At 36.9% G+C, this 144,179-nt stretch overlaps 6 protein-coding genes and 2 long non-coding RNA genes across 15 annotated transcripts; 3 read left to right on the top strand and 5 right to left on the bottom strand.

Annotated features, from left to right (window-relative positions):
* Positions 1-7,373: 7,373 nt before the first annotated feature.
* Positions 7,374-23,235, bottom strand: LOC113040398 (NXPE family member 3-like). Its single transcript, XM_026198748.1, has 8 exons — positions 23,198-23,235; positions 23,050-23,108; positions 21,961-22,311; positions 21,459-21,871; positions 21,301-21,371; positions 12,272-12,475; positions 8,739-9,076; positions 7,374-7,636 (listed from the first exon to the last, which is right to left on the bottom strand). Exons 1-8 carry the CDS (start codon positions 23,214-23,216, stop codon positions 7,439-7,441), a joined length of 1,653 nt encoding a protein of 550 aa, XP_026054533.1. The 5' UTR covers positions 23,217-23,235; the 3' UTR covers positions 7,374-7,438.
* A 15,486-nt stretch (positions 23,236-38,721) lies between these two features.
* LOC113040402 (uncharacterized) lies at positions 38,722-46,300 on the bottom strand. 3 transcript variants are annotated; one of them, XR_003275213.1, is made up of 7 exons: positions 46,105-46,300; positions 44,659-45,057; positions 44,261-44,332; positions 43,450-43,566; positions 43,300-43,350; positions 42,775-42,941; positions 38,722-40,580 (listed from the first exon to the last, which is right to left on the bottom strand). XR_003275213.1 is itself a non-coding variant. In XM_026198758.1 (6 exons), the coding sequence occupies exons 1-5, from the start codon at positions 46,148-46,150 to the stop codon at positions 43,301-43,303; spliced, it is 684 nt and encodes a 227-aa protein (XP_026054543.1). In that variant the 5' UTR covers positions 46,151-46,300; the 3' UTR covers positions 38,722-40,580; position 43,300. The 3 variants fall into 3 exon arrangements, 2 of the variants coding, with proteins under 2 accessions (XP_026054543.1, XP_026054542.1); XM_026198758.1 differs by lacking the exon at positions 42,775-42,941; XM_026198757.1 differs by lacking the exon at positions 38,722-40,580 and having other exon boundaries at positions 41,970-42,941.
* LOC113040407 (uncharacterized) lies at positions 45,764-48,719 on the top strand. The gene is made up of 3 exons (XR_003275218.1): positions 45,764-45,901; positions 48,015-48,341; positions 48,621-48,719. It is a non-coding gene; the product is annotated as an uncharacterized LOC113040407 (long non-coding RNA).
* Positions 47,583-58,491, top strand: LOC113040581 (uncharacterized). The gene is made up of 7 exons (XM_026198884.1): positions 47,583-47,637; positions 48,015-48,203; positions 49,914-49,981; positions 50,372-50,417; positions 53,741-54,067; positions 58,134-58,244; positions 58,361-58,491. Exons 1-7 carry the CDS (start codon positions 47,583-47,585, stop codon positions 58,489-58,491), a joined length of 927 nt encoding a protein of 308 aa, XP_026054669.1.
* LOC113040404 (uncharacterized) lies at positions 58,230-70,296 on the bottom strand. 5 transcript variants are annotated; one of them, XR_003275215.1, is made up of 7 exons: positions 69,625-70,295; positions 67,986-68,384; positions 65,915-65,986; positions 65,390-65,486; positions 65,234-65,284; positions 63,684-63,685; positions 62,823-63,580 (listed from the first exon to the last, which is right to left on the bottom strand). XR_003275215.1 is itself a non-coding variant. In XM_026198761.1 (5 exons), exons 1-4 carry the CDS (start codon positions 69,668-69,670, stop codon positions 65,416-65,418), a joined length of 588 nt encoding a protein of 195 aa, XP_026054546.1. In that variant the 5' UTR covers positions 69,671-70,295; the 3' UTR covers positions 63,696-65,284; positions 65,390-65,415. The 5 variants fall into 5 exon arrangements, 2 of the variants coding, with proteins under 2 accessions (XP_026054546.1, XP_026054545.1); XR_003275216.1 differs by lacking the exons at positions 62,823-63,580; positions 63,684-63,685 and adding an exon at positions 58,230-58,484; XR_003275214.1 differs by lacking the exon at positions 63,684-63,685 and having other exon boundaries at positions 62,824-63,596.
* Positions 70,297-70,409: 113 nt separating this feature from the next.
* Positions 70,410-125,060, top strand: LOC113040399 (CD48 antigen-like). Of its 2 annotated transcripts, XR_003275212.1 has the most exons (5): positions 70,410-70,514; positions 71,430-71,756; positions 71,880-73,221; positions 73,343-73,410; positions 73,775-74,885. XR_003275212.1 is itself a non-coding variant. In XM_026198749.1 (4 exons), the coding sequence occupies exons 1-4, from the start codon at positions 70,454-70,456 to the stop codon at positions 124,937-124,939; spliced, it is 828 nt and encodes a 275-aa protein (XP_026054534.1). In that variant the 5' UTR covers positions 70,410-70,453; the 3' UTR covers positions 124,940-125,060. The 2 variants fall into 2 exon arrangements, 1 of the variants encoding a protein (XP_026054534.1); XM_026198749.1 differs by lacking the exons at positions 71,880-73,221; positions 73,343-73,410; positions 73,775-74,885 and adding exons at positions 96,942-97,229; positions 124,788-125,060.
* Positions 75,303-77,549, bottom strand: LOC113040408 (uncharacterized). Its single transcript, XR_003275219.1, has 2 exons — positions 76,942-77,549; positions 75,303-76,714 (listed from the first exon to the last, which is right to left on the bottom strand). It is a non-coding gene; the product is annotated as an uncharacterized LOC113040408 (long non-coding RNA).
* A 5,953-nt stretch (positions 125,061-131,013) lies between the features above and the next one.
* Positions 131,014-134,805, bottom strand: LOC113040403 (uncharacterized). The gene is made up of 5 exons (XM_026198759.1): positions 134,663-134,805; positions 132,901-133,302; positions 132,324-132,389; positions 131,518-131,603; positions 131,014-131,318 (listed from the first exon to the last, which is right to left on the bottom strand). Exons 1-5 carry the CDS (start codon positions 134,709-134,711, stop codon positions 131,289-131,291), a joined length of 633 nt encoding a protein of 210 aa, XP_026054544.1. The 5' UTR covers positions 134,712-134,805; the 3' UTR covers positions 131,014-131,288.
* Between the last annotated feature and the right edge of the window lie 9,374 nt (positions 134,806-144,179).

Here is a 144,179-nt window from a genome sequence, read left to right as displayed (position 1 = left end):
ATATACCTACCTCTTGACATTTGTTCTTTTAGAGCTCAACCACTGAGGAGAACTTCACCATTCACCATGTCTTCAGGCAGAGTCCAGCAAAGCAGGTTATTTGTGCACATACATTCATTAAGAACTAATAATTACATATGTGTGTACATGCAGAGGTATTTTAGTTATTACAGCTACATAGTTGTTCAGATGTGAAATTGGTATTATGTACAAGTACTATATTGGTCAATACTGTGGATTATTTAATATATAACTATCAGTTAACATCAGCATCAAAGACATTTAAAAACATTTCAGCTTAATTCATTTTCAGACAGCAGCAAGTTTTTTAAATAACTTCTGTTTGCGATCTAATGTGGATTTTGTTCACCATATAAGATAGAAATATTTATATTCAATGTAAAAGATCTTCATGTGGATCATGCATACAAATATATACAAATATCTCACTGGATTATTACAATTAATGGCAAAATGAATGTGTGGAAATGTAAACTAATATATCCTACTGACACACAACAGCAAAATATATAAATAATTGGCTTAAAACAGTTTTTTTTCAATGTGAAAATACTAACACTAATACTTCTGCACAGTACTGTATATATTAACATTTTATTAGTGTTATTATAAAAGAATGAGTATGCAGTTGTGACAACAATCTATAGAGTTTTTAATGAGAGTTTGTTTAAAGCAAGGTTGTCTGTAGTCAGTGTTTATATAATGTTTAATAACTTTTATATACATATATAAATAAACCTATGTATGTTTTTGATTCAACAGCTTCCACTGGAAATCCTCAGGGAAGTTATTTTGTCGGCGGGTGACTCTGCATATTTGACACTTTCTCTGGTTTGCAGATGGTTTAGGGATGTGCTCCGAAGTTTTTCGGAAAGCGGCACAGTTTGCCTGGCTAGACAGTAAGATTTCCCCATTTAATGCTCATTCTCCAATTGAATTTTGTAGTAGAAGGCTGTTAAACTTTTTTTGTATTATTATTATTATTATTATCTTTCATGTATTTTGTCTTTACACTATAAGTTGTGGCCAACTGGAAGAATTGTCCTCCTGTCTCCTGACCGGAACGAGTTCAGACGGATGTACAGCATCAGGGAACACTTGCAGTGCAGAGCCCTTTTCAAGTTTAACCCAGGGTACAGGGAAGAGACCGGCGTGGTGATCTTCTGGGCTTTTGTTTACACAGGATTTTGTTCCAAGGACTGTTTTTTTTTTTTTTTTTTTTTTTTTTTTTTTTTTTTTTGCGGCATGAAACACATTTGTGTGTTAAGTTCATTGAAGGGAAATAGAGAATGGGCTGAGATCAACTGGTTTTGATTATTAATTGATGTAATTTAAAGTTAAACTTTGCACTGTATAATGTTTTAATAAAAAAGCTATGGAAAACACGTGCATGACAACAGGTTTCAGTCATTTACATCAGTCTATCATTCTTTAAGGTTTCTCATATTTGATGATAACATGATTTGCTATGCATTGCTCATAATGGATTCTTAGTTTAGTTGTGACAGGATTGTGAGGATTAATGAGGTTTTCAGTAGTGCAGTTCAGAAAACAAATAACAGAAAGTAACAAGTGTTTTTGGGCAAGTTCTTTAGAACCTGTATTGTTCCTTCCTTGCAAAAAGTAACCATGGATTTATTGTAGTAAAAATATTTGTTGGCACATTAATTACTGTGAGCTGTAATTATAAAAACACCATAGTTTTACTATAGTTACTGTAGCAGAACCATAGTAAATTTTCGTAGGGGCCAAGGGAATGTTCAGAATATTATTGGTGACGTTCAGAGACTGGTGACAATTTGCTACACACACGACACACACACACACACACACACACACACACACACATATATATATATATATATATATATATATATATATATATATACACACACACACATATATATGTATGTATATATTATTTGAATATATAAATCAAGGTACTCCATGACTATCTACGTAACCATACTTCGCATAATATTGCCGTGTCATTTTCAAACCAGCGAGTAATGCCGAGGTAGCGTCTACACTACAGCCATTGAGGGAGTAGACCATTTATTTTTATTCTGTTCGTCGTAATCCAAAACTCTTTGTATTTATACGGGATGTTGTGGAAATGCAACAATGAATGCAAAAACACAACATGTATATTCACTTTTTAATTTTATTAAAAGTTTATTCATCTTAGTGTCTACTTCCGCATTCCAATCCTGCTAATAGCGTCATAATTCTCTATACCAATAAGCTGTAAAATCGTCACTCATCTGTACACCAATAAGCTCATCTTAATCATAAACCAATAACCGCTGAGGTGGGCGGGGCGACACGTGTCGCTCCGCCCCAACGTGTCGCCCCGCCCCATCGTCCAGACTGCACTCTGGGATACTTGTCAAGCCTTGGTATGGAGAGCGTGAGAAAGTCCGCCTGACCACCAAACAGCAAGACCAGCAGAGACCAAGCCCCAATCTCCTTCCCTCCAGAGGGTAAGAAAGCCAGCATCTTATAGGCAGCATGGTTAATCACAATCAATTTTCCACACCTGCATCACAGCACTTAACCTAAAGACACAAAAAGTGTTACCTCGAGACACCTGCTGGACAAAATAAAATACTACAGCCCTTTGGATCCTCACAGTAGAATCAGACTGTAACTTTTGACTCCTCTTGCTATATTCGTGGAGTTATGAGTTGGTATTTTTGTGTATGGCACTCAGAAAGCAATAGTATTTAAATAGTATACTTCAGCGAGTCAAGAGCTAAACAAAAACTCCTGTTTCATTACAAAATACTGTAACTTTTATAAACTTTATACTATCACCACAACATTTTAATTAATATTTATTAAAAAAAAATAATATTTCATAAAACTGCAATTTGAAGATATTTTTTCTATAGGCTATACAAAAAAAAAAGACAAAATAATAAGGCTTAATAAGCTGATCTATAGCATGTTAAATGTGGTTGCATGTCTGTGAATGGAACACCCCTCTAAGCTCACAGAAGTGGTTTGACCCAAGTCTTCAGCAGCCAATGACATTGACCGGTTCAAACTGATTTTTAACGCGTACTTCACGTGTATTTAACGTGTATTTAACACGTGAAATACACATTAAATACGTGTTGATTTTTCACGCGTAAACAACACATATTTAACGTGTTAAATATGTGTTGTTTACGTGTGAAATACACATATTTAACGTGTTGTTGACGCGTTAAAATTCACGTGTATTTGACCCTCATGGCCTTCCATATGCACTGCATCAAGTTGAAAACATCTCAAATTTTCAGAGAGCCACAAGCGCACCGCAGGTCATGTGACAAGAACTAACCAATCTGCTCCTTCCTTTCCCGTAACAACTTTCGGCTCTTTTTCGTGAGCCGGCTCGTTTGACTCAGCTCACTGAAAAGAGCCGGCTCTTTTGCCTCACAAACGGCTCTTTAAAAAACAATAATGTTTTGACTATGATAGGTGCGAAAACAATTCTAATTAAATTAATAAATGAAATCATACTCACAATTTCTAAAAATGTATTAAAAAATTCATTGATTTGTTATGAAAAAAGAATACTATTAAACATTTGAATTTAAATTACAACTTTTGAATGTATAGAAACAACAACATTACAAAACAAATACAATCTGAATCTGAACAACATAATAGAACCCATATTAAAGAAAAATAAATAACTGAAAGGATTAAAATGGTCCCTCTTTTTGTTATTTTTACAGCTGTTTTTACAATGTTTACAGCTGTTACTGGGGAAACCCAGGGGGCAGGGTTTCATATTTTTTTGAAGCACCCCTGGGCGGTGCCATTGGCTAGCGGACCCCCACCTGCTGTTAGCATTGCATTGACTCCCATTCATTTTGGCGTCACTTTGACAGCGAATAACTTTACATCTGAGACATTTAAAGACTCCATTTGTCCATCAATTATTTCTAAATAAACACGAAAATATATAAAAGGCTCCATTGCCTTGTATATTACGTTATGGTCCCGTAGAAGCAGTTTTTGTAAAAAAAAAATAGGCTAACAATTGCGTCATAACCAGCGACTCTCTGTCGCACAGTAGGGAAATTACCGTATAGACAGGAGGAGAAGCTCGCAGGCAATCTTTTACTGTCTATGCGGCTATCGGTGGGACGTCGAGGCATGACGTCAAGGGAGATAATTCATCAGAATACTTACCAAAATTTGCTCTTTTTCACGCTCGCCTTCTCTGCAAGATTCAGTGGGTGACTCTTGGCACAGCGATTGGAAGACCCAGAGGTTGCTCACGTGACATCTACGTCATCAAGCTCAGTTTGAGTCTGCGCGGTACTCCCGACCCCCAGGAAGTAAGTGCTTCTAATTGACTTCACTTGTCTCCGTTGAATTCAATGGGGTCGCTGTGTCCATTTCTTTTACTATCTATGGGGAAACCTCTATACCTCGCGCTTTATGTCTATGTCTTTATCATTATGTCTCATCGGCAGAAACAGCAATCAGTCTGATCAGAACGGGATTGGTTCATACGCTAGCGTGCTCTGACTGTCCAGCAGTTTAAGAAGACACAGCACGATGGCACTCCTAACTCTCGGTCCCTAAAATGTCTGAGTACCACTGTCCTATTTCGGCTTGTATATAGATCAACCGCCAGCCCGCCTTCATTCTCTCCTATCCTCTTTTTAATCCTTCTCACCCCAGTCTCTGGATACACAGATCACACCCCGTTCCTTGTTCCCCAATCAGTCTCATTACGTAATTGTCAGTATGGATTTAAGTCTCATTAATTGGTTGTCAATACGATATTCCAAACACAACATCACACTATAAAAACAGACCTAAGCCATAGCCTTTAAAATTACTTAAAATGCATTATATAAAAAAACAATGAGGCAATAATGATTGGTTAATAATAATAACACTGTTATTATTTATACAACAGTATAAATATAATATGAGCAGTCCAAAACAAGAAACAAGACAAAAACCAGGAAACACGAAAATAACGGGTGACATTGACAAAGGACTCCTTACCAAAGACAGAACAAACGGTGCAAACAATGTGAGTGGGAAGAGCTATGTGCAATAAACAGTGATGAGTCCAGATAAAGACTTGTTTGAAATGCGTACTGAAGTAGGGCTGGGCGACATATCGAAGATATGATCATGCGCATCTAATCAGTAAAGCTGCTTCCGTGATCACGGCTAAAATCTCCATCACCTGCTTATAATTGGAGTGGCATTTAATAGACAGAGCCGTAGATCACTGACAAGCCACGCCATATCGCGTTCATTATCGCAGATGAATCGCCTTCGATAATGAACGCGATATGGCGTGGCTTGTCAGCGATCTACGGCTCTGTCTATCAGAGGTGGGACTTTCAAGTCACAAGCAAGTCTTCAAGTCATATTCAGTCCTCAAAGGGTTAAAGCTAAAGAGATAATTAAGTGACTAATTAAATGATGATTGTGCATTAGTGATGAACATCTGCTGTTAACAATCAACATCACTGAAGTAGAAACACAAGAACTACAACTGAATTAAGCCACAGCCTTCAACTGAAAAAAAAGTAAAAGAAAAAAAAAACCACTATGTCACCATAATTGTGGTCAATGTTTGCTTTAAGTAGTGTCTTGACTCTTTTACTAATTCAAAGCAATTTGGTTCAAAACAATTGCAATATTGTTTTCGCAACAAACATGTATTCATTGCTGAGTCAAACCTTGCAGTAACTGATGATCTTATGCTTTTTCTGCTTATAACTCATGATGACTAAACATCATGAAATTGTGTTTATCTTTGGATAGTAGACTGACACTCAGCTTTTACTGAACTGAAGTAAAAAAAATAAAGATCACAATGCTTCAATGTTGAAAGACACAAAAGGAGACAATTAGTTCAGGTTTTTAGACAAACACACTTCTCACACGATCCTCAACAGTGGTGACAATTTTTCATACTGCAGTGCATGATGGGGGGTTTTACCCAGCATGCAACATTTTGTTGATTGTCACCACTGTTGAGAGTCATATGCTGGTTCTTGATGTCTGTGTGTGTCTACAGTGTATGGCTTTTCAAATATTGTATGCACTTAGTAGATTTAAAATTCACTTAAATTTTCTTCCATAGTGTAGTTTTACTGGGCTGATTATGCTAAACTTAAATAGAGCTAATGTTAATTTGATTGTAATCTGGCCACCTATCACATACAGATTAATTTCTTCTCGCTGCTTTACAGCACCTCATGCAATGCTACATAAAGAGATCTAACGTGACAGTCAAGGGTCAAGAACCCCACTAAAGCACACGCTGATCTCCATTATGGTTGCATCACTTTAACCAATAAAACATCAACATATGATCCTCTGTAATTCTCAAGAACAGCAGGTGTTCATCATTAATGCACAATCATCATTTAATTAGTCACTTAATTATCTCATTAACTTTAACCCTTTGAGGACTTGGGATATGACTTGAAGATTGCTTGTGACTTGAAAGTCCCAACTCTGTTAAAAGCTGAACGTCAGTCAACAATCCAAAGAAGATTATCTCATGATGTCCAAGTCAACATGAGTTATAAGCAGAACAAGCATAAGATCATCTGTCACTACAAGGTTTGATTCAGCAATGCATACATGTTTGTTGCGAAAACAACATTGAAATTGTTTTGAATCAAATTGGTTTGGATTAGTGAAAGGGTCAAGAGACTACCTAAAGCAAACCTTGACCACAATTATGGTGGCATAGTGTTTTTTTTTTTTTTTTCAGTTGAAGGCTGTGGCTAAATTCAGTTGTAGTTCTTGTGTTTCTACTTCAGTGATGTTGATTGTTAACAGCAGATGTTCATCATTAATGCACAATCATCATTTAATTAGTCACTTAATTATCTCTTTAGCTTTAACCCTTTGAGGACTTGGATATGACTTGAAGACTTGCTTGTGACTTGAAAGTCCCACCTCTGCTGTCTATTAAGTGCCACTCCAATTATGTGATGGAGATTTTAGCGGTGATCACGGAAGCAGCTTTACTGATTAGATGCGCATGATCATATCGTTAGATATATATCGCCCAGCCCTAGAGACTTGATAAATATGGGCCCTAATCTCTGAAATGGAAATTTCATTAAATTGAACAGCAATTATAACATTTGCAATCTAAAAAAGATAATATTTGTAGTGCAGTACTTAAAACTGTGTTTGGGCTATGCTGAAAAATATTTGGTAACTTAAAAGGCATTTACTGTACAGATTATTGCAACATACAAAACACTTTATTTACAAAATAATATATTCACACAACAATTAGTGTTATTACATTTATAATGCTGTAAAAAAAAAAAAGAAAGAAAGAAAATGTTCTGGGCAGCAGTTATTTATATAAGCAGTTATATAAGCATCTTGTAGATGAAAAAGCAAATATTGTTTGAATATATTAGACAGGACAGACATATGAGAGAAACACACTGATTGCATTAGCAATGACAACAGGTCCTGGGTGAATATTTTCAGTGAGATAGTGACAGGAAGTCATCTGCCAGATATCAAAGTAGATTACTCCATCAATATCTCTGAACATCTCTTTCATCACTATGTTCTCTTGCAGTGTATACCAGTCACTTTGAAAAATATCCTGTAACAACAAAGATCAGTAACAAAAGATACTGTCAGACATGGAATAAGGTCATTGTCTGTCCTCACAGTTTTAATTATTTATTTATTTTATTCCTCAATAATAATAATAACTCAATGCATTAGCAATATAAACAATATATTTTATTTGAGAACTCATGTTCAGATAGTCTTATAAATAGTTAACTTTTAACTAACAACGTGAAAATTGGCCGGAAGCCCAGCTCTACATAGCAAAATCCCCAGTGTTAATTTAACACTCTGAGTGTGGGCTCATATAAACACTGAAGCAGTGTTAAAAGTAACACTGAAGCAGAGTTGAAGTTAATGTGATAATTAAGAAGTTAATTGAGTTATGATGGACCATTATTGAAGACACCTGATGTTAACAAGCAGACTCGCCAAACAAGAAAATCACAATTTGTGTGTCACCATTATAGTGGTCAGTGTTTGCTTTAGTTGGGATCTTGGCTTCTGGCTTTTTACATTTAAAATTTGTTTGGCAAGCCAACAGCAAAAGTCATCGGGTGGTGATGATTATGTTTTAATGTAATCGTTGTTACTGAACTAATTTACAGTGTTTTCTCTAAATAACTTCCATTATTGATTATAACAGCTTTGATTCCACAATGAAAGCGTCTGCATTTTCTAAACATTTTGTAGCCATCTCTTGCAAGTTATTTAATTTAAAGAGCGTTTATTTTAGGCACACTTAGGTTAAATTATCACTGGAGATTTTGCTGTGTAGGGGCATAAATAAATCGGGGCCCATTGGGCTCGGGCTGAAATGCAGGGCTTTACCCCACTAAACCCACCGCATGCTTCAGGGGGTCTGTTAAAACTCAGTGGGCTCAGTGGAGGCATGACAGAAATATTTCTTTATTTATTGATAAATTATCCTTTGAAACTAAGGAATTTTATACTGAATCTAAATTATTGTTGTAAATTAGAATACATTTGTTGCCTAACACGCACCTATGAGCCCAGTATTTCTAGACTTTCAAAATGACACCAACAGAACAAATGCATCATATTTTCCCATTGACCATAAATATTGTCATTATAAAACAAGATGGAAAAGTATTTGAAGCGACTAAGCATACCTTATATCCTGCAGTGTTTCCAGACTTGATGACGATGGTGGTCTGTGGTGCACGACTCAGCAGGGCAACAACAGACTGACGGATTTTGGCCACTTCGTGAACATAAAATGTTAACGGGTGAAACACCAGGTGGGCAAAGATTGTAAAGACAACGACTACATGAGGACCACCGGCTATATTATCAATAACATTGGAGATATAATGCAGGTTGGTAATAGGCATTACAGAAAATCGCAAAGGAACACCATGAGGCCTCCAGTGAATAATGACATTATTTTTCAACTCCACAGCCATTAGGGGTCCATACGAACGAGTCTGGAGGTTCATTCTTTTTAAGCCTAATAAAGAGAAGCAAAAATTAAACAGCTTTACAAAGTTGCCTTAGGATATTGTATACAGCAATCCCAAGAAGTATATGGGCACATAATGGAAATGATCCTGTCACATCACTTACTCAAGCTCACCCAAACACATGTAACATGTATTATTATGTTATTATAATATTATACACAGCAAAATCTCCAGTGTTAATTTAACCCTTTCGAGTCGATTAACGCATATAAGCGTTTTGAGTCATTTTCACCTGATAACCCCGAAAAGAACTTAAATTACACTCTCAGTTTTAATCGTACAGATAAGAGCAATACATCAATCGAATCTGTAAAGGGTCTAGTTTTATTTGGATACAGACATAATAACAAAAAACCTTTGTGCACTCATAAAATAAATATAACAAACAAGGTGCGCTGTCTACAGTCTTTGTCTCCGCTGATCGTCATGTACAAACATTTCATTAAAATGAACTGTAACTCCGTGAATACTCAACGAAGAGACATGAGAGAGATATCTATAGAAAGCCTGGAATGTCTACTTTTAAACTAAACAAGTGCTGCCGAAAACAGATATTCTGAGATAAAGTAATCCATATGAAAACAACGCAATGTCTGTTTTTCATATCTCCGCTCATTATATCTAATGTGACCACGCCCCCGCGCTGAACGCGCTATTCAGATTCAAACTGAAGCGCGCGGCTTGAATACGCCCACACAGAAGAAAAAGCAGCAAGACTATTCTTCAAGTTTTTATTTTATTTTACTGTTTGCTTCGCGATGAGAGGACTAAGACATAATTCACCCCAAAAAGATGTGATGTGGTTGAGGATTTGAGAAATGGATTTCCTCAGAAAAAAGAATGAAGCACTTTATTCAGCAGAGATCATAAACATGAGTAAGTCTCTTTTTATTTATTTGTACTAGTTTTCACATAACGTGTAAACATTTTACTAGTTAGACTTTTTCCAAACTATAATTCCTGACTAAATGTATAATCAAGTGAAACATTATGAAGTTTCAATAACAATATACAATACTATACCATTCAAAAGCTTGATGTAAATAATATAAATGTGACAAATAGAGATAACTCTAACAAATGTAAAAACAATGCAGTTCTTTCGATTTAATCCCCCTAAAAAAAAAACTGAAAAATATTATCAGCTCTTTTCAACATTAATAATAATAATAATAATGATGATAATAAATGGGGTTTATTTGGTAGAAAATAAGATTGTTAAAAGGATTTCTGAAGGATTGTGTGACTAGAGAAAGGATGCCAAAAAATTTGAAAGTCAGCTTTGATTGTTCCTAATAAACTGTTTAACTGCTCCCCCAAGTGGATATTAAATTATGTTGTGGTATAATTAAATATATTCTTAATAAACTACAAACATAAAATTATATACTTTTATTTTGTTCTCACATTCTTTCTTGTAAGTCCTCCCTCAGAGTGGCACAGCTGACTGAGAGGCTCATTATGCAGCTCATTATGCAGGCCTTTGTCTTCTCAGGTGTAAATCACAATGATATTCATGATAGTTGACGCCTACTCGCATATGACTTTTACCAACAAAAAGTGTTTTAGAAAATTTAAATCAATATATTGTTTTCTGTGAGTGAGTGAACAAGATGATTTTCACATCATTCAGAAAGAAAAATTCTAGGCTACAAGCTCCAGTTCTCAACTTTTCCGGCAACCAATTTTATGTATGTGTTTTATTGCCTTATTCAAGTGATTTAACATTTTTAGTTTTTCACTAACCATGCATAACATTTTTTTTCTCAAAAATACAATCATGTACATGCATGCATTTCACATATTATTATAGCCAAGTTTGTGCTGATTACAGTGATATTAGACTTTACCCATTTAGATATTTATAAGAAACTGAAAAAAGCACAAATGTCAGGGCATGACAAAACTTCTCAAGGCCCCAAAAATACCCTTAGACTCCAGAGGGTTAACACTCTTGAGTGTGGACTCATATAAACACTGAAGCAGTGTTAAAAGTAATACTGAAGCAGAGTTGAAGTTCATGAGATAATTAAGAAGTTAATTGAGTTATGATTGACCATTATTGAAGACACCTGATGTTAACAAGCAGACTCACCAAACGAGAAAATCACAATTTGTGTGTCACCATTCAGTGTTTGCTTTAGTTGGGATCTTGAACCTTCAGCTGTTTACTTCAGACTTTGTGTTGATGTGGTAACAGAATTATAACATGCAGACCCGAGCAAAGGCAATTGTGTGTTATTGATTGTGGTTTGAACTAATTGTTATGTAGTGATCTGAATGTGTGAGTTCAGGTTTCTTTAATGTACACATAAATTAAGTGGGGAAAAAAAACAGATAGCAATCCAGCATTTTTTGGCATAATATGACATGTTTTTAAAAGTTAGTTCTACATAAAGAAAAAAAGAATATTTAGTTTAGACACACAGACATCAAGAATCAGTGTGAGCATCACAACAACGGTGACCATCAAAAAAGCATGTTGTAGCCAATAAAAACTCATCCATGGCTCCCATCATGCATTGCGGCATGACTAAATTATGAGCTGAACTGTCTTTTTAACTTTTTATTCTAACTAAATTTTATTTTTGCTGTTTTTATTTGAATTTTTAGTATCTAGTTTTGTGATGTTCAGAGTAGATCTGTTTATATGGATATGCTGTTTGTCACCTTTGTTGAGATTCATACGCTGATTCTTGTTATCTGTGTGTGCCTAAAATAAAGACTCTTTAATAAAAAAAAAAATCGGAATCACTTGCAAGAGATGGCTACAAAATTAATAGAAAAAGCAGATGCTTTCATTGTGGAATCAAAGCTGTTACAATCATTAATGGAAGATTTATTTAGAGAAAACACTGTAAATTAACTTCACATTAACACATTGATGATAATAATGAATTAACACATTAACTTCAACTCTGCTTCAGTGTTACTTTTAACACTGCTTCAGTGTTTATATGAGTCCACACTCAGAGTGTTAAATTAACACTGGAGATGTATTATGTATTACATTCATAATATCTTTCTTTCCTTGAACTAGATATTTTGAAGAATGCCTCAGTTTCAACCGTCTAAAACAAAGACATGTTATACATCCATGCTATCACGGATTTTTTTTTTATTGAGAGACAGAAAAGTCATAACCCCCAAATCAAAGCCATTTATGTCGCTGATCAACTTACCTGGCACTTTGCTTTCAAAAAACTCAAACCACTGCCGTGTGGTGGAGTCTCCTATCATGTAGACAATCTTATTTTGGAGACATTTCAACATTTGGGCAGAATCAAACTGTTGAGTATTGCATACGAAAGACTTCCAGACATCTTTCAAATAGAACCCTGCAGGAACTGGTGTCTTCAATCCTGATCTGCATCTCTCTCTTGTGCCTAAAGCAAAGAAACATTCATCTGAAAGGATTGTGCACTAATTATTCTAATTCAGTCAATTCTCCCATCGCTAAATTTGATTTAAGATGATATCGGTTTGTGTGTGTTTTGACCAATTCCTGTTTGGAAAAAAAAAAAAGCTAAGAGAATGTACGTGAATTAAAGAAATCAAGCCATTTAGTTTGCTAAAAGAGGAAGAAAAAAAATCCATCATTTCCTTTCTACTTCTATTTATTCCTTTCCAAACAGTAAATTAAATTGTCAAAATGTACACACACTGTAAAAATTTTTGCCGTTAAATAACAGTAATTTTCTGGCAGCAGGGGTGCCAGTAAAGTACTGTTAATTTACAGCTCTTAACCATTAATTTACCACTCTTATTTTTTAACAGTATTTTACTGTAGATTCTACCATGGAAATTAACTCCACTCCCACTGCTTCAAACAGTTCGAGTTTTTAAACTAGCATTCCTACGATGTTAGTAATATGAACTTATTTCATTTGAGTCCACTGAGAAGGAATATTTCTTACACTTAATGTGCAGTAATAAAGTAACTAAATACATGACTTTTACTCAAATCACTGCAGCTCATTGTCAGCTGTATTACACATGTATGTGCTGAAGTACTTAACACAGAGATCACCACTGTATCAGCGTCTCCACATTTACTGCCTTTATATAAAGCAGCAGAAAATCTGAATTTGTGGCTCATCATTGACTGAAGCACCGGCTCTACTCTACAGCACAATGGTGAACAACAAAACTACACACTGTTAAAAATCGCTGTAAAAAAACGGCCAAATTTCAACAGTAACATACTGTTTTTCATTAAAACAGTGCATTCTGGGTAATATTCATCGTTTTCGAGAAGTAGCCTGCTGCTATATATCGTAAATTAACAACGTTCAAAGTCGACACTCAGCAGCTGTGTTTCAAATCACACCCTACTCCCTCATTCACTATTCCCTACATGACTTTACTAATATAGTCCACCTGACAAAGAGAATGAACACTAATGAGTGAATTCAGACAATGATCAACAGCTGCTGCTGTTAAACACATGAAATACAACTGACTTCAGCCACAGCCTTAGATGAAATCAACTGAAGATTTAAACGATCAACGAACAGCTTCACCGACTTCACACATTACTAACCAGACTGACTTTATTTCTGTCAGATCAGAGAACAGAGATCAAAAGATCTTACTGAGAATTAAAGAGATTTAGATGATAATGTTACTGTTTCGTTTAGCGTCACCATTGTGGAGATCAGTGTTTGCTTTAGTTGGGCTCCTGACCATTGTCTTTTACAATTTACATTTTGTTTTATTGCTGTATTTGTATCTTTATGATGCATCTGTTACAGCAGTATTAATTTTGATAGTCAAGTGATTATGGTTGTTTCTAACAGGCATGATCTACTAGACTGACTTAAAGTGTTGCTATAATAATCAAATATTAATTTGGTGTTGAAATATTTGAGTGAATGACACTTCAATTTTGTAAGATTGAAAAGTAGTGTGATAACCAGTATTTATGGATTTAACGACTAGTTTTAGTTAAAAAGTATTTCGGGCAGCAGTCCCCACAACACTCAAAGAGAGAAATCAACAATCAGCATATGAATCTCAACAATGGTGACAATCAAAAGGTTCATGATGCAATGCATGCTGGGTACCAGCACAGGATAAAACTCATCCATGATTCCCAGCATGCATTGCGGCATGAATAAATTATGCCCCTGAATTGTTCACTTATTTTCTTGAATTCTTATGTGCTTATAATTTTGCATTTGTTTTAAGTTTTAGTAGCATGTGTTGTGATGTTCAGAATTGATGTTCATTTATTTTGTGGATTGTCACCATTGTTGTGATTCATACGCTGATTCTTGATGTTTCTGTCTAAATTTCAGCAAAGGTTTTTTTTTATTATGAGTGAAATTTTATTAACAGTCTTTCATAACTTATGGCTCAGCAGTGTTCCTTCTCATGCTGTAGTATCAATATTCAATAAGAGAAGAGACACAGGATTAGATCAGAAATAATAGTATTTGTTCTTGTCAATCTATAAACAACAACATCAGATTTTTTTTTTTCTGTGTAATTTTGTTTTGCTATAACAGGTTCCAAAGGCGCATTGTTACAGCATGAAAAAAAAAACCTTATTTGTTGAAAAATCACGTTCAAGAGCCCAACTAAAGTAAACACTGATCTCCATCATGGTAGTGAAAAAACACCTAAACCTATTTAACTCTCCATAAGTTCTTCTGTAGACATCTGACAGAAATAAAGTCAGTCTGGTTAGTAATGTGAATCTGGTGAAGCTGTTTTATGAGTTGTTTAATCAGATCTTGAGAGATTTGATGTATTCTTTTATTCAGTTGATTTCATCTAAGGCTGTGGCTGAAGTCATTTGTAGTTCTTGTGTGTCTCTTTCCTTCAGTGATTCTGCAGGTGTTTATCACTTATGCTCAATCATCAATTAATCACAGAATTATCTCATTAACTTCACTGATTCAGTGTTACTCTAACACTCTGTAGTGTGCACACATTATAAGTGTTCATTTAAAACTGAGGATTTTCTTGTGGGGTTTAAAGGGTTAAAGATTTAAGATGAAGAAAAAACAGAATGAAACATAATTTAACAGTAATAAACTGTAATTAATTTACAGGAAACAAACTGTAGAAAAACAGTTATTTACTGGCACCCCTGCTGCCAGTAAATAACTGTTTTTCTACTGTTTCTTGCCGTAAATTAATGGTTGCCAGCAAAAAAAAGTGTTTTTCTACAGTTTTTTGCTGTCAAGTCAAGGAAAAACAGTAATATACTATAAAATGTAAACGTCAGATTTACCAAATGAAAAAAAAAGTTAATTTAACTAAAATATTTGTGAACATCCATAGAAAAAAAATTAGGAAAAGTCATACACTGATAATGAGAGTAAATACTGAACTTGACTGTATTAATGTGTGTTTGCCCAAGAGAGATCGTTTAGTTTAATGTAGTTTTGTTGTTCACCATTGTGCTGGAGAGTAGAGCCGGTGCTTCAGTCAATGATGAGCCACAAATTCTGATTTTCTGCTGCTTTATATAAAGGCAGTAAATGTGGAGTCGCTGATACAGTGATGATCTCTGTGTTGAGTATTTCAGCACATACATGTGTGCTATAGCTGACAATGAGCTGCAGTGATTTGAGTAAAAGTCATGTATTTAGTTACTTTATTACTGCACATTAAGTGTAAGAAATATTCCTTCTCAGTGGACTCAAATGAAATAAGTTCATAGTACTAACATCGTGGGAATGCTAGTTTAAAAACTCGAACTGTTTGAAGCAGTGGGAGTGGAGTTAATTTCCATGGTAGAATCTACAGTAAAATACTGTTAAAAAATAAGAGTGGTAAATTAATGGTTAAGAGCTGTAAATTAACAGTACTTTACTGGCACCCCTGCTGCCAGAAAATTACTGTTATTTAACGGCAAATTTTTTTACACTGTTAAAAATCGCTGTAAAAAAACGGCCAAATTTCGACAGTAAAATACTGTTTTTCATTTAAACAGTGCATTCTGGGTAATATTAATCGTTTTCGAGAAGTAGCCTGCTGCTATATATCGTAAAATAACAAAGTTCAAATTCGACACTCAGCGGCTGTGTTTCAAATCAAACCCTACACCCTCATTCACTATTCCCTACATGAGTTTACTAATATAGTCCACCTGACAGAGAGAATGAAAACTAATGAGTGAATTCAGACAATGATCAACAGCTGCTGTTAATGAGTAGAATCACTGAAGAAAAAAAAAACATAAGACAAACACATGAAATACAACTGACTTCAGCCACAGCCTTAGATGAAATCAACTGAAGATTTAAACGATCAACAAACAGCTTCACCAACTTCACACATTACTAACCAGACTGACTTTATTTCTATCAGATCAGAGATCAGAGATCAAAAAATCTTATTGAGAATTACAGAGATTTAGATGATAATGTTACTGTTTCGTCTGACGTCACCATTGTGGAGATCAGTGTTTGCTTTAGTTGGGCTCCTGACCCTTGACTTTTGTACTTCAACTTTTGTTTCATTGTTATATTTGTATCTTTATGATACATCTGTTACAGCAATATTAATCTTCATGGTCAAGTGACTATGACGGTTTCTGTCAAGCATGATCTACTAGACTGACTTATTGCTATAATAGTCAATTCATAATTTGGTGTTGAAATATATGAGTGAATAACACTTTTCTTTTGTTTGTTTTTTCAATTTTATAAGATTGAATGGTAATGTGATTATCTGGATATGGATTTAATGAAATTTTGAGCTTTAAATATTTTGGGCAGCATTCCTCACAACACTGAAAGAGAGACATCAAAAATCAGCATATTAATCTCAACGATGGTGACAATCAAAAGGTTTATGATGCAATGCATGCTGGGTACCAGCACAGGATAAAACTCATCCATGACTCCCAGCATGCATTGGGGCATGAATAAATTATGCCCCTGAATTGTTCACTTATTTTCTTGAATTCTTATGTGCTTATAATTTTGCATTTGTTTTAAGTTTTAGTAGCATGTGTTGTGATGTTCAGAACTGATCTGTTCATTTATTTTGTGGATTGTCACCATTGTTGTGATTCATACGCTGATTCTTGATGTTTCTGTCTAAATTTCAGCAAAGGTTTTTTTTTTTTTTTTATTATGAGTGAAATTTTCTTAACAGTCTTTTATAACTTATGGCTCAGAAGTGTTCATTCTTATGCTGTAATATCAATATTAATAAGAGAAGAGACACGGGATTAGATCAGAAATAATAGTGTTTGTTCTTGTCAATATATAAACAACAATATCAGATTTTTTTTTCTTCTGTGTACTTTTGTTTTGCTATAACAAGTTCCAAAGACGCATTGTTAAAGCATGTTAAAAAAAAAACCTTAGTTGTTGAAAAGTCATGTTCAAGAGCCCAACTAAAGTAAACACTGATCTCCATCATGGTAGTGAAAAAAACACCTAAACCTATTTAACTCTCCATAAGTTCTTCTGTAGACATCTGACAGAAATAAAGTCAGTCTGGTTAGTAATGTGAATCTGGTGAAGCTGTTTTAATAGTTGTTTAATCAGATCTTGAGAGATTTGATGTATTCTTTTATTCAGTTGATTTCATCTAAGGCTGTGGCTGAAGTCATTTGTAGATCTTGTGTTTCTCTTTCCTTCAGTGATTCTGCAGGTGTTTATCACTTATGCTCAATCATCAATTAATCACCGAATTATCTCATTAACTTCACTGATTCAGTGTTACTCTAACACTCTGTAGTGTGCACACATTATAAGTGTTCATTTAAAACTGAGGATTTTCTTGTGGGGTTTAAAGGGTTAAAGATTTAAGATGAAGAAAAAACAGCATGAAACATAATTTAACAGTAATAAACTGTAATTAATTTACAGGAAACAAACTGTAGAAAAACAGTTATTTACTGGCGCCCCTGCTGCCAGTAAAAAACTGTTTTTCAACTGTTTCTTGCCGTAAATTAATGGTTGCCAGCAAAAAAAGTGTTTTTCTACAGTTTGTTGCCGTTAAGTCAAGGAAAAACAGTAATATACTGTAAAATGTAAACGTCAGATTTACCAAATGAAAAAAAAGTTAATTTAACTAAAATATTTGTGAACATCCATAGAAAAAAAACTAGGCAAAGTCATACACTGATAATGAGAGTAAATACTGAACTTGACTGTATTAATGTGTGTTTGCACAAGAGAAATCGTTTAATGTAGTTTTGTTGTTCACCATTGTGCTGGAGAGTAGAGCCTTTGCTTCAGTCAATGATGAGCCACAATTTCTGATTTTCTGCTGCTTTATGTAAAGGCAGTAAATGTGGAGTCGCTGATACAGTGATGATCTCTGCGTTAAGTACTTCAGCATATACATGTGTGCTATAGCTGACAATGAGCTGCAGTGATTTGAGTAAAAGTCATGTATTTAGTTACTTTATTACTGCACATTAAGTGTTTGCATCGTTATATTAAGAAATATTCCTTCTCAGTGGACTCAAATGAAATAAGTTCATAGTACTAACATCGTAGGAACGCTAGTTTTAAAAACTCGAACTGTTTGAAGCAGTGGGAGTGGAGTTAATTTCTATGGTAGAATTTACGGTAAAATACTGTTAAAAAATAAAAGTGGTAAATTAATGGTTAAGAGCTGTAAATTAACAGTACTTTACTGGCGCCCCTGCTGCCAGAAAATTACTGTTATTTAACGGCAATTTTTTTTACAGTGTACAGTGTGCTGCTATATATCGTAAATTAACAATGTTCAAAGTCGACACTCAGCGGCTGTGTTTCAAATCACACCCTACACCCTCATTCACTATTCCCTACATGAGTTTACTAATATAGTCCACCTGACAGAGACAATGAACACTAACGAGTGATTTCAGACACTGATGAACAGCAGCTGTTAACGAGCAGAATCACTGAAGAAAAGAAAAAAAAACAAGACAAACACATGAACTACAACTGACTTCAGCCACAGCCTTAGATAAAATCAACTGACGATTTAAACAATCAACAAACACCTTTACCAACTTCACTCATTACTAACCAGACTGACTTTATTTCTATCAGATCAGAGATCAAAAGATCTTATTGAGAATTACTGAGATTTAGATGATAATGCTACTGTTTCGTTTGACAAAGAGAGACATCAACAATCAGCATATGAATCTCAACAATGGTGACAATCAAAAGGTTCATGATGCAGTGCATGCTGGGTACCAGCACAGGATAAAACTCAATGACTCCCAGCATGCATTGTGGCATGAATAAATTATGCCCCTTAATTTTTCACTTATTTTCTTGAATTCTTATGTGCTTATAATTTTGCTTTTGTCTTAAGCATTAGTAGCATGTTTTGTGATCTGTTTATTTATTTTGTGGATTGTCACCATTGTTGTGATTCATACACTGATTATTGATGTTTATGTCTAAATTTCTAAAACTTTAAAAAGTTTTTTTTTTTTTAAATGAGTTAAATTTTCTTAACAGTCTTCATAACTTAAAGTTCAGCAGTGTTTCTTATTTTGCTGTAGTATCAATATTCAATAAGAGAAGAGACACGGGATTGAATCAGAAATAATAGTGTTTGTTCTTGTCAATCTATAAACAACAACACCAGATTTATTCCTTCTGTTGACTTTTTTTTTTTTTTTTTTTTTTTTGCTATAACAAGTTCTAAAGATGCATTGTTACAGCATGAAAAAAAAAAAAAAAACATTATTTATTTAAAAGTCACATTCAAGAGCCCAACTAAAGTAAACACTGATCTCCATCATGGTAGTGAAAAAAACATAAACCTATTTAAATCTCAATAAGATCTTCTGTAGACATCTGACTCTTAATGTTGATAAAGTCAGTCTGGTTAGTAATGTGAATCTGGTGAAGCTGTTTTAGGAGTTGTTTAATCAGATCTTGAGAGATTTGATGAATTCAAGACTGTAGCTGAAGTCAGTTGTAGTTCTTGTGTTTCTCTTTCCTTTAGTGATTCTGTTGTTAAATAGCAGGTGTTCATCACTCAATCATAAATTAATCACAGAATTATCTCATTAACTTCACTAATTCAGTGTTACTCAAACACTCTGTAGTGTGTACACATTATAAGTGTTCACTTAAAACTGAGGATTTTGTTGTGGGGTTTAAAGGGTTAAAGATTTAAGATGAAGGAAAAACAGCATGAAACATAATTTAACAGTAATAAACTGTAATTAATTTACAGGAAACAAACTGTAGAAAAACAGTTATTTACTGGCACCCCTGCTGCCAGTAAATAACAGTTTTTCTACAGTTTGTTGCCGTTAAGTCAAGGAAAACCAGTAATATACTGTAAAATGTAAATGTCAGATTTACCAAATGAAAAAAGGTAATTTAACTAAAATATTTGTGAACATCATACACTGATGATGAGAGTAAATACTGAACTCAACTGTATTAATGTGTGTTTGCACAAGAGAGATCTGTTCATTTAATGTAGTTTTGTTGTTCACCATTGTGCTGGAGAGTAGAGCCTGTGCTTCAGTCAATGATGAGCCACAAATTCTGATCTTCTGCTGCTTTATATAAAGACAATAAATGTGGAGTCTCCTGATACAGTGGGGATCTCTGTGTTAAGTATTTCAGCACATACATGTGTGCTATAGATGCAGTGATTTGAGTAAAATCATGCATTTAGTTACTTTACTATTAAACATTAAGTGTTTGCAGTTTTATATTAAGAAATATTCCTTGTCAGTGGACTTAAATGAAAGAAGTTCATTTCCATGGTAGAATTTACAGTAAAATACTGTAAAAAAAATAAGAGTGGTAAATTAATGGTTGAAAGCTGTAAATTAACAGTACTTTACTGGCACCCCTGCTGCCAGTAAATTACTGTTATTTAAAGGCACTATTTCTTACAGTGTACCTTCTCGAAAATTATGAATATTACCCAGAAAGCACTGTTTTAATGAAAAACAGTATGTCACTGTCGAAATTTATTTGGCCGTTTCTTTACAGCGATTTTTAACAGTGTACAATGTAAAAAATTGTGCCGTTAAATAACAGCTTAAATAACTGCTTCAAACTGTTAAAGCATTCCTTCGATGTTAGTACTATGAACTTATTTCATTTTAGTCCAGTGAGAAGGAATATTTCTTAATATAAAAATGCAAACACTTAGTGTGTAGTAGTAAAATAACTAAATGCATGACTTTCACTCAAATCACTGCATTGTCAGCTATAACACAAATATATGTGCTGAAGCACTTAACACAGAGATATACTCATACCATTGCCTGCCGTGTTGGGAAGGATATTGATGATTTGTGTGTCTCCAGTAATACGAACATTTGTTAAAGTCCTGTGAAGAGAGAGAGAGAGATTTTCTAAACTTTTTTTCTATACGGATATACATTTCTTCTGGAATTAGTTTCGAATAATTTCTTACTTCGCAAAAAACTGCTTCTCAAAGGTATTTAATGGGTTTTCCAAACCTCCTTTTGAGTGATAAACCAGTTTGTCACATGGCAGTTTCTTTGGTCTCTCACACTGCCACACCGTTCCAGTTTTTATATCCTTATACTCGCAGCAGCAGTTGCTTTTACTCCAACTTCCTTCACCCCATTTAATATTACACTCTACTACTTCACTGATCCTGGTTTTATTGGGTCCTGCTCCTCCAAAGTAGCCTTTATAGTGGCTGCGTGGGAATGAAGACTCCCTGTATTTTTTAAGAATCTGCACAACCTCACTGGAGTGCTCAAGGCGTACAAAGACTTGTGCCTGACCTTCCCAGGGAAGGAGAAGAACGGCTGAGTAAGTCCCATTACGATGATCCACAACCTCCCCATACACACTCGCCTTCAAGAAGAATGGAAGAGGATAACTGTAATGCCAAAAAAACTTTACAATAAACGTATTACAAATGACCTAAATGTACTTAAACACACCTTTAGTTGTGAATTGAAAAGCTTTGCTTTGAAAAAATCTCCTCCATATCTTTTCAGGTTCTTGTTGTGGTCTCTGGCTGTGATAATAACGGAGATGTTATCTCCCACTTTGTAACTCTTTTTCGGTTCCACTGTGGAGAATGTTGAGTGGACTGGACTTGTGCTCAGATCCAGTGTGATTTGAAGATCTGGACCAGGCCAGTCGAGAGCCTTCTGTAGACTTTCCCACTCCTCATCACTGATTCCCATCTCAGACGCTGATATTGTTAATGAACTATTTTTGGGTAGAATTTGTTTAGGGGAAGGGAGGTGAAACTTTCTAATTTGGAAACAATTCATTTGCCATAAACTCTGGAAAAGAATCATCATATAAATCGATATATATATATGAAATGAAAAGAGACTTTAAAATTGTTCCGTACTTAATTACTTTTCTCACGCCAGGAAAAATAGTGCGTATGCATGGTCTAAGGTGCGTTATGTGCATACGAAATTGTGTACACAGTTTCGATGCCTATTTTGTGCATATTCAACGTTTATAAATAAAACCCCGGCAATGAGGTAACAAAGATTTTATTTCCAAATGAAGCCAACATGTTAAATCAAAATGTTAAATCATGTGAAATGCCCAAGATATTCCCTATCTAAATCAGAAGAACTTTTTCAGAAATTGTAATTAAAGGGTAAATGGCACATATATTAGTGCTGCTTGTGCTAAATCATTTAAGAATTTGTGGATTTTCTAATGTTGGACAGCTCATGCTCAAATCTGGGACACTATGTTTTGGCTAATAAATGGTCATAGATAAGACCCCTGTTCTATACGTTTTTGACTTTCTTAAATTCAAATTCTGCATTTTGTATGAATCAGACTGAAGAACTGAATTTAAATATATAATGGATTGCTCAATTCAATTCACAATGTTAAACAAACCTATCTTGTTGTCAGGGATAAATAAAAGTTATATATATATATATATATATATATATATATATATGTGTGTGTGTGTGTGTGTGTGTGTGTGTGTGTGTGTGTATGTGTGTGTATGTGTGTAGTTAGTATTTAAATGTATTTAAATATGAACTTACCAGGCAGAATGTAATCCAAATCGAACATGTAAAAAATACATATTTTCTTAACCCGTAAACTGAAACACAGAAAATATCACTTGCCAAATCCTTTCAAATGTTCAACCATAACATCCCTTTGTAATAATTCCCATGAAATTCTGATTACCTTGTGTATTTGAACCCATCGTGGATGGTATGACCACGGCTAAGTCTGTCATCAGTTTGTAAATGATTAATATGCAATGGAATAATTTCTTATAAAAACCTGTTAAACTGGTTGTTTTGTCAGTCACATAAAGTATGATCATGCCTGGCACCTTGATGCTCATTGGTTTAAACCATTCTTATCTTTTGTTTTATGTGACATCCGCTTTGATGTTCTGGTGGCTGATCAACCTTTACCCCTCCCTTGCTTTCAACCGAGATAAATATGATAAATGAGCTTCAGTGATGAACACCTGCTGTTAACAAACATAATTACTGAAGAAAAGAGATAAAGGAACTACAGCTGACTTCAGACACAGCCTCACTCAAACCTGACAAGTTATGTTAACTCAAACCGTTTGAGGAAACCAATTGCCTTAAACCATTTAAGTTGAAAAAACTAATAGTTATGAGTAGGGGTGGGGAAAAAAAATCGATATTGCAATATATTGTTGTGCTCTCTGTCGCAATAAATAATTGATACACTAACGCCCAATATCGATATTTTATTACAACACAAAATGATTCATTTACCCGTTGTCAGTGTCACTGTCACTACCCAATATCTACCATTCTGTTTGCGGGGGGCACTGTTCGAGTAAATAGGGGTAAAGTGACGCAAACAGCGGCCGGTGAAGAACACAAGTTTACTAACAACAACACAGAATTGCAGAAAAAGAGAAGCGAGAAGAATGGCGGAAAACAATAAAAAAACTAATCAAAGACCCACCCGCTAGTTTCCACTTTAAAGTGTGGAGACACTTCGGGTTTTCGAGACAGTCGACGGAAAGGCACTGCATAAAGACTATGCAATCTGCAAGAACTGCTTTGCAAAGATAAAATATAACAGCAACACTATGAATCTGCAAATGCACCTCGTTCGCTATCACGGTGAACTACTCTCAGGTGAGAATCTTTTCTACCACCGGTGACATAATCTCTACTCAGAGGTGTGCTCTTACATCTGAGCATGCTGATCAGTTAGTGTTCGTCAAGAAGAATATGCCTTGATGTGTCCACTGTTTAGAGTAACTTACTACTGCCGTTTCAGTATTATGGTTTACACATGTTAATGTTCATGTTGTTTTGTAATGTTCATGCACTTTTTTCTGTCTAGATGTACAATGTTTACATTTAAGACCAGGAGGCAGTGAGTTATTATGCAAATGCATATTTCTTTGCACGATGTTGGAAATGTTGGCATTAATAAATGCATAAAATTTCCTTATTTCCTTATTCCTTCTTTTTCTTTTCAGTCACATATATCGTGATATATCTTTGATGAAATTTCTTCCAATATATTCAATATCGTAGATATCACGAATCGTGATATTATCATATCGAGGACAACATATCGCCACAGAATTGAATCGTGAGGTACCTGTATCGTCCCACCCCTAGTTATGAGTACTCTGAACTTAATTCAGTTGAGTTTACTGAAAGAAGATACATTTCAATTAAGTGATTAACTGAGTGATAATTGTTAATTAGTTATTAATTGGTTATTAATAAGTGGAGCTGGTGATGCTGTTTGTGGGGTTGTTTAATCAGATCTTGAGAGATTTCATGTATTTTATTTCAGTTGATTTCATCTAAAGGCTGTGTCTGAAGTCAGTTGTAGTAGTTCTTGTGTTTCTCTTTTCTTCAGTGATTCTGTTTGTTAACAGCAGCTGTTCATCACTAATTCACAATTATTACTCAGTTAATCACTTAATTGCAATATATATCTTCTTTCAGTGAACTGAATTAAGTTCAGAGTACTCATAACAGTTTTTTCAACTTATATGGTTTAAGGCAATCAGTTTCCTCAAACGGTTTGAGTTAACATAACTTAAGGATATCTGTTTACTCAAACTGTTTGAGTTAAGTTTACTTGTCGGGTTTTAAAGTCAAGGCAATCGGTTTACTCAAACGAGCGTGTTCAGGGCGCTACCATCTTCCTCTTTTAGTAAATCCTCCTTCAGTTGTTATATTTATTCATATTCATATTCATATTCACGGCCTCCTATTGTAGTTTTCTTTTATTTACTTTAATTATGTTTGTATTTTATTTATTTTCTCTTGTGTCCAAAGCTGTATATCTTTTCAGTATTTTTCATTTGGAATGCTGCTAAATTAATGCATAATTTAGATCATGTTTTGTACAACTTTTTTTTTTTTTTTTACTTACAGTTAATTCTACACTGTAAAAAATTTTGCCGTTAAATAACAGTAATTTTCTGGCAGCAGGGGTGCCAGTAAAGTACTGTTAATTTACAGCTCTTAACCATTAATTTACCACTCTTATTTTTTAACAGTATTTTACCGTAAATTCTACCATGGAAATTAACTCCACTCCCACTGCTTCAAACAGTTCGAGTTTTTGAACTAGCATTCCTACGATGTTAGTACTATGAACTTATTTCATTTGAGTCCACTGAGAAGGAATATTTCTTACACTTAATGTGCAGTAATAAAGTAACTAAATACATGACTTTTACTCAAATCACTGCAGCTCATTGTCAGCTGTATTACACATGTATGTGCTGAAGTACTTAACACAGAGATCACCACTGTATCAGCGACTCCACATTTACTGCCTTTATATAAAGCAGCAGAAAATCTGAATTTGTGGCTCATCATTGACTGAAGCACCGGCTCTACTCTACAGCACAATGGTGAACAACAAAACTACATTAAACTAAACGATCTCTCTTGTGCAAACACACATTAATACAGTCAAGTTCAGTATTTACTCTCATTATCAGTGTATGACTTTGCCTAATTTTTTTTCTATGGATGTTCACAAATATTTTAGTTAAATTAACTTATTTTTCATTTGGTAAATCTGACGTTTACATTTTACAGTATATTACTGTTTTTCCTTGACTTGACGGCAACAAACTGTAGAAAAACACTTTTTTTGCTGGCAACCATTAATTTACGGCAAGAAACAGTAGAAAAACAGTTATTTACTGGCAGCAGGGGTGCCAGTAAATAACTGTTTTTCTACAGTTTGTTTCCTGTAAATTAATTACAGTTTATTACTGTTAAATTATGTTTCATTCTGTTTTTTCTTCATCTTAAATCTTTAACCCTTTAAACCCCACAAGCAAATCCTCAGTTTTAAATGAACACTTATAATGTGTGCACACTACAGAGTGTTAGAGTAACACTGAATCAGTGAAGTTAATGAGATAATTCGGTGATTAATTGATGATTGAGCATTAGTGATAAACACCTGCAGAATCACTGAAGGAAAGAGAAACACAAGATCTACAAATGACTTCAGCCACAGCCTTAGATGAAATCAAATGAATAAAAGAATACATAAAATCTCTCAAGATCTGATTAAACGACTACTAAAACAGCTTCACCAGATTCACATTACTAACCAGACTGACTTTATTTCTGTCAGATGTCTACAGAAGAACTTATGGAGAGTTAAATAGGTTTAGGTGTTTTTTTCACTACCATGATGGAGATCAGTGTTTACTTTAATTGGGCTCTTGAACGTGACTTTTCAACGACTAAGGTTTTTTGTGTTTTTTTCATGCTGTAACAATGCTCTTTTGGAACCTGTTATAGCAAAACAAAAGTACACAGAAGAAAAAAAATCTGATATTGTTGTTTATAGATTGACAAGAACAAATACTATTATTTCTGATCTAATCCCATATCTCTTCTCTTATTGAATATTGATACTACAGCATGAGAAGGAACACTGCTGAGCCATAAGTTATGAAAGACTGTTAAGAAAATGTCACTCATAATAAAAAAAAAAAAAACCTTTGCTGAACTTTAGACAGAAATATCAAGAATCAGCGTATGAATCACAACAATGGTGACAATCCACAAAATAAATGAACAGATCAGTTCTGAACATCACAACACATGCTACTAAAACTTAAAACAAATGCAAAATTATAAGCACATAAGAATTCAAGAAAATAAGTGAACAATTCAGGGGCATAATTTATTCATGCCGCAATGCATGCTGGGAATCATGGATGAGTTTTATCCTGTGCTGGTACCCAGCATGCATTGCATCATGAACCTTTTGATTGTCACCATTGTTGAGATTCATATGCTGATTGTTGATTTCTCTCTTTGAGTGTTGTGGGGACTGCTGCCCGAAATACTTTTTAACTAAAACTAGTCGTTAAATCCATAAATACTGGTTATCTCACTACTTTTCAATCTTACTAAATTGAAGTGTCATTGAAATATTTCAACACCAAATTAATATTTGATTATTATAGCAACACTTTAAGTCAGTCTAGTAGATCATGCCTGTTAGAAACAACCATAATCACTTGACTATCAAAATTAATACTGCTGTAACAGATGCATCATAAAGATACAAATACAGCAATAAAACAAAATGTAAAGTGTAAAAGTCAATGATCAGGAGCCCAACTAAAGCAAACACTGATCTCCACAATGGTGACGCTAAACGAAACAGTAACATTATCATCTAAATCTCTTTAATTCTCAATAAGATCTTTTGATCTCTGTTCTCTGATCTGACAGAAATAAAGTCAGTCTGGTTAGTAATGTGTGAAGTCGGTGAAGCTGTTTGTTGATCGTTTAAATCTTCAGTTGATTTCATCTAAGGCTGTGGCTGAAGTCAGTTGTATTTCATGTGTTTGTCTTGTTATGTTTTTTTTTCTTCAGTGATTCTACTCATTAACAGCAGCTGTTGATCATTGTCTGAATTCACTCATTAGTGTTCATTCTCTCTGTCAGGTGGACTATATTAGTAAACGCATGTAGGGAATAGTGAATGAGGGTGTAGGGTGTGATTTGAAACACAGCCGCTGAGTGTCGAATTTGAACGTTGTTATTTTACGATATATAGCAGCAGGCTACTTCTCGAAAACGATGAATATTACCTAGAATGCACTGTTTAAATGAAAAACAGTATTTTACTGTCGAAATTTGGCCGTTTTTTTTACAGCGATTTTTAACAGTGATATGAATTGGATCCATGGATTTTTTTTTATGTATTATTTTTATAATTTTATTTTTTAAGAATACGGAATGCTGCTGGCCAAATGGGTGCCCTAAGCAGAATTTGTATTATGTCCCTTCCTCAAATTATTATGGAAGTAAAAAAAAAAAAAAAAAAAAAAAGATTTTATAGTCTCAAACATTCAGAAAAGACTATTTTACTTCAATAAAAAGTGGATTAGTCTTTGTAAGGGTTGCGATGTCAGCATGTTTTTGTTGAAGAAATGATAGAGGCTAGCATTTCTATTGCAAAAAGGTGGCCAAAAATGAACGATTAAATGGATATTTTAATTAAATGTTTGGTCAATATTAAAAAAGAATGTGATCGTCATGTAAGTGTTACAACAGCAATTATCAGACCTCTGGTGCCCTTTGCAAGCATTTGTAATAATAGCCTATGTTATGTAAATGAATTATTTATTTTGTATTAGATTATGTATTTTAACCGTGTTATTCAACTATTATTAATAAACCAATCTTTATTGCCTCATTGTTTTTATATAGTGCATTATATGGATTTTTTTTTAAAGTTTGTTGTTCGCTTATGTCTGTTTTTATCAACACAAAAATATTATTCAAATACTTCGTAAATTATAATTTGAAGCTATTTGAAGTATCAAAGCCATGGTTTGGATGGTGTCCCCCTGGGTGTCGGTGCCCTACGAAAACTGAGTACACTTTGTACTGAGCCGCGGTACTGTCTGCAAGAATAAGAAACCCCATTTAAGATGATGTCAAATACATGAAGTGTCTTTATAATCTACTGGGGTAGGATGTAAGACATACTGAGGTAGTCAAAAGAAGAAAAAACAACCCACACCAGCTAATATGCTACAGATCAGGTTTTCTGAAACAATCCAAAAGAAGAACCTGATAAAGTGTCTTTGAGACTGACCGTGACAGCTACACTTTCTGTCTAACTCACAAATGTGAACGTACGTGTGTAAATTGAACAAACTTGAACTAGAACAACTACTAGAACAAACTTGCTTAACGGGGTTCATTCTTAATTAAGACTCAACCCCAGTCTGTGTGAAGAACATGTACACATTTGTGTATCTGTGTCTGAATTCTCAGTCGGAGTCACAATGGTGAGAGAAATGAAAGTTGTTAATCGTGGAGTGCAGGCTATAATATTTCTTCAATTTTTGCTTCCTTGTCTCTGTTCTACTTGCAATCAATACTTGTGTCACTGGTGTGTCAATCCGTGAGTAGCTACTGCCTATTTTCCCTGATTCTTTCAAAACACTCCCATTATAATCAGTAAAGTAACTACACTGAAAGAATATTTTACCCCTTATTTACATGGCACACGTCTGTGGTGCGTCATGGCCCCGACCCGGTTTTATGGTTTAACTGGTTACCGTGTTAACTGATGAGATATTAATAAACTCAGACTTGCTCATTGATTGATTTTTACATTCTTGTAAAGATTACAAGTTATTGGTATGATCACCCATAGCGGCTGAAGTAGGATAAGCAAAAAAATAAAAAATAAAGTAAGTATGTGTTGGTGTGGCTTTCGAACACCAATCTACACTGATTCAGTTCCAGATTTCTGGATTGAAGACAGGACGTTCATCGTCACATCGTGCAGCTGACTGAATCAAGGAAATGTGACTGTGTTAACTTGTGACCTGTGTTGACTTATAAAGAACATTTCATAATGTCTCAGACAAATGTACATTTGTGGTTACTGTGGTTTAATTATAAACGTTATCGTTAACTAATATTTGCCATGGTAAAAACAGGGTACATTTACTTTAGAGACTGCTGACTCTTACCGATAATTGGATATCTGGTGTGTAAATATAAATAAATTATGGATGCTAAAAACACAACCTATTTATTCAGATAAAATGACAATAATAGTAATTTCGTAGTTCAAATGAAAAGAATCGTGGAGCAATTGGCTGTGCTCAGTCAAAAAGAAAGAGAAAGCATGAAAAACCCTGCGTGATATGAAAGGCCCAACCACAGGGCGGGACTGTCAAACATTTGTATTATTTATTTATTCTCCATTCATTCATCTTATAATAACTCAACATTAGGGAGTGTCTAAAGGCTCTAGAATGTAACCCAGCAAGTGTCAGAAACTTGACCAATTGAATCAGCCAGTTTAGACAAAGAGAAACCTGCAGTAATTATTCACAGAACGGTCTAGAAACAGTGAGAACTCTGGCTACTGATCTGCTGTTTGTCTCATTTATAAATCAAATTACATCACTGAGAAAATGGATGCTAATTGACTAAAAAAAGCACTACACAAACAGCGCTAAATGTCGCAATAATGCTAATCAGTATTTAATTCACGTATATTTATGTATAGTAGGCTACACCATTTTCTGGTTCATAATGATAATAATAATAATAATTCCTTACATTAATATAGCGCTTTTCTAAGCTCTCAAAGTGCTCAAAATCAGTCAACTATCATGAAACTATCATAGTTAATGAAGCCCAAGTGACACCACAGAACGGTTATGTGAAGTGTATGCTGTCGAAATGGTGACGTGAAAGGACTTTATTATATTACCATTTTTGAAAATTATGCAGCATTATGAAAGTGTCTTATGCCTGCATTTATCAAGACTGCATTTATGTGAAAAAGTGTAATATTGTGAAATATTTCTGAAATTAAAATGTAAAATATAAAAAAACGTAAAATAACGTTTTATTATTATTATTATTATTTTAATATACTTTTAAATATCATTAATTTATGTAATGCTAAGCTGAAATTTCAGCATCATTGCTCAAGTCTTAAAGTATTAAAGTGACAGGACTGGAGTGCCGATTGCAAAGCTGGTGCACTATTGCTATAATCAGATGTTTTCTTAACTGCTGCTTTCTCACCATTGTCTTTAAAGTATTTACATACTAAACTTAACACCGCTCAAACAACTACAGTCAACTAACCTGCCCTTAGATCAAACAACTATCACTCAGAACAAAAGTCGAAATGTCGACTAATTGTCTAGCCCTAACTCCTTTTCAGGCTTTTCAGGCTTTTTTTTTTTGCAATGCTTAGTCATTGCACCAGAAATAGTTATGAATCCATCCCTGATTTTAGGGGAACAACAACAACAAAACAGTCAGTGGCAGTATTCCCTTCATGCATCACTATTTAATTATTGAGTTTACAGACATTTATTTTAAACCTTAAACACAACACAGTGTAATGTATAATTTAAAATACAAGTAAAACCATTGGAATATATGGGACACTCCTGCACGGTAACAAAGTAGATTTAGCCCCATTTTTGAAGTTAAAGACTAAGATAAAAAACTGAAACTTTGTGATCCACCTCATAAATCTGGTAAAGATAACTTTCTGCCAGTAAGAACAGTAAATCTTGTGACTACTGCCGCATATTTGTGGTCAAAGCTAGTGAGGTTCCAGTGAAAAGTGGTCAGATCCTGTTGGGGAAGGAATTATACACCAGATAGGTATCTCACTTCTGCTGTGTCAAGCAGTCTGTTTTCAGATGTTATGATCATACAGACCTCAACGACAATGGTTCATGTTGTCCTTTTGTTCTGCATTTGTTTGTGCAAACTGGCTGGTAAGTGATACATGTGTGTTTTATACGTCTAAATGAGAAATATGATGGATAACAATTTTATTTTATTTTACGATATACTGAAAATCAACAAGTATTTTAAATCTGGTTTGTATTCATGTCTAGAGCATCTCAGAAAAACTTAAGAACAGATTCAGATTCTCTCAACTTTATGTATTTTTCCTTTGTGTTTATTATATCTTCTATTATTGAGCTTTTTTCTTGTCTGTGGTGCTGTTTTGTCTTCTTACAGTGTACTGATATTGGTAAAGTAAACCAACATAAAGTCATTAACCCTTAATGTGTGACAAACTCTCTGTTCTTCAGGTGTGTTTGCTGGTTTAGATGCAGTGGAGTCAGTGTCAGTGATGGAGGGAGATTCAGTCACTCTAGACTCTGGTCTTACTGAAATTATGGATGATGATCTGATTCTGTGGAGGTTTGGATATAACAAGACTTTAATAGCTGAAATCAGTGTACTGGAAGACAACACGGCTGTATTTGATGATGTTCTTGATGAGAGATTCAGAGACAAACTGAAGCTGGATCTTCAAACTGGATCTCTGATCATCACAAACATCACAGAGGAACATGCTGGACTCTATACACTACAGAGCAACATTGTGAGAAAGAACTTCACTCTCACTGTCTACGGTGAGTTAATATATATTTTTTTTAATTATTGTAGTTCATTTTTCTTCTTGAAATTATAAATCTTGAAAAGTCACAACTGATATCACAAACTCACCCTCAACACATTCAAAAAGGTCAGAAACAGCTACTTATAAATACTAAAATTTGATATAATTTTATTAAGCTTTTTCAGCTCATCTGCCAGTTCCTGTCATCAACAGAGACTCTTCACAATGTTCATCATCATCATCATCATCATCATCACAGCAGAATTGTTCATTGTTGTGTTCAGTGGTGAATGTGAGTCATGTGACTCTCTCCTGGTACAAAGGAAACAGTTTATTGTCCAGCATCAGTGTGTCTGATCTCAGCATCAGTCTCTCTCTACCTCTGGAGGTGGAATATCAGGAGAAAAACAGCTACAGCTGTGTGATCAACAATCACATCACAAACCAGACCACACATCTGGACATCAGCAAACTCTGTCAACCATGTTCAGGTGAGATAAGTGTTTATTTATTTATTCGTAGCGTTGACTAATAGTAGTGCTTCAATACATTCAGCTACACTAAAGAGCACACATTGTGTTTGTATCTATTCAGTCACTTCTTTATACCTGAACTTGTCAATAAAAATGTCTACGTTAAAAGAGCTGTTTGAAAAGTAGTCAGCTGTGAGACAGAACGAAATGATATTAATCTACAGGCCAAAACAGTTGATTAGCACTGATGTGTTCCTTAGTCAACAACCCAAGCTTTCACACACTCACTTCACAATCAGTCCCACTTTCTCTGCCTGTTAAATTTGATTATGCAAATGTGCATGTAAATGTGACACTGTAATAATGGTGGAGTAGAAAAAAAAGCAGGCAAAGAGACAGATCTAAAAGAAAGAGGTTATTCTTTTTTACACTCAAAGTTAAAACAAGAACCAAAAAACAAGGACTGTTGGTAACAGAAACACATCGACATTTGACAACGGAAAAAGCAAAAGGGGAAATACATGTACATGGGGGAGACAATCACCTGATAAAACTACAAACGTGGCACTGAAACAGGAAGTGACAAAAAGACCTATAGCAAACATGTCAAATTCACAATCAGAACTTTCATCAGAAGTATAAACTGAGTATATGATGTCAAGAAGTAAAGCAGAAAAGACTAAGTTGGATGTTCACTTACCATTAGATTAAACTCACACTAATGACTGTGTCTCTATCATTACAGGCTCTCGGTCTCTGATAGTGCTGATATTTCTTTCAGCGGTGGCTGGATCTCTGTTGATTGTGATTGCATTCGGGATGTTTCTCACTTACAGGAAGTGTAGAAAAACTGATCAAAAAGGCAAGTTGTTTGGCTGTTATCTGTAAAGTGACACTGGGCAATGCTTTTTACTCATCTCGCTCAGAAAAAAAAACTATTTCTGCATTTCTTAAAATGCATTAAAGCACACAGGAAATACAGAGACACGAATGCATAATTTATGCATTTTATGCCACATAAAAGTTTCACTGGTGGGTGATATTTTAGTTCCGTTTTCATTTATTACATTTCATCATATTAGAATAAAATGCAAATTACATTAGCATTTGTCTTAGTATGGTTAATAAATAAATTATCTGCAAAGAATGGCCTTAAAGTCCATTTTTTTGTATGAAAGTTTAACTGAATTTATTTGTTAAAGCCATTAAAACCAATGGAGCATTAAACATGTTCATACCGTACAATTAATGAACCATTAAATGTTTTACTTGAACAGCCCTATGATAACAGCACATAAAATAACCGCACACATGTTGTGTAGAACCAGATCTAGCTAAGATTGAGATGTTGTTGTTGTTTAATGCATCTATTATTATTCTCTCAAACAGTTCAGTCTCCTGAAGAGATCATTTACATTGAGCCAACATTCAACACCAGAAAAGGGCATAAAACGGTAAGATTTTTTCCAAAGATAAGCTGTTCAACTCTTTATCAACTGAGCAGTCAGTGAAATTGGTGCTTGTATAGTATGATAGATCATGATTCAGAGAAAAACTCATAACCCACAATACTCAAGACACTCATTCTACAGTAACAGCAAATGAGCAACATTTCAACATATCCATTCAGGGAACACGAGTTCATATTTACGCAGTGCATTTCCTCGAATCTCTTTGAAACTCCAAGAGAAAGTTGCACTGGAGAAGACAGCAGAGGTGATAACACTCTTTGAACCAGAGGTGGATGTCAGACATGCATCTGTAATGTAGTTTGCATTCAAACGCTACACGAGTTTGTATAGGAAAGATATCCATATTTAAATCTTTATAAACCATAATCTGTCGCATGCGTGTTCGTGAGAGAGTGGCGTTCCATGCTTCAAAACATAAATAACACCAGCATATGCTGTTTTTTAAACAGGGAACTCACATTAAATCTCAAATTTATCAGCAGTAATATTATAATATCATTTTTATTTTAAATATATTTAATTTAATATGATTTTTTAATTTTTTTTACAGGAAGTTAAAGAGGAAACTCAAGTAGAGTATGCACCAATCACCATGAAATGATTTTTTTTTTTTTTTTTTTTGGGAGTACCAGACCCAGACCCTCCAGCGACATCCATTATCCATTACATTCTTTAAAACTTGTAGATGAGTTTTGGGATCGGTGACAATATGTAGTATCTACATGTAACATGTAAGTCCTGTTCACACCAGCGACACGAAGAGATTTGGGTGCATTGAAATATTTACTTACTTTCAGTAAACAAATACTTACTGAACACTGTGTATACAGAGATGCTTGTATACTGATTAATGCCTACTGTGTAGCGGAGAACTATGCAATTTCATACACGGCCTAATCTTAGTGTAATATTGTGTCATGATTATCAAAATAAAACACATTATAGACACACTTCACTGGTATTTAAATAAGATCGACTTATGCTGAACTCTGTTTTTGACCAGCAGTAGGAGTATTGAATGAAAAGTGTTTCTGTTGCTATGCAAAACATCTGTGTATTTGACAAATAGTTACCACAACCCACACTAACACCACACTGACATCACTAGAAAGTGATGCGCTCGGTTATCAAGTTTCTGTTTTTAATTCCTCCTCCAGTTGCGATGGCAAATCTCACATTTCAGTTAAATCCAGCGGTTATACCTAGTGTTAATTTGGCTACGAATAACAAGGAAACATGATTTAGTTGCAGTCAGTGATCACTATAGAGAGGTAAGATTGACCCTGGAAGCTCTGGCTCCATTAAACCTAGGTTTGTGAGTCAAATTGAAACCTGCTCTAGTTGGATTTATTTAAAGCTGTACCAAAATTGGGGTGTGACCTGCTGGGCGAATAAATGAGTTGTTCAAGATAATGTATTGCTAGATGTTTGTGGTTGATGTCAGTCTATTAGCGGTGTTAGTTGTGTTTGTGTGAATAATGTGTGGGTAAAGGACTTTTTCCACTTCTGTACAAATGAAGCGTCATATCTGCCTTCACTTAAAAATGCTGAACCCATTTTATTTTGCTTTAATCAGTCTTGGGTGAAACTAATTATAAGTAGCAAAGTAGCTGCTATTTTGTTCAGTAGCATATCGTGTGATAATGATTCATAAGGCCATCAGTCTCGTCTCCACTTATTTTTTGGTTTGTTTTTTCTTTTCTTTACTTTAATATGATAAGAAAGAATAGAGGAAATAGGAAATAAAGTGGGAGAGAGAGTGCAACGGTGTGCTGCCCACAAGGCTATCAGTACTGACATATTATTGTTGTCTTACCTGGAAAAACACAAGTCTATTTTAACAGCCTCCAATGGAAAGAAAATACTCACGTTAAACTGGAATAGCTGTCAATGTGGAAAGATGATAACAACTTTTTATATATATATATATATATATATATATATATATATATATATATATATATATATATATAAATTATTATTTTATTTATCTATTTATTTATTTAGTAAAATCGATCTAATATTTTTTCAGTAATATTTTTTTTTACTTTTTGTTTTTGCATTTCTGAGAGAATTTCATGGTACTAATTAATATTTATTTAATAAATATGATTAAAAATGTTCCCTTTGAAAATAGTACAGTATATTAATGCAGTATTTCAGATTAAAATTAGAGTCTAGGCCTATCCAATTTTTTCTTGAAGGCAGAATAGCACCTCCTGGTAAGAGCAAAAAAAAAAGGACTTGTTTTCTTTGTATAGGACTAGTTATATCATGATCTCTGTCAGATATTATTGTGAGTTTGCCTCTTTGCAATCCCTTCTCCCTTCGTACTCGCTTTCTTCCATAGATGTTTCCTTTTTAGGTTGGGTGTGAGTGTTGTTGTCCTCTTTCTTATTCCTGCCCTCCCTTTCTGTCTCATTGGTTTTCTCCCTCCTCCCATCTGTGCTTTCTCTCTCTATTCTCTAGTCTAATGTCTCTTTACCTCATTGTATACGCACATGCGCATATGATACATAGAGGTGAATCAGTGAAGAGTGGTGGAGGATCCTTTCGGGCCCAGGTTGTTGCTGAAGATGCTTACCTCAGACATAACATAGTTTTGGCTCATACTCAACACATAATCTATATCCTATTGGTTGAAAATATTCCACCACCCTTATTTTGTCCAATATATAGTCAGTGTAAAACTATAAAAGATTTGAAGTGAAGGTATATCCAGATTTTGTGTCTGCTTTGCCTTTTCTTCCTATGGCCGTGAACACTTTCAGGAGGACTGAGAAAACTTTTGGTGGCGGGGATATAGAACGGGACCAGTCTAATATCTTAGTAATTTAACAGGACTCTATAGAGGCTTGTGAATACCCTAGTTGTTTTATTCATAATTGTTAACTTTTATTAGGTTGTGGATTTAAATGTATGTTAAGGCATTCTGAAAAATTACTTTTTGTCAAGGTTCATATTTTTCTTGTTTTATTCTTTTATTACTACATTCAAACCTGAACACAGAAATCACTTTGTTACACAAAACATTACAATTCTATATAAATGAAACAAAAATAAAAAAAAAAATTCTTAACCAGAGTTTAACCCATATGATTTTAATCTTTTATTTCAGTCTTCCGAATCATTTTGACGATATGGTTATAGCTATACCAATTCACTTGGTATGTGTGTGTGTGTGTGTGTGTGTGTGTGTGTGTGTGTGTGTGAATGTAAGCATGTGTGAGTGGATGTATTCGTTTTACACTCTTGATGTTTTAGAGTTTTAGCCCTTCCTTTCTGTCCACTTTTTTACTGCATTATAGTCAAAATTATTTTATTTAACATTGTTGCAGTTTTAAAGTCAAATTGTACACTCAAATATTCAGAATTTTTGAATTTCTCCCCATTTCCCATTAATTTCCTATGGTCAGTCATTTTTGAACAAAGACCATGAGTGTGAGTATTTTTTTATGACCACTTAGCTTTTTTGAATCATGCCCTCAATTATTGTGTATGTGTGTGTGTGTGTGTGTGTGTGTGTGTGTTCACATACCAATTGCCATAAAAGTAACCAAGTTTGGTACCTTTTTGGTGAAGCTATAATGTTTTAAAATTCAAAATGTAAAATTCTCTGGTCAGAAATTACCTTAGACTGCACAAAGGTTTTAATATACAGTAGAACAGTCAAAGTGAAAGTGTTGAGTTTTATGGACGGAGAAGCATATGAATCATCACAGAACCATCTGAACGATGTTGCCCAACTGGTCTGAACAATTCATTATTAAGACCACAGTCAAAGGTGCTATATGTCATCAACAGTGGCTGACAGGAAGCTTGGCCAGCTATGACCACATTGCGGTCTACTGTCTTGGCGTGATCCAATTAATATACTGAGACCATTTTCATTACAATTTTTTTTGAAAATACCATTATATCTTTTCTCAAAACTTTTTGGGGACATTCAGGGCAGAGTTTTGCAATAGTAAGCATTCATAAAATATAGAATTTTTTGAAGATTCAAAAGTTGTTTAAATGATGCTATATCACAGCATTGCACAAATCCTAAGGTAAAGCACCTCATGTTTGGTATCGTTGGATTTGGCAGGGATTCACGAATCATAGTAAATGACTCCCCAAGAAAATAAGTCAACCACATCCAAAATTATAAGCATGTGGTATCAGGGCATCGTGTTGATGAACAAGCGTACAGTAAGTGTAACATTATGCGAATGTGTTTATAAAATACAGCTTTGTAGTACAAAATTCAAAATGGCCAATATGGAAAAAGCTTGCAGCTCAGCTTGCAGAGAGAGAGAGAGAGAGAGAGAGAGATGTAAATAATAAAGACAGTATAATATAATAAAGTATAAAGGATTTTCAATTTTATATATACAAAAAAGAAACATAATTACATTCAAAAGAAAACGTGGTCTTAAGGTACTCTTCAGTGATTTGACATTTTGCTCACCATGCTTTGCTCTCTTGGATCATGATAAAAGTCAAAACTTTCAATACTGCATCGATTCCATCTAGTGGCCAAAACGATGCGTAGTTTTTAATATTTCCTGCTGCCATTCATTTCATCTTTCCTTTTCAATATATTTTCTTATTTTCATACATTTTTCACTGCTTTAACTGTAGGCTGCAACACTGCAAATGCTTTGGAAACACAAATGTAGAAATATTGCCTTTGCCAATAAAACTGAGTCTGAAAACGGAACAGCACCTACTTAACTGAAAAACATCTATGAATCATATATAGACCTATTTTTTATTTTACTTTTATAAACGGGTGTTATTATAATGACAATAAGCTTTAAGTTCAGGCTGAATAATTGCACTTAGTTGGTCCGTAGACGTAACTGGTGATTATGATGAATGATGTGCAGCCTACTTAATGCATAATATCTCAATTAATTATAATTTAATAAACACAAATACAATGAAGACATCAGCCATTCTGAGGTGGCAATTTATCCCAAACGAACCATTACAGACAAAAACCTGTCTTGTTTGTTTGTTTGTGTTTTTTGCAGACGTATAGGCATATAGACGAATAAATATGATAATGAGAGAGCTTTTTACAGCTCTTATTTGGTGAACAACAAAGGTTCACTTTTACAGCATTTAAACAATGCAGACGTGATTGTGAGTGTGTGTGGAGCGTGTCCGTTTAAAGTTTGCTCCTGTGGGTCTGTGGTTGGTTTGTCTTGACGGTCTGTGCAGAATAGCTAAAAATCAATTGCCCTGTGAAGGAAAGTAAAGGGATTTTTAACTTCCAGAAGTGACAGTCGTGCTCTGCGATAAAGTGCTGCATGACAAGTGGCCTAAAACAAGTTAGTACAGAGATGCAAATGACAACAAAGAAAATCATTTAAAACATTGAGACCCAATGAAAGTGCAAGTTGTGAACAGTGAATTTGTGTCCTCATTGTGATGGTACCATTACTGCATTCAATAATTTATGCAGGGTCTATGCAGGTTATTTCATCTTTTTAATAATCACAAGCATGCATTGTATAATTACAGCAAGACTACTTCCAACAGATTATGTGTAAATAAATAGAAATGAAGTAGACATATTTATATTATTTCAATAGCCACTAAAGTAAATAACCACCAGCTAGTGGTTCAATCTAAATGGGACACAAAGTCACTTCACAGACAAAGGAAATATCACAGTTACTTTTTGAAATAAGTTTGTTTTCCCATTTGTTGTCCGACAGCTCTCCTGTTCCCATGTTGAGAAAAATTGGGAGTGAGGTGCAGAGGAAAAGGCATTTCATTCAGTTTGAGGCTTAATCATTTCACGTTTGGCATGATAGGGCCTTTCCATAAAAAGTACCTAAGTAACTCAATTAGTTACTTTTTATGGAATAACACAATAATATAACACGTTACTTTTAAAAGTAACTTTCACCAACACAGCATTCAACTTCCATCTGGTCTGCTGAGATCATCTCAACCTTCATCAAACTACTAAAGACAAATCTCTTCCACAAACACTGTGTTGTTCTTTGACTGCTAATAAGGGCATAAAGATATAAATATAGCCACACGCACAAGCACCAAAGGCTCAAGTTTGATTAGCGATCCTGTCGAGATGGGTCTAATGGTGTGGCTTTTACAGCAAAATCCGTCTTGAATCTTCGGCGATCGGGTTTGATGAAAGAGGTTACAGCAGCACACTTCCAAAGAAATCATGCCCAAAGCGTTCAGCTGCAAGAGAAGTCGGAAAATCAAAAAAGTGTTTTACTGCCGTAAGATACATGATGCATTTGTGGACAAATTTAGATGAATCACATGTCAAATAATGTCAAATAAACAACAAGATATCATTTTCTGTGCAAAACTTTATTTTTGATAAAGTAAACTTTATATTTACATTCTTATCAATTATGTCCATAGAAATACTGAGTTTCAAATATTTATTCATTTATTTCTATATTTAAAAAATAGCTTGTAATTAAATCATGTAATAATTTGAATGCATTTCTATTGTCATTATATATATACACAATGAAATTAGGATATCTATCCCTCAACATAATTTACATATAATCACATAGTGTACATTCAAACAAACTTATGAATCACAAATTGAACAATTTTACATACTACCAAAATGGAGAGTCAGGTTAGTTTAAGACTAGATTATATTGCACAATAAGTCTCCAAGTAAAAAAGTTATGATATTATGATATTATATAAAACTATTTCACCAGCACCATAATTCTACTCTAAATGAACCTGTAGATTAATGCATTTTTTTAAAAATATATAATTCAAAAGAATATAAAGTGAAATGCAAAGAAAGACAAAAGTCCCTGATAGGGGATTCAATTTTGTTGAATTTTGTTATTAAAGTTAACTGAAGTTAATTCAAGAATAAAAAAAGTAAAAAAAAAAAAAAGAAGTTATTAGTGAAAACAAAGTTTCTTATTTGTAACATGCCTTTTTTCAACTTTTCACTTCACTTTCAATGGTAGCTGGTTTTCAGAAAATGTGGTTAACATGATTTATGCATTTTCATAATTCATAATTGATGTTTTTACCCACTAACATTTGTTGTCTTGTGACAGTATTTTATATACAGTATATATATAAAAAATTGTTGTTGTTGTTGTTGTTATTATTATTATTAAATATTATTAAAAACTAACATATCCCTGCTATATACAGTATATATATATATATATATATATATATATATATGTAACCCCTCTCACCCGGGTCCTCTCTGACGCTCCTCGCACTGGCGACGAGCGGGGCTCGAACCCGGGTCTTCCGGCATGGGAGGCGGACGCACTAACAAGGAGGCTGTCTTCTGTCGCTAGTGCGTCTCTTGAGATCGGGGAGTGAGGTTTACCTGCACAGCACTACTCGCTGGCCTCCGTTACATATATATATATATATATATATATATATATATATATATATATATATATATATATATATATATATATATATATATATATATATATATATATATATATATATATAGCAGGGATATGTTAGTTTTTAATAATATTTTGGGGAGGAAGTGTTTTAGTTTGAACCATTAGTGGCTGTTTTTGAATAGGGAGCTAAGTAAGTAATTGTACTTTCTTTTTTTTTTTTGTAATTTGTTAAATTTGTCCCTGTTTGCTCCTGAAGCTACATTCCGCAACTGCATTGTAAATAAAATTAGTCCATTACAATTCCCTTTTCAAAATGAACTCTACCGTTGTCATATTATTTTTTCATTATTCTCTTTCAACCCTAAACCAGGGCATGAAAAGGGAATTGTAATGAAAATAACTGCTCAAAAATCTGAGGGAGCATGCGCAACTTTCAGAAAATTCTAAATGTTGGGGAAAAAAGAATGTTCTATTATACTACAGGGCCGTTGAATGCTTGAATCTGATTGGCTGATGAACGTTCTGAGGTGTGCAATTTTTTTCTGGGAAGCGCACAGAGAACATTATTCCAGGCAGTTCTCCTGACCACATTACAATTCCAGATCACTTCACATAGTTAATAGTAATAACGGTCATGCAGATTGCACAGATAGGTGTTGTCAGCGCTGCTATGGTGAATTTATCAGTGAGCCTACAGTTTATAGTATAAAAACTTAAAGGCTACACATGACATTTCTCACTAGTGATGTAATAACAGCGCTGTTTAGAGAGGTAAATAGGTAAGTTAGCCTAATTCACACAAGCTCTCTCTCTCTCTCTGTGTCTCTCTCGCTCTCTTTCTAATAACTTCAGTAATAACTGCATTAGAATGCTATCAACGTCTCAAGCCTCCATTACCAGCTTTAAAATTACGTTTACTTCTATTTAGATTATTTTTTAAGGACTGAGAGGGAGGAAATGATTTTATTGATAGTCATTAGACTTCAAAAGTTATGGCCCGAAATGCAAATCACCTTGTTATAAGCGCCACCTAGTATCAGACAGAGGAGTGTCTGGGCTGAGCAGCGGGGCACGACTGGGACCAATTTTATGATTTTTGGCCACAATTTGAGGGAAAAAGAAGAAGAATATCTGGGCTGATCCTGTTGAGATGCCCTTAGACAAAGCGACCTCTCTCTTTCTGTAAGAAAACACCAATTCACAGAAGGAAAGGAGAGAAAAATGAACAGTGTTTACATTTAGGCTATAGAAAATTCAGGGAAAAAAAATGAAAAAATTCATCTGTCATTAATCATTTAATAAGATTCTACTTTACAATATTTATTTTACATGATGGTGAATTTTTAAATTCCATGTATTCAGTGGTAAACTGTAGGCTACAGTTCATATATTTATATACTGAATAGGTAGATTTCTCCATTGCATCTTGAAAATATTGCAGTTTTTCATACTTCATTTTACTTAAACCTTTTTGGTGAAGATTCTAACATATCATTTGCACTAATCTGTATATTTCGGAAATGCTGCAGTAGTCTTACCTCATATTGGGACTTTCAGCAGATGCTCAGATGAGTTTATCTTTCTGTCTTCTGTAAAAAAAATAAAAAAATCACAGACAATTAAAGAATAACTTTGCTTAATAAAGATGATGTTTTTCTCTCACTGTAGTATCTGTAGGTTATACTTGCCTTTATTAGAGCTCCTGCGGCGATGGTATATCACACCAACAACAACAGCCAGCAACAGAACAACAGCAACAACACCAGCACACATTACTGCTACAAGAGTTAAAGACTGTACTGAACCTAGAACAGAGAAAGACAGACAGTTCAAAAGACAATGCATTGCATGAATGATACAAACACACAGTCTCAGTTAGAATAAAATAAAATAAATGACACTAATATAGCAATAATACTATCACTAACATCACCACAGTCACACATCAATGCGACTGACAGAAGATGTCAACCTTTAGAATAATACGCTTTTATAAATGAACACACACACACACACATACATATATATATACACTGTAAAACCGAACAGTGAAATTAATCAAATGAAAATAGTTAATTGCACTCAAATAATAATGAAAGTTCATTGGACTTAATTTAAAAAAGTTCTGTAAACTCAAAATTTTGTTGTAGTAAGGTAAACTTAAAATGATTGCGTATTCAAGTTCCCAGCATGCTTTGCATCAGAAAACAAGGAAAATACATGTAGAAATTAAGTGTTATTATATTTAAGGCAACTGGAAATGTAATTTCTAATTTTATGTAAACTTAAGAGTTCTGTGAACTTACTAGGGTTTACAGTTATGGTAACAGACACTTAAATATATATATTTTATTGAACTAAAAAATATTACGTTAATTTGACTTAAAATCGTCAATGTAATGTGTTTCAACAATTTTTTGAGTTAAGTGAACTTGTCGGGTTTTACAGTGTAGTCTAATCTACTGTAAATAAAAAAGGAAGGGAATGTTAAAAACATACTCTCTTCAGACTCTTGCTCCTTCTCCATATTGAACAATTCTTCATTGATGTTGAGCGGATCAGACAGATAAGCTGGAAAACACAATGAAACAACAACAAAATGAAAAAAAGCCAGTATTTATAAAAAGAAATTAAAAGTAGCTACTTTTATTTGTAGCAGCAGGAAAACCTTTCCAAACGGAAGAAATGTTGTCGACCAATTATATTTTAATTATCATTAGTGTAAGACTGAGGAGTGTCAGTCTGTTCTTGTCAAGGTCAGGAATGCAGAAATGACATTTGTTCAGAAAATATGTTATGATGTTGTTTTTCTATAAAAATGGAAACAGGCTGAACTGGTTTGAAAGTCACCGTTTAGGCGGGTCACCTTCATGAACAGGAACTGAAAAGTGACGTACCAGTGACAGAAACTCTGAATGTTTTTACGCTGTCGCCAATGTTGCTCGTTTTCTTGATGATTTTTGTGCCGTCACACTTGCTGTTTCGGTTCAAGCTGTGGCTGGTTCCAGTGCTCTTGCTTTGGATGAAATTTGCTTCATAACGTCCAGAGTGTTCAGGACTGATGTCTGTGATGATCAGAGATCCAGTTGCATAGTCCACCTTCAGTCTGTCTCTGAAGATCTCATCTTCACCATAATACAGACAACTAGTACTGGGCTCTCCATTGATCAGAGCTATCAGAGTATCATTAAAATACCACAGCATCTTGTCACGTTGTTGTTTGGTAACGTCAGAAGACATTTCAATTGCATTTCCCTGCATAACTGAGATTGATGTCACATCATCAGCAGCCACACCTGAGGACAAAAACAAACAACAATAACTCATGTGCATGTGTACATTTGACATGGCGTTCAACACCACACCTATGAGAAATCCAATCGCATGAGATCTTAGATAATAAAGATACAAACATACAGCCTCAGATTTTGTATGTATTTGAAATATAAGGTGAAAGAAGATATACTTTGGCTATATTTGACAGCGGTTGTTTGAAAGACTAGCTAGAACTGGCTAGAACTACGTTTTTTTTTTTTTTTTTAATTGCCATTTGGGCTGAACCTTTCATACAACCTGACAATAAACTGTTTGCCATTTTACATTAAGAATATGCTATTATAAAATAGAAAAATAGATTAAAATGTACAGAAAAAAAAAATCGACTGTTCGCCTAAAATAGAAAGAGTTACAAAGTCAAACGTCCATAAATGAGAAAGACAAAGAGAATGAGGACTAAATAGATTCCCATTATTTTAACTGTTGTTCACCTGATAAATCAATTCAATAAAAATTGAGAAAACAGAGACACGCCTAGAAAAAAATAATGAACAAAGGGCTCATATTACATCATGTTTGTTCCTGGTTAGATCATTTGATTCAGTGGGACGTGTGCAGAGGCAGAGCAAGTACCAGGAAGTCAACTTATTACAATGGACAAATAGATAAAGCTATGATCAGCCTTGATTAGATGTTGTTAGTTCTGCTGAAAAACATCTTACCAACCTTGTTTGCTAGTTTCAGCTAGTGGACAGACAACTCGATTATCAACTGAAAACTGATTATCAAGAGACAAGTGACGAACAAAAAACGAAACCTAGTTTGGCTCGATCACGTGACTTACAGGGAAACGATTACAGCCAGGTAACGATGCAATCCTGAGAATGTTTATACATTCATTTGGACATTTTTCCCCAAAGCAAAGATACATCTGTCGCATGCAAGGTACATTTCCAATGCATGCAATTTTTTTTTTCTGCATGAGCAGGACTATCTGTTATAGAAAGCATATGTTAAATTGCATGCAGGCAAAGCACATATTGGACATAAAGAGCCATATGACTTACCATTAATCAGAAAAACAAACAGAGCAAGTGCAGAGTAGGCTTCCATTGTTCAAAATTTATGCTCCTGCAGAATCCTTCAGCTTTGATTTCTTATTTCCTTCTTTTCTGAAAAAAGAAGTCAGTGCAAGAATAAAAGGGGGAAATAAGAAAAGACAAAGAAAAGAGCACGTGGGCCTGTAGGCTCTGGTGACTGGTGTTCCTGATACAAGAAAGCGATACTAGATGCGCTTTTATTCCACCGTCTGTAGGCGGGGCGGAGGGCAGTGACGTGTAACCAACCAACAATTAAAAAGATCAGCCCTAATTCTATTGGTCAATCACACTGAAAACAGCTTTTATTTTATTATTATTATTATTATTATTATTATTATTATTATTATTATTTTATTTAAAAAGCTTGTTTGCTGGATGCTAGTCTGTTTGCTGCTTTATTTGATCAATTATCTGTTATGATACCATCTACTCCATATAAAAATAAAAATGAACAAAATCAGTGAAAAATATTTGTTAGCGATGTTATGGATGAAAACTACGTAACATAGCTATAGTGCATAAAGCAGATATATAAGTTTCGCTATTTAAGTTTCGTGGCAGGACTCTTCTCACGAAATCACGTGACCTGGAAAGTAGCCCAAGTTTCGTTTCATTTGAATCTCACAAATGAAATGCGACTGACAGAAGAAATGGTGCATTAGAAAAAGGCAAATAATTCCCCCACTGGGGGAATAAGACAGTTTTTTAAAACCACATCCTAAATAAACAACGCTATTTTTTTCTTGCGAAGAGAGAGAACGCAGTTCACCCGCCTGTGTGGTCAAAGCGAAACAATCCGGTTTCATTTATTTACAAAGAAATGTGGTTCGACCTTGTGGATGGAAAGCCTGTGCGTATTATTGGACGGCATCATTTCTTTTTTCATAGGAACCACACAGTCTGACTTTCTTTTTACAAAAAAGCAGTATTCATGTATTCAGAGTCCAATACGAATCACAATACACGTTTTTTTCCTTATACTCGCAATTCATCTCTCATAGACATTAAATAGCTAAGCATGACAAATATTATTACTAATATAAGTTATAAATGCATTTCATAGCATGACTTCTCCCTGTTCTGGTGTGTGCATAAATACATTGCCAAAAAAAAATAAAAAATCAGTGGCCTTTCCTTGTCAATAGAGGCTATTTTTTTCACACTTTTCTCACTCTCACTAATTCAAGTTTTCATATGAATGAACCTCTGAAGGGAATATACATATACATATTTGAAAGACTTGCCTAATAAACTGTAATAAGCTTTTAATGCTTTCTGCCTTTATAAAGTGAGTCTTAATAAATGTTATACATTTTAACTGTAATTTAAGTGAAACCAAGTGTGTGGTCAGTGAAGGGTGGTCGAATCCTGTTGGGGGAGGATCCACACGCTCTTATATCTCACTTCTGTAGTCAGCTTTCAGATATTTTCATTAGAATGTTAGCATGTGCAAAGAAAATGGTTCATATTGTCCTTTTGTTCTGCTTGGGGTTGTGGCAAGTAAATGGTGAGTTACAAATGTGTGTTTTGTGCTTTTATATTCATGCTTTGTTTGTTTCACATGGCAGATGGATTTGTGTAGAAAAATAATCTTATAAAACCAAACTAAGATATTGCTTGTAAGATTTATTGGATTCAGGTCTTACTTCATAGGAGGTCAATTTAAGAAGATGCAGTCCACCTGTTCACATAAAAAAGTACATATAAATGTCCCATTAAATATTTGAAACAAAGTTTTACAGTGTCAAAATTGAAAAATATTCAGTTATTTTGTTTTATATGTTACTTATAAAATATAACTTGTGTGACGCATCACCAATAAATAAATGTTTTGGAACCACCAGAATCTCTGATCTGACAAACTCTCTGTTCTTCAGGTGTGTTTGGTGATACAGTTAAAGTGGAGTCAGTGTCAGTGCTGGAGGGAGATTCAGTCACTCTAGACTCTGGTTTTACTGAAATGATGGATGAAGATCTGATTCTGTGGAGGTTTGGATCTGAAAACACTTTAATAGCTGAAATCAGTGTAATGACAAACAGCATGACTGTATATGATGATGATCTTGGTGGGAGATTCAGAGACAGACTGAAGCTGGATCATCAAACTGGATCTCTCATCATCTCAAACACCAGAACTGAACACACTGGACTCTATCAACTACAGACCAGCAGTGTGAGAAGGAACTTCACTCTCACTGTCTATGGTGAGTTAAATACCTGTTTCTTTAATTTGTATCTTTAAAGTATATGCATCCTAAAGATTTTCAGTCTTAAAAATGATAGCATATGAGATACACCTTCACACTGACTTTAATTGTTAACCGATTAATCAGTTTCCATTTGATTAATTATTACAAGGTTGGTATCTCAGACAGTGTTATAAAAAAACTGAAATCACAAATACTCACTGAATGACATCACAAACTCTATAACGCAACGGATGAAACAGTATTATTAACTCGGATGTTTTTATTCTTTCTCAGCTTCTTTACCCAAGCCTAACATCACCAGAAATTGTTCATCATCATCATCATTATCATCATCATCTCCATCATCATCATCATCATCATCACAGCAGAATTGTTCATTGTTGTGTTCAGTGGTGAATGTGGGTCATGTGACTCTCTCCTGGTACAAAGGAAACAGTTTATTGTCCAGCATCAGTGTGTCTGATCTCAGCATCAGTCTCTCTCTACCTCTGGAGGTGGAATATCAGGAGAAAAACAGCTACAGCTGTGTGATCAACAATCCCATCACAAACCAGACCACACATCTGGACATCACTCAACTCTGTCACACATGTTCAGGTGCATTTGTGATTATTCATGGTGTTGATTTTAATTAATGATTCCTAAGATTGGTAGTAAAAAAAAAAAAATAAAGTTCAGCATTTTACTGCTTGGAAATTACCAATTGCCGAACCATGATTCTTCTTATAGTACTGCTTTTCAGCCTGAAATGACAAAAAATATCCTTTGTAATTTTTCTTGTAACCCACTGTAGACAGAAAAATAAATTAAAACTTTGAAATTCATAAATGTTCATTTTAAAGCATCAGTCGGTCACACTAATGACTGTCTCTCTGTTTTGTCAGTGTCTAAACTCGTGCCGATCTCTGCCGCTGCTGCCGGATCTCTGCTGATTTTGACTGCAATCCTGATATTTTGTATTTGCAGGAAATGTAGAAAAACTGATCAAGAAGGCAAGTGTTACAGTAAATCTCTTAACGGCTATTACATTTGTAAAAGAAAAGAGTGTTTACTTAGTTCCTTCTAATGCTCATGTCGTGTTGTAGTAATTTTGATCCAGAGAGACCTCTTTTTCTTAAATGTTATTGCATTGGACTAAAACTTACCAAATTTGCTTCTCAACAAATCAGACAATTTTTGTACGTTTTATACATTTTACCAAATATTGGATTCAGTCTTTTAACCAACTTGTTTTCTTAGAACGGGTTTTGTGTTTCTTTCTTGATCACAGGCACATGAATGATCAATGTGAGCGTAGGTTTTGAGTGAACAGTCTTACAGTTATCCACAAATAATACTTGTTTGACTTTAAAAGTGAGATGGATAAATTCACATCACTGAGACCAAATAAAGTAAACCTTTTTCAGCATGCAAAGGTCAGAGGAAAGAACACAAAATAATGTCTGTAGATGTTGGGTTTAGCAGTCATCGGTATATTTACATTGTCTCACAGATGCTTCAATACGACACACTGAAAACACAGAAATGCAGAGTTGTTTTAATCTGTTATTGTTGTCATTGAAACAGCTGAGATAAATGAAGACGAGGTCACTTACATTGAGCCTACGTTCTACAAAAGACAAGCACGGACACCGGTGAGATTGTTTATTATTAATTTATGTTGTGCATCTGTGTGTCATTTCAGCAGTGTGTGTGATTGTGCGTGTGACAAAAACACCAAACAGCAGCGTGTTAAATATGTATAAAAGTCACAAGATCAGTATTCAGTGTGTGTGAAACCGTGACTCATATTTAGCAACACATACAACACCCTTTCCTCAGTCTAACTAAAGCAGATCTACATAGTTAATATTTTCAGTGCTCACTCATGAAGTATTTCCTATGTCAGCTCATGACATCACAGTCATGTTCACATACTGTTCATGCTTTTGTGACTCTTTTACAATGCTTTTAGAAAACAACATGATGTCACAGAACTAAGTCTTAATTTTTTAATTGAAATTGCTATCTTGTGTTTTTTACAGGATGTTAAAGAGGATGATCATGTGGAATATGCACCTATCAACAAGAGTAGATGATCAGACACGTATCAGACCCGCTTTGTGACCTTCACAGGAAGCTTTTGTGACTACCTCAGAGTCTGTCTTTCATCTGAGCTGTTTAAAGCTGTAATACAGGGAATTTGAACAAATGACTTTAATCTTTTGGCACACTGGAACATATTCATGCTTGACTCTTATAGCCTCTTAAAGAATGTTTTTTTTTTTTTTTTTAAATCCTCAAAAAAAAAAACATTTTGCATCTGATTTAGGACATCTGTGCTGATCTTCTGGTGGACAAACAGTTGTTCTTGAACATTGCTGAATGTTTGCGGTTGACATTTAACACAGACACTGCTAAGGCGTCATTAGCATGTGGTTAAATGCCTTTTTCCATTTCCATTTCTTATGAAACTCTCAGTCTAACTTTAGCATGAACTAACCACTTTACCATGAAATCCTGAATCTAACAGATACACGACTATCTCAGATAAAACAGTATGTGATAAAATATCAGTCAATTCGAGTGAAGTCAGATTTATTACTATAGCACTTTTTTCAATGGCAATTGTTTCAAAACAGCTTTACAGAAAACTATGATGTTAAAGTTTATAATATCTTAATGTCTCAGTAATATTTTGCAGATTTGAGCCAGGAGATAATCTAAATGTTTACATTGATGAAACAGAGTTTTGATAGATACTGACCTGCACAAGTAAATTGGATGCATGTGGTATTCTCCAATATAAAGAGCTTATAGTCAAATCAGGCAGTTATTTCTGAAAACTACTGATGTTCTTTATATCAAGCCCAAAACAGTTCATAACCTGTTTTTGCCGTCAGTGCCATTTTTGCCATTTTCACTTTTTGGGGTAATTAACGGCTAACAACACTCAAGGGCTAACAATAAATAAATAAATAAATATGTATATTTGCCAGTAGTATAACAGTGCTGCCAATCAAAAGCAAAATGCAACAGCAACACATTTTGCCAAGGCAGACACTTTTTAAACTTTGTATGCCGTTCTTTCTGAGCGCCATCTAGTGTCTAGTCCGCATCCAGTGTTGTGATACTGCTAAAGCTGTGATCCGATTGGTCGTCACTGCTCTGGTGGGCGTGGCTACTGCAGCTGCTGCACTTCTTCTAGGCAATGACGTCAGATCTGCTAGATTCTTTTATATAGCCTTTTTGCTTTTGACATGTATTTTGAAGTACTTCTCCCCTCTTTGTTTTTTGTTTTGTTTTAATTTCTGCTTGGTTAGTACATTTTGTATAATGACAACATTTGTATATATATGCATGTATATATGTATGTGTATGCTCTTTTTATTAAATAAGATATTGTTGTTTTATTTTTTTGTCAATAAAAAAATTGGCCAAACAGATTCAAAAAAATGTTTAATATGGCATATTTTACATTCAATTTTTTTTTTTTTTTTTTTTTTTTTTGTAAGTGCTAATTACACTGTTTTCTGTGTTTGGATTAAAGCTACATTTATGTTGGCATCAATAGTTTATTTCAAACCAAAAGTGAGAACAGAGTCTGAAAATCTGTCCATAATGAGATCTATGACAAGATACCCAAGTCCAAATGAGATCTCACATTAACATAACTGCTCGAATCTTTTATCTGGAAATAACGAATGCAAATTCAGCACATTATTCATTATAAAAACAAAGCATTAACTACAACAGTATAAAAACATTTGTAACTTACTTAGTGGCCACAAACACAAGCTGACCAGAAGTGCAGCATAAAGCGCTGTCATTGAGCACTGCAACATTATACAATATTATAATGAAAATCTCTAAAATGTGTAATTTATGCAGCGTGTGTGTGGATCCTCTCCATCAGTGAGCACACTAGCTGTCATCACAATATAGAGCACTTATTTAGACTCGCTATGAAGTGACAGACAATAATAGTCTTTGTTTTGAGACAGCGTCTCTATATGTGCATATATACACATGCCAGAACAGGAAGTATTAGTGTCGTAAAATAAATACATAACGTTATTCATAATGCTCAGCTGTGTGAAATAGAGTCTGTAACGCTGTTTTCATTGAAAAGGAAGTCAGATTGTGAGGTTTGCATCAACAGGAGAGGAAATAAAAGACTCTTTACCAACAAACAACTGACACGTGCTTCTGGCATCCAATAATACACAGGTTTTCTACTCTTCAGGTTTAACATTTCTTGAAAATAAGGCAGACCACAGAAGTTTCACTTCACCACAGCTATTGCATTCATGGTATAATGTCCATTCTATGTGCTAGAAAAACAAAACCATGAGCTGTGGTTTTCTATGGGAAAACAGTTATTCAAAAATGTATAATATAACAAAGCACAGGAGAACAAGAGACCAAACAGGAATAATATTCACTTGAATGCATGTGACGCTTGTGCCGCTCAGATTGTGAGTCAAAGTGAAACTCTTACTGGCATCTTTACAGAGTTGTGGTTTGATCTGTTTGCTGGACAAACAGCTTCTGCATTCTGCAAAGAAAAAAAATATATATATAGTGATAGTGTTATACAACATCAGGTCTGCTTCTATGAGAGTGAGATAATTATTTCTAAGAATGACAACCAATGCATGCAAGAAGAGCATGTACATGTGCAATGGATGGGTGTTGGTCAAATATTATTGGTTGAAGTATCACAAGCAACACTATATCGTATTTTAACACTCTCCTGTTGTTCACAAGCTGTCCGTCACAGAAGTGTTCACATATTTAAAGTGCTGTAATCTGAAAATGGTTCAAATGTTTGTTTTGTTCTGCTTGTGGCATTTGGTTGGTAAGTTATAATAATCTTCATTTTAAGACACCGCTTCTTGCTCTTACTTGTTTATTTTAAAATATTGTTTTTGTAAAGTCCTGATTTTGTTATAACAATATTGTTTTGCACTGCTTGTTTACAGTGATTACTGTACTTACTTGGTGAACTATTAGAAACTAGACCAAAATTCCCAAATCTACCAGAAATAGTGTGGCCTTTGTTCTTCATCTGTGTGCAATGGAAGAATTCCTGCCGCTGTTTTGACTCCTCATTTTTTAAGCTCTTTGTGAGATCCCATCTGAGAAAGATACCATATAGTCACATACATCCGGATACTAGTATTAGTGCATTTAGCCTAGCACACAGCACATAGCAATGTTTTGAAGTCCCATTGCAAAAATATAGATTAGGCTTATGAACATCATACATCACATTTTTATTTATTTTTGTATTTAGGTTAGGTGTTATAATGCCAACATGAACTCTTAGTGAAGCAGGACTAAAAAAACAAACAAACAAGCAAAACCGAACTACAAGTGTGAACACTTATTTTGTGATTCTGTTTTGTTAGGTATGTTTGGTGAAACAGATGAAGTGACATCAGTGTCAGTGACGGAGGGAGATTCAGTCACTCTAGAAACTGGTTTTACTGAAATAATGGATGATGATCTGATTCTGTGGAGGTTTGGAACTAAAAACACTTTGATAGCTGAAATCAATGTAACTACAGACCGCTTTACTATATATGATAATGGTCCTGATGGGAGATTCAGAGACAGACTGACAGTGGATCATCAAACCGGATCTCTGACTATCACAGACATCATAAAAAAACACTGTGGACTCTATAAACTACAGAGCAACCGTGTGAGCAAGACATTCAGTCTTGCTGTGTATGGTGAGTTACTGTCACGCTGTCCGTCTCTGTTTTCCTGGGTGTCCCCTAGTGAGCTCACTTCTCCTTAGGCACTTCACCATAGGCACTTTAATTCCGCTAGTCTGGTCATGTCTTCACAGTAATTGCACTCCAATTAAATCGCACAGGTGTTGACAATCCTTAGTCATTAGTCTTCCTATATAGAGCTGTCTTTCTCTGTTGTCTGTATGGAGTCCTTACCCTATGTGTGAGTTGTGCTCGTCTCCCGAGTTTTCCCTTTACCTTCTTGTTCCTCCGAGTTTCATCCAGTTCCCTCTTTTGTTTGGTTTGTCTCTCATGACTGTTTATTTTGTATTTTTCCCTTCTTTAAATAAACCCATACGTGCAATTGGATCCTGCCCTCACCTTGTGTTTTTCCCAAAACCCAACCGTCACAGTTAACATATTACAGGCTAAGATTTAACCTGCTATGCCTCATTGTGATTATATTCTTTCTTGAAGAAACACACAGTTCTATGGTTCTAAGCCCATTTATGAGATAAAAAGTAGAATATATATAGTTGTAAAAAAAGTTAATTTTTATTCTTTATAATGATGTCATTATTTTAATTATTTATGTACAGCTATTTTTAGCTATACAAACAGTTAATTTTCTGTTTGATATTGACAATAGTGTGTCTTAACATATTATTTTAATGTATTATCTTAATTAACACAGGTTTGTAGTGCAAACAGTTTTAGTGTTTACTGCAGGTTGTTATTCTTCTCATTATTTCCCTATAGCTGCTAATGAACCCGGAAGTCTCGCAGAGAGGCTTACCTCCACCTTGAAGAAAAAGGTGGATACAAAAGCATACAAAGGTGTGCTTCTGAAGTGAAACTACTCAGTGTTTCTGAGTACCATTACCAAAAAGTAGTATTTTTCAAGTTTATTTGACTAAGTATACTTATTTTAACTTCAAGTATATTTTTAAGTATACTTTATGTAGTATACAAATATCAGTGTTCTTGTTACGAAGAGAGAGTCAGAAACATTCGGATCCAATTGCAGCATTTATTAAACGAATGGTCAGACAGGCAGAGATCAGGAATGGCATCAGGTGTGTCAGGGATAACCAGAAACAAGCAGAGATCGGGACAGGCAGTAGAGAATCAGAGTAGGAATACACAGTCCAAAGGTCAAACATGGGATTAACAAATGCTCAGAAATGTAGGCAGGGCTAAACAAGACTTTCCAATCTGGTGGAGTGAGTGTGCTGCTTATATATGTGTGTAGTAGCTGAAATGAGGTGCAGGTGTGAGTGAAAGTGACGTGACATTCAGCCAAGTATGGTGACCCATACTCAGAATTTGTGCTCTGCATTTAACCCATCCGAAGTGCGCACACACAGAGCAGTGAACACACACCCGGAGCAGTGGGCAGCCATTTATGTTGCAGTGCCCGGGTAGCAGTTGGGGGTTCAATGCCTTGCTCAAGGGCACCTAAGTCGTGGTATTGAAGGTGGAGAGAGAACTGTAGGCAGTTCTGGAACAGGGGCAGGGACGGTAGGCCAGGTCCGTGTGGAAGTGCAGTGGCCGGGGACCGGGGCAGAGCAGGCAGAACTGGAGCTCTTCCTGGGCCTAACATGGTGATCAGGAGCCCTTGCTGCACCTGACATGGGAAACAGGGGCCCTTCCTGGGCATAACATGGGAAACAGGGGCCCACCATGGGTTTAACTCGGGATCAAGGTTTAACTCAGGAACAGGGACCCGCCGTGGGCTTAACTTGGGAACAAGGGCCCGCCAGGGCAGAGCAGGTAACGTGGGAGTGACGAGACAGAAGCCCACCAGAGCGGAGCAGAGGACCACCACAGCCAAGCAGATGGGACAGAAGCCCACCAGGGCGGAGCAGAGGACCACCACAGCCGAGAAGACAGGACAGAAGCCCACCAGGGTGGAGCAGAGGACCACCACAGCCGAGAAGACAGGACAGAAGCCCACCAGGGTGGAGCAGAGGACCACCACAGCCGAGAAGACGGGACAGAAGCCCGCCAGGGCGGAGCAGTAGACCACCATAGTTGAGCAAATGAGACAGAGCAGGCAGTGGGTTCATGGAGGACCTCTGTGGCCATGACAGGACAGACAGAGAGTTGGTGGATGGCCTCCATAGCCATGACCGGAACAAATGAGAGCTCATAGACGGCCTCCATGGCCCTGGCAGGGTAGGACGAGAGCTCTGGAAGTTTGTGACGAGAGACGTGACGAGGCTCTGGGAGTTCGATTGAATTTGACCTTACTCTGGATGGTCAGAGGTGATTTGACCTAACTCTGGATGGTCAGAGGTGATTTGACCTAACTCTGGATGGTCAGCGGTGATCTGACTAGGCTCTGGTAAAGGGATCTGATCAATGGGGACCTGACTTGACTCTGGGAGGTCAACAGGGAACTGACTTGACTCATGAAGTTTAACTGTTGTTTTACTTGACTGTTGGGTGTTAATGGTGACTTGACCTGACTCTGGACGGTCAACGGTGACCTGACTAGACTCTTGAAAGTCGACGGGGTGGAGTGAGTGTGTTGCTTATATATGTGTGTGTATTAGCTGAAATGAGGTGCAGGTGTGAGTGCAGATGCAGGTGTTTGTGTGCAATCAGTACCAGGAATGAGGCAGGATGGGAAATGGAGTTGAGATTGAGTGAAGTGCCCTCTACTGAAGATCATGGGCACTCCAACTAAAGATCGTGACAGTTCTAAGTACAAACTTTATTACAAAAATTTTGGGACACTGTACAAATTGGGAATAAAAACAGATTGCAGTGATGTGGAAGTTTCAAATTTCAGTATTTTATTAAGAATACAACATAGATGATATGTCAAATGTTTAAACTGAGAAAATATATGATTTTAACGTAAAAAATAAGTTAATTTTAAATTGTTTTAAATAGATTGTTCCAGATTCTCTGAATGTTTGGATGATATTATGCTCTTTTCCAAATAGTAAGTAATAAGTTACAAATCGGTCCTCCAGCTGTTCCTTATATGTACATTTAACTTTTCCGGCTTCTTATTGCTACCTGTCCCAAATTTTCTGGAATGTGTAGCTCTCATGAAATCCAAAATGAGCCAATATTTGACATGACATTTCAAAACGGCACTGTCATCATTTGATACGTTATCTATATTCTATTGTATTCTATATTCTAGTGAACTTTACATCATACTTTAATTATACTTCTATGTCACCATTTAGTTCTTGTGTATATATTTTGTTATATGAATATCTGAACATACAAAACATCCAAAGAAAGAACAGAGTATCTGCTTGTAAACAAAAACATTTTATTCTAGCTTCATGCATTCTTTTTTCAAACATTTTAATGTGGTTAGGTTTCATAAAAAAATAAAGAAATAACATTTTGAACAAAAAGCTGAAAAAAACTCTATGAATTGGATTCAGAATGATAATCAAAATGTAGATGGAATCGATCAACACCCCAAAGCTTGACTGTAATTATTACCTCTTCATCGGTCAACATTTTATTCCATAACATTACAGTTTTGATGCTGTTTCATGTCAGATGATCGTGTTAGAGTACATGTGTTAGTATCATAGACAGTATAAAAACAGGTTAGTATCTGGTGTTTCTTTTTTCTTCATCACTTGTGTTATTTTGGAAATTCTGTGCAGAAGAAGTGTACTAGCGCCCTCTACTGTATAATAATGAAAACATGGATTCTAGGATTATAGCTCAAATATATTTAGACTTTTTGTAAGAATAATTCAAGTATACTTAAATGTAATATTAAGTATATATCTGAAGAGCACATAAAGCTAATTTCTGATAAGTACATAAAAAGTAAACTAAAAGCATACTTTCCTAATTTTAGTTTAAAAGAAGTATACTAATAGCACACTTGAATAAACTTATTTTTCGTAGAGTACACATCACACCAGCAGTCAAGTGATTTTAGTAAATAAGGCTTAATTATTTCATAACTGTTTCAAAATGTTTCCAATCCTGTGTGTTTACTGAAATTGCCTTCAGTGGCAAACTTTTGAACCAGTGCCTTATTGACCTATGTTGTGAATATTTATGTCATGTTCAGCTCGTCTGCCTGTCCGTGCCATCAGCAGAAACTCTCGGTCTTCATCATCATCTTCATCTTCATCAGAATATGAACAGCTCAACTTCACTAAATTCTGTCAGGCACGTGCAGGTAAACCAGCCGTGATATTAATGTTTTTTAACACAATTTTGAGATTGTTACAGAGAATAAACCATCTTGTTAAAAATGACAGCACTATCATTACTTCTTTTTTTTTACACCCCCAGAAGTCTGTGTCCAGTGTTGTGATACAGTTGAAGCTGTGATCCGATTGGTCGTCACTGCTTTGATGGGCGTGGCTGCTGCAGCTGCTGTTGTTGTTTTGGTCAATGACATCAGATCTTACAAAAACTGTTAAAGTTGAAAACAGAACAGAAATCCATTAATATTGTGACATTTCTTAGTTTAAATAGGTTTCATCTGCTAAAATAAAAATGACCAGTGTTTTCTTCTGAACTGTATCAAAGGTTTCCAGTACATTTGTGGCCATCAGGTGAATATTATTTAACATTTCAGTTTAAACTGTATTGAGTGTCAATTACACTGTTTTTCCCGATAAACAAAATCATACACTATCAGACATTAATGTGGTTCACAAAACAATATGCTTTCTAAAATCCACTCAAAATATCAGACATCTGGTCTCCTCCATCTGAATGGATTCATAGTCTAAGAATAAAAAAAAAATTGGAGTCTGTGACCATCATACATGACTCACTTTTCTATGAAATAGGTCAAATCAAATCTATAGACTGGCTCTGCCTTCAGCATCTAGTGTCAGCTTCTCCAGACTGCAGACTGGGGCAAAATCTGAGCAAATCTCATGTACTTCATTCTAGACTATAGTGACTATAGAAAACTGAATGGAAACATAGGAAAATCAACTAAACACTGTGTCATATCAGACTGTTCAAAGGTAGAGGGAGAGGGCTTTGGCAATGGTTCAGCATGGTATCTTATGCACAGTAGTCCGAGGCAATGCTGCCGGATTCAGAGATAGAGGCGAAGAAAAGGGTCTGACAGGATAGCACCAGAAGTGAGGACTGAGGTGCATCTGGAGGGAAGGAAGAGAAAAATGAAGCCAAAAAGGGGTGGAGCCAAAGAGAAGAAGGAGCCAGGTGGAGCCTTAAAAGGGTCATGAAATTAGAAATCGAAATTCCCTTGATCTTTTGACATATATGGGCTCACTGTATCATAAAAGCAAGTTTTAGAACTCAATACATTCTTGTTAGTCTAAAAACAGCTTATATTGAAGCCAGTCTGCTAAAACAACGTTTGTGGAATGTAGGACTCTATGATGTAATAGTGTGCTTAAACACCGCCTCCACAGAAGATGATCAATGCCTGCTACTACGCCATCACTGCCTGTTTAGCCCCGCCCACCGATTCACGCACATAGTGTAAATAGATCGCAGATCTACACTTACCTAAAGGATTATTAGGAACACCTGTTCAATTTCTTATTAATGCAATTATCTAATCAACCAATCTCATGGCAGTTGCTTCAATGCATTTAGGGATGTGGTCCTGTTCAACACAATCTCCTGAACTCTAATGATTATTCTGTGTCATTCCTAATCGTTTACTCAGTCATTCAAAAAAATGTGTTTAATAACAAAAGTGAAAGCTGGATGTTTTTTTTTTTAATGCACATATGAACTGGAATATAAACATGCTTAATCTCTGTATTTTAATTTATTTATTTGCCCCAAAATTTAGAAATTTAGTAAATAAAATGCACTATATAATTAAAATAAATTAAAAAACGTCTTTAATCATAAACTGCATTGTGGTGCACTTGAAAATAATTTTGAATCAAATGTGTATAGGTCAAGTTTTGAAATCTACAACCTTGTCGTACTTTAACAATGTTTTGCTTATTTTCTAAAAACTTATAACAATTACAATGTTTTGTAGTTTAATAACAAATGGCTATATCAAAACATACAGTAATTTGTTTATTTTCATTCCAAAAATAAAAGTAGATTGCTTTTGCTGAATAAAGACTTCAACTGATTCTGTGTTAAGAGTTTTATTGACAGATGAGGTGAAGGAATTACATAAATGACATTTACTACACACCTGTATAAACATAAAATACATGTTTAAAAAAAAAATAACAGGTGAAAGCTACACAAGGGTTTACTTGTATATGTGTTTAGGGACAGGCCTACTGATTCACATAAGCAAGCACATGTTATAGGATTTCTGTTGTAAGTAAATTATTAAATACATTATTAAAGTAAATTCCTATATGAACAACAAATGGCAAACAGAGATTTAAACACCATGAACAAATTTAAATAAATCAGTCTAAATGTTGGGAGAAGAAACATGTTTCCAAATCAATGGGACCAGATTTTTTATACCCATTGCAGAATAAGCCATTCAAGAATGACCCACGTGTTTTTAATATTAGTAGAATATCCACAAACATGATCTTTTTTTACAAAGCCCTTTATCCATGAAACGTGTTTTATTAGGTTGTGCTTGGTTTGATTACCTTTGATTTATCTTGATTTCAAAAGTGTGGATTTCAGGAACAAATTGTAGTAAAACTTTAAACAATACTGGTTAAACAATACAACATTTGTATCAAATAGCAAGCTTTACAATTTTTTTTTTTTTTTTGCATATGATTTGTTTAATTATTACACTAAAGTACACACATTACTTACTAGAACCAGGAAGTATGACCATATTAGCCCGGTCCTGTCCACACTGCACTGGCTCCCTATCAAACATCGTATATATTTTAAAATATTGCTTATTACTTATAAAGCCCTGAATGGTTTAGCACCTCAGTATTTGAATGAGCTCCTTTTACATTATACTCCTCTACGTCCACTACGTTCTCAAAACTCAGGCAATTTGATAATACCTAGAATATCAAAATCAACTGCGGGCGGCAGATCCTTTTCCTATTTGGCGCCTAAACTCTGGAATAACCTACCTAACATTGTTCGGGAGGCAGACACACTCTTGCAGTTTAAATCTAGATTAAAGACCCATCTCTTTAACCTGGCATACACATAACATACTAATATGCTTTTAATATCCAAATCCGTTAAAGGATTTTTAGGCTGCATTAATTAGGTAAACTGGAACCGGAAACACTTCACATAACACCGTACTTTCTACATCATTAGAAGAATGGCATCTACGCCAATATTTGTCTGTTTCTCTCTTGTTCCGAGGTCACCGTGGCCACCAGATCCAGTCTGTGTCCAGATCAGAGGGTCACTGCAGTCACCCGGATCCAGTACGTATCCAGACCAGATGGTGGATCAGCACCTAGAAAGGACCTCTACATCCCTGAAAGACAGTGGAGACCAGGACAACTAGAGCCCCAGATACAGATCCCCTGTAAAGACCTTGTCTCAGAGGAGCACCAGGACAAGACCACAGGAAACAGATGATTCTTCTGCACAATCTGACTTTGCTGCAGCCTGGAATTGAACTACTGGTTTCGTCTGGTCAGAGGAGAACTGGCCCCCCAACTGAGCCTGGTTTCTCCCAAGGTTTTTTTCTCCATTCTGTCACCGATGGAGTTTCGGTTCCTTGCCGCTGTCGCCTCTGGCTTGCTTAGTTGGGGTCACTTCATCTACAGCGATATCATTGACTTGATTGCAAATAAAAACAGACACTATTTTCAACTGAACAGAGATGACATCACTGAATTCAATGATGAACTGCCTTTAACTATCATTTTGCATTATTGAGACACTCTTTTCCAAATGAATGTTGTTCAGTGCTTTGACGCAATGTATTTTGTTTAAAGCACTATATAAATAAAGGTGATTGATTGATTGTTTGACATAGGAAAAAAAAAATAAGAGGCAGAAGTGCAAGTATCAAACTCTGCTGATTTGTAACAGATATATTAATTGCAAACAAACAGCTTCATAAACTGCAGGCTTTGTCATGTGATCCACTTGACACCTTTTTTAAGGAGAAAAAAAAAGTTTGTGACACCATTCACAACCTCAAACGACATACTTATCAAATGAGATGTTTTTAATAGCAACAGAGGAATGTGATTAAATGTTTAACAGCTGCTGGTCCATTTACTTGTAGCGTATTCTAACGATGGGCAGATGCCTCTGGCAAATAAGCAAACAATTAATAACATTTAGTGCACAAACGAACAATTATATTCTACGTTTGCTTATCTTCATTCAAAGCTGAAACGTAATTGTTGACCAGTTTATGTGATCCGGTGACAAAGTACTAATATTTTCAGGGTCGCTTTAACGCCAAACAGGAAACTCATGAATATTCACGTATGCTCCGCCCAGCGTCGCCGAAAATCTCAGAAACCGAATATTTCAGAACACCGGCCGTACGCTCTTCTTTGTCAACCGCGCTGCGCTGTCGCACTGTTTTCATTCAAACCAAAACGTAAATACCAAAACACATAAACAATGCATCCTTGTCGCGCGACTCCATACGCCATCTGCGTACAGCTCAGATTTGCCAAAATGGCGCTACGGTGTTTTGGAGAGACACAGAGGAGGTGGACTGTTGAAGTCGTTATTTTTGTTTTCTTCGTGTACAAAAAGTATTCTCGTCGCTTCATAACAAGCACTGGAGGCAGTTGGACTATTCTGACGATGCTTTTCATACTTTTCTGGACCTTGAGAGTGTTACTTACTTGGCAGTCTATGGGACACTCTCAAGCCCTCCGGTTTTCATCCAAAATATCTTAAATTGTGTTTCGAAGATGAACAATAGTGACAATAGTTTTACGGGTTTGGAACGACATGGGGTAAGTGATTAATGCCACGATTTTGGGGTGGTTATATCCCCATATAATCAGGAGGGAGATTTTTACAGCTCTTATTTGGTCTACACGTGAATTGTTGTTTACAGCATTTAAACAGTTTTCACAGACAGTATTATATACTATTATATGGGTAGTGTAGTACTTCATGTGGAATATATCTATGTAAAATTAGTGGTTCTCTTATACAGAATAGCTTAATATATGTTTCTCCTCAAAAAGCAACTTTGTGCTATGTAAGTTTCATAGTTGGCTAATACATAGTACAGAGATGCAAATAAAAGCTAATAAAAATAATTTCGATAGCATTTTAACAACATTTACACAGTCTAGATATGTCCATTTTCCTAATAATCACAAGGTATTGGCTGTATAATTTCAGAAACAGTGTTACAGTCAGATTATTTGTAAATAGATACCGAGGTACAAAGAAAAAAACATTTCCATTTCGGTAGGTATTACAGCGACTGCCTCCACCTCGTGGTTGCAGAAACACTCAAACAGCCACTCCAGGAACATTCAAATTTTATAGTAAAAGTAAATAGTAATTTGTACTTTTAATGAACATTTTACAAGATTTGGTTCACTGTTCTTCCCCACTAAATTGCTCTCCTTATATTTGAGTCTGAGGGGGCCCAGTTCTTGTTACAATCTTGTCAAATCGCTCGACCTTTGTCGTTCTGTAAGAAAACAAGTAATCACAGAAAACAAAGAGAAATAAATAAACAATGTTTACAGTGTATTTATTTGTTTTAAAAAATCATCACATCTGTCATCAAGTTAACAAGATTTCCAGTTAAAGGGAACCCAGAGTATTAAGGCTTCTGTGGCTTAATATAATAGACATGATGTGTCTGAAAGGTGTAGTAAAAAACCCATGAAAGACTTGCATTATTTAAAAAAATCCACATTGTTTTATACATATGTTGGGTCGACATTATTTTAATGATGTGAAATGGCTACATGGAGACATAATTTACGTTATATTAAAGGAATAGTTCACCCAAAAATGAAAATTACTCCATGATTTACTAATCCTCAAGCCTCATATATGACATTTTTCTTTCAGACGAATACAATCAGAGTTATATTTAAAAACATCCTGGCTCTTCCAAGCTTTATAATGGGAGTGGATGGTAGCCCAGAATTTAATGTCCAAAAGAACTGAACCAATCCATTATAAAAGAAGTCCACACAGCTCCGAGAGGGGTTAATAAAGCCCTCTGAAGCGGCACAATGCATTTTTTAAGAACAATATCCATATTTACAACTTAAACCTTTGTCTTTAGCCTCCGCTACCTGTCGTGCGCACGTTCACGAGAGTGTTGTCCACCGGATGACGTAGGATGTGGGCAAACGCAATGACGAATACGCGAGTGACAGAGGAGAAAGCAAAACAAAACAAAGATTTGTTAAGACAAATGTCTGAGATTTCAGCATAAGCCAATATAACGTATATATTATTATTTATGACATTTTATATTAACTAACATGGAGAGGCTTTTTCTTAGCGTATGATAAATGCATAAAATAAGACAAAATAAAAATAAACTGTTTTTTTTTTTAAGTAAATCAAATTCATAATTCCAAGTGACTATTTATAACTACAAGTGATAAAAATAGCTATTATTTATAATAATAATAATAATAATTTATAATAATAAACCTTTAATCAAGATTTTACTCTAAAATATAATCATATAATAATAAATCAGGCGTCGGCAACCTTTTCGGCATGACGTGCCAACTTTAACATTAAACTGACGCTTTGCACTTTGATTCTGTGAACAGTAAACCCCGCCTACTTTGATTTGATTGGCCATCTCAGTCATTTTGACATTGACGAGCGCTGTTAGACCGCTGAGGATTTGATCTGAAGCGCCAAGTATGTGCAGCGACTAGCACAACTTAATTCTCACACTTTAATAGTTTTTATAGTTCCTATCAGTTCCTTTGTGACTATGAGAAGTTATTACCTCAGAATGTACGTCAGTATGCAGTTTTCGCTATCGCTCGCGTGCCAGCGTTCATCCCTCTGCGTGCCACTGTTGGCACACGTGCTGTAGGTTGCCGACCCCTGGCCTACATCATCTGATGGATGCTACTTCAGAGATTAACGTTTATAAAAGTTGTAAATATGGATATTTTTCTTACAAAAATGCATCGCTTCACTTCGGAAGGCATTTATTAATCCGTATACCTTCATTTTAGCTACATTTAAATAAAATGTTGAAAGTTAGTCAACTAAATTTGTTCATTTAAATATAGCTAAAATAAAATGATTTCAAGTTCAATGTACAATAACGCAGTGTCTTACCTCACAATGGGACTTTCAGCAGCTGCTCAGACTTGTTTTTATCAATGTTTTCTGTAAAAAAAAAAAAAAAAAGAAAAACACACAGACAATTAAACACTCATTTTGCTTAATAAAGATGGTTTTTCTGTCAAATTCTTATCTGTAGGTGATACTTGCCCTTGCTAGATCTCCTGCAACGATAGTTAATCACACCAAGAATAGCAGCTGTAGCTAGCAGCAACACATATTCCAGCTATAAGACCCAAAGACAGACCTGAATTAAGAAAAGAGACATTAGTGTGAGTGAATCTGACAGTCTGTTGTACAGTATTCACTGGATATATTCTCTTTATGGAGCCTCTCAAAGATCCTATAGAGATCTGAAAGACTAATTCCTCTGTTAAAATTTCTGAGATTATTGCTTATTAAATACATTGCTAAATCTTTTGATTGATATATTTCAAATAAGATATTTAAGATTACAGTCAGTTAAAAATAAATAACATTATATATAAAATAACAGTTATAATACTAACAATAAAATCATTGCTGACAATGCTGAATATTACTGACAGAGATCAATTTGGGAGGAATATGTTGGAGGCGGTCACTCTTTAGAACAATGTGCCTTTATAAATGAACTAGTATTTGTTCTGTGATCTATTGTACATAAATAAAGGAGGAAGGGAGGAAAAAACATACTGCTTTCATGCTCTTGTTCCTTGTCCCCATTGTATGATACTTTGTTGGGTTTGTCAGTTCTAGAGAGAGAGGCTGGAAAACACAATGGAATGATAATGAATAAATAATAATAAAAAAAACACAGTTATTTTATTTAGTATTATTTTTAATTTATTTATTTTTCTAAAGCCATTTATATTTATTTGTAGCTGCCAGAAAACCTTTCTAAACAAGGAACAAACCACCTACAGTGTCCTGTTTCTAATATCAGCTGTTATTGTGGAATAATTAACATCATAAGTGATCAATTCTAATTTTATTTCTGATAAAAGGTCTTAGAGGACCAAATTATGATATTTTTAATATAGGGCTGCACGATTAATCGCATGCGATTGTCATGTGTGTTTCATCAGTAAAGATGGTTCTGTGATTAGCGGTAAATGTCCATCAGCTGCTTTCAAATGGAGCCGCACCTAATATACAGAGCCGTAGATCGTTGACAAGCTACGCAATATCGCGTTCATAACCGCATGCGATTAATCTGCGATTATGAACGTGATATTGCACAGCTTGTCAGTGAATTACGGCTTCCCATCACACTAGATGTGGACTGACATTGCTCAGAAGTCAGATGTTGGTTGAAAGTGAAAACCCAACCTCTGTTTGGTGTCAAACTCTAGCGTAACTACTCCAAAAACATGACAATCTTCACTTATTATAAACAAGATTTATTTCTGTCATAAATGTAAAAAAGTTCTTATTGAGATTAACAGAGATGTTGATGGTTTATTGAAAATTATAGTTTAGTTTGATGTCACCATTATGCTGATCAGTACTTAGGAAGTATGACTCTTTTCAGTGTTAGCGTTCATTTAGCTGCTGTAATTATACCTGTTACAGCAAAACATTGAGAAAAAGATGTCATTCGTTAATGTTGGCTACTGGCTGATATTAAAGATGTCTTAATGTAACAATCTGATCAACTGATTTTACCAGGAGTCTGTTCTACGCTATTAATTTAATATTAGTGACTATAGCAGATGTGTTGCAATACACAGGGTCCTGACAATTTATGTCATTTTATTTTTATCTGATCTTTTTAAACTACATTGTTTTAGAATCACTTCAAACCATAGGATGCTTAGACATACAGAGACCTTAAGAATTAGTGTAAGAATCTCAACAATGGTGACATGCTTCATGCCGCAATGCATTCTGGGTGCTACGGATGAGTTTTGCATGATGTACCCAGAATACATTGCAGCATAAAGCATGTCACCATTGTTGAGATTCATACACTGAATCTTGATGTTTGTGTGACAAATTTCTTTCAATCTTTGAAATTATCTGCTTTAAATTCAACTGGGTGTCAGGCTGTTGACCATTGAGTCACTTTAATAAATAATACTTAACTAACATCACACAGTAGCTTGGGTGAAAACAAGTAATCAGACATATCAATCATCAGCAAGCAAACAGCACCATTGAACCACATATTCGTTTGCTGTTTTAGCCACAATAAAGATGACAGCAGCTAAAAAACAACACCGACAAGTCAAGTGTCAAATTGCACAACTAAAGCCAACACTTACCAGCATTATGGTGACATCAAACCAAGCTATTACTTTTAAACAGACATCAACATCCACATCTAAACATCCACTTAAATCTTAATTAGAATGTTATGGAATAATGTTCTAATAATGTTATTGATAAACATTTGTAGAATGTTTTTAGAGAACGTTATCCTATCTTTTGAGAGAACGTTCTGGGAACAAAAATAAAACTACCCGCTAAAAACATTGTTAGAACAATCCATGGGAATGTTCTTAGAACATTTTAGAACAAAGAAAATTCTAGCTGGGAAGTGCCGCTCCATTTGAAACCAGGTGGTGGACATTTACTGCTAATCACAGAACCGGCTTTACTGACAAAGACACGCATGACAATCGCATGCGATTAATCGTGCAGCCCTATTTTAATACCATCTAAATGTCCACATTCAAGTAATTGCTGAGTTATTTGTTTGTAAAATGCAGCTTGTGAGTGAATGGACCCCTGAATGACTGAATAACCACTGAATTATACTCACCAGTGACAGAAACACTTAAAGTTTTTATGGTTTCGCCGATGTTGCTCATTTTTCTGGTGATTTTTGTGCCGTCACACTTGCTGTTTCGATTCAAGCTTTGGCTGGTTCCCGTGCTCTTGCTTTGGATGAAATTTGCTTCATAACGTCCAGCGTGTTGAGATGTGATATCTGTGATGATCAGAGATCCAGTCTCATAGTCCACATCCAGTCTGTCTCTGAATATCCCTCCTTCACCATAATACAGACAACTCTTACTGGGATCTCCATTGATCAGAGCTATCAGAGTATAATACCACAGCATCTTGTCACGTTGTTGTTTGGTAACACCTGTGCTTAGAGTCACATTGTGTCCCTCCATCACTGACAGCAAGTTCAATCCAGATGTGTCAGCAACCAGACCTGGAGACAGTGACAAACTATATTTTTGACTTTCTTAACTTTAACCGTTTGTTGTTTAAATGGCAAAAGATGATTTCGGCGAATATAATCACAGAAGATGGGATTTACTGTTCTACATTTTTCATGGGGAAAAGAAAATGTGAGGTAGGATAATCGCAGATAAACATTTAATACATTAACTACTTGAACACTTTATCATCTGTTTAGTCAACCATTGAAGGTCATATTAGTGAAGTGAAACTGAAGCTGGAATCATTTCTTTGAATATCAAAGCAAAACTTTCGTTTTCTGTTTGACTCTTATGTTTAGAGTGTACACTCAATTGGTGAGTTAAGTTGAAAGTGACAGTGAAACTGACAGTGAATACAGCCAAGTATGGTGACCCATACTCAGAATTCGAATACGATCCGAGCAGCAACATTCCGCTCCCCAGACAGCAAGCAGTTTCGGCCCAGATCCAGCCCACATCTGGCCCGTGTGAAATCCATGTTGGCCAGATGTGGGCCGGATCTGGGCCAAAACTGCTTGCTGTCTGGGTGTCTCCAAACGCCAAACATTTTTAATAAAGCATTCTATTTACAGACAAGCAGGTTATGGGAGGAAAATGCTTAACGCGTAATTAAACGCGTTGCGTTTGTATTCTGTCATCATATCTTCTTGTCTCTGAGTAGAATGCTTTAATAATAATTTGTTTACAGAGTTTGGTCTTTTTAAAACATTTTTAATGTATAAAGCCACGTACTTTCACATTAAGTGTTTAAAAATGTCCCTAATTCTTTTGTGAATTCGATTGGTCTAGAAGATTAAACTTGCAGCAGCTAACATCTCGTGATTCAATAAATCAGACATAGTGAGACAAGTTAACAATTAAACACCTGCTTTATAATAAAGGCTTTGTAAAACTGCACAGCGTTTTTGGCTTTTTAAACAACTCTGTCTTACACCAACTTCGCACACATTTCCTTTCATGAATGTCTATGAAAGACGATCGAACCAATCAGAGTAGGTGTGGGGCGGGGCTACACGTGCAACCCCGCCCCAGGTGCAGCCCCGCTTCGATCTGCAGGCTGCAGCCGGGTGTACTTGCAATCAGTCCTTACTTGGAGTTAGATCGCTCTATTTAAATTTAGATTTTATACTAACCTATATACAGTGTAGAAAGAGACAGAGAGAGAGAGAGAGATTGCCAGAGACATTTATTTAAGAAAATATCACATGCAATTTAATTCAAATGACTTACCATCAACAAGAAAAACAAACAAAGTGAGCACAAGGTAGCCTCCCATGATTGCAGTTGATGTTCCCCTGATCGATCAGTTAAATCTGTAATAACAAAAAAGAAACGTAATTAAAAAGGGAGAAGTTATGCTGGTGCCGTTGTTGCTGTATAAAGAAAGCGATAGTAACTTGCTGTTATTGTAGGTATGTAAGATGAGGGAGGAGAGAGGAGGAGGGTGTTTATCGTGTTTTTATTATATTAGTTTTCTGTTCGTCAACTCATAGTAATAAGCAAGTTAAATATCTACAATGCAATTTTGTTATCGCTGCTGAAAGCTATCATACACCTGCTCGTATGCCGGTTTTAGCTTGTGCAACTATTGTCAGCTTTTAACGTTTGAGCATTTATCAGCTGGTTATTCAGGGAGACCATCGCCAGCCTAAACCTGTAGATCAATTTATTAATGATATTACGTATGAAACAGAGGCTAAATCCATAAAGAGTTTCATTTCCATTTCGAGGCTCGTTTCTCAAAAAATCACGTAATCTACGGCTAAGTTTACTTTCGTTTTGTTTAAATGCCTTGAAGGCGAAGAACCTTTTCCGCCACCGCTATGGTTGCACAATACAGACGATATTTTGTTTTTTTAAACCACATTAAATTCAAACACGCCCATAAGAAAATGTTCTTTCTTTCTTTCTTTCTTTCTTTCTTTCTTTCTTTCTTTCTTTCTTTCTTTCTTCTAACGAAGAGAATGAACGTGATCAGCAATGCGCGTAGTTGATGTGTCAAAGTGAAACATTGTGTGGTCACGTTTATCTTCAAAGAAATGTAATGTGAGCAGATTGGATGGAAACCCGCTGTGTTTTACTGGATGCGAGTTTATGCGTGTGGGTCAGTAGTAGGTTAGGTGGGTAAAGAGTGTTTTCATTTCCTGTTTTAATATGAACCTTACGATTTGACTTCCTTTTTACAAAAAATAAAATAAAAATAAAATAAAAAATAAAATAAAAAACCTTTACTGATGTATGAGAAACAGTCCATTGAGAGTTACAGGAACCAATTATTCTTACTCATCACTCATAGACACTAAAGCACATCTACACAGGCTGACCATTATAAATTAAGGTAAAAAAAAATTCCCATGATAACAAACTGCAATAATCATTTAACATCTGCCTGTAGAGATTGTTTTCTGCCACTGTATAGTAAATCTGAATAAATGGCATATATTAGATGTAATTAGTGTGTAATCCTAGTGTGTGTGTGGTCAGTGAAGGGTGGTCGAATCCTGTTGGGGGAGGATCCACACACACACACACACACTTACGTCACACTTCTGTCAAGTCTGAGCTGTCTTCATAGAGTTTCATGATAATATTAAGAGTGCTCAGAGAAAATGGTTCATGTTGTCATTTTGTTCTGCTTGTGTTTGGGGCAATTGGATGGTAAGTTACAAATGTATGTTTTTTTATTATTATTATTTAATGTTTCAGCTGATTTAGGTCATGCTTTGGTTTTTAAATAGGGTAAGAAGATTGATTTGCATTCATTATATCGGAGTAAAAGACATTCTGAAATTGAACAGGAAAATTATTGTACAATCTATTGGATCGCAGGAGATCAAATTAAGGACAGATTCAGTCAGTCTGTTCACATGAGCTCACCAAAGCCATAGATATATATGATTTATCTCCCAAACCCTGTCTATCTATTTCTCCTTTCATTTATTATTTTTTCTATTTGTTTTTCATTTCACTTTTGAATACAAAGCAGTTGAGATGATAAAATTGTTTACCTTTTCATCTTTGATCAAACTCTTCAGGTACATTTGGTGTTAATGCATTGAAGTCAGTGTCAGTGACGGAGGGAGATTCAGTCACTCTAGACTCTGGTTTTACTGAAATGATGGATGATGATGTGATTCAGTGGAAGTTTGGATCTGAAAACACTTTAATAGCTGAAATCAGTGTACTGGCTGGCACCATCACTGTATTTGATGATGTTCTTGATGAGAGATTCAGAAACAGACTGAAGCTGGATCATCAAACTGGATCTCTGACCATCACAAACACCAGAACTGAACACACTGGAGTCTATCAAATACAGATTATCAGAAATGTTAGCAAAAGTTTTAATCTGACTGTCTATGGTGAGATAAATATTTGTCTTTTATTTGCAATAGTTTTAAAAGTAAATGCATCCTAAATATTTAGTTTAAACTGAATGACATCACGAACTCTCACTTAACATGTTTGTTTCTAATCTTTCTCAGCTCGTCTGTCTGTTCCTGACATTACCAGAGACTGTTCATCATCATCTTCATCACAGCAGAATTGTTCATTGTTGTGTTCAGTGGTGAATGTGGGTCATGTGACTCTCTCCTGGTACAAAGGAAACAGTTTATTGTCCAGCATCAGTGTGTCTGATCTCAGCATCAGTCTCTCTCTACCTCTGGAGGTGGAATATCAGGAGAAAAACAGCTACAGCTGTGTGATCAACAATCCCATCACAAACCAGACCATACATCTGGACATCAGCAAACTCTGTCAACCATGTTCAGGTACAGCAGCTCTTATGTGTATATTGATTTGATTAAAATGGGTTTAGTTGATTTAAATGACTGTAGCTGGTTACATTGATAAAAGGCAAGGCAAATTTGTTGATATAGCACAGTTCATACACAGTGGTAAACCAAAGTGTTTTACATAAATTAAAGTGAAATATTTATAAAACCAAAGAATAACATTTTGAAATGATTAAAAATGGATTTAAAATGAATTAAAGCATTTAATAATAATAATAATAACCAAAAATACAAACAAACAAAAAAAAAAACCATTGCAATCATTCGGACGTACTCAGTAAATGCACATCTAAACAGATGTGTTTTGAGTCTAGATTTAAATGTGGCCACTGTTTCAGCACATCTTTAAGACATGTTCAGCATTTTATGCTTATAAATAACATTTCTGAAAATTGTTGAGCTATGTCTTTCTTTTTTTTTTTTCAATTGGCTGAATTGTATGTACTGTACATATTTATATGCATACTACAGGTGTTTAAGCCTGAAATGAAGAAAATGAAGTCCAATTTGATTTTTACTGTAAGCCGCAGTATGTCAGTGTTGTGGACAACACTTCCTGTTTTCCTTATTTGGTAATGTTTTCTGTTCTTGTCTTCAGTTCTATTAGTTCCATGTGTTTCCCGTTTAATTAATTTGTGTTTTTAGCTTTATCCCACTTGTGTCTGTCTTTGAATTGTTTCCTCTGTTCTTAGTTCAATGTCCATTTTCATATGTCCCGTATCTGTTTGTTTCTCCTTGTGAATTTAACTAAAATATTTTACTTCAGTACTCTCCTGGTTCCTTCTCCAAGCGAAGTGACACAGTAGAGATTGGAATAAACTAAAAGCTTTTTCAAATAAATAAAGCAGAAAAATATTACTGTGTTCACTTCTCAATAGATCACCATAATGAGTGTCTATCTGTGTAGTTTTAGACTCAACATCTGTTAAAGTACTGATCTCTGTTGCTGCTGCTGCTGGATCTCTGCTGATTGTTGCTGCAGTTGTGATAGTTTGTATTTGCAGGAAATGTAGACAAACAGACAAAAAAAGTAAGTGTTAAGTCACACACTATGCATCACACTATGCAGCACTATTCAGTTGTCTCACTGATGCTTCTTTAAAAACACAGAAATGCAATGTTTTAATCCATTATTTTTATCGTTGAAACAGCTGAGACTCATGAAGACGAGATCACTTACATTGAGCCTACATTCTACAAAAGAGAAGCACAGAAACCGGTAATACACTAATTAATGTTGTGTATCTGTGTCATTTCAACAGTGTGTCCATCTGTGTAATCGAGCCAAAAGCACGAAGCGGCTCAATATTAGAGAGTCGAGTATAAAGTCGTAGGATCAATATTCAGTGCACAGAAACCTTTTACCATGTAACTAAAGGATAACAGATCAAAAGGTCCCTTAGTTCATGCTTCCGGTGCTCAAAATGAGCCTCTGATGAAGTATTTCCTGTCAGCTGATGTCATCATAGTTCAAATCTTCAGTTTCAGATACTGAACATTCTTTTGTGATTCTTCAAATGCTTCTGAAAAACAGCATGATGTCAAAGACACATAAGACTGAATTAATTATTTATTTTTTACAGGATGTTAAAGAGGATGATGACGTGGAATATGCACTTATTGTCAAGAGAAGATGATCAGACACGTATCAGACCCGCTTTGTGTCTTTCACAGGAAGCTCTTGTGACTACCTCAGAGTCTGTCTTTCATCTCAGCCCTTGAAAACATGTAGATTGAGTTTTAGGATTGTAAGTGTAATTCAGGGCTGGATTAATGAAATTCTCTCTTAAAGAAAACAAAATCATTTTAATCTTGTGAAACACAAACATTTTCTTGTTTGACTCTATAGCCTCCTAAAGAATTATAATTATTATTATTTTATTATTATTATTTTTAACAAATTCCCAAAACGAGAAACATTTTTGCATCTGATTTACATCTGTGTAGATTTGCAGGAAACAGTTGTGCTTGAACATTGCTGAATGTTTGCGGTTGACTTAAACACAGACACTGCTAAGGCGTCATTGGCGTGTGGTTAAATGCCTTTTTCCATTTCCATTTCATATGAAACTCAGTCTAACTTTAGCATTAACGAACCACTTTACCATGAAATCCTGAATCTAACAGATACACGATTCTCTCAGATAAAATAGTATGTGATAAAATATCAGTCAATTTGAGTGAAGTCTGATTTGTTACTATAGCACTTTTTTTCAATAGCAATTGTTTCAAAGCAGTTTTACAGAAAGCTATGATGTTAAAGTTAAATAATATTTTTCAGATTTGAGCCAGGAGATAATCTAAATGTTTACATTGATGAAGCAGAGTTTTGATATATACTGACCTACACAAGTAAACTGTATGTATGTGCTATTTTCCAATATAAAGAGCTTCTAGTCAAATCAGGCAGTTATTTCTGAAAACTACTGATGTTCTTCATATCAAGCCCAAAACAGTTCATAACCTGTTTTTACCATTATTAGAAATAAATGCAATGCATTGTTCACTGCTGTGATTGTTATATCATGCAGATGTCTGATGGTTGTTATTGACTTATTTTCATTTTGGGGATAATTAACTAGCTAACTAACAACACCGCTAACAAAAAATATGTATATTTTTCAGTTGTATAACAGTGCTTCCAAAAGCAAAATGCAACAGCAACACATTTGGCAAAAACAGACACTTTTTTTTTTTAAACTTTGAAGGCCGTTTTGTCTGAGCGCCATCTAGTGTCAAAATAAGAATCTTTTGGTTCATCCAGAGACTAAAGTAATCTTATTGAAAATCACAATGATGTCATTCATTCATTCAGTCCACGGGCCTGTACCATGAACAAATTCAGTTACAGGGTTAGTTTTGAGTTGACAAAACCAAACCTCTCCAATCCGGCTTTGTTGGTACCATTATGCTGTTCATCAACTTTCTTTGTCAATTCAGGCTTAGATCAAAGAATGTGTAATATGGCGAGAAGTTTCACTCTTACTACACTTCCGGCTTCTGAATTGGTTGCAGTTCCACTCTGATTCCATATGAGGGCGCTCACAGGACGAGTGCAGAATGAATGGAGGTCAATGGCGGTATACCCTCAAAATCCACTTTTCTGAGGAATTTTTTTTTTTTTTTTTTTTTTGTCTAGTAATTTGAATGTTGTATTCGAAAGGAGATGCAAAGAAATCACACATTGCTGGGTGCTTGATTTTTTTAGAGAAACTTATTTGCTTTAAAAAGTCTTTTAAAATGTCAATGACGTCATACACATTGTAAGACCAGAGATACTGCTTTATGGCAATCCTTCAGTCAGTTTGGTGCTTTCAGAGAATGTCTATGGTGCTTTCCAGAGCCGTTGAAAAATTATTTAATCGCTCTGATGCTTTCGTGCTCTGATTTTGGACATTAGCCAACTTGACATTTGGCCAACTTTCCCTCCCACGTGAACCACTGTAAATTCAGGTTGGCTTTGACGATTAACAGTCCACATGGGTTAACTTTTTTCGTCCTTGGCAAATGAGAAATAGGACAAACCCTTGCCCGCTATTAGAACAATTTATCATTGCACACCTGTGAGGCATTTTTCTTTTTTTTTCTTTTTCAGTTTTTAATTGATATTTAGCACTATTGAGCATGACAGTTGTGTTTAAGGTGGCGATACTATACCATATGTATCCGGTATTTCTTAACACAAGAAGTACTCAAATTCAATTTATTTTCCATGTAAATTTCAAAGTACATGTATAACAATAGACAGATAAAATTGCCAGCAACAAAAAAAAAAAAAAAAAAGTTGCTGCGTTGAAAAGAAAAACTTGGGCGAAAAAGTCCGCCTTAACATTCTGATCCCGCTGATTCTGAAGCCATCAAGCGGTATCTCTGGTCATAATCATTCCTTCACTGACCAATTAGCGCTCATTAGCAGAATGCTAGTGTGTTATGGGCAACAACAACTCAACCTGTAGGAAATCGAAAGGACATAAGTACTCGTTCATTCAACTTTTGACCTATAACCCATGTTGAACTTGCAAAACCTACAATCATATCTGAGATTTCGGGTGAAAGGGACAAATTTAGCGAGCAGGGTATAACTGCAGCCTGGAGAACTCCAAAAGGGGCGGGAACTCAAATGGGGTGGGACCTCCAAAATAGGGCATGGCTTCCTCCCATTGAGAGAGTTGTCACAGGCCGGAACGGGCCCCTACCAAACGTACCACCTCGAGGAGTTTACCCAGAGACAGCACCGATGGACAGCAAGGTAAGTATAAACGTTCAGTTTTATCAAGTTAAGATCCTAAATACTTAAACACGTGATGGAAGAGTTCCAACTCTGTTCCCCTCGGTCCAGCAGCGGTGGGGGCTCTTGGTACAATGGTCCCAACCCAAGAGATAACAGAATGGGAAGCCAACTCAATCCTTCCACAGAGCAGATAACAGCACAGATAGGGCTACAAGATCTCGACTCAGCAATTCATTTCCAAGCAGTCGTTGGTAAGTAACGATTCCTCTTCGGGACAGCCAATGGCCAATACCTGCAATACAGTCACAAGGGAGTATCATAGCAGTTCCTCTCCAAACCAGTAAAATTACGTATCTGTATAGGTGATAGTAGGATCGAGCCCACGACAGTTCCTCCTTGAACTGCAGGTGATCATACAGACAGTGATACAAGGATCTTCGCCTACCGGCTCCTCTTCGGGGCAGACAACGGCAGGTAATAGAACAACTTGTAGTAAGAGACTTTCACATGGCAGATTACCTTCAGAGCGGACCTTCAGAACGGATGGCAGATAGTGGAACAGACAATGGTAAGACAGCTTCACCCAGTGGCCTTTCTTCAGAGCAGACAGCAGCAGGTAATAGAACAACCTGTGGTAGAAGACTCACACAGCAGCTTATCTTCAGAGTATGACAGCAGATAATGGGACAGACAATGGTATGAGGTCCTCACACAGCGGCTTCTCTTCGGAGCCGACAGCCAAATTAAACCCCCACACTTGTGCATGCAATCAGTTACTTCAAAGAATCACCAGTGTTCACTTCACACTAAGCACTGCAGTCCACAGCAGACACACAGTGAATATAGCTCTCGCTCATGGTCACAGCCGGCATCTTCTACTATTCTAGAACTTAAATCTCCAAAACTGCTGCATAGATGATAGGGGTGCTCAGCTGCTGTCCAATCCTCATCCAGTTCACTCTGTAGATTCGTTCCTCCAATTCCCCAAAACGCTGTGACTAGAGTTCCACCTTCCCGCCGCGTTAGTCCTTCCCGCTCTGTCCTCCACCTTCCCGCGGCATTAATCAGTCCACTCCGTTCCGCCTTACACACTTTACACCCTCATTCACTATTCCCTTCATGAGTTTACTAATATAGTCCACCTGATAGAGAGAATGAAAACTAATGAGTGAATTCAGACACTGATGAACAGCTGGTGTTAATGAGCCGAATCACTGAAGAAAAAAAGAAACGGGACAAAAGCAGTTAAAGTCAGTCACAGTAAAGTCTACTGGAGAACATTTACCTGATCATTACATTAATAGACAGCTTGCCTTTTTACACTACACTTAATTAATGTCCCAGTCAGTCACAGTCTCCATCAAGCTAATGTCCTTTGGGTTATGAGTTATCACTACATCATTCTCTTGGAAGACAACAAAGATTCACAGATGGCAAAGAAATAAGCAGGACTGATGAACCACATACACAAAATACTACAAACGTGGAATTAATACCAGAGACGAGCTGACAATAAGAGTTTACTGATCGATCATCAGTGGTTTGTTTTTGTTTGAACTGATTAATGACGCCATCTGGAGGATTGTTAAAGAACAGCAGCTAAACAACATCAGCACCGTGAGCTCAACCACTAACATGTGTCTCATGGATGTTCTGTTGCATGTATTTCAGTGCATATGTCATATATATTTGTGCATTTACAAAGAAGTAATGATTACAGAATACACCTTCACAGACCTGATAAAAATCAGCTCTTCATAAAGGTGGAAAGTTAAAAGCAAAATATTTCAAAGCATGTACAGTGATTTAATCCCTGTCAAGCAAACACATAATAATAGCTAAATGCACTAGAGAGTTACAGAAGGCCTCAGAGTGTTATTTTCCCAATTAAAGCATATATATATATATATACATATATATATATATATATATATATATATATATAGTACAGACCAAAAGTTTGTACACCTTCTCATTTAAAGAGTTTTCTTTATTTTCATGACTATGAAAATTGTAGATTCACACTGAAGGCATCAAAACTATGAATTAACACATGTGGTATTATATATGGAATTATATACATAAAAAAGTGTGAAACAACTGAAAATATGTCATATTGTAGGTTCTTCAAAGTAGCCACCTTTAGCTTTGATTACTGCTTTGCACACTCTTGGCATTCTCTTGATGAGCTTCAAGAGCTAGTCACCTGAAACGGTCTTCTAACAGTCTTGAAGGAGTTCCCCGAGAGATGCTTAGCACTTGTTGGCCCTTTTGCCTTCTGTCTGCGGTCCAGCTCACCCCTAAACCATCTGGATTGGGTTCAGGTCCGGTGACTGTGGAGGCCAGGTCATCTGGCGCAGCACCCCATCACTCTCCTTCTTGGTCAAATAGACCTTGATGCCTTCAGTGTGACTCTACAATTTTCATAGTAATGAAAATAAAGAAAACTCTTTGAATGTGAAGGTGTGTCTAAACTGTATAATATATATATTATACTTATATATATATATATATATATATATATATATAACTAAATAACTGACTAGAGGTCATACTAAAGAAAAACATATATTGAGCCACCACCACAGACACTTCATTAAAATTAGAAAAGAAAGGAAAAGAAAAAAAGAAAAGAAAAGTCATCTAGTACTCTGTTCTGGCTTCTAAACTAATTTTATAAAAGGTTAATTTCCGGAATTTTGTGTATTGAGGCCATCTGGTGGTCAAAACACTGAATACAAGTTCATATATTTGAGGTTCAGATAAAAAAAATGAAGTAATAGAAGTAGTAAAGGAAGTCAAGTACCTTGGGATTATTCTGGATAAAAATTAAAAATTTGACAATCATATTAAGTACATCTGCAAAAAGGTCAAACCTAATATAAACTGTTTTCGCTTTATAAGGAGGGATTGGTCTCGTCAAACTGCAAAACTATACATGCACGCGATGATATTCTCACATCTGTCATATTGCGTTACATCATGGGCACAAGCATCCCCATCCAAACTAAAATCTATTTTCTCAATTTACAAACAGACAATAAAAATTATGGACCGGAAACCTATGAGATGGCATCATTGTGATGTCTTAAGAAAGCATCAGCTTTTAGGCTTTGACAGTTTTATTGATTTTAATTATTTTAAATTGGTCTATAAATGCTTAAATAATCATGTTTCCCCACGGTTTTCTAAATTAGTCTGTAGGCGTCAAAGCTTTCACAGGGCGAGCACACGAGCCGCTGTCAGAGGTGACTGCCTATCCCTGTCAATCCAAAAAGGCAAGGGAGAACAGATGGGTTTTTAGAGAATGCTTTGTCACCTCTGCGTTTAAGTCTGGATGAGGGGATCTTGAGCAGCTTTTGATTTCCAGAGCGGAGCTCTCGACTGGGGTTGTATGGGGAGATGAGTTCAGATAGATACAGTAGCTTGGGGCCAGATCGTGCACACATTTGTAGATGAATAAAATTATTTAAAAAATTTACGTGGTACTGGATCGGTAACCAGTGAAGGGCTCGGAGTAGAGGGGTGGAGTGGTCATATTTACGGCCATTTTTAAATGCAGCAGCATTTTGGACTAATTGAAGCCGATCTAGTTGCATTTTTGAAATACCGCTATATAAAGAATTACAGTAGTCCAGCCGTGAAACAAAGGCGTGGACTACTGTCTCAAGCGAGCTAACAGGCAATGCGTGTTTGATTTTTGATAACTGACGGAGCTGGAAAAAGCTTGACGCAACTGAGGAGATGTGTTTGTCTAGAGTGAGCTGACAGTCCAACAAGACACCAAGATTTTTAGCACACTTTGTTTGGTGAACTGCCAGGTCATCTAGAATAGAGGTATCAATTTTGGAGACATTTGAGGAGTTTAACACAATAACCTCTGTCTTTGAGTTGTTAAGGGATAGAAAATTATTTGCCAGCCAGATTTTATTCACTCTTTTACTCTAATACACGGTGTCAAGGCTTTGAGAGTCCCGTTCTACTACGGTTCTACGGTCCAGTTAGATAATAAAAAAAGAAAAGAAAGAAACTAATATAGTTTCATTCCCTGAGTCATTTATATTTCACCAGGAGAATATATATATATATATAGTCAAAGTGAAACTCTTACTGGCATCTTTACAGAGTTGTGGTTTGATCAGTTTGCTGGACAAACAGCTTCTGCTTTCTGCAAAAATAAAAAATAAAATAAAAAAGAGAAACCGAACAAGAAAAGTGAACACACACTATTCACTATTGTTAGGTATGTTTGGTGATGAAGTGACATTAGGAGGGACAGGAGGAGATTAAATTATACTCAAATAATGTTACTGAAATAATGGATGATCATCTGCTTCTGTGGAGGAAAAATATTTAGTGCAATCTATTATACAGTAAGTAAATAAATTAAAAAGAGAAGAAAACATACTCGTGACGTTTTCTCCAACCTGACAGAGAACACTGAAAATGCAAGTTAATAATAAGAATAAATAAATAACAGATGTGTCATTCTCACAGTTCAGTTCATTTCTAGTCACAAAAAATTTTTTGGAAGTTCAACATCTCTGTTCAAACGGTCTTTAAAGTTATTTTATTATATTTAGTTTTTGTTTGTAAAAATGAACTTGAGGATAAATAAAATTGAAGGAAATGTTGTATAACAGCGGGCGTCTGATGATCTCTGCTTCATAACGTCCAGCGTGTTGAGTTGTGATGTCTGTGATGGTCAGAGATCCAGGCCAGAAAGTATGATTCTATACATCACAGTTAACATTGCTTAAAGTAACAGGTGATTTTATGTTTTCATAAAAGATATAAGCGTGTTAGTTAATCTGAAATGATGGAGTAGCTTCTCACTGATGTTTTTGGGATGCTTTCAGACTTGTGTTCTGTTATCTGTATTACTCTCTCTGCTTTGTGTGATTCATAGTTTTCTTATATGAGAAAGGCAAAATAGAAATTACCAGCATTACAGTTATAGTTCTCCCTTTAATTGCAAAAGTATCTAGATCTAAAGAGATGTAGCCTACAGTAAAGTGTAGCAGTGTAATATTATAATATTTATTTATTTATTCATTCAGAAAAGCACTTTCAAAATCTAGACAACTACCTTCAACAAGCAGTTACCACAGTAAAGTCTACTGGAGAACATTTACCTGATCATTACATTAATAGACAGCTTGTCTTTTTACACTACACTTAATTAATGTCCCAATCAGTCACAGTCTCCATCAAGCTAATGTAATTTGGGTTATGAGTTATTACTACATCATTCTCTTGGAAGACAACAAAGATTCACAGATGGTAAAGAAATAAGCAGAACTGATGAACCACATACACAAAATAATACAAACGTGGAATTAATACCAGAGACGAGCTGACGATAAGAGTTTACTGATCGATCATCAGTGGTTTGTTTTTGTTTGAACTGATTAATGACGCCATCTGGTGGATTGTTAAAGAACAGCAGCTAAACAACATCAGCACCGTGAGCTCAACCACTAACACGTGTCTCATGGATGTTCTGTTGAATGTATTTCAGTATGTATTTAAATATCAGCTTTTCATAAGGGTGAAAAGTTAAATTGTGACATTAAAAGCAAAAGATCTCAAAGCACGTAGTTTAATCCTTATCAAGCAAACACATATTAGCAAAATGCACAAGACTAGAGGATAAAGTAAAGAAAAAAATATCTAGAACCACCAGATCTTATTTATAAATTGTATATATATATATATATATATATATATATATATATATATATATATATATATATATATATATATATATATATATATATATATATATTTTTTTTTTATTAGCATAGAATCATGCTAGCAGGATGCTAGTCACTTTTTAATCATGCTGGAAACATGCTAACGACATTCTAATCACTTGATAATCATGCTAATAACATGTTAGTCACTTGCTAATCATGTTAGAAACATGCTAGTCATGTGCTAATCATGCTACCAACCTGCAGGTTGTCACGGCGCGGTAGAGACGGCGCCATGGAAAGAACAAGGTCAGGGTCCAGATGCAGGGAAGAGACACTTCATTATAAACGAGAACACAAAGGCCAAACGAAATCACTAAACCGAAACGAATCACAGGGAACAAGCCGAAATACAAGCACGAGTAGCACACGTAATCACATTTGACATTACAATAATCCAGGCAGGCAGAGTGGTGTGTGAGACAAAACTATAAACTATTGAACAAATGGGGAACAGCTGTGTGTGTGAGTATGTGAACAGGTGTGCAGAGTGAACCAGGTGCGTAGAGTGAATGTGTGAGTGGTTGACACAGCTGTGCTACAGGTTGACATGCTCTTCATATAAATCTGAATAGGTTAAGATGTCGTCAATTTAAAAAATGACCCAGTGATTTAGCATGTCTCTAAACACATTGTTGATGAAGGCCTGGAACACTGAAGGACTGTTGGCAGGCCCAAATAGTATACGATACTCACAGTGCCCAGTTGTTGTAGAGAAAGCATCCTATAATTAATCGCCTCACGAATGCAAATGAGATTGTATGCACTGCAAAGATCCAGCTTGGTGAAGTATCTTGCCTTTCGGAGCTGTTCTAGGGCTGCAGGGACTAGAGGCAAGGGGTAGAGAAACTTGATGGTGATGTCCTTGGTAATGGATGCAGGAACAAAGACCTCCATCCTTTTTTCTTTTTCTTTTTTTGACAAAGAAGAACCCAGCAGAGCTAGGTGATGTGGATGGTCTAATAAAAGGATCATGAGCTGTCAGGTTTGGGTTATGTTGTGCCAACTGGAACTGAAAGAGAGCCAAATCTGATGAAGAGAGTGAAGGAGTTTATCAATCCGGATGGCCAGCCCAATGAATTGATCAAAGGATTTCCCCTCATCTCGACAGGTTAATTCAGACTGTATCTCCGTGCCCAGACCTCTGCAGAAGTGTAGTTTGAGAGGATCCTCCAGGCCACCCTGTCTGTGCAGAGAGTGTGCAGGAAGTTAAAGCAGAATTTGATGCCGATCCCCTTCTTTGGTGTAGAGATAAAAAGCTGCTCATCTGCCTCCTTTCCACCAGCGGGATATTCGCAAACCTCCTTAAACCACTGGATGAAGGCCAAGAAGGAAGTAAGACCATATGATTCTCACTCCACACGATATTGTGAGTGCCACATGTAAATGTATGTAAAACACATCCCACAGCACAACCACCTGAGCCCAACATCCGTTTTTTCATCTTAACTTGAATTACATTTGTAGACAGCTCCATAGGCAGACTGATAAACAAACACAGACTGGAAGTTAACTTCAGGTTTGCGCGCATGATGTAACCATCCATAATGCCTGAATGTGCTGGTATCCAAATAAATACAACCTCATTGCCTTGTTTATTATTATTTTTGTTGTTGTTGTTCTTGAGTGGATAACTGTTATTTCCTAAAATTGCTCCTGATGATTTTTGGCCTTAACTGACTTAAGATTATAAACAAAACAGAGAGTGAACAAAGCAAAAATCTCCATGAGTGATGCATCTAATTCTGTCTACTTCTGTGAGTCAAAGTGAAACTTCAATTGAGCTCCTACAACGATGTGGTTTGATCTGTTGGTAGGTGAGGGGGCAGCTTCTGCATTACTTTATTCAAACATGTGATTTGTGTGAGTGTGATCTACTGAGAAAACACACCTTAGTAAACCTCCTAAAACCATTTTACACTTTCAAGAGCTAAATATTTATTAAACAATAAAATATCTGAAATTCATTGTTGCAAAATAATATAGAACATAATATTTATAACCAATGCAAGCTGAAGCGTGTGCATGTTTAGTGAGTGAGTGGAGCTCAACTATTATTGGTGGATGAAACACACGCAACACTGTCGCAGTTTAACACTGTCCTGTGGGCTCTCAATCTGACATACGCATGTTCACACACTGTTCACAATTGCTATTATCTGAAAATGGTTCACACGTTTACTTTGTTCTGCTTGTGTTGTCTGGATGGTAAGTTATAATCATATTCATTTTGACATCACTTCTTGGTTTATTTTCATTTAATAGAATGTGTTTACAAAGATTTAACAGTCTTTTTTAATCAGCCAGAGAATTTCCAAAATAACATTTCACAATAATTCAGAGACAAATCGTGAAACATAGGGCAGGTGCAAAAACAGCGAATCTGTTTTATTTCAAATAATTAATGACTTCACCACCTTATAAACAATGACACTGAAATGATGACTGATTGTAAAGATGACTACTGTAATTTGTTGCGTATATATGTTTCACATGAGTAAGCAGAGTGTATATTTAGACATAAAGGGCTTTAAAGATTGAACAGCTGCACACTGTAAAAAAAAAAACAAAAAAAACAATTGTTTCAACTAAAAAAAAATAATGCAACTTTTTTGAGTAAACTTAACAAAGGGGTACTAACATCCACTCAACTTAAAATAATAACTTAATATCACAAGTTGTCACAACATAAATAGTCATGTCAACCTAAAAAATATCAGACAAAAATGCACAGCAGTGTTCATCATTTATTCTGCAGCGCCCAGGGAGCAGTTGGTGGTTCAGTGTCTTGATCAAGGACACCTAAGTCATGGTATTGCCGGCCCGAGTTTTGAACCCACAACCCTAGAGTTAGGAGTCAAACTCTCTAACCACTAGGCCACAACTTTATATTATTCAAAAAGTCTTAATAAATAAAAGACCATAACACGGGTCAAATAACTATTTTTTTATTATTATTGGAAGTTTGTGTCTTGTATATTAACTTCTTTACTCAATGCATTTTACACTGAACTCAACACATGGTACATAATGCATGTTAAATAAATCCAGTGATAATTATACCTTCATACGTTAGCAGTCATGTGGCATGAAGTCACATGTATTCAACATTTTTGTTTGTTTTTAAAGGAACTATTACATAAAAATTACTATATTGCACATCAACCTAATCCACTGGGCAAAGTAACGTCCAGTGGACGTCTTTTTATGTCTTTGCAGATGTTTAAAAGACGTCCGCTGTTTTGTGGCGAAGAAAGACAAAATTAAACGAGCTCAGGTGTTATCAGCTCTTTGTTGGTGATGAGAAAGTCATCACATAATAAGCATTTGAGATCATAAAATAAGTTTTGTCTGATATTTTTAACAGGCACCAAGAGCAAAATAATTATTTTGAAGATGGGCAAAATGAATGTGTTTGAAATTATTTTAGTAAAAGGATCAAGTACTCACACACACAGACTTCTAGATTTAGCATATGCATCACACCAACGGTGACAAACAAAAGAGCTTCATAGCACAAACTCCTCCTTATTTTCCAGCCTTTTCTGTTCCGATTGTCACCATTGATGTCAGTTTGTGACGGCATGATAATTTTCTAAAAGTAAGTAAATTATTTTTTCTACAAGGTTTCTATCCATAAAAATAAACCCATAGCTGCAACAATGCAATAACATCTTAGTTTGCTATAATTTGTCACCATCACAAGCAAAAGATGTCATGTACACTTGGATCTCAACTCTCTCTGCCACAATAAGAGTGTTTTATAATACACAGTGTTATATCCTTTGTAAGAAGCAATGAGGAGGCATTCGAACATCAAGATCCTTTATTTAACCAAATTAAATAGCAGAGTGGTACAGCACACGCAGTAGCAGGTGGAGATGCTTCGGACTCTCTCCTTCTTCTCTATTCAACTAAACGTATATCATGAACCTCTATTTCCACCTACTGGCCAATATGCACAAAATAACACAACATATTCCCCCATCACTTAAAGCAACCTACTTACCCCTATATTTACAAACAACAACAAAAAAATGAACACAACCACAAGTTACTAAAGCATTCACTTGTTATATACCACTTACTTGTAACCAGATCAAAGAACAAAATTAAGCTTTACAAGATTTTTTTTTTTTTTTAGACGTAGCATTTATTTAAAATCAATCGTAAACTGACGTAATGAATTACTCATCCGTGATAATCACGCAATGCAAGGTGACTAAGTGACATAGTCTTCCAGCCAACGAGGAGGTTGTCTCAACTGGGAAGACACCCTTTGAAGAACTTCAGGAGTTTGGATCTTCGGAGGAGGAGACGAAGAAAGATGCTGAAATGACAAGTCCATAACCCCTGTGTCAATTGCCACCAAAACAGGTGCAAAAGAACAAGCCAGGTGAGAAGCATGCCAGTTCTTCCTGTCAGATAACAGATAAGTACACGCACCCAATTTACGCACAATTTGACGAGGGTTGGTAAACTTTGGATGTGCTTTCGGAACATGAGTCGGAATACGCACACGCACCCAATCCCCCACTTTAAAATCCGGGGTGCGAGCTGCACATCTGGAGTCAGTGTATGCTTTCATTTTCTTTTGCTTCAAAGAAACTCGCTGAAGAAGCGCCGGAGCATCCTGATTTGTGGTGGGAGGAGGAAGAATATTGAGACGCGTTCGCATCTTTCTGCCATGAAGCAGCTCAAACGAGGAAAGTCCAGTAGCAGAATGGGGAGTCGCACGATACACTTGGAGAAATTCCCTGACTGTAGATTTCCACGGCTTCGCTTCCAGAACAGTAGACTGAATACAGCTTTTCAACACACGATGGAAACGTTCTACAGCTCCATTCGCAGCAGGGTGGTACAACGAAGTACGTATGTGTTGAATGTCTCTCTTTTCCAGAAATTTTGAAAACTCTACTGATGTGAATTGAGCCCCGTTATCAGACACGACCATACGTGGATTTCCATATCTGCTAAACACAGATGACAAGAAGGTGATCACACTTTGACTAGTGATGGAAGCAGTGAAAGCGACTTCAGGCCATTTACTGTGATAGTCGATCAATGTCAGCGCATAACGGCAGTCCCACTCAGCGGTTTCGAATGGGCCCACCACATCAATAGCTACCTTTTCCCACAGTACAGATGGAAAAGGCACTGGCTGCAGTGGCACAGTGAAGGTGTGGCGAGAAAGACAGTCGGCTGTTTTATTCAGAGCCCCAGACCTGTAAATCATGTCATAATTGAAGCACAGTAACCGCGCTGCTCAGCTCGCAATGCGCATCCCGGCACGATCAGTTCCTTTGGACGAGAGAAGCACAGTTAGGGCTTGGTGGTCCGTGCGCAGGAAGAATTTGCGGCCCCACAAGTATGTTCGCCACTTTTCAACGGCCCAGACACAAGCCAGCGCTTCCTTTTCGATGGTCGAGTACTTGCGTTCAGCCGCTGACAAGGTCCGCGATGCAAAAGCGACAATGCGTTCCGTTTTATCCTCGTGAACTTGAACGAGAACAGCGCCCAGACCGTAGTTAGAGGCATCTGTAGATACCACTGTAGGCAAATTTAGATTGAATAATGAAAGTGCAGGGCTATGGATGAGCAATTATTTTACAGCATTAAAGCATTGCTGTACATCTTCAGACCAGACGAAATCTGAGCCCTTTCTGATACAAGCACGCAGAGGTTCAACTACCGTGGCAAAATTAGGAATAAACTTGTTGTACCACGACAGTAGCCCAATGAACGGCCGAAGTTGGGTCACATCTTCCGAAGCAGGTGTATGAAGAATAGCGGAAAGATGATCCTCATCCGGTTGAATTCCTTGCGCGTTCACTGTATGTCCCAGGATGCTCAGACTGGTTTTGTTGAACTGGCACTTTGAATGATTCAACTTCAGCCCAGCATCCTGTAAACGCTGAACGATAGCTTTGAGCGTGTGATCATGTTCTTTTTGTGTACGTCCCCAAAGAATAATATCATCCAGGTAATTGGCCACATTCGGAAGTCCTCGTAAAACTGTTGCCAACATTTTCTGAAAAGCGGAGGGTGCTGAAGCAAGGCCAAACGGGACCCGACAAAATCTGAAAAGTCCTTCGTTAGTAATGAAGGCGGTCAAATCGCGGCTCTCCTCATGTAACGGTACCTGAAAGTAAGCACTCTCCAAATCGATATTGGAAAATACAGTCACGCCTCTTAACACAGACAACATTTCTTCGATGTGTGGTAGAGGGTAGCTATCCGTAACTCCAGCCTTGTTGGGCTCTCGCAGGTCAACGCTCATACGAAAAGCACCCGACTTTTTCTGTATTACTACTATCGGGGAGACCCATGGCGAAGCATCCACTCTCTCAATTACGCCCAACTCAAGAAGGTGATGAATTTCTTCACTGACTGTATCTCTAACAGACAAAGGTAAGCGGCGGAGTTTCTGATGCACAGGAGTCACAGCAGACAAAATTTTTACCTTGTGCACAAAACCTTTTGCGCATCCCAAAGCAGGTGAAGATATCGAAGCAGACAATCGCAAGACCGGAGCTGACGTGCGCTCTGGCAAAATTGAATTGCCTTCGAAACGAAGATGTAGCCCATTGATCAGATCCATTCCAAGCTGAGCTGTGCCAGATTCAACCACGAAGAACGATGTGGAGCAGGTAATGTCATCCTTAGAGACAATCACAGGTAAGCATCCAAGTACAGGAATCGGAGCACGAGAATATGTCACCAGTCTTGCAGAAGGAGGCTGCAAAGCGTCTTTCCTGAAGTGTGTATCATACACAATTTTCGGCAAAATCGAAACAGATGATCCAGAATCCACGGTCACCTCGATAGGCACAGACGTAGTTGCGGTCGCTATGACAGCCGTGCACTGAATTTTATCAGTTAACGAGTCATGCATATAAAGGATCTGAATCTCAGGTAAGTAAATTTCACGCACTGAGCGAGCTTGTCCCGAGCAACAGACTTGTGAATAATTTCCCATTTTTTGACAGTTATTACACTGTGCCGATGCAGCAGGACAACTACAGTCATTCGCAAGGTGTTTCCTCTGTTTTTTCAGAGCTGGGCCAGTGTGTGCTGTGATTGTTTAGCTGGGCCAGTGTGTTGTGATTTGCACCACTGTTCAGAAAATGTCCTGCCTCTTACTATAGCTGCCTGCATGCTTCAGTGTAAATATTGTGTCAAAATCAAAACAATTTGAGCGTGATTTAAACCCGGATCATTGTAACCACTCTAAATTTCTCTGTCTTTGGAAAGCTAGTGTATTTTTGACATCGTGATAACACTTGTTGCCTTCTCTGTTGAATCTCAACTACATCTTATCACATTCATTAATATTTGTGATATGACAAATCCCAGAAAATATATGTTGTAGTCCAAGTGATTTATGTAAAAAAAAAAAAAATCTCCTTTTGAATTAGACTTTGAGCTTTGAAAATTCGCAGATTTTTTTTAATGCTCAAACAGCAACATTACAGACTAACTAAAGTTGAAAAAGTGAAAAAGCATAATAAGACCTTTTTAATAACATACTATCTAATAAATGACAACCTAAATTGAATATTTAATGAGTAGTGAATAATAGTTTTGTCAAGAAAAAAAAAAGACTCTCCTGGTTGCCAATTATTACCTGACAGTCTTTGGGTGTGTTTTAGACAGGAAATGTTGTTGAACACATGGGTCATGATCTAATTCAGTCTTCAGTCTGGAGGAAGTCAGCACATAGTTCACTTTGTTAAAAGCTTGTTCTCTACACAAATTTACTGCAAGCTTTCACATTTGACTGAAACTATTTCAGACCGCTGAACTGAAGATGGACATGTTTCACACATTGGCTTTTTGCTGTTTGTGCTGTTGCCGCCTGGCTGGTAAGTTACAGAACAGATTTTTATTATTGTTAATATTGTGGAGCTCTAATGAATTCAATTCCACTATCAATCAATAAGTAATGCAATCTGTACAAATACTAGCGATTGTAGAATAATAATAATAACAATAATAATACATATATAATACATCTTTTATGCTCGCTAGGATGTTTCCTTGATTTTAGTTATGATGTCATTATGTTTCTGTCTTGATTCAGTGAATTGCTGCATCACTGATCATGGTTTCAACTATCAATATATCTGTTCTTACCAGTGCACATAAGATTGTGCAGCAATCTCAGACAAACTAATGCAGATATTTTAATGAATTCAAATAGCCTGAGATAATTGGGTCATTCCTGGTATGCGGTAACATTTTGGCTTCATAAGTATTGGAAAAAAAGTTACATGATTTTTATATTTTTTGCATTCTACCAAAATAGTGAAATGTTTAACGATTAGAAATGGATATTGGTAAAGCTCTGGGACTCAAAAAAAAAAAAAAAAAAAAAAATTATATAATTATGCTTTTAATAATTATGCTTTTTTTATTATGATGACATATATGAAGGAAAAACACAGGATAAAGCAGGATAACATTTCAAAAACTAAAGCAAAGTTATGCGTGAGAGTTGAAGCTTACCTCAATTTTGACAGAAAAATTCCAGTGGGAAAAATAAATCACTTCTATTAAATGGTCTCAATGACATTGCAGTCAGTTTTGGAAGGCGAGAAAGTATGTACTAACAGGGTGGAAAATGACTTCAGGGACACGGTAATTGAAGAAAATTGTAAAAAAAAAATAATAAAAAAAATATATATTTTCACATGATTCATATGTATGATTAGAGTCAGTTTAGCTTAGTCTATAACATAATATAAACATATTTTGAGTTTTTTTTTTATCATTTCATGGTTTATATTTCTTGTGGAAGTTGATTACTTTGCAATGAGGACACTATAAAGTTGAATGCATATATCAATGAAAAGTGCAAAATACAAAATAGTATTTATAATGTAAATTATCTCTGTTTAAGTGATAAAGCAGACCTAAATATACAATTTAAGCCATATCTCATAAATATGTGACTCATTTTTAGAAAAAAATATGATTAAATAAATCATTTGGACATAAAAGTCACTGTATAACAGGAATGACCCAATTACAAGGTCTGCCATGTGTCAAATCTCTGATGTATGCGAGCTACAAAGCACAGACCTCTGGTGTATATATGTCTCTGCAGATGAAGTTACTGAGCAAAAATATGAAAAAAGTGAAGCTAGTTTTGAGAAATGATTGTACAGCACATATGTTTAACAGTTAAACCCCAGTCCACCCGGTGAGATAAAAAAAAATAAATAAATAAATAAATAAATAAAATACAACACTAAAATGTGTGAAAATAAAGTTCCCAGGCTTCATCTGATCTGCTGAGTCAATTTTCAACCGAAGACAAAGCTCTTCTATGAACATCTGACTGATGTCTGCTCAGTTAAAGTTAACCAGTTCATTAATGTACTAGTTTAACTACAAACTAACTAGAATTATACTGTATTGATTTTGCAGTGTAGACTGCATGTAATGTGCAGTTGAGATGAGGATCTACAAAGATGGCAATCTAAAGATGTAGTTGTTTGAAGTAGTTATGTTTGGGTATAGATTAGGGTTAAGGGATGTAGAATATGGCCATTTAGAATAAAACATTACTATATGTGCTTTATAAGTACTAATAAACAGTAAATAATCTAGTAATAATAATGCTAATAATCAACTAGTGAATAGTGTTCACAGATCTAAAGTATTCCTTCTTTTTCTGTAAAATTGTTACTCCAAGACAAAGGTAAATGCAACCTCACAACTTTGTGTAAAATAAATGAATAATAAAAGAAACAGGGGGCTATAAATACAAGAGACTAGAAAAGCAACTAAACTAGGCACAGGTGAAGGGAAAATTAAAAGCCCTAGAAACACTAGAGAAACGAAAGAAAACTGAGCTAGACAGAAATGGTGAAAACTGAAACAATAGAACTAAATGAGTCTTTGAAGGGCATGAACCCAAGTCATTACACTACACAAAATTAAACTGTGAATCTATATCAAATATTATTTAATTGGAAATTGTTGCATTATGTGTAAAAACACACAAAATAGCATAGCGTATAAGCGCTTGGAGTACATTAGAAAACTTCTTACTAACAGTAGGTCTTCCGTTGCAGACATTGTTTTACTACTGCATCTCCACAGCTTCATTTTTAATGTGCATTACAGTGAGGCTATTATTCCATGTTTGTGGTTGACGTATTTTAGTGTGTGTATGTCTTGAGGTTTGAATAGTGTGTGTGTGTGTGTGTCTGTTTGTGTTCTTGTGAGTATAGCATGTGATTGAAAGGACCTCCACAATTTCACTTCCACTATATGAGAAACAGTTTTATTGTAAAATAAAGTAAAGAATCGATGAATGCTACATTCTTAAAAAATAATGCTCCTGAATTAAGTTTTTGCAGTGATTCCATTGAAGAACCCTTTTTGGTTACCCAAGAAAACTTTTTGAAAACAATAAAGGACCTTTATTTTGAAGAGTGTAATGTTAAAGTTACTGCGTAAATGTAAGATGTTAATGTCATTTATATTTAATACATTTACATTTATTCATTTAGCAGACACTTTTATCCAAAGTGACTTACAAATGAGGACAGTGGAAGCAATCAAAAACAACAAGAAATGCAATGATATATGAGTGCTATAACAAGTCTCAGTTAGCTTAACACAGTACATGTAGCAAGGGCTTTTAAATATAATAAATAAAAAAGAAAACAGATAGAATAGAAAAAAGAATAGAGCAAGCTAGTGTTAGAGGTATTTTATATATATATATATATATATATATATATATATATATATATATATATATATATATATATATATATATATATATATATATATATATATATATACATACATACATACACATAATACATAATAAATGAAAAGAAAATAGAATACAAAAAGATTAGAATGGTAGTTAGATTTTTTTTAAAGAATAGAATTAGAATAGTGAGTGTTAGAGTTAGAGGGTCAAATAAAGGTTTTAAGCCAATTCTTGAAGACGGCTAAGGACTCAGCTGCTCGGATTGAGTTGGGGAGGTCATTCCACCAGGAGGAAACATTTAATTTAAAAGTCCGTAAAAGTGAATTTGTGTTTCCTTCGGATGGCACAATCAAGCAACGTTCACTTGCAGAATGCAAGCATCTAGAGGGCACATAAGTCTAAAGTAATACATTTAGGTAAATGGGTGCAGAGCCAGTGGTAGTTTTGTAGGCAAAAATCAATGCCTTGAATTTTATGCGAGCAGCTATTGGAAGCCAGTGCAAATTGATAAACAGAGGAGTGACATGCATTATTTCCGGCTCATTAAAAGTTAATCTTGCTGCCATGTTCTGGATTAATTGTAAAGGTTTGATAGAACTGGCTGGAAGACCTGCCAAGAGGGCATTGCAATAGTCCAGCCTGGACAGAATAAGAGCTTGAACAAGGAGTTGTGCAGCATGTTCCAAAAGAAAAAGCCTGATCTTCTTGATGTTGAATAAAGCAAATCTGCAGGATCAGACAGTTATGTCAGTGTGGTCTGAGAAAGTCAGCTGATCATCAATCATAAAGGCTTTTGGCTGTTTTTGAAGGAGTTATGGTTGATGTGCCTAACTTGATGGTGAAATTGTGATGAAACAATGGGTTTGCTGGAATCACAAGCAGTTCTGTCTTGGCAAGGTTGAGCTGAAGGTGATGGTCCATCATCCAGCAAGAAATGTCTGTTAGACAAGCTGAGATGCGAGTAGCTACCATCGGATCATCAGGATGGAATGAGAAGTAGAGTTGAATGTCATCAGCATAGCAGTGGTATGAAAAGCCATGTTTCTGAATGACAGAACCTAATGATGACATTTAGATAGAGAAGAGAAGTGGTCCAAGAACTGAGCCCTGAGGCACCCCAGTAGTTAGATGTTGTGACTTGGAAATCTCACCTCTCCAAAATACTTTGAAGGACCTATCTGATAGGTAAGACTCAAACCATTGAAGTGTTGTTCCTGAGATGCCTTTCGCCAGTAGCGTTGATAGGAGGATCTGGTGGTTAACCGTGTCAAAAGCAGCGGACAGATCAGCAGGATAAGTACTGAAGATTTGGAATCCCCTCTTGCCAGTCTTAGGGCTTCAACAACTGAGAGAAAGGCAGTCTCAGTTGAATGTCCACTTCTGAAGCCAGATTGGTTGCTGTCAAGGAGGTTGTTCTGTGTGAGAAATGCAGAGGCTTGGTTGAACACAGCTCATTCAAGTGTTTTTTTCAATGAAAGGAAGAAAGGAAACTGGTCTGTAGTTCTTTAAAAGAGATGGGTTTAGGGTTGATTTCTTAAGTGGTGGAGTTATAGGATCCTGTCTCAATGATGAAGGAAAACACTAGTGTGGAGGGATGTGTTAATGATGTGAGTGAGTGCAGGTACAACTGCAGGAGAAATGGCTTGAAGGAGATGAGATGGAATAGGATCAAGCGGGCAAGTTGTAGGGTGATTAGAAAGGATGAGTTTTGACACTTCTGCCTCAGCGAGTGAAGAGAAGGATGTAAATGAGTGCATGTTAACTGGTGACATGAGCTTGACTGATTGTGGTGTGGAAAATTGTTTTTAATTTTATTAATGAAAAATGTGGCAAAGTTGTCAGCTATTAGAGATTAAACGGACAAAGGAAATTCGAGGAAATAAAAAAAAAAAAGCATGCTAGAGTTGAGAAATTAATTGTTAATTTTGTTATGGTAGTATGTCATTTTAGCAGTGGACACATTAGCAGAGATAGGAATGACTGATACACATTAAGGTCAATAGTATTTTTGGATCTACTATTTGTTTGTGAAATATGAGAGTGATCAGCTGCATATGCATTTCTATATGTCCATGATTTACAGATTGTGCAGATTATTTTTCATTCAAGTGAATTATTTTCAAAACGAAGGCATTGCATGTTATAGTGAAGTGAAGTGAAAGTGACATTCAGCCAAGTATTGGTGACCCATACTCAGAATTTGTGCTCTGCATTTGACCCATCCGAAGTGCACACACACAGAGCAGTGAACACACACACACACACACACACACACACTGTGAACACACACCCGGAGCAGTGGGCAGCCATTTATGCTGCGGCACCCGGGAGCAGTTGGGGGTTCGATGCCTTGCTCAAGGGCACCTAAGTTCTGTTATTGAAGGTGGAGAGAGCACTGTACATGCACTCCCCCCACCCACAAATCCTGCCGGCCCGAGATTCAAACTCATAGCCCTTTGATTGCGAGTCCGACTCTCTAACCATTAGGCCACGACTTCCCCATGTTATTGTACAGTTATCCATTTTAGGCAACTATAAAGTGAAGTCAGGCTGCAGTTTCCTTTTGTTTGAAATCTGTTCTGTTTGGCATGCAATGGACAGACAGAGTCTTTTATTTCCCATACCTGACATTCAAACAAATGTAGAACATAATAACAAATGTAGGGCGGGGCTTAATTTTGCTCATGGTGAGGTAATTGAATGTTTGTGGTTTACTTTTGGACAAATCTCAAGTGACAAAGTGACAAGTTGCTCCACCTTCGTGCCAGTAAACACATCATCAAAGAAGAGATGTATCTGTTAGAGGGAAGACAAGTTATTTTTTTAAAGATAATGACTGCACATGAATTAAAAAAAAAATGAAATCCTTTATAATAAATAGTTCAACATTCCATAAAAAATAGAAAAATGTTTATTTGATTTCATGCTGGTTTTACTGAAAGATGACCATCATATATTAATGTCAAAGGATCACTGCTCTTTTGCTACTGTTGTGTGATGAAATCACAATGAGCTGCTTATGTGTCCAGGGTGAAATAAGCATTTGAATTTTTATAACCTTCACCCCTGGTTTCACAGACGAGGCCTCCCAGACTGAAATATATGTTTGAGCTGTTTCATATGATAGAAACTTGCACTGACTGATCTTATGTTTTGTCACAATATGCACACCAGTAATCTTAATTTCCAATTATTTATTTTTTTATTTTTTTTTTTTTTACTATGGCCTATTTCTGGTTTTGTCTGAGAAACAGGTCTTAATGTCTCAGAGGCACTGAAGGGAACAATCAGATTGGCTCCAGACCCAGCTTTACTAACAGTGTCAGCTAACTGAAAATAACATGTTCAGTAAATATGAATTCCAGGATACTTTTGTGCCTGTGTTGCTGTTCTTTATTACATTTACAAAACTGATCTATTGAAGAAAATCAACAAAATTATTTTATTTACTTTTTAATCTGTAACTCTTTTCTTCAGGTGTGTTTGGTGATACAGTTACAGTGAAGTCAGTGTCAGTGCTGGAGGGAGATTCAGTCACTCTAGACTCTGGTCTTACTGACATGATGGATGAAGATCTGATTCAGTGGGGGATTGGATCTGAAAACACTGTAATAGCTAAAATTAATTTAATTGGTGACAGCATCTCTGTATGTGATGATGTTCTTGATGGGAGATTCAGAAACAGACTGAAGCTGGATTATCAAACTGGATCTCTGATCATCACAAACACCAGAACTGAACACACTGGACTCTATCAACTACAGGCCAGCAGTGTGAGCAAGAATCTCACTCTCACTGTCTATGGTGAGTTAAATACTAGTTTTATTAACTTGTTAGATTTATCTTAACACTTTTTTTAAAAATATTTTAAAAATAACTAGATAACTTTAATTAAGCATAATTTTCCTGTCTGATATTTGTTAATATGTAAACAATAATCTTGTATAAATGTAAAAAGAGAGAGGAGAGGGGATCACTGCTATGAGACTGACTGATGCTTAATCATTATTATTTTTTTATGTTTTCAGCTCATCTGTCTGTTCCTGTCATCAGCAGTAACTCTTCACAATGTTCATCATCATCATCATATTGTTCATTGTTGTGTTCAGTGGTGAATGTGAGTCATGTGACTCTCTCCTGGTACAAAGGAAACAGTTTATTGTCCAGCATCAGTGTGTCTGATCTCAGCATCAGTCTCTCTCTACCTCTGGAGGTGGAATATCAGGAGAAAAACAGCTACAGCTGTGTGATCAACAATCCCATCACAAACCAGACCACACATCTGAACATCACTCAACTCTGTCAACCATGTTCAGGTACAGTCCTCTTGTGCACGTATTCACTGAATTAATTTCTTGATCTTAAGGTGCCTGAAATTATGAAGAATTAAAATTGTATTTGATGTTCTGTGGAGCACAAAAGGACATTTGAGTTGACATATAAACTGTTTTGCATATAATACACAATTATGAACAATACACATTATATCAACTGAAAAAAAGTAGTATTAGAAATTTGTTTAAAGACTTCAAAAGGAAAAAGTAAGTAAAGATAGAAGACGAAACATCAGAACTTGATGCTAATAATGTAACGATGCTGTTTTAGGTGGGGATTTAACCTGTGTCTGTTGGGTTCAAAGTCACTGAGTTAAAGGGGGGGTGAAATGCTCGTTTTCACTCAATATCCTGTTAATCTTGAGTACCTATAGAGTAGTACTGCATCCTTCATAACTCCAAAAAGTCTTTAGTTCCCTTTCAATACTTCACTCGTACTGCGTCGAAGACGTATATGGGAAAAACCCCCTTTTTCTCCTGAACTGAAGCCTTATTCAATCACGCAGTGAAACTGCACAGCCATTGGATCGTGCAGTGCTATTAAAACAAACCAATGGCTTGGCAGCGGTGCTGCACGAACCTATGGCAGCGAAGCCCGCCAAAGCCCGCCAATATGGGCGGGGAATCTGGCTATATATTGGCCGCTTCGCCACAGGAATTCAGATTATTTCTCCTTCAGCGACGACGTCACATCGCTTCGCTGATCTCCGCTGAACTGCTCGCCGTTGACACGCCTCGCACTGGAACGCGACTGCCGGTCCCCACCGCAGATTCATCGCTTCCCTGCGGCCATCCGGTGAGATATATTGAAAGAGCAAATTTCTCTAAAAGAGCCTTTTTCTACGGCGTTGTTGCAAATGCCGTCTCGTCATTGCAGCTCGTGCAGAGCCCCTCTGCACGCTGATGACGGGCACAGCGAGTGTGTCGCGTGCTTGGGGAAACCCCACGCTGACACAACACTCGCGGGGAATTCATGTTCTCATTGCGAGAACATGAATATCGCCTCTCTGCGCTCGCGAATCGCTTTCTTTTCAGAGAGCGATCTCGCTCCTCGCGCCCTCCCTTTTTCTTCCTCCCGCGAGCCGGCGAGGAAGAAAAGGCGGGGCAGAGGATTAAAGCAGCAGGATGAAAGCGAGCTCACGCCGGCTCAGCCCCCGCGTGCCTCGTTTTCTCCGCCCAGAGGGGATTCCCCAGTCCTCTTTGTACAGCCAGACCAGTGTCCCTCTGCTGCCGCGAGTGATCTGGTTTTGTTTGGAGGGACTGAGGAGGAACTGCTAGAGGACAGCATGTCTCTAGCCGCTTCAGATGCTGAGGAGCTGTCGGGCTCGCCGGACCCCGCCCCCTCGATGTCATCTGAACCAAACCGCTCGAAACTCGGGATGGACGCCGAGCTTATCCGCGTTCTCTCCAGGGCAGTGGATGAGCTGGGTCTGGATTGGTCTCCTCCAGAGGAACCAGCCCGTAGCCGTCTGGATGAATGGTTTCTGCCGGGGCGCCAGCAAGCCCCTCGTCAGCGAACTGCTCCGTTCTTCCCGGAGGTCCACGACGAGCTCACTAAATCGTGGCGCGCCCCCTACTCAGCGCGCCTGCGTACTTCATCTTCATCCGCCCTCACCTCAATTGACGGCGCTGATGAAAGAGGATACGAACGGCTGCCGCCGCTGGACGAGTCTGTGGCCGTGCATCTCTGCCCGCCAGCAGCTATTGGATGGAAAGCCAAGGCCAACCATCCGTCCAAACCCTGCCGTACGACGTCGGCGCTCGCCGGGCGTGCCTACTCATCGGCAGGGCAAGCAGCCGCGGCGCTCCACTCTATGGCGGTGCTTCAAGTCTTCCAGGCCAAACTTCTCGCCGCCACCGACGAGTCTGGCCCAGATGTCGCCACACTCAGGGAGCTGAGAAGTGCAACAGACTTGGCGCTGCGTGCTACCAAGAGCACCGCCCAGGCCATTGGGCGCTCGATGGCTAACCTGGTCGTCTTGGAGCGCCACTTATGGCTCAACCTTACGGAGATCAAGGATGCTGACAGAGCCAGTTCCTAGACGCACCGATCTCCCCCAGCGGCCTCTTTGGCCCGGCGATAGAGGGATTCGCCGAGCGTTTCACAGAGGCGCAGAAGTCGTCCCAGGCAATGCGACACTTCCTGCCGAAGCGCGCTTCATCTGCTGCCAGTCGCCCCAGACAGGTGCCGATTCGTCAGCCTCCTAAGCAAGCGCCAGCTGCTACCACCGCAGCCCAGCCGGTGAAACCCGAGCCTCGACACCGTTCTCGCTCGGCCACCAGACGGTATCAGTATCCCAAGCGCATGGGACCCCGGCCCAAGATAGTGCTGGACCCTGCGCCGCCGCCGTCATCCTGATCGACAGGAAAGAAAGAGGAGGGGGCTAAGTCTCGCCACAGCCGGACCACCCCCCAAACTGCCCCGTGTGTTCTGCCGTCCATCTCCAGATGTCGACGAAGTTGTTCCTGCTGCAAACAATGGGCCCTTGTTAGCGCCCAGACAGCAAAGCGCTGTTATAGTGCAAAAAATAAAAAACACACTCCTTCACAAAAAGAGCAGTTCTCCTCACACAACACTCACGAGTGCTATGTCCCCCCACGGCGGTCAATCACTCGAGTTAATACAACCTCTGTCCATCCGGGCCTCACAATGGCAAGCCATTCCCGGGGTATCAGATTGGGTCATGGGAGTAATAAAACACGGCTATTCCCTTCAGTTCGCACGACGGCCACCACGCTTTCGCGGGGCGGTCACCACTTCAGTGCACAACGAGAACGCTCACGTTCTTCGTGCCGAAGTGAAAAATCTGCTGGTGAAGGGAGCTATAGAAATCGTTCCCCCAGCACACCGCGACTCAGGGTTTTACAGCCGTTACTTCCTGGTTCCCAAGAAGGATGGTGGGCTGCGCCCCATCCTCGATTTAAGACATCTGAACCGTGCCCTCATGAGACGGCGCTTCAGAATGATCACATTGAAACAAATCCTCTCGCAAATACGCTCAGGGGATTGGTTCTTTTCGCTGGATCTGAAAGACGCTTACTTTCACATCCAGATAGCCCCCCGTCACAGGCCGTTCTTGAGATTTGCCTTCGAGGGCGTGGCTTACCAATACAAGGTCCTCCCCTTTGGGCTGTCTCTGGCGCCTCGCACGTTCACAAAGTGCATGGATGCGGCTCTCTCCCCTCTCAGGCAGAAGGGCATCCGCATTCTCAATTACCTCGACGACTGGCTAGTTCTAGCTCAGTCAGAGGGGGAGGCATTGGGTTACAGAACTGTGCTCCTCAGCCATCTGGAATGCCTGGGGCTCAGGGTGAACTTTGTCAAGAGCTCACTGTCCCCCAGCCGGCGGATATCGTTTCTGGGAACAGTGTTAGACTCAGTGACGATGAGGGCAACAATGGTGAAGGAGCGCGCTGCGGCTCTACAGCGACTTGCGGCCTCTTTCAAAATAGGTGCTTCTCGACCCCTAAAGACATTCCAGAAGCTGCTGGGTCTTATGGCGGCGGCATCGCCGGTGCTGGAGCTCGGGCTGCTTCGTATGCGCCCCCTCCAATATTGGCTGAAACCACGTGTTCCACCTCATGCATGGCGTCACGGACGCTTGAATATCAAGGTGAGTCAGGACTGTATTTCGGCCCTGACCCCTTGGAGGGACATGCAATGGATGGAACGGGGTGCTCCACTTGGTATGGTTTGCAGAAGGAAAGTGATCTCCACAGACGCGTCCAACAAGGGTTGGGGCGCGCTGTGCGAAGGGAAACCCGCTTTCGGCCAATGGTCGAAAGAGGAGAGCAGGCTTCACATCAACTGCCTCGAGATGATTGCAGTTCAACGAGCCTGCCAGAGCTTCCTGTCAGACCTAAAGAGCCACCACGTGCTGGTCAGATCGGACAGCATGACGGTGGTCTCTTATATAAATCACCAAGGTGGGCTGTCGTCGACGCGTCTCTTCAGACTGACGTCGCGACTGCTGGAATGGACCCAAAGCAATTTGGGGTCCCTGAGAGCAGTGCATCTTCCGGGCAAGCTGAACAAGGGCGCGGATATGCTGTCAAGAAGCGGAGTCTCCTCAGAAGAGTGGAGACTCCACCCGCAGACGGTTCAGAAGATATGGGAGGTCTTTGGCAGAGCGGAAATAGACCTCTTTGCCTCAAAAGACAACTCTCATTGCCCAATATATTTTTCCAAGATCAAGGACGCGTTGTCCCAGGACTGGCCCAACCGTCTTCTTTATGCTTTTCCTCCGGTCCCTCTGATTCCCCAAGTAATCAGGCGGGTCAGGGACCAGAGATGCAGGGTTCTGCTTGTAGCCCCATTCTGGGAAAATCAGCACTGGATAGCCGACCTGTCGCAGATGCTGACTGCAGCCCCATGGCCCGTTCCCCTGAGACGGGACCTCCTTTCTCAGGCGGACGGGACGATTTGGCATCCACACCCAGAGAAGTGGTCTCTGCACATTTGGTCGCTCGACGGGAGCCCGCGGGACTCCCTGAGCGTGTGCTAGACACAATTTCACAGGCTAGAGCTCCGTCTACACGACGCCTCTATGCCTCCAAATGGTCTGTGTTCTCCACATGGTGTTCAGACCATGGTGAGAGCCCGACCTCTTGTGACGTATCAGTGATACTGTCATTTTTGCAAGAGCTCTTGGAGAAGGGACGATCCCCCTCCACGCTCAAGGTCTATGTAGCAACTATAGCGGCATCACACGCCCTTATAGCAGGCCAGTCGGTGGGCAGAAACGACTTAGTCGTCCGATTTATGAGAGGTGCCAGACGGCTTCATCCGCCTTGCCCTCCCACCGTCCCTTCTTGGGACCTGCCCACGGTGCTGAGAGCCCTGAAGGGGGCCCCCTTTGAACCGCTACAGTCCATAGGCCTTAAAGCCCTGTCGCTAAAGACCGCTCTGCTATTGGCACTAGCGTCTGTTAAGCGTGTGGGTGATTTGCAAGCACTTTCGATGAGCCCTAATTGCCTAGAATTCGGGCCTAACGACTCGAGGGTCGTCCTGAAACCGAGGCATGGCTATGTGCCAAAGGTGCTCTCCACACCTTTTAGAGCACAAGTGGTCACCCTCTCTGCGTTACAAAACACAGAGGAGGATCCAGGGCTGAATCTACTTTGCCCAGTGAGGGCTCTAAAAGTCTACATAGAGCGTTCTGCACCAATAAGACGATCAGAACAGCTCTTCATATGCTTTGGAAACCGCACCAGAGGGTTACCGGTCTCTAAGCAAAGACTTTCAAGGTGGATTGTGGATGCAATCCAGCTAGCCTACTCTTCTTTGGGCCTGCAAAGCCCAATTGGAGTAAGAGCCCATTCGACGAGAGCAGTGTCTTCGTCTTGGGCATGGTCTAATGGTGTGACTATCGCAGAAATTTGTGAGGCGGCTGGCTGGAGCTCGCCGTCCACATTTGCTAGATTTTACAATCTAGACGTCCCAGCGCTTCATGCTAGGGTACTTTCTGTGTGAAGGTCACCTTCTTGTTCCTCATTTGCATGCTCTTGGCCATTCTTGCCCAAGGCTCAAACTCTACTCGTATGCACTCGGTCCCTTGGCTACTGAGGCGATACGAACACGGGATGATCAGGCTAGGCCAGACGTAACCTCATTGAGCTTATTCTGCCCCTAGTTGCTATTATCATATCTTGGTTTAACAAATCAAGTTTGATTGCGTTGGTCGTCCTCCCTTCTTAGCATGGCGTGATTGAACTGGGTTCCCATATGCGTCTTCGACGCAGTACGAGTGAAGTATTGAAAGGGAACGTACTCGGTTACTAACGTAACCTCGGTTCCCTGAAATACGGGAACGAGTACTGCGTTCCTTGCCATGCTAAAAAGGCTGCACAACTCAGTCGTCGCTTCAGTCGAAGTAACCTGAATTCCTGTGGCGAAGCGGCCAATATATAGCCAGATTCCCCGCCCATATTGGCGGGCTTTGGCGGGCTTCGCTGCCATAGGTTCGTGCAGCACCGCTGCCAAGCCATTGGTTTGTTTTAATAGCACTGCACGATCCAATGGCTGTGCAGTTTCACTGCGTGATTGAATAAGGCTTCAGTTCAGGAGAAAAAGGGGGTTTTTCCCATATGCGTCTTCGACGCAGTACTCGTTCCCGTATTTCAGGGAACCGAGGTTACGTTAGTAACCGAGTACGTTTTATTATATTCATAAGAGAAAGATAGTCTGTACCGTTTTTTCCCGGAAAAACACGACCGGCTGGAGGCGTGACGTGTGGGCCGAACTAAAGAATCGCGAGCACCAGTAAGCTTTTGCGTTGAGAGCGTTTGGAAGCTGTGACATTACCGTGAGGAAAAAACCATCATCCAAAACAAACCATGGCTAACAGTCAGATTCAGCGTATATTTATGATCCAGAATCAGATCCAGAGGCTGAAATTTAACAAGAGCAGCATCAGCAACAACGTCTCTATGTGGTATGTACTGAAACTGTATATATTTGCTTAGTGGTTTTGGAAAATGACTAAGTTCCACTTTGTCGTCTTTTTTTTTTTTTTTTTTTTTTAAGCTGTACATGTGGAAAGTGCAGTTTGATGACAACATCGCATGTTGTTTACTTGATGTGCTTACGCGCCGATAGTTAAGTTAACAACACAGAGATATTTGAAGCATATTACTCACCGCATGCGGTTCCAACACACGATCGTGACCCTTTTTCGTTGGGACTGTATTATCCATAAGAAATAAACGATGTGCAAATCTGGCGTCAAACTGGGCCTTGTTTGTAAAACAAGCATCTTGGAAATGCAGGGAACAAACACAAACACTTGCACAACTCCGTCGATGCTCTGTAAAAATAAACTCCGTCCACTGGTCCCTTAATGCTGTTTTTTTTTTGGTAATCTGTGCAGGGTTGTCTTGCCCTGGCAACCAAAAACACACTTATTTTGTGACATTTCGCGACGCTCTCGCTCTGATCAGTGAATGTCTGTTGTTCTCTCAGTGCTCTGCTATACGGGAGCGCGCGCTCTTCCGGCAGAAGTGCCCTTAGGACCCATATAAGGAAATTCCGCTCCATCTAACGTCACACAGAGCCATACTCGAAAAAAACGTTCCGAAACTTGTGACAAACCGGAAGGAGTATTTTTGGAACAGAAATACTCCTTCAAACGTACAACTTAATTTTTGAAACTTTGTCCATGTTTAGCATGGGAATCCAACTCTTTAACAGTGTAAAAAACTCAGTATGCATGAAATAGCATTTCACCCCCCCCTGGATTGAGCTGACACCCCACTAAATTAAACCAAGAGCAGGGATGATCAAACGGCAAGGAGTCGTGGGTCTTCAACAAAAGACAATCTTGACTAATAAAAGGTGCAACAAAACAAGAGAAGCCGACCTTCCAAAAAACAGTACAAAGAAAAATAGACACAAGGGTCCAAACACTTAAACTTAAACAGACTTAGCTTGCAACAGGTAACATAGGCTCTAGACTGAACAATAAGGCATGGCACAAACACACTTAAATAGGGCAAGATACAGGTGTGATGCATCAGGCATAATGAGTGGTAGTGTTCTGGTGAGAGATGCCACCAGCTGACCAGGAGGAAAATAGCAGTCCAGTTAAGGGCTCCTTACAGGAGTCCCCCCTCTGAGAACGGCTCCTGACGCTCATTTGTTGGAGTCTTTAGGTGCGACGAAAATCCATAATGAGAGTAGGGTCCAGAATGTCTCAAGCAGGCACCCATGAGCGCTTCTCTGGGCCGTAACCCTCCCAGTCAACCAAATACAGTACTTTTCCACGGAATCCACCAACCTACACACAGTGTAAGCTGGTTGTCCATCAACGATACGGGCAGCTGGGGACAGAGAAGAACAAACAACAGGCTTTAGCTGAGAGACATGAATCCTCATGGACCTGGGCAGCTGCAGGCGGTAAGCTAATGGATTTATCTTCCTGAGGATCTTAAAAGGACCGATATAACATCTTAGTTTGCAGGGGCAGATCTCTGGTTGAGAGCCACACCCTCTGACCCGGACGAAGTATTGGTCCCAACCTCCGATGCCAGTTTGCCTGCCTCTGCTGTTGTTGAGTGGCTTTCAGTAAAGCTGCTCGGGCCTTCTTCCAAGCCTGTTGACAACGGCGAACTATTTGAGCAGCAGCAGGAACACATACTTCTGGCTCTTGTCCAGGGAACAAAATGGGAGGGAAACTGTACTGGCACTCAAAAGGGGACATGTCTAAGGAAAAATGATAGAGATTATAATGTGCAAACTCTGCCCAGATTAATTGAGAGCTCCAAGTGGTCTGATTGTCTGCTGCCAAACATCTCAAAGTTTTCTCTTCCTGATTCACCCTCTGCCCATTAGACTGGGGGTGAAAACCAGATGACAGACTGATTTCAGATCCAATGAGACAGCCAAAAGCCTTCCAGAACAGGGAGGTGAACTGGGAACCTCTATCAGAGACATTATCCTGGGGGAAGCCATGAATCCTGAACACATGCTGCATTAGGAGCTCTGCAGTCTGGCTAGCTGTGGGAAGTCTGGGTAGTGGCAGGAGGTGACAGGCTTTGGAAAATCTATCCACCACCAAAAGAATGAAAGTATTACCTTGGGATTCAGGCAGACCTGTGACATAGTCCAGAGATATGTGCGACCAAGGATGTTTAGGCATAGGTAGAGGATGCAGTAGTCCTTGAGGGTAGGTTCTGAGCTCCTAGTTCTGGGCACACACTGTGCAAGCGGCGACAAAATCACAGACGTCTCTTTGCAACTTTGGCCACCAAAATCTCCTGTGGATGAGCTTGCAAGTTGTAGAGGACCCAGGATGACCAGAGGGGAGGGAGACATGTGCACATTGCAAGACATCAGAACGTAGTCGTTTAGGAACAAAAAGACATCCTGGTGGACCATTACCTGGATCAGACTGCTTCCGTTGGGCCTTCTTAAAGGTGCCATATGCAAAAATTGAGGTAAAAATATCCATAACATGACCTACACGCATCAAAAGAATGAGAAGAAATAAGGGCGATTATGTCATTAAAAAAATGTCAAGTTATAGTGCTGCAGAGATATCAATCTTAATTAGCATTAGCATTACTAGCCCCGGCCCGACAGGTGTCATAATACCAGTTTCGGCCATGGGAGGCGGTATGCAGGCAACATAACCACCAGCCAACCTGCAATACATGAATAATTTGCATGGCTTGTGGGCGTGTACTTGAACCTGATGTCAATCGTGTGGAAAGTACAGCCCACTAGTTCATTTCAGTTCAGGGAAGAGAGCGTCACCCGCTTCAGGGAAACAACCGCGCTCGGAAGCACAAATCAAATAAGGAGCCAAACCAGAGTAAACATTCGCACTGCTTTTAATTGCTGGAGACAACTGATGGACCTGAAAGATATGAGGTTCGACTCCGAACTTACAACCCTTGTTTTTGATTGTTAAGTTAGATGCTGTTAGTATTTCACTAGAAGTTTGTTTTATATGTTTGTGTATTTATTTTCGGGAAGTTATAACATAGAAATGTATCGAAGGCTGTTCGATAAACGTGCTAATGTTAGCGTTGGCTAACCGTAGCTGTGTTTGGTAATTAGCTAGCTATAACTTAACGTTACCCATTTTTTTATGTAGGGCTGTGCATGTCTTTTCTCATGAACATCTCATCAGTTAAGACGCTCCTGTAACTAGAAGTATATCTCCAGCACGTGTGTTCAGATCAGGGTTGCCAGGTTTTCACAACAATTCCTGCCCAGTTGCTTCTCAAAACTAGCCCAATCCCGCTTCCAGAAGGTTCCCCGATAAAACATTGCTTCCCGGGGTTAAAATATAAGTTTTTTAGCAGGGTTGCCTTGGTATAATTCGCATTTTAGGGGCTAAATATCACGTTATTTGTATTGGGGTCGCTGTGACCCGCGGACATGAAAAACAACCACCACAGACTTGGCAACACTGGTTGGCATTTACTACACAGAGCCGTAATTCACTGACAATCTACACAAAATCGATGTTAAAATCGCAGGCGATTCTTTGTCGATTTTGAAAGCGATTTTGTGTTAGTTGTCGGTAGACTACGGCTCTGTGTAGTAACTGCCGCTCCACCTGAACCAGTGTTGCCAAGTCTGCGGTTGTTTTTTATGGCAGCGGTTTGAAGCAATACCAATAACGTGATATTTAGCCCCTAAAATGCTAATTTTACCAGGGAAACCGTTCCCAAAAATGTATATTTTAACCCCGGGACGCAATTTTTATCGGGGAACCTCCCGGAAACGCGATTGGGCTAGTTTTGGACTAGTTTTAAGATGGAACTGGGCAGGATTTGTTGTGAAAACCTGGCAACCCTGATCTGAATGCACAGGCTTGAGATATACTTCTAATTACAGGAGCGTCTTTACTGATGAGAGGTGCATGAAAATCGCATTTGATTTTTTGCACAGCCCTATTATTATATCATAACTAACCTGCTCTGTCTAGTCTGTTGGTCTCCGTGTCCTCTTTGCTTCGTGGTTTTTCTGTGCGTAAAAAAATGAATGTGTGGCGTGAAAGCGTGTGAAAAGAGTCAATTGCGTGTGTCTCACGGTGAATGCTTGAGAGTTGGCACATTAGTTCTCAAGCAGAATAAAGGACAGGTTGATTATTGCTGTTTAGCATTTGTATTAATCTATGATGTGTCCCTGTTTGCAAACAGGGACATAAAAAATTAATTAAAAGTGATACGTGGACCAAGGTGTCTGAGATTGTTCATTTTAAGTAAAGGATCCTAATATTTTGTCCACAACAATATTTAATGAGGTTAATTTATAACTCCTTGTGGTTAGTCTGCAGGAGATCAACAAGTTTGTTTGCTTTGCGGCCGCTTTAAATACAAAATAAGCATTCGATCTACGTTAGAGCATCTGAGCGCTCACAAATGTTTCGGCAGCGTCGTGAGCAGAGCGGCAAGAGCGATTTTTGATGCTCTAAACGCCGGCGGTGTGAACGCACAGTTAGGCTTCGGCTATGCCTGTAGTGTTGTTGTGAAAGTAGGGGCGGAGCATAGAGACTATGCCGTTTCTCCTTTGTTTCTCTAGAGTAGACCAATTCACTTAATTGAGGCATACTGCCCCCATCTGGTATGGAATGTGGAGTATGTCTTGATTTTTTTTGCCAAACATTACAGATGGCACCTTTAATGGCAGCCTCAATGCCCCACGGGATAGCTGCTATTATTCTGGAGGTGGGAAGGATGGGTTCTGGTCTGGCCTCCTCCTCAGGGGAGTCAAACTGCCTCGAAAGTGCATCAGGTTTTGAATTCTTGGAACCTGGGCGGTAAGAAAGAACAAAGTCAAACCGGTTAAAAACAGTGCCCAGCGTGCTTGGTGGGAATTCAGTCTCTTGGCCTCCTGAATGTAGGTTAGGTTTCTGTGGTCTGTCCAGATGAGGAATGGGTAATTGTCCCCTTCCAACCAATGCCTCCACTCCTCCAATGCCACCTTTACTGCCAATGGCTCTCGGTTTCCAATATCATAATTCTTCTTTGCTGCAGTTATTCGACGAGACAGATAAGCGCATGGGTGAAGCCTGTTGTCGACCCTGGGTCTTTGGGATAAGACTGTCCCTATGCCCACATCAGAAGCATCAACCTCCACCACAAAGGGCAACTCTGGGTCTGGAAGGGTTAAAACAGGGGCAGACGTTAAGAGTATTTTCAGCTTGTTAAAAGTTTGATTGGACTTCTCAGTCCACATGAATGATTGGGCAGACTTCTTTGTGAGTGCGGAGAGAGGTTCTGCAACAGAGCTGAAGCTTCTTATAAATCTTCTATAAAAATTTACAAACCCAAGAAAACTTTTACCTGCGCCATTCCTGCAGTGCTCGTACTTTGCCAGGATCCATCTGGATGTTGCCCTTGGAAATGATGAAGCCAATAAATGGGGTTGAAGACAAATTATATTTGCACTTTTCCAGCTTGACGAAGAGGCTTTAAGTAACTGGGACAGGACCTGTCAAACATGTTGAATGTGTTCTTGGTAGTTGCGTGAGAAAATGAGGATATCATCAAGGTAGATAAAAACGAACTTGTTCAGCATCTCCCGCAAGACATCAGTAATCAGCGCCTGATTAAGTTCCCAGCAGCCCGAGAGTCGATGAAAGCACCAAGCTGGTGATTCTGGTTGTTGTGGAAGATGGTGGCTTGGATAGTAACTCCAGAGATTGTAGGATGAGGGAAGATAGTTCCAGTTCCCCCTTTCCTGTTCGAAAACAGGCTTTTCCTGACAATTCAGGACAGTTGGATCGGAAATAGCCAGACTTTCCACAGTACAGACAGCATTGCTCCCTCATCCGTCAATCCCTTTCTTGTTGAGCTTAATCTGGGTCAACCCAGCTGCATAGGTTCCTCCAGATCACTGGGTTTCCCGAGTGGTTCAAAAGTATTGTAAAATTCCTGAGGACGATACACAATGGTCTCCCGACGTCGTTCTTGTTGTCGTTCTCAGAGATGATGATCTATTCGGATAGCCACCTCAATTAAGCATTTCAAATCCGGAGAAGGGTCTCTAAAAGCTAACTCATCATTGAGTTCCGGAGACAAGGCCTGGTGGAATGTGGCCCTTAAAGCTCACTGGTCCCAACTACTCTCTGAAGCTAGGGTATGAAACTCAATGGCAAACTCTGCCACACTTCGAGTGCCTTGAGAGTTGAAGCAAACGGTAGTCCACATCACCTCTGCTGGCTGGGTGGAAGACTGTCTTAATTTCAGCAATGAAGCTGACACTGTTTGCAGTGAGTGGTCCCAGTCTAAAGCCTTGCCAGTAAGAAGGGTAATGATGTAAGCAACCTTGCTGCTCTCTGTGGGGAAGCTGCCAGGTTGTAACTGAAACACTAGGGTTACACTGAGTGACAAACCCATAACACTTCTCGGGACTGCCATTCTGGTGTTGGTAATTTGGGTTCTGACAGGGCAGCTACCACAGCTTGAGAAGGATTACCATGTGACAGCTGAGGCTCTTGTGATGAAGAGACTGGAGTCTGAAGATTTAAACGTTGAAGAATCTCAGTAAGGATCTGCTCATGTTGCTGAATGGCAGCAGCTTGCCCTGATATGGCAGACAGAATGCGATCCACATTAGATAGTGGTGGACTCCTCCGCTGGATTCATGTTTTGTGGTTCAGTCTTGCTGTAATGAGGCAGTTTTAGGTGGGGATAGAAACCGGGTCTGTTGGGTTCAGATTCACAAAGTTAATGGATTAAGCTAACTACCCACTAAATTAATCCAAGAGCAAGTATGTTCAAATGGCAAGGAGATGTAGGTCTTCAACAAAATACAAACTTGACTAATAAAAGGTGCAACAAAACAAGAGAAGCCGAGCTTCCAAAAACAGTACAAAGAAAAATAGACACAAGGGTCCAAAGACTTAAACTTAAACTTTAACAGATTTAAGGTGGGCATCCACTGTGCGATTTCTGTGCAATTTCGGCAAAGTACCAACTCACACTGTACGAGTAGATTGCATGCGATGTAAAGCCAAAGCTCATGATCTGTATGCGCTCACTGTACGGTCCGATCGGCGAGTTGCGATTTGACTGCTCACACTATACGTGAGGAATCAACCGAATCAACATGTAGGATTCCTCAGAACCTGGATGTTTGTTGCGGTTTCTGAATAAACATGCTTTGTTGATAAGCGCAATTCTGTGTGCTGAAACATCCAAAAAACAATGTTTTTTGGGTGAATCCTCATGGACCTGGGCAGCTGCAGGCGGTAAGCTACTGGATTTAAAAAGGATCTTAAAAGGACCAATATAAAAGTTAAGGGTTCCTTAAAAATAAAATGAAGAGATGATGTCTAAAAAACTTTTGGAATCCAAAAGCCTCTGTGTATATGTATATAGGGAGCTATACAGGAGGACATTACACATGTTTTTATTTTATTTTTTATGCCACCAGTTCACTTCAAAAAAATGAAGATTTCAATATGTTTAAATTTGAAATATTGCATTTATTTAAAGTTATAAATAAATAATTAAATAACAAAATTTATATTAATTCTAATCGAAAAATAGCTTATTAAAACTGTATAAATATTGCACAATATCATAAAATACCCTCAAAATTCTAAATTACAATCAGACAATATTATTGAACAAAAATGTATTACATTGATTTAAAAAAAAAAAAAAAAAAAAAAAATTTCAAGGCTTCAGTCACTAAACGAAGAGGCCCAGAGGGTCAAAAAGTGAACAAATCATAAAAAAATGTGGCAAAAAAAAAAAAAATAGCAATGTTTTTCAAATCATAAGCTTTCGAATCAGAAGTTTTTTTATTCAAAATTTCCTAATTTGCTTTTTCCCCAATAATTGCAAATTTTACATTTTTCCCTTTACTTCCATTCGCAATCAGAGCATACAATCTTCCATTTAAAAAGATTTTTAAAGATGCAGACACTAGATGAGTTACTCACTCCATGAGCCAGCCAAAAATGTAAACCCCATTTCATTTTATTTCTTATTTTCATAAGTTCATCTCAATTGTTGTGATACAGTTGAAGCTGTGATGCGATTGGTGGTCACTGCTCTGATGGGAGTGGCTGCTGCAGCTGCTGCTGTTCTTCTGATCAAAGACATCAGATCTTCAAGAGGTTAAAAGAAGAAAACAGAACAGATTAAAGATATTGTGACTTATATGGGAGTTATAATCAGATGAAAATAGGTGTGTTCCAGTTGTTAGTGATGGTAATATGAAGCTTTGTTTTCCATCGAATGGTCAAAATGATAAATATTCGTTAATATTTCAATGTTTTAATTTCCTCTTTCATTTATTTTGTTATTTTGTTTGTTTTTTTTGTTTATTTTTTTACACTATCTGCAGCAACCCCACAAATACAAAAGTAAAGATATGTGTTATTATTTTTATCGAAAACTGAATATTACATTCAGAAAGAAAAAAATCAGAAAGATAGAATGCAGAAATACTTGTTTTTATAGTTATCCTTTTGACAGGTACAGTCCCACATATGGGATTCTTATTTCTGTGTCCCTGGGAGTACGGTCCCACATATGGGATTTTTATTTCCATGCCCCTGGGAGTACGGTACCACATATGAGATTCTTGTCCTATTATCACAACTATGCAGTGTTATTAACCACATAAAGCATATTTTAGGTTTCAGACATTTAAGCCTTTAACGGTAACCCCTCATTTTTGAAAATAGGCATTAAAGTGCACTTTCCAAACTGAAATTGTTGTAATTTTATGAACACTTTGGAATATAAACCTCTTTTTAGTTCTCTTTTAGGTCTCTTTTTAAAGAAGAAACTTAGCAGATTTTGGCCAAAGTTGAATTTAAAAAAAAAAAAAAATTAAGTATCAAAAGTTATATAAGTTTAAATGTACTGTAAATATAATGTGCTATATTCATTTTATTATATATTTTTTTATTATAAATATTTTACATAACAGGTTTTACTCTAAAATTGTTATAAAATTAAAGCCTTGTGTCTAAATAAGTTATGTTTAAAATTTGAAGTTGATGTGAAAAAAAATTGAGGTTCCTGTGAGATTTTATTTAGGGCGACAAACCACAAACAGCCACTGGGAGCCATCAAAACTACTTTCAATTTTACGTCTATCTCAAAATAACCACCAAATATGGATTCCTGAGACTCAGACCTTTCCAATGATATGATGTTGCCAAGATTATATTTTTAAAAAATGATTCTAAAAGGCCGTAATGCATTTTGTAATATGACACTTGACACTGCCCAGTAAGGGGGAGAAGACCACCATAAGATGGTAACGCAATGTCTGATTTCAAAATGGTTTTCATAAGATGAATCTTTGGCTTCTAATGATATATAATTTATGATGTTTACTAAAAGACTTTATAGAGAAAAAGGAAAACAACAAAAAAGAGCGCTAAGCGTCCCACAGGTGGGACAGTGACCGTTAAATCCTACTAAAACAATACAATTTGAAAAATACAAGTATATGTTGGTATATGTGGTTTATGGGGACTCTCCATAGGTGTAATGGGTTTTATTCTGCCCTACCCCAACCCGACACCTAAACCTAACCCTCACAGGAAACTTTCTGCATTTTTGGATTTTCAAAATAACTAATTCTGTATAATTTATAAGCGTTTTGAATTACGGGGACACTAAAAATGTCCTCATAAACCACCTCCTCATTGTAATACCTGTGTCATACCTGTGTCATTATTCAAATGTGTGTCCTCGTTAACCACATAAACAAGCTCACACACACACACACACACACACACACACATCAAGAATCAGTGTATTCACCTCCACAACAGTGACAATCAAGGCATTCAGATGAACAGACAACTCTGAACATCAGAACACAAGCTATTCAAGTCAGAAAAAAATTATTAACTGGAAGTCATGCATGAGTTTGATTGGTGGACCCCATGCATTGCAGTATGTATAAGTTTTATATTGTTTGTCAGCATTATTGAGAAACAGTTAAGTCTTCTTTTATTTCAGCAGATTTCTTTTAGGTTGAAAGTAAATAAGGTTGTGTTTTTACTCACTTCCCCTTTTTTGTTCTTCTTTCTCTTTTCTTCTTGTTAACCGCAGAAGTTCACTCATGCTGAATCAGAAATTAATAAATCAGATCAAATTAGATTTTGTCACTCTTAATTAAACTTATAAAGTAAACTGAATTAAACAATTAATTTTTTTTTAAATAATAACATATGGAACATTATTCCTCATTGCATTTTTTCACAGGTTGGAGGTCTTCATTTTCTTTTGCTTTGTAAGCATCTCTAAACTTCTGTTATGTTATCCAGTTTTCACAAACAAATGCTTAGAGATACATGTCTCCAATCCTCTCTGCAGTCTTTAGATCCTGTTGACACTGCTGTTGATCGAGTTTGTTTTTCTTCTTTTTCTGTTAAACACAATAATCAACAGGTCCGGGCTCTTTTTCAAAGGGATGTTGTCTCTAGATCTCCTGTTGTAACTTTCTGGAATAGTTGGGTTTATGGTTTGATATGACATTAAAATCTGGAAATTACCTCAGAAATATTTAATCACAAATAAAGTAAAAAACATTTATTTCAAACTCATTTATAAATATTACCCCAATAGCAATTTCTTTGTAAACATATTTAACCGTAATATTGATAAACTATGTACATTTTGTGGTCTCCATTCATTTATTTTGTTGTTGTTCTTTGTCAGCCAATTTTTGGTCAGATTTCTGCTCATTTGTTACAGATCATATCATGCCCAGCTTTCAACTTTGTTTTGAAAAGTTTTTATTAGTTTTTTTTTTTTTTTTTCACTTATACGACATCTCATTCAGAATTTTATTTGATTAATTTATTACTTTTTCTGGCAAAGTTTAGTATACATAAATGCAAGTACAGTGATAATAAACCATTATTTCTCATGTTGAAATCAGAAATTAAGCAATACCTAAATCGTTTACATTATACAAGTGTATTAATGTATGTATTCTTTTTTTCTTTCTATTTCATTGTAAATTTGACATGAACACTTTTACAAGCTGGTATCTCATAATTACCGTAATTACGATATAGCGTGAAAACACCTATTGAATGGGAAAAAAATCAGATATAAATATTGTTTAGGTATATAGTGTATGTTGCGGCTATCTGTTGTGTCAAACATTACATATTTTTCAATATTTTTAATTGACATTTAACATTGCCATTAGATTTTAATTTGTTTTGATGCATTACACATTTTTACGTTGCGTTGTTTTAATTGTACTGAACAATGCTGCAATGCTTTAAAAACACAGAAGTAGAAATATATATGCCAATAAAACACCATAAAATTTCAACTGAGAATTGACTAGCACTTACCCAACTCATGCATCTATGAATCATATGTGGGCCTAAGCCTATATTTTAATTTAAAGGTTGTGTAAAAATAAAATAAATTAAGACAGAATGTCTTTACTTAGTTTGTCTGTACCAGCTGATGTTTGTGATGTTAGTGCGGGAAACAAAACTGTCATTTAATAATATTTTTACTGTTAATTTGACTGGTTTTACTGTATTTTGAAATAAATAAAAAAAAATGACACTGGTAAGTCACATGACAAAGACAATATAGCTGATGGAGTACATCCAGATTACATCACACATTCATACTGTACAGAACATACTCTTTTCACAGGTGCAAAGGAATCGGTCGCTTGAGATTCAGCGCTGTTGAGACCATTTGAAGGATTTGTAAAAGTTATTTTGCACAAAAAGAATAACTAGCACTATAGCATACAGACACACACACATCAAGAATCAGTGTGTTAATCACAGCAATGGTGACAATCAAGACATTCAGATAAACAGATCAACTCTGAACATCACAACTAAAGTTACAAGAAAAACTGGAAGTCATGGAGTTTGATTGGTGGTACCAGCATTGCAGCAAGTTTTATGTTGTTTGTCAGCATTGTTGAATAAAAAGTCAAGACTTCTTTTATTTCAGTTGATTTCATGCAAGTCTGTGGCTGGAAGTCAGTTAGTAAGTGAGTTTTTACTCACCACATTTTTCTATTTTTGTTGCACTTTTTTCAGTAATTCTGCTTGTTTATGGTGTTCAATAATGCTGAACTGGCTCTTAATCACTTTATTTTTTAAAAAAAAAAGTATTATTATTTTGTTTGTGCAGTGGATTCAAATGAAATGTTCACAGTAATATACTTACATTACTAACATGGTATAAATATTATTTTTAATGATTTAAGCCAATTTACAGTGACATTTCTGTGAAATTAATTACTTATAGCTACATAAATTGTACATTTATTTAATATTTAATTAAATAAAAAGAAAACAAATACAATTTAATAATAATACAAAAACAGCAGCAACAACATACCACAGGAAATCTGAAGCAGACAGCAATCTCTTTATAATATAAATAAGCCAATTTCAAAATATTACTGCTATTTCTATATTTCTTCATGTGACACACAGCAGCCAAAACAGCACTTTAGTATTATTATTTAGGATTATCTTGGGACCTTGTGTGATTTTAAAATGACTTGAAATTCAATTTTACTCTAATACTTGTCTCCCGGATACGATGTCAAGGCTTTGAGAGTCCCATTCTACTATGGTTCTACTATTCTATAGTCCAGTTAGATAATAAAAAAAAAGAAAGAAACTAATATAGTTTCATGCCCTGGGTCAATTATATTTAACCAGGAAGACGGACAATTTTTTTTTTTTTTTTGTGATTCCAAACCTAAAACAAATTAGGATTTTTTTTGGTGAAATTTGACAAGAGCTTTCTGACCCTCCATAGACATCAACACAACAGACACATTCAAGACCCAAAGGATAAGGATAGGTAAGGATATCTTTAAAATGGTCCATTTGACATCAGATGGACACTGGAATGACACTTCAGTTAGAAAAATCGATTCTCTTGATTCCTCTATTCTCCTTTGCTCACATAAAATGTTGATAAATTAATGAGCAGTTAATTTATCAACATTTAAAAAGCTAATTCAGAGCATTTGAATGAATCTTTAGTTATATAAAAATGTATAATATAACAAAGCACAGGAGAACCACAGACCAAACAGGAATAATATTCACTTGAATGCATGTGATGTTTGTGTCGCTCAGATTGTGAGTCAAAGTGAAACTCTTACTGGCATCTTTACAGAGCTGTGGTTTGATCTGTTTGCTGGACAAACAGCTTCTGCTTTCTTCAATAATAAAAAATAAAATAAAAGAGAAACCGAACAAGAAAAGTGAACACACACTATTCACTACTGTGAATCTGTTTTGTTAGGCATGTTTGGTGATGAAGTGACATTAGGAGGGACAGGAGGAGATTAAATTATACTCAAATAATGTTACTGAAATAATGGATGATCGTCTGCTTCTGTGGAGGAAAAATATAATAGTGCAATCTATTATAGAGTAAGTAAATAAATTAAAAAGAGAAGAAAACATACTCGTGACGTTTTCTCCAACCTGACAGAGAACATTGAAAATGCAAGTTAATAATAAGAATAAATAAATAAATAAATAACAGATGTGTCACTCACAGTTCAGTTCATTTCTAGTCACAAAAAAACTTGGAAGTTCAATATCTCTGTTCAAACACTCTTTAAAGTTATTTTATTACATTTAGTTTTTGTCTGTAAAAATGAACTTGAGGATAGATAAAATTGAAGGAAATGTTGTATAACAGCGGGCGTCTGATGATCTCTGCTTCATAACGTCCAGCGTGTTGAGTTGTGATGTTTGTGATGGTCAGAGATCCAGACTCATAGTCCACCTCCAGTCTGTCTCTGCTGTAAAACCCGACAAGTAACTTAACTCAAACCGACTGAGTAAACAGATATCGTTAAAAACCTGACAAATTAGGTCTACTCAAACCGTTTGAGGAAACCGTTTGCCTTAAACCATTTAAGTTTTAAAACTAACAGTTTTAAGTACTTTTTACTTAAGTCAGTTGAGTTCACTGAAAGATGTACATTGCAGTTAAGTAATTAAGTGATTAACTAAGTGCTGATTGAGAATTAGTGATGAACAGCTGCTGTTAACAAACAGAATCACTGAAGAAAAGAGAAACACAAGAACTACTACAACTGACTTCAGACACAGTCTTAGATGAAATCAACTGAAATAAAATACATGAAATCTCTCAAGATCTGATTAAACAACCCCACAAACAGCATCAGCAGCTCCACTTATTAATAACCAGACTGACTTTATTTCTGTCAGACGTCTACAGAAGATCTTATTGAGAATGAACTACGGTTTTAGATGTAGAGGTTTAGAGAGATTTCATGTATTTTATTTCAGTTGATTTCATCTAAGTCTGTGTCTGAAGTCAGTTGTAGTAGTTCTTGTGTTTCTCTTTTCTTCAGTGATTCTGTTTGTTAACAGCAGCTGTTCATCACTAATTCTCAATCAGCACTTAGTTAATCACTTAATTACTTAAATGCAAAGTTTAAAACTTACATGGTTTAAATCAAGGCAATCTGTTTACAGCTTGAATCTCCCGTCTTCACCATCATATAAACAGATCGCACCAATATCTCGATCGTACTCAGCTTTTTTCTTTTTTGTTTAATAACATGACATTTGAATTTAATTTGTATATGTTTCAATTATTTGTTCTAAATCTATTACAATTATTTTTTATGGCTTTATGTTACATAGAACATATAAGGTTTTTTATTGACTTGTCCAATTTGAGATAATATGTGTTGTGCATTTTTCATTTCACCTCCATTCCAGTGACCCATTTACAATTCAGGGAAGACATGAATGAAAAAAGGAGAGTAAAAGTGAACTCTTCTATTACTGAATGAGGAATAATAATAATACAATATTTGAAAATGATTTAGTATTATTTTTATTACATTTTTACATAGAAATCCTATAAAAATTGCTTGTATTATAGTTCACAAAATTAAATTACACTATAAACTAAGTCTAACTCTTAAGTGTAAGTCAGATCCACCTTAAACAGTTTTCCTCACTTCCAGTCTGAAACTGGTGGCCTAGTCAGTGCTACTATTATTTTTTAAAGGACTTGGTATTAATAAAATCAGATTATCTAACATTAATGATTACAATAGAAAAGCAGCCAGAAAATATGATTCTATACATCACAGTTAACATTGCTTAAAGTAACAGGTGATTTTATGTTTTCATAAAAGATAAGTGTGTTAGTTAATCTGAAATTATGGAGTAGCTTCTCACTGATGTTTTTGGGATGCTTTCAGACTGTTGTGTTCTGTTATCTGTATTACTCTCTCTGCCTTGTGTGATTCATAGTTTTCTTATATGAGAAAGAAAAAAATAGAAATTACCAGCATTACAGTTATAGTTCTCCCTTTAATTGCAAAAGTATCTAGATCTTAAGAGATGTAGCCTACAGTAAAGTGTAGCAGTGTAATATTATAATATTTATTTATTTATTCATTCAGAAAAGCACTTTCAAAATCTAGACAACTACCTTCAACAAGCAGTTACCACAGTAAAGTCTACTGGAGAACATTTACCTGACCATTACATTAATAGACAGCTTGTCTTTTTACAGTACACTTAATTAAATGTCCCAATCAGTCAAAGTCTCCATCAAAGAAATGTCATTTGGGTTATGAGACGAGTTATCACGTCATCATTCTCTTGGAAGACAACAAAGATTCACAGATGGTAAAGAAAAAAGAAGGACTGATGAATCTCTGACAAAATACTACAAACGTGCAATTAATATCAGAGACGAGCTGACGATAAGAGTTTACTGATCGATCATCAGTGGTTTGCTATCATTGAACTGATTAATGACGCCATCTGGTGGATTTTTAAAAAAACAGGAGCTAAACAACATCAGCACCTTGAGCTCAACCACTAACACGTGTCTCATGGATGTTCTGTTGAATGTATTTCAGTATGTATTTGAATATCAGCTTTTCATAAGGGTGAAAAGTTAAATTGTGACATTAAAAGCAAAAGATTTCAAAGCAAAAATCTTTATCAAGCAAACACATATTATCAAAATGCACAAGACTAGAGGATATAGTAAAGAAAAATATATCTAGAACCACCAGATCTTATTTATAAATTGAATATATATATATATTTTTTATTAGCATAGAATCATGCTAGCAGGATGCTAGTCACTTTTTAATCATGCTGGAAACATGCTAACGACATTCTAATCACTTGATAATCATGCTAATAACATGTTAGTCACTTGCTAATCATGCTAGAAACATGCTAGTCATGTGCTAATCATGCTACCAACCTGCAGGTTGTCACGGCGCGGTAGAGACGGCGCCATGGAAAGAACAAGGTCAGGGTCCCGATGCAGGGAAGAGACACTTCGTTAGGTGGAGCAAATAAACATTAATGAGGTGAAAAGGTGGGCGTGGTCAGAAAAGGACAAGAGAGAGCACATGACACCAAACAAACACAACACTCACAGAAGACTGTGACAGAACCCCTCCCTTAAGGAGTGGATTCCAGACACTCCAAAATAATAAGTCACGGAGGGAGGTGGAATGGAGGTGGATCAGGGGGAGGGATGGAGGGCTAGGCCCGTGTAGTGGAAGAGTGCCTGGAGAATGAGGTATAAAGATTCACCCCAGGGGCACCGAGAGCGGATGCCGCCGCCTTGAGTGAACTGAGCGGACGCTGCCGTCGCCTCGGGGGAACTGTGAGCAAATGTCGCCACCACCTCAGGGGAACTGTGAGCGGACGCCGCTGCCGCCGCCTCGGGCAAAAAAAACCCCGAAACGAATCACAGGGAACAAGCCGAAATACAAGCACGATTAACACATGTAATCATAATTGACATTACAATAATCCAGGCAGGCAGAATGGTGTGTGAGACAAAACTATAAACTATTGAACAAATGGGGAACAGCTGTGTGTGTGAGTATGTGAACAGGTGTGCAGAGTGAACCAGGTGCGTAGAGTGAATGTGTGAGTGGTTGACACAGCTGTGCTACAGGTTGAAAATGCTTGACATGCTCTTCATATAAATCTGAATAGGTTAAGATGTTGTCAATTTAAAAAATGACCCAGTGATTTAGCATGTCTCTAAACACATTGTTGATGAAGGCCTGGAACACTGAAGGACTGTTGGCAGACCCAAATAGTATACGATACTCACAGTGCCCAGTTGTTGTAGAGAAAGCATCCTATAATTAATCGCCCTCACGGATGCAAATGAGATTGTATGCACTGCAAAGATCCAGCTTGGTGAACTATCTTGCCTTTCGAATCTGTTCTAGGGCTGCAGGGACTAGAGGCAAGGGGTAGAGAAACTTGATGGTGATGTCCTTGGTAATGGATGCAGGAACAAAGACCTCCATCCTTTTTCTTTTTTTTTTTTTTTTTACGAATACGAACCCAGCAGAGCTAGGTGATGTGGATGGTCTAATAAAAGGATCATGAGCTGTCAGGTTTGGGTTATGTTGTGCCAACTGGAACTGAAAGAGAGCCAAATCTAATGAAGAGAGTGAAGGAGTTTATTAATCCGGATGGGCAGCCCAATGAATTGATCCAAGGATTTCCCCTCGTCTCGTCAGGTTAATTCAGACTGTATCTCCGTGCTCAGACCTCTGCAGAAGTGTAGTTTGATAGGATCCTCCAGCCACCCTGTCTGTGCAGAGAGTGTGCAGGAAGTTAGAGCAGAATTTGACATCAAACTCCTTCTTTGGTGTAGAGATAAAAAGCTGCTCACCTGCATCCTTTCCACCAGCGGGATGTTCGCAAACCTCCTTAAACCACTGGATGATGGCCAAGAAGGAAGTAAGACAGTATGATTCTCATTTCACACCATTGTAGCCCACTCCAACACCCATCCAGTGAGAAGTGAACAGACAAATGTTATGCGACTATTGGTTGTTGGTGAACAAACATGGAACCTTGGAGTAAAAAAAACCCTTACATTTCTAGGGTGAGCCATCAAACTTCTCAGGAAATGCCAAATGTAGATAAAGCCAGGGCTTGAGGCGATGGATTCAGAGCAGGAGTGAAAACACCTGTGCCTCGTTTAGATTTTTAAACATGCAGTATGTGCCCATGTTTATTCAACAAAGCCTTTTGGAAAATCTGTCAGTTTTGATATTGTGAGTGCCACATATAAATGTATGTAAAACACATCCCACAGCACAACCACCTGAGCCCAGCATCCATTTTTTTTCATCATCTTAACTTAACCACATTTGTAGAGAGCTCCATAGGCAGACTGATAAACAAACACAGACTGGAAGTTAACTTCAGGTGTGTGCGCCTGATGAAACCGTCCATAATGCTTGAATGTGCTGGTATCCAAATAAATACAACCTCATTGCGTTGTTTATTATTATTTTTGTTGTTGTTGTTCTTGAGTGGATAACTGTTATTTCATAAAATAGCTCCTGGTGATTTTTGGCCATATCTGACTTAAGATTATGCACAAAACAGAGTGTGAAAAAAGCAAAAATCTCCCTGAGTGATGCATCTAATTCTGTCTACTTCTGTGAGTCAAAGTGAAACTTCAATTGAGCTCCTACAAAGATGTGGTTTGATGTGTTGGTAGGTGAGGGGGCAGCTTCTGCATTACTATATTCAAACATGTGATTTGTTTGAGTGTGATCTACTGAGAAAACACACCTTAGTAAACATCCTAAAACCATTTTACACTTTACAGAGCTAAATATTTATTAAACAAATAAAATATCTGAAATTCATTGTTGCAAAATAATAAAGAACATAATATTTATAACCAATGCAAGCTGAAGCGTGTGCATGTTTAGTGAGTGAGTGGTGCTCCACTATTATTGGTGGATGAAACACACGCAACACTCAGCAGTTTAACACTGTCCTGTGGGCTCTCAATCTGACGCACGCATGTTCACACACTGTTCACAAGTGCTGTTATCTGAAAATGGTTCACACGTTTACTTTGTTCTGCTTGTATTGTCTGGTTGGTAAGTTATAATCATATTCATTTTATGACATCACTTCTTGGTTTATTTTGATTTAATAGAATTTGTTTACAAAGATTTAACAAAGTCTTTTTTTAATCAGCCAGATAATTTTCCAAAATAACATTTCACAATAATTCAGAGACAAATTGTGAAACATAGGGCAGGTGCAATTACAGCGAATCTGTTTAATTTAAAATAATTCATGACTTCACCACTTTATTAACAATGACACTGAAATGATTACTGATTGATCTGAAGAGGGACTGATGACGGATGCTTCACGCGCGACTGTAATTTGTTGCGTCTATATCTTTCACATGAATAAGCAGAGTGTATGTTTAGAAATCAAGGGCTTTAAAGATTGAACTGAGCTGCAGTTTTGATTTGTGTGGAGTAAAACATCAAATCTGTGACTGTGTTCTTCAGGTGTGTTTGGTGATACAGTTACAGAGGAGTCAGTGTCAGTGTCAGTGACGGAGGGAGATTCAGTCACTCTAGACTCTGGTCTTACTGAAATGATGGACGATGATATGATTCTGTGGAGGTTTGGATCTGAAAACACTTTAATAGCTAAAATCAATGTACTGGCCGGCAGCGTCACTGTATATGATAATGTTCTTGATGGGAGATTCAGAGACAGACTGAAGCTGGATCATCAGACTGGATCTCTGATCATCACAGACACCAGAACTGAACACACTGGGGTCTATACACTACAGAGCAACACTGTGAGGAAGAACGTCACTCTCACTGTCTATGGTGAGTTAAAAATGTGTTTGTATTTGTTATTTACCTGTAAATTAAAGGTAATTTATTTTACATTAATTAAATGATAAAATAACTAAATCAATTAAATCAGTTTCTTCTTTGTTACTTGTGAATGTGAAGAGAGACGTGAAGATCGCTGTCATATAAGAAACTCATCGACTGACTGATGCTGCAATAAACACTTCCTGATCTAGTTTATCTCATGTTTTTAGCTCGTCTTCCTGTTCCTGTCATCTGCAGAGACTGTTCATCATCATCATCATCATCAACATATTGTTCATTGTTGTGTTCAGTGGTGAATGTGGGTCATGTGACTCTCTCCTGGTACAAAGGAAACAGTTTATTGTCCAGCATCAGTGTGTCTGATCTCAGCATCAGTCTCTCTCTACCTCTGGAGGTGGAATATCAGGAGAAAAACAGCTACAGCTGTGTGATCAACAATCCCATCACAAACCAGACCACACATCTGGACATCACTCAACTCTGCAGCAACCAGACTCAACATCTGAACATCAGTCAACTCTGTCACACATGTTCAGGTACAGCAGCTCTGATAAGAGCATCTATTTCATCTATGCAATTAATAAAGTTGTTGATTTAACCATGTATGAGCCATATTTCAATTTCTGATTTACTCAAATTTATTTTGTGCTTAAATATATGATTTGAACATGATTTAAATGTGAGGAAACTTTTTCATATTTTGCTCTAATTTGTCATGTGAATGGATCTGCTCCTCCTCCCTTATGTGTCATTAGGGCACACAGGTGTGTTAATAGGGAAGCAGCATTGATTGAGAAAACGGAGTTAGAGGGTGGAGAGCAACAGTTTCATCGATCACATGCAAATGGTACAGCTTTTAAGTTGTTATAAGTTTTTTTTTTGTTGTAATCTTGTTTAGAAAAGGAAACCGGAGATGGTGATTAATAAACCACAGGATTTGTTGTTGAAACCGCATCTCTGTGCATGCTTTATGGACATGTGCATCGGGAATGACTCCACCGCTAACCTCAAGGGGCTAAAAGAAACTTGTTTGGAAAATTGGGGGGGGGGGGTTCGATGCCTTGCTCAAGGGCACCTAAGTCGTGGTATTGAAGGTGGAGAGACAACTGTACGTGCACTCCCCCCACCCACAATTCCTGCCGGCCCAAGACTCGAACTCACAACCCTTCAATTGGGAGTCCAACCCTCTAACCATTAGGCCACGACTTCCCTGCTATTTTACTGATGAGCTTCTATCATCATTAAGCCTACTCATGTCTTTCTACAGGATTGATTTTGAAGATTTTTTTATTTTTTTTACACCTCATCTAGACTAAAGTCAGTTCATTGAAAATATTAAAATGATCTTTATGTATTTATTTATTTTCTTACAGAAGTCCACATCCATTGTTGTGATACTCTTGAAGCTGTGATCCGATTGGTTATCTCTGCTCTGATGGGCGTGGCTACTGCAGCTGCTGTGGTCGTTTTGGTCAAAGACGTCAGATTTGCTAGATCGATAAAAGAAAATGAACAAATATCATAAATAGTCTGACATATTGTAGTTTTAATTGTAAAGATGAATAATATGTTTGGTCTAAAAGTGTTTAGTGATGGTGAAACAAAGCTTTTCTTACTGTTTTCCACTGAATTTAAACAGAAATGGTTCATTACTTGAATCAGTGTTTTAGGAGACATCTGGTGGCCAAAACGATGAACATTCTTTAGTCTTTAATTTTCTTCTTGAAAACTACGAAGTATGCACTGTACATTTATTAGTTATTTGCAGTTTTCATTAAATTTTATCAATTTATGTAATGTTGCTTTTTTACATTTTGTTTTATAATTGTTTGCAGCAACCATGAAAATACAAATGTAATATTTGTCACACCCATAAACCATACTAGAATTAAACTGAAACTGAATATTTAAGGTCCGCACTATGAAAAAAGCAAAGGAAAAATTATTTATTTGCATTTACTATTCAATTATGATAACAATAACAACAATCAGTAGTTTTTTTTTTTTTTTTTTTTTTTTTTATGAGACCCTACAGTATTTTAGATACAGTCCTCTACCAAACGGTTGAGATGTCTGTTCATAATAAAAGAACAACATTCAGAACAAGTCATATTAAGTGCAAGTTCTTGGCCAATAAAAAAATCTGATGACTGCTACTGATGAATCAGAATCAGAATGAGCTTTATTGCCAGGTATGTTTACACATACGAGGAATTTGTTTTCGTGACAGAAGCTCCGCAGTACAACATAATGACAGCGACAGAACATAAAACACATAATAAGAGAATAAAAAATACAAATAAGTAGATAGTGAATGACAATATACAAATGACAATTGTAGGCAGGTATATTACAAAGTGAAGTTATGTATGTACATATATATTGTGTGCAAGATTTAAGTGTATACTAAGTATGTGTGTTAGATAAATAAAGTGTGTGTGTATATAAATATAAAGTATAGTGTGTTCGCCATTATTGTCAGCTGTTCATAAGATGGATTGCCTGAGGGAAGAAACTGTTCCTGTGTCTGGTCGTTCTGGTGCTCAGTGCTCTGTAGCGTCGACCAGATGGCAACAGTTCAAAGAGGGAGTGTGCTGGATGTGAGGGGTCCAGAGTGATTTTGACAGCCCTTTTTCTCACTCTGGATAAGTACAGTTCTTGAATAGATGGGAGGGTTGTACCGATGATTCGCTCAGCAGTCCGGACTACCCTCTGTAGTCTTCTGAGGTCAGATTTAGAAGCTGAGCTGAACCAGACAGTTACTGAAGTGCAGAGGATGGATTCAATGATGGTGGAGTAGAACTGTTTCAGCAGCTCCTGTGGCAGGTTAAACTTCCTCAGCTGGCGAAGGAAGTACAACCTCTGCTGGGCCTTTTTTACGATGGAGTCAATGTGAATGTCCCACTTCAGGTCCTGAGAGATGGTGGTTCCCAGGAACCTGAATGACTCCACTGCAGTCACAGGGCTGTTCATGATGGTGAGTGGGGGGAGTGCATGGGGGTTTCTCCTGAAGTCCACGATCATCTCCACTGTTTTGAGGGTGTTAAGCTCCAGGTTGTTGAGACTGCACCAGACAGCCAGCTCTTTTACCTCCTGTCTGTAAGCAGACTCGTCACCGTCCTGAATGAGGCCGATGAGTGTGGTGTCATCTGCAAACTTCAGGAGCTTGACAGAGGGGTCTTTAGATGTGCAATCGTTGGTGTACAGGGAGAAGAGCAGTGGTGAGAGTACACAGCCCTGGGGAGCTCCGGTGCTGATTGTACGGGTGCTGGATGTGTATTTTCCCAGCCTCACTAGCTGCTGCCTGTCTGTCAGGAAGCTGTTGATCCACTGACAGACTGAGGTGGGCACGGAGAGCTGATTTAGTTTGGGCAGGAGGAGGTTTGGGATGATCGTGTTGAAGGCCGAGCTGAAGTCCACAAACAGGATCCTCACATAAGTCCCCGGTCTGTCTAGGTGTTGCAGAACATAATGCAGTCCAATGTTTACTGCATCGTCCACAGACCTGTTTGCTCTGTAGGCAAACTGAAGAGGATCCAGCAAGGGCCCAGTGATGTCCTTCAGGTGGGCCAGCACCAGTTTTTCAAATGACTAAATGACTACAGACGTTAGAGCCACAGGCCTGTAGTCATTTAGTCCTGTAATTTTGGGTTTCTTAGGGATGATGGTGGAGCGTTTGAAGCATGAAGGGACTTCGCACAGCTCCAGCGATCTGTTGAAGATCTGTGTGAAGATGGGGGCCAGCTGGTCAGCACAGGATTTTAGACAGGCTGGTGTAACACAATCTGGGCCTGGTGCTTTTTTCCTTTTCTGCTTCCGGAAGACCTGGCGCACAGCATCCTCGCTGATCTGAATTGCAGGTGGGGGGGAGAGGGGGGATGCAGGAGGTGAGAATGGTGAGAGTGCTTGATTGGAGAGGTGTTCAGGATGGGTTGCAGGAGCTCCAAACACATCAAGTGTGTGTGTGTGTGTGTGTGTGTGTGTGCTGGTGCAAAACTTCACACAAGATTTGATTAGATTATTATTATTTTATTTTTTTAATGTCAGTGGGAGAAAAAGAAAGCCTCCACTGTGCAGTAAGGGCTGAACAATGTGGTAAAAACATATTTAGTATTTTGAGGGATATTGCAATTGAGATGTGATTCACGATTACTGTAGGAATTAGGACTACCCCGACTAAAGATTAAAGAATGGTAGCTAGATAAAGCCAATAGTCACCTAGCTGACACACATTTATGATACTCATTTAACTATATACAGTGTAACATAACACAAGTCTCATTGTTCAAAACACGGAATAAATAACTATCGTCACTGAAACAAATACTGGTGGACTTACTGATACGATGGATAATTGTCCATTTGAGTCCAGCTGTGTTTGATTAAACTGATTGGACTTGATTAGGTAAGCCACACACCTGACTATATAAGACCTTACAGCTCACAGTGCATGTTAGAGCAGATGAGAATCATGAGGTCAAAGGAACTGACTGAAGAGCTCAGAGACAGAATTGTGGCGAGGCACAGATCTGGCCAAGGTTACAAAAAAAATTATGTTGCACTTAAGGTTCCTAAGAGCACAGTGGCCTCCATAATCCTTAAATGGAAGACGTTTGGGACGACCTGAACCCTTTCTAGAGCTGGCTGGGGGAGAAGAGCAGAATGGCCCGACGGAAGTCTCTCCTCAGTGCAAGACACATGAAAGCCCCCATAGAGTTTGCTAAAAAAAACACCTGGGGGTTATGGTTCAGGTGTGTCCTGTAGCTCTGCCAAAGAAACAGTTTCAGGGAGTTTTTCCCCATTCTCCTCTTCTTTTTGGATGGTGGTTTAGAGGATGAACTTGTTGAGGCGACCTCCTTCTCATCCACTGAATCAAAAGAAGTCTCTTCTGCTGGTGTGGGCAAATAATCTGGATCCTCTACATGGTCATCATCACTCAGATCCACATCTGAGTCCTCAGGATTTTCTGGCACTAGGGCCAGAAAAGTGCGTGGTCTCGAATTGTAAAATGATTTGACGTCCATCTATCATGTCTAAAACATAAAGAAAACCATTTGTATTACAAACCATGTACTCTTACAATGCTAGTCATATAGTAATACACAAACATAGTCAATTTTAAATTAGGAAATTAATAGTAACACCAGAATTGGTATAAATTCTTCAATTTTATTCTTGATATTTACCATATACAGTACAGAAATAGTGAAAAAATTATATTGATAAAATAATTTATCAAATATGTAATTGAAAAAAATAATAATAATAATTTTAACAACACTAACCCTTTTGTTCATTGTAAATGGTTCATTTAAGCAACATTAGCTAGCTTCTCTACTATAAAATGATATCTCAACCGTTTGGTAGAGCATGTTTTGAAAAAATTATTTGACCCTTATAATACTTATTTTTGTTGAATTAAGTTACATAATTCTGTTTAACAACTCTTCTGAAATGATAATATGTCAACAAAATAGCCTTACCTTTAAAAGTCCCGCCGATGTGCGTCATCAAAGGATGAGTGAATTTTCGCTGTGTCACTTCCGGTTTGAAGGAACACTGAAAAGGCATGCTGCTCACAGACACAGTGCCATCTAGTGGATTCTTTTAGCATTACACAACTACACCAAACGGTAGAGATGGCTCATTCAGGTGGAGATAAGCTTGATGCATTTTTCAGTGAAATATAGTGACTTAAGGTGTGGTCTACCAAATGGTTGAGTAGTACCTTAAAGTTGAGTCGTACCATAATTTAAGTATTAAAAAACAGGCCAGACTTAAATTATGGTTGAATAGAAACATTTGCAGCAGTTTATTTAAAATCCAAGTTTAATGTTTATTATGAGACAATATAAGTCCAATAGGAACAGTTTCAGTATCCATAGTTTTGGAAGTACTTTTTCCTTTTTTTTTTCTATAAGGATTTTACTAAAATAGCAATATCTCAAATATAAATCAGAGCAGTACACACTTTAATCTGAAGAGGGAAAAACCTAAACACATAAACTTATCTTCACATGTACAAGTTTACATACAGGATCATCAAAAGTCCTTTTCTTATCTAGAAAATAAAGATTCAACAGAATCCACAACAGCAGCTGCTTTCAAAGTTATTACAGCTCTTTTCTTTGTCAACTTCTGTCAAAGTAAAAGCTATGAACGTTGTCTTTTTGTCCTTGTTTTGATGGAACAAACATTCATTCATCTGCATCAGCGAGCTCAACTCATTCTGTTTCTGATAAATGGGATTTTTAGCTCTTTTCATCATTTTAATAATCACAAAGCGTCTGTTGTATACATTTAGACAATACATTTATTTGTGATGTAAATGCAAACCACAAAAATAATTCAAGAAGCACATAAGGTACAAATATATTTTTCAAAAGCATAAACTTACTGTTGAACAGCTTCGAAGAGAAACTGGCTGAACAGCCAATGTAATTTACATGGACAATATTTATTGTGCTGAAACGTTCATAGCTATGTTCCTTTTGCAAACAACAGAGAAAGAGATAAACCAAACACACTATTGTTTAGCTTGAAAACTAGAAAATACCCCTGTATTATTTAGAAGAATGTTGAAGATCTGGATCTATTCACAAAACATATTAAGGCTAAAAGTAGTTCATAACTCACTGATTTAGGACAATGGATGTGTCCATCCTAAATTTAGGATTCCTAAATCTTTGCTCTAAGAGTATTTCACAAAGTGTTTTAAATCTAAAACTAGCTCCTAAAAGTCACAAACTCTAAAATGTGTGTTCACAGCAATCTGCCTTTGAATGTAAACATTTTTGAAACATTAGATGATAATGACCTTTTAAAAAAAGGTATCACGTTTGGTTTTGGAGGTTACAAAATCTTCCTTTGATCTTGTTTTCATTAATCAGTCATGCAAGAAGTAACCGCTGCATCTTGTGTGGTTTTCTTTTACAATCGTGTGTGTATTACTATCAGTCATTATTCTACTCTGTTAATTAAAAGGCTGTTTATATAAATATCCACTAATTGGTTTTGAGAAGCATACATGTGAAAGGCTGACAATAAGCTGAACATATACTTGCTAAATTAGTCACTTATCCTGCATTTTAAATCTTTATTTGAATGTGGCAATTTACTTTTTTTAAGCCTCTATTTGAATATGGTAACACAATATTTTCACAACACAAATATTGTTCTACAATATTTCCATGAATAAATCTCTCACATTATCAGCCAATCACTGTGTGCATAGTTAGTAAGCATGCTGACATCATCCACAGCAACAGGGTAATTTTTTTTTCTTGTGTATTTTTAATTGTTAATTTTTTTATATTTATATAAAATATAATTTAATATTTTATATAAAATATAATTTTCAAATAGTTTTTATTTTTTGTTTTTAACAGTAACACCTTACTGAGCCATCAATGTGGCAATATTTCTTTTTAAAATTAATTATACTGAATTCCATTGAAAAATAAATTATGATAATGTGTTCTAATTTCAGTTATCAAAAATGTTCTCCTTTATCTTGAATTCATATAAACGTTTCAGCGGGATGATCTGCTTTATTGTTAAGTAACTGTAAAAAAAAAAAAAAAAAAAAAAAAAAAAAACTAGAATACAAATATATTCAGCTAACAACAAACACAAATTCTCTTTTTTCTTATTGATCAACGGCCTGTGGCAATATTTTAAATGATCTGTCGTAATTCCAGAAAATTCCTATTCCGTTATTCCTGCTGTTTTAAAGGACAATTTCGTTCGAGCATCGCCCTCTTGTTTCAAATAATATCTCAATGGCGGTGCGCGCGCAGTCAGTGGAGGATAGCGAAGCAGAGCCAGGTGAAAGTATAAATGCTTGTTGTGCCACACATCTCACGGCAGCGTCATCAGTTGGGATTGGGATGATTTTGACAGTGCTGGTGAAATAAAAGCAAATCTATAAATACACACTACAATAGAGCACTACTGTATCTTGCCTAATCCTCAGACGTTTCTTTGTTTTTCTGGTCTGTTTAGAAAAATCATCACATACAATTAAACACTAATTTTTTAATACAAAATTTTGCTCAATGAAAAGGTTTTCCTCTCACTACAGTATTTGTAGCTGATACTTACCTTTTTTATATAGATCACACCAGCAACAACAGCCAGCAGCAGAACAACAACAATTCCTGCTACAGCGCCTGAAGACGGACCTGAACCTGGAACAGATAAAGACAGACCATCATTAGTGTAAGAGTGAATCTGACAGTGTGTTTATGCCATATTTGTTGAATAAATATTCTCTGGACACCTTTACAGGGCCAGTGTGTAGATGTCAAAAAAGTATTTATCTATTACCATACAGAGATTATTTCATACTATAGATGGTTTAAAAACAAACTGAGCTCTCAGATCAGAAAGATCAAACCAGTTAATAACTTATAGTTAATTTAAAACACGTTAAGATGAAACAGCTTCCAGAAGACGTCAGATGTGCTCTTAGATCCAGATTGAAAACACATCTTTTTTTCTGTGCATTCCCTGATTGAGCACAGTTTCTGTAGTATACTGTTTATACTAAGCCTCTTCTCCTTTAAGGTCCCTCGCATTCATTTTAATGTAAAACTTTCTTCAATTCATATTTTTTTCTTAAATATTTCCTTTTAGTGTTTTTTTAAGCATTAAGCTTTTATTGATTTAAAAAGAGCAATTATGCAGAGCACTTTAAAATACCGTATGTAAGAAATGTTATACAAATAAACTTGCTTTGCCTAATTAAATGTATAATATAAATGTATAAATAATGATAATAGTAACGTTATTGCTGACACACTTAACATGACTGACAGAAGTACAAGGAAAACCACCTTCAGAACATAAGATTACATTGTAATATACTTTGTGTCATTTGACAAAGAAAAAAGGAGGATGACACATACATATCATCTTCTGTTTGTCCTCTGGTACTATTTGGTCTTCATTATTGTTCTTGCCAAAATCAGAAGCTGGAAAACAAAAGAAAAGAAAAATTAAACACAAAAGAGCACAAGAATTGATATAAAAGTAAAAAGTCATTATGTCATTATGTAAAAACAGGAAATAAACTTCCTGCAGTGTAACAGCTGCATGATGAAGATGAAGAAACACATCTCTAGTCAGAGTGATCTTTTATAATTAGGACAAAGGGTCTTAAATGACCAATTATTCATATTATATTTAAAATAATATTGTATTGAGTATTCACGGAATATTTGTCCTCACTTTGATCAAAGGGAATAATCTTATTCTTATTTTATTCAATGTTGCTACTAAACTAACAGCATGGCATTGGCAATGAAAACTGATTTCTTTTTACATTATTTTCTTCTGCAAGAAACCAGTTAGTGCAGTAAAATAGGTTATGTAGGTGAACAATAACATACGAGAAAAGACAATAAACAGGTCTGAAGTTCACGGTTCAAACAGACTAAAATAAAAAATCTGTTATTTCAGGGTAAATGAGATTAAATGACTCACCATTGACAGTCAGACTGATTGATTTTATGATGTCTTCAGCGTTAACGTTTTTTCTGTAAATTTTTGTGCTGTTACATTTGGGGCTTCTTTTCAAGCTTTCACTTTTCCCTGAACTCTCACTTCTGATGATCTCTGCTTCATAACGTCCAGTGTGTTCAGTTGTGATGTTTGTGATGTTCAGAGATCCAGTCACATAGTCCACCTCCAGTCTGTGTCTGAATATACCTCCAACACCATCATATAAACAGCTCGTATCGGGATCATTGATCAGAGCGATGAGACTGTCATTAAAATACCAGCGCATTGTCTCTTGCTGTTTTTTGCAAACATCAGTGTTTAGAAAGACAGTTTCTCCCTCCAGCACTGATAATGACATCACTGCATCAGTGTGACAAAACATCCCTGCAAACACAAATTAGCAGTTACTAGTGTGTGTGTGCACTCATCTACACATTGCACCTATATTTTGTCGACCAAATGCATAGAAATATAATGTAATAATCAGCATAGTATATAATAATGCATAAACAACAACAAAACAAAAAGAAAGGACCCACAAATAAAAAAATATTAACAATATGTTGAGAAATCTGACAAATCCTAAAACCTTCTTTTGGGGACAACCTCATATCTAAAAATGGTATAAACTATATAAAGCATACATATATATAGATAGATAGATAGATAGATAGATAGATAGATAGATAGATAGATAGATAGATAGATAGATAGATAGATAGATAGATAGATAGATAGATAGATAGATAGATAGATAGATATGATTGGTCATTGTCATATGTTAAATATGCTATGTTATGTTTGAATATGCAAATTAGTAAATTATTATTCTAATTAATATTCAACCACTATTTCTTTACTTTTTTAATGTGCACTAATTTAAATACATTTAAATTTTAAATTCTTTTAAAAATGGAGAATTCATAGCTGTAATATTTGGTGTATGTAATTGCTGCTTAAGTGGAGATCTCTGACTCAATACATGTGAGAACAAAAAAAAAAAAATACTCATTTTGAGAAACAGCCTCTTAACTACTTTTGTAATGTATTGTAATTAAAATATAGATGCTACGTATTGTTGTATAGGTTTAATAACAAGACAAGGCATATAAGCTAATTAGCCTAAATTTTTAAATCAACCAGTGCACATAAATAATAATAAATACATAGATAAATATCAATGGTTTTGCCTATAGTGCTTGTATATAAAATAATAATAATAATAATAATAATAATAATAAAAAATTAGGCTGTATGTGTTTAGAATTATTTTGATACAGCAATAGGCCGATATTAGTGTAGGCCATAAAAGCGATGCATTGTTATTTATATTCGTAGTGCATTTGAATGGGCAAATGACAAATTCACAATTAATTATACCACATTCACCGAACTACATGTTTCATTTGAACACCGATTAAGAATTGACAGATATAGGCCTACTTGCTTTAATAAGAGTTAAGCGATCACAAGCGTTTTAAAGAAACTGTGTTGCTTTCGTCCGCCATTTCTACAGTCCAAAACAGGAAGAACAAAGAAAAATCATCCACGATATATAAAGAGGATTTATATAGGCTTATGAGCAAAACCATTTTATTTATAAATTATACTGATGTTTAAAACATGTCCTGAATAAAATAAAAGACAATATTTTGAAATGTTGGTGAAAAGATTTGGAAACGCGTCATTTCTCATGACGGAAAACGTTAAAGATTGAAAATACAGACACAAATTGATGACTTACCAAAAATGAGAAAAGCGATCAGAGTGAGCACTGTATCGCTTCTCATCATTTTAACTTCTGATGTCTTGAAGATAGTCTCTTGCAGATACGGAGCAGTCGTTTTGCTTTGCTGTACTAGAGTCTGTAATGATTAGCCTACTTTCTTTTTCCTGTCTCAGCGGATGGGGGGAAACACCTCAAATGCATCATTTGACTTTGTTTCTTTTTCTTCTTGGTTTTATGGCAAGTTGCATTGTTTCTTGGTCTGTGTAATGCTTCACAATTCAGTTTTCAGACCATATGGTGCAAATGCAAAAATGTAACCAAATATTCATTTTTTTCTTTTTTTCAGTTACTTCAAAAAAGTAATAATTGTCATTTTCTTTTATTTTTTCAGTTTGCTAAATTGTGAAATAAGAAATGGTAATTTGAATAAAATATTTAATATTTAATAAATATTTTTTGCAATTTATAATTTTTTTTTAAATAAATTCTAACGATTTGCACTGTGGGCTATACCATTAGAACATGGGTATGTCCTCTGAATGTTTTACAAATGCTTAAAGTGCTTGTATACTAATAAAACATTGACGTTGGAGGACACAACTTATGAATAATAAACATATAGGCTACTACTGTATTTAGACAAGCAGAATAGCCCAGAGTATGGAAGCAAATTGCACTAAATTGCATGTTAAATGTCAGAATAAGAAGTTTCACATAAAGAAATTTCCTCCCTTTGAAAACTATTCCATACACACACATATAACCAACGGAGAGGTAGGATAAAGATTTACTCAAAAAGCATCAGCTGCGGAAATCTGTCTACGTATCTCTCTGTGTAATGATAGAACTGTAAAAGCTACATTTTCTAAAATATTTGCATATAGTTTTTTTCAGCATCATTACCACAAATTATGCAACTTGGCGGCAGCTGACACATTATTGTGCACACACATTTGAGGTCTTGGAGTCTTCACTGATGAGCTGATGAGTTGAATCAGGTGTGTTTGAATAGGGACACATCTCAAATTTGCAATGTTGGGGCTTCTCCAGGCCCAGGATTGGGAACCACTGTCTCAATGCATTAAACCATATTAAAAGTTTTCATATAATGGGTGTCATAGGGAGGAAAAGGCTTAACTTGAGACTTTGCGTGTTGCGTTCATATTCCGGTCACATCTGCTTCCCAGTAGGCCAGGCAATATAGTTCGCAACATTAATAAGGTTTATACCAAAATTTGCCATACTTTAACACCATCGTCTTCCATTAAAACAAAGGGAGGATTCTTAGCTGTAAAGTTTGGTGTATGTAATTGCTGTTTAAGTGGAGATCTCTGACTCAATACAGTACATGAGAGAGCAAAAAAAAAAAAATTTTTTTTGAGAAAACAGCCTCTTAACTTATGTATTGTAATTAAAATATAGATGCAAAGCATTGCTGTATAGGTTTAATAACAAGACAAGGCATAGAAGCAAATTAGCCTAAATTTCTAAATCAAACAATTTATATTAAATAATAAATACATTAATACCCACCATAATTTTGCCTATAGTCCTTGTATATATATAAAAAAAAATTATGCTGAAAAGCGATCCATTTTTATTAGTTGTGCATTTGAATGAGCAAATGACAAATTCACAGTTAATTATACCACCTTCACTGAACTACATGTTTCATTTGAACACCGATTAAGAAATGACAGATATAGGCCTAAATGCTTTAATAAGAGTTAAGCGATCACAGACACAAATTGATGTCTTGCCAAAAACGAGAAAAGTGAAGAGAATGAGCACTGTATCGCTTCTCATCATTTTAACTGCTGATGTCTTAGAGATAGTCTCTTGCAGATACGGAGCAGTTGTTTTGCTTAGCTGTAATGGTTAGCCTACTTTCTTTTTCCTGTCTCAGCGGAGGGGGAAACCACAAATGCATGATTTCCCTTTGATTTTTCTTCTTGGTTTTATGGCAAAGTTGCATTGTTTCACAGTCTGTGTAACACTTAACAATTCAATTTTCATACAATATGGTGAAATTGTGTCTTAATGTATCCTACTAAAAAGTGACATTGGAGGACACACCTTATTAATAATAAACATATAGGCTACTACTGTATTAAAGGTCACGTTTTCATGCTTTTTTGAAGCTTTGATTGTGTTTACAGTGTGCAAAATAACATGTGTTCATGTTTCGCGTGTAAAAAAAAAACACAATATTTTTCACACAATTCACCTATCTTTGTACTGCTGTTTTCACTGTCATAAAAACAGGCTGATGTCTTCCTTGTTCTATAAAGTCCCTCCTTCAGAAATACGTAACGAGTTCTGATTGGGCCAGCGGTTCCTGTGTTGTGATTCGACAGCAGCTGAGCACGCGCTGCCCTCCTGCAAGAGGGTCTGGCTGCAGACATATGGGCGAGTGGAGCTCCACTCAAGAGCGGAAATACGTCACCTCCACTAGCGACGCCGCCGCCATGTTGGACCGGGCCATACTTTCCGTGGAATTACGTCGCCTCCACTAATGATGCGGCCGCCATGTTGGACCGGGCAACACTTTCCGTAGAATTACGTCACCTCCATGGCGGCGAGTGGAGCTCCATTCAAGAGCGAAAATACGTCAACTCCACCAAACTTTCGTTTTATATTATTACTTGTTATATAAATGTATAAGGGGTGCTTTGCAAGTTATGTCACCTCTTTGTACGTAATGTTCATATGTTCTGTACTTTTATCGTTGTTACTTTTACCTAGTAGAAATAATAAAAATAATAATATACTAATCTTTCACGGTTTATGACACGACAGCAATTTTTTTTTTATTTCCCCTCAGCAATTTGCACTACCGACATCCACAATCCATATTTTTAGGGCTTCTGCCTTTTGTTCATGTTTGTTTTACCAATGTACAACTGACAATGTAACATTCCATACATTTTAGAAAGTTAACCCTATGTTTGTAATATTTAGCAGTGAAAAAATAATGAAATATTAAATAAATTATTAAAATAATACCTCAACCAGAATTTGTGTGTTGAATTTTGTATTTTAATCGAAATAATAACATATACAAAATAACCACAGTAACATAATGAAGAATAACTTCCACAATTTAGAAGTTTTAATGGTTTTTGAGTAATAATAATAATAATTAACACATCTTACACTACACTAAAAACAAATTAACTGCAAGTGACCATAATTGTTACAGTAAAAACACAATGTGTGCGCACGCACGCACACTTTACTCTTCAAGACCTCCATCGTCTGTGAAGCAATCCCAGCTACAGTAGCCAGGGTGATCATTTGAGGAGTAAAACCCCAAAAGCACTCCCTGTTGTCCATTTTCCTGGTGACCAGCCCCACAGTCTTTGTGAAGCTGGCTGCGCTGTAGGTGACTGCACCTAGAGATGATGTAAGGCTTTCTGTACTTTAGATAGTGATAGTGTTTCTTTAAATATCTTCACTGCACCGGTTAAGTACCATTTTCATGTTTCAGTCAAAAGTTTCATGTTAGGGAAATGGAAGAGAGTGAGATTACTTAGCCTAATTATTATAGCCACAAAAACAAGAGGGTCAACCACACTTACTGAAGTCACCATCAAGCCAGTTGAGTGTGGCTCCTGTTAAATATGCTCCTGACTGACAGTGTTGTTAAATCTCTGGCATGAACAATTACGTCAGATGGGTCAAGTTTAATTACAATACTGACATTTCATTATCATTAAAGTTAAAGCAATTTACTTGTTGCTGAAGGTGCCTGTTCCACCACAGTTGTGATTTGTTGTTCTGATGCATCTGATTGCTGGGCTGGGGACACAAAGAAGACATGAGCACAGCAAAACTGGAACAAAACTATGTCTGTGTACTGACGTTTTGTAAATTCAACACAGAATAGTACTGCATCATTCTCCTATGACAGTCCCAAAGCAGACAAGGTGATGGTGCTCAGAAGTTCCAGTCTCTATTTGTGGAGGTGTTATCAAGGATGGATAACACTTGATATACATTTGATCTGAAACAAAAAAAAAGTCAAACAATAGAATAACAGAACAACAAAATAGAGAAAAATATGTACATGTTAATGTCACATGTAAAAAGACTTTGACTTCTAGGGTGGCAACATAAATTTAAAATGTAAAGAGTGCTGCATCTTCCATGCCAATCCTATCCCTGGAAGTGAATGAAAAATTAAATATGAAAACAACCACCTCATATGACCTTTTTAACATTATATAACAAATGCTAAAGGCATACACATACAAAACAATCGTGTCCTTTCATTATTTACTACATTATTTTACACCTATGCTATCCATCATGTACTGAAGGTAAAAATTTAAAGAGCAAACAATTAACAAATAAGTTTTTCAGAAATGTATTATCCAAACTGTACTTCCCCAGTCAACTGAAAAGAAAGTATGTTCTTCAAGAATTTAGTGAAGAAGAGGCAAAGAAAATAAGGAAGTGTTATTTTACTTATCCAGTTTTCCTAAAGCCAAAGAAGTAACATTTAAAATCCTAAAGGACATTTATCCATCTAATAACTTCCTACAAGAAAGATTTAATTGGGAGAACAATTCATGCGGGTTCTGTGAGAAAGATATTGAAACTGTAGATCATATGTTTTTCCAATGTGAATCTGTACAGACTTTTTGGCTGGAATTTCAAAACTGACTTCATTTCAAAGAGATATCAATACACCCTTTGACTGTGATCTCAGTTAAGGTTGGAGTATTGTTGAAGGAAAAGATCCTAGACTTTTTGATAAATAACTTAATTACTTTGTGCAAATACTAGATTCATAGATGTAAATTTTTTAAAGGTTAAACCTCACTTCAGCGGATGGAAGAATGAACTAAAGATATTTGCAAAGTCTCTTCATTACAGGATTGACATTGACATTGCTCGCGATATAAATCTATAAATCCATAGTGTTTATTAATCCTTTTGTGAGTAATTTCACGTAAGCCCTGTGCGTTTTTATTACACTGCACGTTACAACAGCGTCAGTTCACCATTTTAGCGATGTAGAGATAAAATTACCTGATTTTAAGTTTGAAGTACTCCCGGCGACGCCATCTTGATGTTTTCAAGTGGAGGTGACGTACTTCCGGTTTGAGAGTGGAGCTCCACTCGCCCATGGTCTGCAGCCAGACCCTTCTCCCCTCCTGGGAACATGATTGGGCTAGTTTTGAGAAGCAAGTGGGCAGGAGCATGTGCTGGAGATGTACTTATAATCACTGGAGCGTTTTTACTGATGAGAAGCGCATGAAAATCGCATTCATTTTTTTTTTTTTTCACAGCCCTAACATCTAGTTAACAAAGCTAAACAGCGTTGCCCTTTGTGTAAAGTTATAGAAACTGTTAAACGCACCAACTTAAATAATAAAATACACTTACCGGTTGTGGTCCATAAACAGACAATGAGGGAACTGCTCCATCTTTGAAGAATAATCTTTGTGCGAATCCAGCATTAAACTGATTGAGATTGAAGAAGTTGTCCTCAGCAAGCTGTCCTCAGCAAAATGTGCTGCACATTGTTTTACATGTGGATTTTAATTTTCGGGAACCGAGTTAAACATAAATTGTAACCATTGATCTCCAAGTACAGCGTCCCTGGGAAGCCCAAACAAAGATGATTGGACTCCGAGATGAAAATAACAGCGTTTCGACGACATAGCGACAAACACAAACGCAGCTCTTCCTCTTCTCTGTCAGAGCGCAACAAGACCACACCCCCCTTTTTGTGTATTGATGTGGGTGGAGGTTAGTCAAAAAGCTGTTTTAGTGATGTCATTACTGCAGGAACTAGAGGGATGTAGTCCAAACAGGTCGTTTTTTGTAGGCGAATTCTGTTATATAAAATTTATTGCTTGGCATTGAACTTTGAGCTTTAGAATTTTATATTATATTTAGATATTATTATTATTTAATTTAGATATTATTTATACTCTAACAACAACATTACACACTAACTAAAGTTTAAAACATGGGATCACAAAGAACGGGACCTTTAAGAGAGAACCAGAATAGCCCAGAATATGGAAGCAAATTGCGCTAAATTGCATGTTAAATGTCAGAATATGAATGCAATGTGCAAATTTTCACATGAAGCATTTTCTTCCCTTAGAAAACTATTCCACACACACACATATAACCATCAGAGATGTAGGCTAAATATTTATTCATAAACATGCCTTCATATTCAGGTAACATCTGCTTCCCAGTAGGCTAGGCAATATAGTTTGCAACAATAATGTGTATACCAAATTTGGCCATACTTTTACACCGTCTTCTTCCATTAAAACAAAGGGAGGATAACAGCATGTTCATATTCTCATCTGCTTTCCTGTAACATATGCTACATTATTAATATATTGTATTAATAAATATACAGAGTTTGGGCTTTTTAACTTAAAGGGGGGGTGAAATGCTCATTTTCACTCAATATCCTGTTAATCTTGAGTACCTATAGAGTACTACTGCATCCTTGATAACTCCAAAAATTCTTTAGTTTTATTATATTCATAATAGAAAGATAGTCCGTACTGATTTTTCCCAGAAAAACACGACTGGCTGGAGGCGTGACGTGTGGGCGGAGCTAAAGAATCACGAGCGCCAGTAGGCTTTTGTGTTGAGAGCGTCCAAAACAAACCATGGCTTACAGTCAGATTCAGCGTATATTTATGATCCAGAATCAGATCCAGAGGCTGAAATCTAACAAGAGCAGCATCAGCAACGAAGTCTCTATGTGGTATGTACTGAAACTGTATATATTTGCTTAGCGGTTTTGGAAAATGACTAAGTTCTACTTTATGTCGTCTTTTTTTTTTTTTTTTTTTAAGCTGTACATGTGGAAAGTGCAGTTTGATGACAACATCGCATGTTGTTTACTTGATGTGCTTAAGCGCCGATTGCTAAGTTAACAACACAGAGATATTTGAAGCAGTTTTACTCACCGCATGTGGTTCCAACACACGATCGTGTCCCTTTTCCATTGGGACTGCATTATCCTTAAGAAATAAACAATGTGCAAATCCGACGTCAAACTGGGCCTCGTTTGTAAAACAAGCATCTTCAAAATGCAAGGAACAAACAAAAACACTTGCACAACTCCGTTGATGCTCTTTAAAAATAAACTCCATCCACTGGTCCCTTAATGCTGTTTTTTCTTTGGTACTCTGTGCAGGGTTGTCTTGCCCTGGCAACCAAAAACACACTTCTTTTGTGACTTTTCGCGACGCTCTCGCTCTGATCAGTGAATGTCTGTGCTCAGCCTCTCAGTGCTCTGCTATACGGGAGCGCGCGCTCTTCCGGCAGAAGTGCCCTTAGGATCCATATAAGGAAATTCCACTCCATCTAACGTCACACAGAGCCATACTCGAAAAAAAAACTTTCCGAAACTTGTGACAAACAGGAAGGAGTATTTCACCCCCCCCTTTAAACCACTGTCTTCATCCAGTGAGCCACATATTTTCTTTAGGTTTTCAATGGGGCACAAAATACTTAACGTGCAATTTAGTCCAATTTACTTTTATGTTCTGGGTTATTCTGCTTGTCTGTAAATATAAGCCTGTATGTTTATTATTAATAAAGTGTGTCCTCCAGTGTCACATTTTTAGTAGGATATATAAGCCACGTTAAGCGTTTGTGAAACAGTATGCGACCACAACCCTGTGCTAATGGTACAGCCCATAGCGCAAATTGTAAGATTAAAAACAAAGGATTTTTTTTTTTATTTAAATGATAATTCATTAAGTCATAATTTAGTAAACTGCAAAAAAATAAAAAAAATAAAAAGAAAATAGAGAAAATGTCAATTAATCATTTATGAAATGACTGAAAATGTATTTTAAAAATTTGGTTTCATTTTTGCATTCATGCATTTACACCATATGGCATTAAGCATTAAAGAGCATTAAAGTCTACATTAAATTAAAATTGACTTTATTTACTTTACTAGCGCACATTGCTAGTTTTGATGTAAAATCAGTGAATCAGTTGAAAAATAAAAGTTTGTCCTTAATCAAAATCTGAACATTTACTTGCACTCTGGAATGGCATTCCTTTTCTGATGACGTCAGTTTGATGGATTGGGCTGAATATCCTTAAACACACCCCTCCAACCTTAGATTGCTATGAGTGAGAGACAGAAAGGAGGACCGCAAACATAAAACCATGTCTTTTCAATATTAAGTTATAGCTGGAAGTACGTCACACACGCCAGACACGCCAGGCTCCAACACCAACCAATCACAGTGCACACCCTCACCGGAATACTAATCACACCCACCTGCAATCAAGCCCTCCTAGAAAAGTCACACACACACACACACTCAGTCACCATCCGGTCTCATTCGCAACTAGATCAGTACCGACCTGCATACTCTGAAGGACTAACCATTTACCCTGCTTACCTCTCTCCAGCGATCTCCAGCTTCTTCCTGTCTCCATCGTGTGTGTTTGTGTCATCTGTCTCCATTGTCTTGTGTTACTACCCTCCGGAATAACTAATCACTCCAACCTCCAGCGCCATACCCTCACCCATTGCTCACCATTCACTACCTGCTCCTCTGCTTGTGCCTCAATAAACCATGTTCTCCTGTTATTCCAGTCTCCTGTCCCTAATTACCGTAACAGAAGACTGGACCATTGCAGCGGATTCCTACTCCAATGCTCGCTGGTCCTGGAGATGTAACCACACTTGTACCCCACAGAGAGATCAAAGGTAGACTTCTTATTCTCCCAGCTGCAAGGTAAAGCACTTCAGTGGGCTGTTTCCATTTGGACCCAAAATAATTCCAGTCCTATTATAGCTTCGTTGATCACTTCCGGGAGGTTTTCTGCAGACCTGCCTGGGATTCATCCATTGGTGAGAAACTCTATAATTTAAAACAAGGAGAAATGCCTGTGAATTAATATGCTCTTAAATTTAGGACTCTCGCGGCCACTAGTGGATGGGATGAGCAAGCCTTGCTGACCACCTACCATCAAGGATTGGATCCTTGAGTGCGGTTGCATCTCGCTGCATACGAGGACATCATCGGGATTGAACGCTTCATCCAACTCTCCATCCACTTCGCTACACGTATGCAGTTGTGTGACGAAGAGCACCAGGGCCAGTTGTATACCAACTCACCCCTCTGCCATCCAGAGACTGTCAGCTCCCAGAACCAGCCAGTGAGCCCATGCAAGTAGATTCCAACAGACTTTCTGCTGCAGAACGGCAAAGATGGCTGGCCCATAATCTCTGTCTCTATTGTGGATCCCCGGGGCATACCATCTCTTTATGCCCCGTCCGACCCCCTCGTGCCATGGTAAGTGCCATTGTTTTGGCTGTTTGGCAGCAGTGGCTCAGTGGTTCATGTAGGTTGTCTACAAACCGCAAGGTTGGTGGTACAATCCCCAGCTCCATCTGACCAAGTGTCGAGGTGTCTTTGAGCAAGATGCCTAATCCCAGCTGCTCCTGACGAGCTGGATAGCGTCTTGCATGGCTGGCACCGCCGTCGGTGTATGAATGAGTGTGTGAGTGGGTGAA

The sequence above is a fragment of the Carassius auratus genome, chromosome 22, assembly GCF_003368295.1.
Source record: "Carassius auratus strain Wakin chromosome 22, ASM336829v1, whole genome shotgun sequence".
Taxonomy (NCBI): Eukaryota; Metazoa; Chordata; class Actinopteri; order Cypriniformes; family Cyprinidae; genus Carassius; species Carassius auratus.
Note: the sequence above shows the minus strand (reverse complement) of the source record. Positions and strands in the feature narration are given on the sequence as shown.

Bases quoted from the DNA above. Each gene is read 5' to 3' on its own strand.
- LOC113040398 (XM_026198748.1), bottom strand. The intron at 21,372-21,458 runs GTAAGAAATTAT...CTCTCTTCACAG, and splicing joins GAGAAGCAGTTTTTTGCGAA to GACTTTAACAAATGTTCGTA. The intron at 7,637-8,738 runs GTATGCTTAGTC...TTGTTGTTACAG, and splicing joins GAAACACTGCAGGATATAAG to GATATTTTTCAAAGTGACTG.
- LOC113040402 (XM_026198758.1), bottom strand. From the start codon at position 46,150: ATGGAAGCCTACTCTGCACTTGCTCTGTTTGTTTTTCTGATTAATG. The intron at 43,567-44,260 runs GTATGTTTTTAA...TCTCTGTTCTAG, and splicing joins GGAGCAAGAGTCTGAAGAGA to GTTCAGTACAGTCTTTAACT. The intron at 43,351-43,449 runs GCAAGTATAACC...TTTTTTTTACAG, and splicing joins CCGCAGGAGCTCTAATAAAG to AAGACAGAAAGATAAACTCA.
- LOC113040581 (XM_026198884.1), top strand. From the start codon at position 47,583: ATGTGCAAAGAAAATGGTTCATATTGTCCTTTTGTTCTGCTTGGGGTT. The intron at 48,204-49,913 runs GTGGGAGATTCA...TCATTGAAACAG, and splicing joins TGTATATGATGATGATCTTG to CTGAGATAAATGAAGACGAG. The intron at 58,245-58,360 runs GTAAACCAGCCG...TTACACCCCCAG, and splicing joins ATTCTGTCAGGCACGTGCAG to AAGTCTGTGTCCAGTGTTGT.
- LOC113040404 (XM_026198760.1), bottom strand. From the start codon at position 69,670: ATGGGAGGCTACCTTGTGCTCACTTTGTTTGTTTTTCTTGTTGATG. The intron at 68,385-69,624 runs GTAAGTCATTTG...CACTGTCTCCAG, and splicing joins GTTTGTTTTTCTTGTTGATG to GTCTGGTTGCTGACACATCT. The intron at 65,987-67,985 runs GTGAGTATAATT...TGTGTTTTCCAG, and splicing joins TTTAAGTGTTTCTGTCACTG to CCTCTCTCTCTAGAACTGAC.
- LOC113040399 (XM_026198749.1), top strand. From the start codon at position 70,454: ATGGAAACCCGCTGTGTTTTACTGGATGCGAGTTTATGCGTGTGGGTC. The intron at 71,757-96,941 runs GTGAGATAAATA...TTATGTTTTCAG, and splicing joins TTTTAATCTGACTGTCTATG to CTCATCTGTCTGTTCCTGTC. The intron at 97,230-124,787 runs GTACAGTCCTCT...ATTTTCTTACAG, and splicing joins ACTCTGTCAACCATGTTCAG to AAGTCCACATCCATTGTTGT.
- LOC113040403 (XM_026198759.1), bottom strand. From the start codon at position 134,711: ATGATGAGAAGCGATACAGTGCTCACTCTGATCGCTTTTCTCATTTTT. The intron at 132,390-132,900 runs GTGAGTCATTTA...TTTGTTTTCCAG, and splicing joins AATCAGTCTGACTGTCAATG to CTTCTGATTTTGGCAAGAAC. The intron at 131,319-131,517 runs GTAAGTATCAGC...TTATTTCACCAG, and splicing joins GTGTGATCTATATAAAAAAG to CACTGTCAAAATCATCCCAA.